At 37.6% G+C, this 116,327-nt stretch overlaps 12 protein-coding genes and 3 pseudogenes across 12 annotated transcripts; 9 read left to right on the top strand and 6 right to left on the bottom strand.

Moving 5' to 3' along the window:
- Positions 1-3,797: 3,797 nt before the first annotated feature.
- Positions 3,798-4,781, bottom strand: LOC148215602 (olfactory receptor 6F1-like). Its single transcript, XM_088143031.1, has one exon. The coding sequence runs from the start codon at positions 4,779-4,781 to the stop codon at positions 3,798-3,800; it is 984 nt and encodes a 327-aa protein (XP_087999157.1).
- A 7,644-nt stretch (positions 4,782-12,425) lies between these two features.
- On the top strand, positions 12,426-13,376 carry LOC107326380 (olfactory receptor 6F1-like). The gene has a single exon (XM_015889906.1). The coding sequence runs from the start codon at positions 12,426-12,428 to the stop codon at positions 13,374-13,376; it is 951 nt and encodes a 316-aa protein (XP_015745392.1).
- A 5,072-nt stretch (positions 13,377-18,448) lies between these two features.
- On the top strand, positions 18,449-19,387 carry LOC107326379 (olfactory receptor 6F1-like). Its single transcript, XM_088143032.1, has one exon. It carries the CDS (start codon positions 18,449-18,451, stop codon positions 19,385-19,387), a length of 939 nt encoding a protein of 312 aa, XP_087999158.1.
- An 11,944-nt stretch (positions 19,388-31,331) lies between these two features.
- On the top strand, positions 31,332-32,270 carry LOC107326378 (olfactory receptor 6F1-like). Its single transcript, XM_015889904.2, has one exon. It carries the CDS (start codon positions 31,332-31,334, stop codon positions 32,268-32,270), a length of 939 nt encoding a protein of 312 aa, XP_015745390.2.
- A 5,304-nt stretch (positions 32,271-37,574) lies between these two features.
- On the top strand, positions 37,575-38,513 carry LOC148215603 (olfactory receptor 6F1-like). The gene has a single exon (XM_088143033.1). The coding sequence runs from the start codon at positions 37,575-37,577 to the stop codon at positions 38,511-38,513; it is 939 nt and encodes a 312-aa protein (XP_087999159.1).
- Positions 38,514-43,436: 4,923 nt separating this feature from the next.
- Positions 43,437-44,375, top strand: LOC148215604 (olfactory receptor 6F1-like). Its single transcript, XM_088143034.1, has one exon. The coding sequence runs from the start codon at positions 43,437-43,439 to the stop codon at positions 44,373-44,375; it is 939 nt and encodes a 312-aa protein (XP_087999160.1).
- Positions 44,376-50,354: 5,979 nt separating this feature from the next.
- Positions 50,355-51,293, top strand: LOC103062090 (olfactory receptor 6F1-like). Its single transcript, XM_007438193.2, has one exon. The coding sequence runs from the start codon at positions 50,355-50,357 to the stop codon at positions 51,291-51,293; it is 939 nt and encodes a 312-aa protein (XP_007438255.2).
- Positions 51,294-57,121: 5,828 nt separating this feature from the next.
- On the top strand, positions 57,122-57,581 carry LOC103061845 (olfactory receptor 6F1-like; annotated as a pseudogene).
- A 454-nt stretch (positions 57,582-58,035) lies between these two features.
- On the top strand, positions 58,036-67,766 carry LOC103061625 (olfactory receptor 11L1-like). The gene is made up of 2 exons (XM_007438191.2): positions 58,036-58,158; positions 66,750-67,766. The coding sequence occupies exons 1-2, from the start codon at positions 58,036-58,038 to the stop codon at positions 67,764-67,766; spliced, it is 1,140 nt and encodes a 379-aa protein (XP_007438253.2).
- Positions 67,767-72,498: 4,732 nt separating this feature from the next.
- Positions 72,499-73,407, top strand: LOC103061388 (olfactory receptor 11A1-like). Its single transcript, XM_007438190.2, has one exon. It carries the CDS (start codon positions 72,505-72,507, stop codon positions 73,405-73,407), a length of 903 nt encoding a protein of 300 aa, XP_007438252.2. The 5' UTR covers positions 72,499-72,504.
- Positions 73,408-79,244: 5,837 nt separating this feature from the next.
- On the bottom strand, positions 79,245-80,186 carry LOC103061142 (olfactory receptor 6F1-like; annotated as a pseudogene).
- A 7,399-nt stretch (positions 80,187-87,585) lies between these two features.
- On the bottom strand, positions 87,586-88,521 carry LOC103060903 (olfactory receptor 6F1-like). Its single transcript, XM_007438188.2, has one exon. It carries the CDS (start codon positions 88,519-88,521, stop codon positions 87,586-87,588), a length of 936 nt encoding a protein of 311 aa, XP_007438250.2.
- Positions 88,522-96,134: 7,613 nt separating this feature from the next.
- Positions 96,135-97,082, bottom strand: LOC103060653 (olfactory receptor 11L1-like). The gene has a single exon (XM_007438187.3). It carries the CDS (start codon positions 97,068-97,070, stop codon positions 96,135-96,137), a length of 936 nt encoding a protein of 311 aa, XP_007438249.3. The 5' UTR covers positions 97,071-97,082.
- Positions 97,083-99,495: 2,413 nt separating this feature from the next.
- LOC148215605 (olfactory receptor 11H4-like) lies at positions 99,496-100,815 on the bottom strand (annotated as a pseudogene).
- A 202-nt stretch (positions 100,816-101,017) lies between these two features.
- Positions 101,018-108,213, bottom strand: LOC148215606 (vomeronasal type-2 receptor 26-like). Its single transcript, XM_088143035.1, has 4 exons — positions 107,464-108,213; positions 106,308-106,520; positions 104,267-104,393; positions 101,018-101,922 (listed from the first exon to the last, which is right to left on the bottom strand). Exons 1-4 carry the CDS (start codon positions 108,211-108,213, stop codon positions 101,018-101,020), a joined length of 1,995 nt encoding a protein of 664 aa, XP_087999161.1.
- Between the last annotated feature and the right edge of the window lie 8,114 nt (positions 108,214-116,327).

Genomic DNA, 116,327 nt, shown 5'->3' on the forward strand with positions numbered 1-116,327 from the left:
TATATAGTCTACATTTGTAAGCAACAGATTCATAAATTGTAAATGACATCAGGTTCTTAATCCACTGCATAATTTGGGCATTAAATTTATGCATTATTCCATTGAAATATTTCAAAAGCCAAATACATGTTTTAATGATGTGTTATTCTCATATTATCTCCAACAAATATGTGATTTATTCATAACTTTTCTATACAAAAACAATGGAGTCTGATAAATCCAAAATAATATTTTTCTTGAATCTAAGATCTACTGAAATTCCTGATATTAAGATTAAACCATTTTCCCATTGTTTAGGCAAGATGGGGACCTCAAATTCTTTATATATGATGCTACATTTCTGTTTTTCTTTTTCTTTGTTTTTTCTGCCACTATTTTTTAAAAAAAATCATAGTTGTATTTTGTTAAATAAATAAAGCAAAACCCACACTATTTGTACTGATTATTTGTATTTATTTAATCTATAGGCTGCCCAACTCCCAAATTACTCTGGGTGGTTTGTAACTAAAACCAACTTGTTAAAAGAAAATACAGCACACCAGAAGGGGGGGGGGGGAGGAAGTACATAACCAAAACTGAAACCAAAGCAAGGCAAGGCAAAGCCAAAATAAAACAAGAAAAAAGGTGGGGGGTATACAATCACCCTGTCCCCAAGGCCTAGGAGAACAATCAAGTCTTCAACAATTCCCTGAACAATATAATGATGGCAGCCACATTAACTTCTTATGGAAGATCATTCCAGAGGGCAGAAACTTCAACAGAATAGGTGTACTTCTTGGATCCCATAAGCTGACATTCTTTAATTGACTGAACCTGATGTGCTCCCACCCTGCTGCACCAAACCAGATGGGCAGACACAACTGGAGATAAGCAGTCCCTCAGATAGCCAGGCGATATGCCATGAAGGATTTTACAATTGATAATCAGCATCTTGAATTGCACCCAGAAGCCGACTTGCAACCAGTAGAGCACATGAAACAATGGGGTCATTTCTGCATAACTTGGTGCCCCCATCACCATCAACACCACCATATTCTGGATCACCTGCAGCTTCCTGATCATTTTCAAGGGCACCCTATGTAGAACATATTAAAGTAATCTAATTGTGAGGTGACTGGGCTATGAATATCTGGATTTCTTGATCAAGTGAAGGGCACAACAGGTAGACATGATGTACCTATGCTAAGGCCTCTTAGCCATAGCTTCCACCTTCTCTATGAGAAGGATATGAGAATCCAAGAGGACTCCCAGATTGTACATATCTTGTATGGGAAGTGCAACTCCATTGAGAGTCAATAATGGAATACCTTCAGACCCAAGGGGCCTAAACAATCAAAGCCACTAGGTCTTGTCAGGATTGAGCCTTAAACTGTTCCTCCCCATCCAGACCAAGACAATCTCTGGACACAATATGGACTTTGGCTACATTGCTCCACTGGTCAGAGATTGAGTTATACAAGTGGATATCATCAACATATCTAAGATACCTGATACCAAATTGGCAGATGACCTTAACCAGTTATTTCACAGGTCAACAACAGGTGTAACCAATGTTGTCTTCATATTAAACCCTTGCCTGGTCCAGGTTGAAATAATCCATTTCCTTCAGAGATCTCTGAACCAGTCGTCTGGCCACCCTTTCCACCACCTTCTGTAAAAAGTGAAGATTGAATATTGGATAATTTTTGTCTAAGAACATTGGGTCCACTGATCACTTCTTGAGTAGAGGGTGTACCACAGCCTCCTTTGAGGCTGAGGGGTCACCCCATACCTCAAAGAAACTGACACCACTGCATGGACCCAACCACAGGTCATCTCCTGGGTGGCTTTAACCATACAGTAGGGACCTGGATCTAACAAATAGGTGGCCAAACTAACAGTCTAGAGAAACTTGTTCATTTCCTCAGGAGTCATAGGATCAAACTCCCTCCAGATTGACTATCTGGATCACCTGCACCTTAGTTAGACCCATCTAGTTGGAGTCCAACTCTGAATGAATCCAACTGACTTTATCTGCCAGATAGTGAGACTGTTTCTCACAGTGGCCCTGCAGATGGTTCTGCAGTCCATCCTTCCCCAGCAGTGATTGGGTCACCCTGAAAAGGGCTGCTAGATAGCTACTGGAAAATGCAACAAGGGTGGAGAAGTAAGAAGGTTTTGTCACCCTTATTTCCACAATGTATTCCCTATTAGGTCTTCTCAGTTGTGATTGATTGGAGTCACTCTTCATGTTTCTCTAATGGCATTCTGGACATCTCTTCTTGTGCTTTATTTCCTGAAGTTACTCAGAAAATAAAGATATTCCCTGCAATCTGTGCAGGGAGATAGACCACATATGGATAATCTGTCCAGCCAATTCAGGCCACAACTAGGGCCTCAGCCTAATCACCTACCAGACTTTCAGGGAGAGTTCGAAGCTCCCTTTGAAACCCAACCTGGTGAATCAGTTTTTGTGGTTGGTTGTTGCTTTTTAAATGTACTATGAGAAGTTACAGTTCATGTGTGTACAGAGAGTGAATTTTTGGGTAGTAAGGATTTTATTGTTTAAGAAGGGCACCAAAGGAGTCCTCTGAATTTCTTTTCTTTTCTTTTCTTTTCTTTTCTTTTCTTTTCTTTTCTTTTCTTTTCTTTTCTTTTCTTTTCTTTATCCGGTTAAACAAATGTTACACATACTTTGAATTTTTTTTGATTTGCATTGTTTTAATCATATTAAAGAGTTTTGAGCTGATATCTGGCATTTGTCCTCAATCTAAGTTTCTTGAACATTTAAACAGGAAACTATATAACATATGTTTACATATATAAATATGGGTAACTAAATGTTTGACAGAATCTGTTGAACATTATAATGATAAATGATTGCCAAGATCATATAATTAGATAATTTTATTTAGGCCATTTGGATAAGAAGGTAGCAAAATAAGATATGAAACTAGTATCATAACCTTCTTCTATACCAGGCTTCTTCAACCTGTTGCCTTTCAGATGTGTTAGATGGCTCAGAATTATGTGAGTTATAGTCCAAAGCATCTAGAGGGCATCAATCTACAGAAGGTACAATCAATTCCTATCCCATTGGTTTCTATTAGAGAGATCTATGCACATTCTCAAAACATACATCAAGAGCCTTGGTACATCAGGAAATTAAAAACATAATTTCAATAATATCAAAACCACATAGATATATACTCTTCCTGCATCATTACAACAAAATCATAATTCTAGTTGAACATGATATCACAGTTTGATTATAGACCTTCCACCTAATCTTTGACCTTTAAGGAATATGTATGCTTACTCAGGAGTTAAGGAAATGCATTGGTATTTATTCTGGGGCATTTTAAGATTAGGTGGCAGTAACTTATCTTGGCTGATTTCAGAAAGTTAATAAGCATTGGACCCGGTTAGTACTTAGATGAAAGGCCAGCAGGGAATTCCAGGATTGTAACCTACTCAGGTAATCTAGGAAAAAAGTATCCAGAAGAAAGCAATAGCAAACTTCTTCAGTATTGTTACCAGGAAAATTAAATGGACATTCTTATATAGTCACCAGCATCTAAATTAAATTTAAAGAAATCTTTTCTTTTTTTCCCCCAATCATTTATTTGTAATTTACTTGTTAAAGGTTAAGGCCTTGACATTAATATGGAAATGGCTGGCATTGATGCTCATGAACGAAATGTTACAGGAATGAAATGTTCATGCAGAACATCCCACAAGTTTGCAAACAGTTAATTTCTAATTGCTGAGATATCAATATGAGCATAAGCACCCAATCACGTGTTACATTTCACATATCATGGGTTATGTGAGGTTAACTTATTATCCTTATTGTGCCTACTGCTTAGATTTACAGCTGAGACTCTAAATATAGTCCTCAAAGCTTCTTGCACTTCTGTATTTCTGAGTGTATAAATGAAAGGGTTTAACAAGGGGGTGACAATTGTGTTCAATACAGTGACTATTTTGGACAATTCTTGTGACTGGTGTTTGGAGGGTATGACATGAAGGAAAATGGTAGCACCATACCATATAATCACCACTGTGAGGTGAGAAGAGCAAGTGGAGAAAGCTCGTTGACGTCCTTGAACTGATGCAATCCTTAATATTGTAGCAATGATATAAATGTAGGAAATCAAGGTAATCATGCAGGATCCCACGATGACAATCGCAGCAATAATAAAGCAGACAATTCTAACTGTGTAAGTACTTGTGCAAGAAAGAACTATCCAAGGCTCAATGTCACAAAAGAAATGGTTGATAACATTGGAGTCACAGAAAGACAGTTGGGTGATAAGGAAGGCTGGAAAAGAAATAATTAAGAAACCACATATCCAACAGCTAAATGCCATTTGTACAGACAACGTTTTAGACATGATGATGTTATAGTGTAAGGGGTGACAGATGGCCAAATAGCGATCATAAGCCATGACAGCCAACAGGAAATATTCTGTACATCCCAGGGAGAAAACAATGTACATCTGTGTGATGCACCCTAGGAATGAGATGGTTTGATTGTGAGCGACAAGGACTGACAAAGTCTTAGGAATACAGGCTGTTGTGTACCATATCTCCAGGAATGAAAGATTGCAGAGGAAGAAGTACATGGGTGTATGGAGCTTCTGAAAGATCTTCACTAAAACTATGATAGCCACATTTCCAATGAGTGTAAGGAGATACATGAAGAAAAAAACCACAAAAAGAGAGATCTGGAGTTCTCGAGATCCAGGGAAACCCAGAAGGATAAATTCCTTCACTCTTGAGCCATTTCCTTCTCGCATCCGTATCAGAACTTTTGCCTGTCAAAAACATCTTAAATATAAAAATCTAGAGCTTGGGAATGTCAATCATTAAAATGTTGTATTCATGTTTATTTGAAAACATTTCCCATATACTAAACATATATTGATAAATGAATCCATAGATATTACATTTATACCATGTTTTAAATGTTAGTAGTACTTATCCTCTGTAACTAAGAGAAAGATGAAGGTTTTATTAAATAAGACAATTTATATACTGTATCTTAGTTCAGATGAGAAATATTACTCATCAAATATTACTAAATTTGTCCCATCAAATTACCAAGATAGAATGAACTACCTCTTTTAGATAACTGGATGCTATCAATATATAACAATGAGTATTTTTTTTTTGCACAAACATGTTTTTGTTTTGTTTTGTATCTGTATTTGTATTTTATGTGCACCTTCCCCAATCTTTAGTTATTTAGACATCGTTTTCCTGATCTATGAATGTATATATCAATATTCTGAATGTTGGAAAGAATATTTTCCCCAAAATTGAAAAACATAATGCAAATTTCAGCAAATTAACAAGAGATTGTCATTGCTTTATTTGCTTCTGCATACAATGAGTACATTTATTCATTATTGCTATATTCTATATCTTTCTAACCCAGTCAAAGAAGGAAAATTTTCTTGAAGTCTTGCAACATAACACAAGTGTGGTTTTATAGTTGGTTGGTACTATAATGTTGTGGATGATAGTTTTCCCCTGCTTCATATACTTTCTTGTCAAACAAGAGCCATCAGAACTCCAAACCAGCAACTGTTTAGAATGGAAATGTGGCATAGAAACACATATCTTGAGATTGTGCACATTATGCAGAGTTTTAAAAAGAACAACAACAAAAATCCATCCCATGGATATTGAGACTTGAAAGAACTGAGAAAACTGGGGACAATACATAGATAGATAGATAGCACGGCACACTGACTATTCAAAAGGCTTTGAATAAAATAATAAAAAGAATTAAAGAAACCATGGAAAATTTCTAACTATCCATTGTACATTAGCTAAAATTCAGTTTCATTTAAAATCCAGGGATAAAGTTCTAACTCCATGACTACTACTGCTATTGCTACTACAAGTACAAATACATTTTTACTACTCATAACAATTGCAACAACTGTTCCTTTTCATTTCCCAAGCCTTTGGTGTTATATAGCATCAAAACTCAGTTTTACCCATAGACCTATATTTCCCTTTAGCTTTATGATTTTCAGCCAGCATTCCTATTTATATATATCAGAATTTAATGAGAAAATAACTTGGAAAAATTGCAGATTAATCCCTTGTAAATTTGGTGTAGGTCCAAGCATGTTTAAGAATATTTATTCCATCGCCAAGATTCAAGGGACATGCCAAAATCTTTTACTAAGCCAGGAGTAGCTAGTATGGTCAGGGTTATGCCATAAGTAAGTAATAATAATTTGTAATATCAGCATACTTACCTTGCTCCTGTTCTGATACAGTTAATGAAGACCTTAGGACACTAAAACAACACTTTAAAAAGAGTGATTCAGGGAGATAAAAATAATGTGTGTGTGTGCATGTGTGTGTCTGTGTATCTTCTACATGTACATAGTGACATTTTCCATATTATGTTGCTTAAAAAAAAAGAGTCTTCTAAAATAATATGATTTCCTAAGTCATCATATTATTTGCTTTGTTTCACGCATTCCAAACTTTATATACATTTGTTATGAATCTTTATTTTGATTTTAGACCCCAGAAGAAACGTGCATGCTTTCAATAAATGTCGCCATTGTTGATTCACATATTAGCAGACCTCACGGGAATTGCTTCTTTTTTTTGTTTTAATGAGGGGAAAGTTTATCTCTGAGACAATGGCTTCTAGCCCACTGGGGAAACTGGGTAATTTCGAAAATACAGCAAAATGCACTATAATTTTGTATGTTAACATCTTATATATAGACACACCAGTTTCATTAAAGGATTACTACATTTCATTACATTTATCCATATATAATCTACAACTTTAAGGAACAGATTCATAAATTGCAAATGACATCAGGTCCTTAATCCTCTGAGTAATTGGGACCTTTTGCCATTGTTTAGGCAAGATGGGAACCTCCAATTCTTTATCTGTATGATGCTATATTTCTTTTCTTTTATTTTTCTGCTACTATTTATTTTTTTAAATCATACTTCTATTTTGTTAAATAAATAAAGCAAAACCACATTATTTGTACTGATTATTTGTATTTATTTAATTTATAGGCTGCCCAACTCTCAAATTACTCTGGGTGGCTTACAACTAAGAACCAACCTGTTAAAAAAATACAGCACAATGGAAGAGCAAAGTACATCCCTAACCCAAAACTAAGCAAAGTAAATGAAAGGTGTGTGTGTGTGGGGGGGAAGGATCCACAATCACCCTGTCCTCAAGACCTAGGAGAACAATCAGGTCTTCAACAATTCCCTGAACAATATAATGATGGCAGCCACATGAATCTCTTGTGGAAGATCATTCCAGAGGGCAGGAACTTCAACAGAGTAGGTGTGCTTCTTGGAGCCCATAAGTTGACATTTTTTAATTGACTGGACCTGGGTTGCACCCACCCTGCTCTACCAAACCAGATGAGCAGACACAACTGGAGATAAGTAGTCCTTCAGAGAGCCAGACTCTATGCAGTGAAAGACTATAAAATAATCAATACCTTGAATTGAACCCAGAAGCCGACTTGCAACCAGTAGAGCACATGAAGCAATGGCGTCATTTCTGCATAACATGGTGCCCCCATCACCATCAACACCACCACATTCTGGATCACCTGCAGCTTCCTGATCATTTACAAGGGCACCCTATGTAGAACACATTAAAGTAATCTAATTGTGAGGTGACTGAGACATGAATGACTATCTGGATTTCTTGATCAAGTAAAGGGCACAACAGGTGGACATGATGTACCTACGCTAAGGCCTCTTAGCCATACTTCTACCTGCTCTATGAGAAGGATCTAAGAATCCAAGAGGACTCCCAGCTTGTACTCAAATCTTGAATGGGGAAGTGTAACTCCACTGAGAGTCAACAGTGGAATACTGTTAGACCCAGGGGGCCCAAACAGGCAAACCCATTTGGTCTTGTCAGGATTGAGCCTGAGACTGTTCCTATTCAGACCAAAACAATCTCCAGGCACTATATGGACTTTGGCTACATTGCTCCGCTGGTCAGAGGTTGAGATATACAAATGGGTATCATCAATATATTGATGATACCTGATCCCAAACAGGCAGATGACCTTACCCAGTAGTTTCAAAGGTCAGGAACAGGTATAACCAATGTTGTCTTCATTTTAAACCCTTGCCTGATCCAGTTGAAATAATTCAGTTCCTTCACAGTCCTCTGAAGCTGAAATCTGGCCACCTTTTCTAGCACCTTCTCTAAAAAGGCAAGATTGGATACTGGACAATAGTTGTCTAGGACTGTTGGATACAGCAATGACTTCTTGACCAGAGGGTATAGCACAGCCTCCCTCAAGGCTGAGGGGATCACACCATACTTCAAAGAAACCACATGGACCCAGCCACAGGTCATCTCCTAGGTGGCTTTAACCATCCAGGAGGGACCTGGATCTAACAAATAGATGGCCAAACCAGCAGACTAAAGAAACCTGTCCACTTCCTGAGGAGTCATAGAATCAAACTCCCTCTAGACTGACTCTATCTGGATCAACTGCACCTTACTTAGACCCATCTAGTTGGAGTCCAACTCTGAGTGAATCCAACTGACTTTATCTGCCAAATAATGAGAATGTTCCTCACAGTGGCCCTGCAGATGGTTCTGCAGTTCATCCCTCCCCAGCAAGGATCAGGTCACCCTGAAAAGGGCTGCTAGATAGTTACTGGCAAACATAATAAGGATGGAGAAATAAGAATGTTTTGCCACCCTTATTGCCACAGTGTATTCCCTAATAGGGCTTCTCAGTTGTGATTGATTGGAGTCACTTTTCATGTTCCTATAATGGTGTTCCGGGCATCTCTTCTTGTGCTTTCTTTCCTGAAGCTTCTCAGAAAATGCAGACAGGCCCTGAAATCTGTGCAGGGAGAAAGACCACATGTGGGTAATCTGGCAATACTGTCTATCTGTTGATTCAGTCCACAACTAGGGCCTCAGCCTAATCACCTACCAGACTTTCAGAGATAATTCCATGCTCCCTCTGAAACCCAACCTGGTGCATCAGTTTGAGAAAATAATTATCTCAGCACATTTTTCTGCAATTTGATTGGCATTTAGTATTCCTAATATTCTACCTACCCTTGAGACCTGAGCTGAAACAGAATGGAACAACAGCTGTTCCTGTGTTCCCTTTGTTTTGTTTCATTGGAACTATCTAAACTCTTCAAATTTTGTTCCAGTGGAACAGGCAACACTCAGACTTGCTGCATTGTGTACAACCAGCTCAGAATATTTCAAATAAGTCTGTTTTATTCTTAATTCAATATAAGACATGGTTGCTGTTCCTTGCATATCCCTAGCAAATCTACTGGTAGCGTGATATGATTAAGATATTTTAAGAATGACATAATTTTAAAAAGGCATGTGTTTCATAGCCAACTGTTGCTTAAAGGTTACAGTTAGTCCTCAACTTATGACCATTCAGTTTTTGACCATTTGAAATTATGATGACACTGAAAAAAGTGACTTACAACTGGTCCTCACACTTATGACCATTGCAGTGTCCCTACAGTCACATGATAAAAATGTGGGCATTTGGCAACCAGCATGTATTTACAATGGTTGCAGCATCCCAGGGTCACATGATTGCCATTTGCAACCTTCCCAGCTGGTTTCCAACAAGCAAAATCAATGGGGAACCAAATGATTAACTTAATGACTACATATTTTGCTTAATGACCACGTAATTCACTTAATGACCCCACAAAAAATGGTGTAAAATTAGGTGCAGTCACATGATGCCTTGCTTAATAATCACACTGCTTAACTATGAATTTTCCAGACCCTATTGCGTTGATACGTCAGGGACTACCTGAATTCAAGTAAAATACATAAAGCCTAAAAGTAATAAGGATTCCCTCACTTGCTCATAACTGCTGATAATTAGTGCCAGAATACGTATTAGTTCATTAAATCTGTCATTCATTATTGACACATATGAATTAGCTTAGTAACACAATTCCATAAATAATGAAAGCATATACATTTTATGAATATTCTCTTGAAAAGTTTTTTTTTTTAAATAATTCTGTTTGTTCATTTCCCAGAACATCCGAAATGTCAAGGGAACACTGATGCGTGAGACATAAAGACTCTTTTTTCAACCACCAACTTCTCAGTCAAAAAGAATTGCACATGAGGATCTTCCAAGGCTAATTTAAACTGGTGCATCAAAATAAGAGGAGATTCATTCACCTTAAAAACTTTGAAAACTAAGAAGTACATGAAAAAAATAATGTAGATCTGATGGATGGATGAACAGTTAATCAAAGTGATATTGCTGGACAAGGAAAAGGGACTGAAGGGTGGTGTGGATGACACCCTTGGTAAATGGTTCTTTTCTTTTCATGCTGCTGTTTTGTCGTTGTCATTGTTACATAGATTCTGAGATATTTCCCTCTTGCATCAGAATTTTCACTTCAGTCATTCAATGGAGTATACTCTGAGAATAAGTAACTTTTTTGATTTTGTTTTTTAAAACCTCTACCTTTCAAAAGAGTATCAATTATTACAATTTCAATTATATTCTTTTAATATTTATTCTGCTATATGTGTTATAGAAATCTTGAGTAGCTATGACAGACAGTAACTGCAAATATTGCCATTCTGTTCCACATTAAAAAAAAAATCAGAATTCATATTCTAAAAATCCTAATAATCTAAAACTAGGATTTCTGTCTACATCTTCCCATCTCATTTTCCATCCCTGCCCTAAGCACTTCTTGGCATAATTTTCAGATGTTAATATATTATTTCTGATAAATTACTTTTGGCATTTTTTTTCTTTTTAAAAATGGGGCAATCACCAAGTGCCTGACCATCACATCTAGAAAGAGATTCATTCAACTGTAGTTTAGTATTTGAAAAGAAATGAAAACAAAATGTCGGCTAGATTAATAATGTCCATTGACCTCTTAAAAGTAAAAGTAACCCAGAGAGCTATTTCATAGCTTGGAGCTCCCCAGTACATAGAAAGTTGACTTCAGTGGAATATAACAGTTTTTAAATTGAAATGTTTATTTATTGATTGATCACATTATACTCCACCACAATCCCCAAGGACTAAAGATAATTTACAGTCAAAAACCAATATTTCAAATGCATATTCACATAAACTTTCTGACCCAAATGACTTTTAAAAGCCCTAGAAAGGTTCTTGTTTTTCTTGAACACAGAAGCATATACAAAAGATTTTGTCTTCTTCATTCTTCCACATCCAATACAAAGCAGAAATTCTGGATTAAGTCAGAACAATTTTGGTAGGAACATGAAATGTCAACTATATTTTTCTTGCAATCCATCTTATGACTGTGTCACAGCAGCCCCACAAATCAGTTGGATATTTTCCATTTGTGGTAGGTGATGTTATGGGTTAGAAAGTTTTAGCAAGTCATAAGATATCAATTTGAACTCTTTAAAAAATCTCATATCTCCCTCATTTACAAAACAAAAAAAAAGTCCAGATAATTTGACCCCACCCAATCTAGAAGACCCCTGAAACTCTCAGACAAGGCAGGGAGTTGCACTGTGATCCCCAAGCCAAAGATTAGGTCATCTTTTATGTTACAGTTTTTGACATAGAACTTTAGTATTAGAGAGGCATATTTAGGAAATTCAGTGTGCAGCAATGATTCTCCTCTTTTAATTTATTATTTCCACTTGAGTTACATTCTTTGTCCTATTCAAAGTTGTCTTTGTTCAGTTTAGTATTATACCATGCTACTTTTTAAACCACCATACAGACTTCATTTTATCTTTCAGAGTTCCTCTATCAACTCCTATCTATGCTACTATCAGTTTTGATCCATCCTATTTACAGTTACTTCTTTAAGCCCTCTGGTGCTTAATTATTCAAGCCTTCTCATTAAGACTGGTCCTCTAGAAGGAAATCACATTAGGTTTGTGACAAAAATCTTGTGCCCTTTACATGTTTGGAATTAAATCTCCATTAATCCATTGTAATTGACCATGGTACCTGGGGCAAATGGGCTTTGAAATTCAAAGATTTTTGAAGGCACCAGTATGCATCCTTCTGCTCTAAAATTCCCTCCTCCAGCTGATTCTTTCCCTTTCATTTGTACTGCCAGATTCCATATTACTCTATGAAACAGCCCTGTTCTGGCATCTCAGAACTACAGTGTAGGAGAAGGGGACTAAAAATTACTCTTAGTGGAATTCTAGTCCCCTAATTCAAGCTATCATTGTAAATTATAGGGATAGGAGTGCTGTTGCAATAGATTTTATGTAAGGCAAACAGGGAAGGCTCATGAAGAAAGGTGATAATCTGTTAGTATAAAAAACTGGTTTTCATGAGAAAAACTGGGTTTTTGTTACTGAAATCAGGATGTTAACTTTCTATGGAACGCTGAAGCTGTTGGTCTTAATTCAATATTTTGTTTCAGAAAGTAAAAGAAGATAGATGGAAGAGGGCAGTCAAGAAGGTGAGAATGTAACCAGAGTCACTGAATTCATTCTTCTTGGTTTCCCTGGACCTCAAACGCTGATTTTTTTAATGTTTATGCTCTTTCTTCTGATGTACATCCTGACGCTTTGGGGGAATGTATCTATCATCATTTCAGTAAGTGCAAATCATCAGCTGCATACTCCCATGTATTTCTTCCTTTGCAACCTCTCTTTCCTGGAAATATGGTACACCACAGCATCTATCCCTAAGATCCTTTCAATTTTTTTAGGGAGGAGCAGGAGCATCTCATATGTTGGCTGTCTTATGCAGCTATACTTTGTTTTTTCTTTGGGAAGTACTGAACAATTCCTGCTATCTATCATGGCGTATGACAGATGTTTGGCTATATGTTATCCTCTTCACTATAACATAATCATGGGCATCAATCTTTCTAATAAACTGGCATTTTGCTGTTGGCTGGTTGGATTTCTTATTGTTTCTATTCCAGCCTATCTGATCACAACTTTGACCTTCTGTGGGCCCAATGTAATCAATAATTTCTATTGTAGCATTGACTCCTGGATAGTTCTTTCCTGTACTGACACTCACCTTATTGAGCTGTCATCCTTCATCATTGCCATCATTGTTATCTTGGGTTCCTGCATGATGACTTTTCTTTCCTACATTTGCATTATCCGCACTATTCTACACATCCCTTCTGTCAAAGGACGACAAAAGGCCTTCTCCACTTGTTCTTCCCATCTTTTCCTTTTGTTGATTTGGTATGGTTCCACCATCTTCCTTTTTGTCAAGCCTTCTAAACAGATGTCTTTAGAAACGAACAAAATTATGAATATCTTCAGCCTCATTGTAGTTCCACTGTTGAATCCTTTTATCTACACCCTGAGAAACAGAGAGGTGAAGGAGGGCTTGAAGCACTTATTATTACATTGGCATCTCTACTGATCATAAATGTATAAAGAAAGCATGGTAAAGGGAAAACATAGCCTCCTTCAGAATAAGCTTCCTTCTCATCATGGAATGTATATTTTCAGACTTGGTCCTTGGTAAGATGGAAGGCTGTGAAATAGAAGGCTTTTTCTAAGGGGGGGGGAGGGAAGGACAAGGGAGAGAGGGAGAACACCAGCTTGATGATGGACAGGAAGCAAAAGAAGAAAGAAACTCTGCTACTGAACTACTCTGTTCAGGCCTGTAAAAAGAAAGACCAAAGGACATAAACTTCTGCTGGGCATTATCTAGACATTATAATTTGATTTAAAAATTACACAGCCTGAAGTTTCAAAGGAGATTGCATTATTTTAAGCCCTGTCCCTGAGAGCTTAAATGGGCAGGTGTTGATGAATAAATAAATGAACCTTCTTGCTTCTTTGGTTTTTTTTTTTATTTAAAAAAAATAGGTGAGCAGCATTTTTTTTTAAAAGTAAACATTTTACAAACTGAAAATTATCAGCCTTGTAGTTTCATTGAGAAGCCTTTTCTTCTATATACAGAAAGAAATCTGGAGAAGGCTTTCAGTCACTCATTGTACAGATATTTATGCAAAATACTTCATTGAAATAATAAGAAAAGTATTGTGGCATAATCTATATTGAATAGATGGGGCAGGAGTCTCACCCTAGATTTCAGGCCTGAATGCATTCCTTAAAGGGCTTGTAGAAGTTACTACTAAATAATACAGTGTTAGGATGGAAAATGATTAAACACATGGAGAGTAATTTATTATCTGTTTATGTTAATTAAATTTAAATTAAACTGCAATTGTTTGTCCTGGACCACCAGACACTTTTTTCCAAGAGAAATTCTTATCTGTTTACTGGTTTACTAGAATAGAATCAAGTGTTAATCCTCTTTCCATCAGTACTAGATTAACCAACAGGGGGAAAAATGTGTTAAAGGCTTTCAAAGAGTGAGCATCACTGTGTCATTAGGAATTCAAGTTTCATTATGCATATCAAAAAAGAGGAAATGAATGATGACTTCATGACTTTCAGCTCCTCCTCTTTCAGCCAGAAACACATACACACACAAAACACAAAATGAAGTTCCTCTTGCAAATCAGTGTTGGCGAAATAAAATAAATTTCTAATCTCCACCTAGCTTCCATCAGTCCCTATCTTGCTGCATAATTATCTGGTTTTGAACTCACACTTCAATGAGATAGGATATTAAAAAAAATCCCTCTCACCCCTATGGGTAGTACGTATCTTCCTCAATCTCGGGTCCTCTACCAGAGGCCTGGGAGTTTGAGGGTTCTGTGCAGTATCTTAGCTGTTCCTAGCACTGCACTGTTCTGGACAGAGAACTCTGATGCTGTTCCTGGGATCTGTTGGAGCCATTCTCCCAGCTTAGGTGTCACAGCCCTGAGTGCTCCTACCACCACTGGGACCACTTTGACCTTTACTTTCCACATCCTCTCTAGTTCCTCCTTCAGGCCCTGGTACTTCTCCAGCTTCTCATGCTCCTTCTTCCTGATGTTGCTGTCACTTGGCACTGCTACATCTATCACTACTGCTGTCTTCTGATCTTTGTCTACGACCACGATGTCTGGTTGATTGGCCAGTACCTGCCTGTCCGTCTGGATCTGGAAGTCCCACAGGATCTTAGCCCTGTTATTCTCCACGACCTTCTGTGGAATCTCCCATCTGGATGGATGGATGGATGGATGGATGGATGGATGGATGGATGGATGGATGGACGGACGGACGGACAGACAGACAGACAGACAGACAGACACATACTCTGGCTTTGAGTCAGTAATGGAGAAGACATGTTCCCATTCCACCCATAAAAGCAAATGACAAAAGCAAATGGAGTAACCCCCCCCCCAAAATGAAACCTTTCTCTTCCCAGATTGATTTTAATGGGTCTCAGCTTTCTTGCTCATTTACCTCTATTTACAGGTCAAGTTTTGCTTTAACTCCGCATCTGAACCTTTTCAGAGTGAACTTTTCTCCATTCACCACACACTGGGTTTTAAATTATACTAATACATTTACTAAACCTGTCTTCCAGAGATAAAAATGCAAGGTCCATTACACACCATGAGCAGGAACTTTACTTTAGGATTCCCCTACTTAGAAACAAACTCTCACCTCTAGGCATCAATATGATTTTTTTAAAGTGCAATTTCTTAGCAATGCTAGCATATCATTACTGTGACAAATGAAAGAATTTTTACTTGGACTTGAATATATTCTAGAATAGCCTTTTAATTAATCACAATGGATGAGCTGCAGCTTTTAAGCTGAATTGTTAATTCCATCCCAAAACTATGCTTCTTGTGGCATTAAATACAGTGAATCTCAGAGCACTTTGTCTCTGAATACTTAAAATTATTCTTTGAGTTATCCTTTCAGCTGTCAGGTTCGGTCAGCACGGGGCTTCAGGGAAGCTCGCAGCCAGACCACGCGGAATCCACCGGCGGTAGCTAGCAGGGAAAAGAGGAACTGAAAGCGCCGCTAATTAATGGGCCACCTGCGCCCGGCCAAACAGGAAAACCGCAGCGGAAGCTTTTAACTATAAACTGATAACGGCGCGAGCCAGCAATGAACGGGGCCGCAGGCAGCGAAACAAGATCGCAACGCAGCACAGAACCCGCGGGCTTGCACGTAATGGGGAGGAACCAACCCAGCCGGAGGGGGACTGGCAATCAAGGACAATGGACCCTGACCGAACCTGCCATCATGGACAATCAAGGGGGATTATTGGGGGCCCATAATCCGCAGCTGCAACGTGATCGCGGGGCGGGAAAAAAGCGCGGGAAGGGGGGAATATAACAAGTGATGCAATTGTACCAAGCCAGTCCTGGCTTTGCTTGTGACTGCTACGTTACGCATGAGTAAACCTTCTTTGTGAACCACACGTGTCACGAGAGTTTCTCTGTCGAACGGGGCAAACCTTACATCAGCAAGTCTAAATCAATACTTGCCATGACAAATTCAATCCCATCTCCTCCATAAGCATAGATTTGAGGCAAAACCCTTTCACGTGACACTCAAACACTGCTCAAATGCTTTGCTGTATCTGAAATAGTCAAGTGGTGACTGTGAATCTACAAAGAACAGAACAAGGACCTGTGATAAATGGATGATTTTAACTTCTGGTATTATGTCCCCACTCCAACTGCCTCCTCTGGATGTGTGTGAGATTTCATATAGCTCTACAATAGGCTGAATCACATTTGACCATCAATCTTATATCCTGGAAAACTAATTATCCAGTGGATCAAGCTAAACTACCCAGATCCTTACTTTGCCAACATCTTTCCTTAATTGGCACAACTGCCTATTTTAACTGCTCCTGAATCATAGGTATAAATCAATGATGTTTAGACCATTTTAGAATTGTTCCATTTTTATGTATATCCTTGGACTTCATTAGCTAACCCTGCATCCCATAATCATTTTGCAGGTTTCTTTTTTCTTTATTTATTTTCCTCTGTTAGGCACTTCAACGTTAATTTAATTGTATAAATAATAAAAAGAATTGATTGATTGATTGATCATATGCCATCAAGTCATTTTCGACTCCTAGTGACCACATTCATTTTCTCCATGATGAGCTATCCCTAACCTGTTCTTTCAGGTAATTGTAATTACTTTACAATCTTACTGTACTGTAATTCACTTGCCTTTTGATAAAAGTGGGGGATGGGGGAGGAATCATAATAGCTGGAAAAGAGTTACCACATGTTGTCTAATTGCTAGAGAGATTCAATCTCAAGGGAGGTTTTGGTTTTATGATTATATAAATGTTCTTTATTTTACACTTTGCATCTTAGCCTGTCCTACTTGTCAATAGACTGGGTAAGTGGAAACAATGAGGGATTTTATCCATATACAACAAAGGAAGGCAGAGAGCTGAGAAGTCTGCAGATGTGAATTATAGAATGGACAGATAGGTAATTGGAAATTTACTGTGTATTATTTTTGTATCAGTTCAGAGAGATGGTGTGGGAAATATAACTGAAGCTTTGCTGATTTCATTCTGAGGTTAGATTCTCCCTCCTCCTTTTTCTAAATTTTCAATAGTTTTGATCATAGTAGTTTATTGAAGGAAAATGAGTAATTTATATAATTGATTTTTATTTTTAATTTTTTTGGACCAAAGAAAGCTAAACAAATGTTATGGAAAGGATCTATATAACATTAATGAAGTAGTTTACAGGGAATGATTATTGTTCTGAAACAGATTGAACTAGGTCAGAATCTAAACTGTGCGAGAGTGAAACATGGAAAAGGGTTAGAAAGGAGCTTAAGAAATGTAGAGGGACGTTTATAAAATAAAGTTGTTCTTTAGCTCATGTTGTGCTCAATATCAAATATTCAGAAATATGTTATTAAGGAATCAGTGCTTGATCATCCCTCCCTGACTTTCTTCAAATCTAAAACCAGGATTGACCAGGGATGCACAGCAGCCAAACCTTCCTTATTAGCCTGAATTAACTCCAGTAAGATACAGAACTGTCACACCCTCCTTCCTCAAATTATTGCTACCCCTAAACAAACAAACAAACTATAAAACTGTTCTGACAAAGAAAACCCTTGATGCTAGGAAAAAGCCATCATCCAGTTATGAAAGGTAGATCTGCAGATGTGCCATATTCAGAAACATTATGCCATTGTCTTCAGGGTCTGTTGAGTCAATGTCACACATTTCATTGCATTTTTCCAATTAAAAAAGAAATATAACATCTAAAATATTACATTATATATTGATTTTTTAAAAGTTGCCTTGTTACTTTTCATTTCAAAAAGAAATTAGATATTTAACACTATTCTGGTTTTACTGCTAGGAATTATTTTGTCATCTATTCATAAAGATATGAAAGTCACTAATATAGATCACGATGTATTGAGAGACTGAAAATACGAGGAGGAACAAATTATATTATTGTAAAAGAAGTCTTATTAGGGATACTTACTGTGCAGCATAAATAGGTGTGAGTCTTGTATGTTTCAGCAAAATCCTCTGCGCATTAATTTGGCATTTCCTCCATTTCAGACCAAAGAGGACAGATGGAAGAGCTCAGCCATGGGCAGACAAATAGCACAAGAGTTAAAGAATTCATTCTCCTTGGCTTTCCAGGCTCACCACATTTTCAGCTCTTCATCTTTATTCTCTTTTTTATCATGTACATCTTGACCATCTTAGGAAATCTCTCCATCATCCTTCTCATAATAACATATCGGCACCTCCACACTCCTATGTATTTCTTCCTTTGCAACCTGTCTTTCCTGGAAATATGGTACACAACAGCCTCTATCCCCAAGATCCTTGCCATCTTTCTGGGGAGAAGCAGAAGTATCTCTTTTTCTGGCTGTGTACTGCAGATGTACTTTATATTTTCTTTTGGATGCACTGAACATTTTCTGATAGCTGTGATGGCTTATGACAGATATTTGGCCATATGTTATCCTCTGCATTACAGCACCATCATGGACACCAGCCTGTCTTGTAAGTTGGCCCTTGGCTGTTGGCTGGGGGGCTTCCTTGTTATTTGCATACCCGCCTACCTGGTTACAACATTGTCCTTCTGTGGGCCCAATGTGATCAATAATTTCTATTGTAACCTTGATTCCTGGATCGTACTCTCATGCACAGATACTCGTTTCATAGAGCTATCAGCTTTTCTCATAGCTGTTCTTGTCATTGTAGGCTCCTGTATGATGACCCTCCTTTCCTACACGTACATTATCTCCACAATCCTGCGCATCCCTTCCACCAAAGGTCGACAAAAAGCTTTTTCCACATGTTCTTCCCACCTTGCTGTGGTGATCATTTGGTATGGTTCCACCATCTTCCTCTTTGTCAAACCTTCTAAACAGACCTCTTTAGAAAAGACCAAGGTAGTGAGCATCTTCAACCTCATTGTGGTCCCACTGCTGAATCCTTTCATCTATACATTAAGAAACAGAGAAGTCAGGGATATTTTGAGGAATGTATTTCACAGATGATGGACAAAATGCAGGTTGATCCTAAAAGATTCAAGATCATTAAAGCAGGAGTGTTTCCTCTAAAATTTGGATTTCAGCTCTTGAAATAGGCAGGAATACGAGATTCACCAGCACTATTTGCATCAATCTGCCTTGCTTATATTTTCATCCTGCCGTGATTGTGGAAAATACATATGTTAACAATTGTATTTTTGCCCTCTCAATATAATATCTGACTATATATATATATATACAGTATATATATATATATATATATATATATATATATAGTCATACATACATACACACACACACAAACACACAGACATACACAGAAACACACACACATACAGTATATATAGAGAGAGAGTCACTTATCAAAACTGAGTAGAAATGGAAAGAATGGGATTATTCTCTCTCTCTCTCTCTCTCTCTCTCTATCTTGGTCTCACACACACACACACATTTCCATGTTTATTTCCTATATGTAAAGGAATCTCAGAAAACAACCAGTTATCTGGTTATCAGAACATTGTCATTTACTCATACATTAAAAAATAGGTTCAGGACAGACCTCAACCCACTCCTCCAAAATGCTGTTTACTTGAGAAGTACTTCATTTATTCATTTACCATCCACATATTGTTATGAGGACTTCTGAAATCATTGTTTTATACAATGGAGCAACATTTGTCCCACTGGTGACCCTACCCAGGTGCCTCTGCCAGGTTCTGCTGTTGCCTCCACAATTGTTCTTACATGAGACCTCAGGAAAGCTGCAAGTGCTGGTCTGGCAGCTCCTCCCCTCAGATTAGCTTATTAGGTAGCACTGAAATGACTGAGGTAAAACAGAAGTCTCCAATATTTTGACCAGTAGGTATGACTAGCCTTTTGAGAACATTGTATGAATATCAGAAGAGAAATGTGTACAGAGATTCTAAAATGGAATTAACCAATTGCAGTTATTTAGATGGTGAAGATGTGAGATTGTCTTATATCAGCATTTCAGGTACATCAGATATTATTTGTCAATTCCTGTACATTTGCCTTTTCTTTTTTTAACGGACAAAGCATTGTTTCTAAATAAAAATATCCATTTTTATTTTCTATGAATGCATATGGGTTTTCGGATACATTTTGGGAAAGAAAGATAATTCTAAATATTGGTGCTGGTCTTTACAGTATACCCAACTTCAGTGGTTATCTATTTCCTAGATGCCAGTTGTGGCTGGGTAGCAGTGCTGGCAGCGTTCATTCAGATGTCTGTGTATAAATAAAAACACCTAGAGGCAGATTCATGGAGGGCAGCACCCATCCTCCTTGGTGAAGGAAAGCCAAGAGGTTTCCTGAATATGAGGAAAAGCCGGACCTGTCATAACCTAGCTAACTGATCAGCAGCACCTGGTGATGTCAACCATGTGGACAACCTTATTAATAAAAACTTTTTCTTGCATCAGTTCGCCATACACACTTGTAAAAACTAAGGCAAGAATTGTATCCTTTCTTGTTTGTGTATTGTAAAAAGGGAAATTAAAAAAAATATCATGAAGTGAAGAACAGGAGAAGAGGAAATTTAAAGTCAAGGAAAAAAGTGGAAAACAGCGATGTGTGTATCTATTTTGTAGATATTGTATTATTGCTGCTGTTTTAATATTATTACCATAAATGTAAGGTGAATGTAGCTTGCATTAAAATAATGCATGTAACTGTAAAACACTAGGAAATTACTTTTAAAATATAGAAATCCTACATGCAAACAAGCAAACAAAACATATGAGAATAGGTAAGGAAAATATTCTGAGAGAAACCATTTTCTGTAACATTAGCTAAATTCAGAGTAGTTGGGGAAAGGATTCCTAATTATTCTTCCTCCTTTCATGTGTCCTAATTGGCACATTTTTTTTTTCAGTCTTGCCGCAATTACTTTTAATACTGGTTGCATGGGTGTCCAGCCATACTTTCCCACCAGTCGTAGTGGAGGGTCAAGGAGGTTAGTTAGTGGTCTAGGCTGAGCCAATAGATCACCCTGGGAGGAACGGAAGGGACATCTTGTACTATGCACATTTACTTTGCTACCCTCCCTCAACTGCTAGTAAAGGAGCAGGTAAACACATTCACATTCAGATGGTCAACTACAGATGACATTCATATAGTGTAAAATACATTAGAAACTAATATGTAAACATATACACAAATATATGTATATATACGTATACATATACATATAGACATATTCACATATACGCATATACGCATATATACATATACACATATGCACATATACACATACATTCATACATACATACATACATACATACATAAATATAGTCAAAAATCACTTCTTAAGAAAACTATGATAATTGTGCTCAATTCAATTCCAGTGTTCAAACTGTAAGAGTCACCGGATTCGACACTGAATAAAGACCCTGTGAGATGCAGGCTTGTCCGAAAGCAATTTACTCAGGTATAATGCATATGGTTACAAACAAAGCCAGGGTTGGCTTGGCACAAGTTACATAGCATTTTATAGTTTCCCCCTTTTACCATGCTTTGCAAGTCCCGCCTGCTGACCGCCCGACTGCCCCTTCCTGCCTTCGCCCATCCTTGGCTCGCCCCTTGCCCTCGGCTCTCCCCGCCCTGGGTCGATGGCAGGTTCAGCCAGGGTCCTTTGTTTTCTGCTGTTTTGCTTGCGTGGCAGGTCCCGTGAGGCTGACCCACAATTACTTTTGATGGGTGGCTGAGCGCGGCTTGAGCTGCGGAGTTACTTGTCTTCATTGTTGGCTGCTTGCCTGTGGTGGTTGGGGAGAGTCTCGTTTGTTGCAAAGTAATTGATTCCTGCCGTGGGTTGAATGGTGCCACCTGTCAGCAGTTCACTTTCAGTTTTGCAGCTTCCTCTTTTGGTTGCCTGTGCCTGAGGCAAAGAAACTGACTAGGCGCGTTTCAAATTAGATAGACAGAATGGCAGCTAGCTTGAATGGCATATGCCATGCCAGGCTGAACCTGACATACTGCCCCCCTGAAGAGCGACCCCCCCCCCCGCTATTTGGGCTTGTCAGGGTACCGATTTTAAAAGTCTTTGACTAGCTGTGGTGCGTTGATGTGTTTCTTGCTCACCCACTCACTGTAGGCTTTTGGGAAGTGTTTCCACTGCATCAACAGTTGGACCTGGTGCCTGTGCTTCCGGGCATCCAAGATCTCCTTTACTTCAAAATGCTGTTCTCCCTCCACCATGAAGGGTGCTGGAGTTGGCTTTTCCTTGTGCCAGTTGGCCGAAGGTCACTTTGGCTTCAACAGGTTACAGTGGAATACTGGGTTACCTTCCTTAGCTCTTTGGGTAGCTCTAGTTTGACAGTCACTGGATTGATTATTTCTGTGATGGGGAAAGGCCCCACAAAGTTCAGGCCTAGCTTTTTTGACACCTGATGAATCCTCAGGTTTTTCATAGATAAATATACCTTGTCCCCATTTGTCCCCCACCTTCCATTTCCACTCTGGCAGCCGTTTCCAGTCTGCATACTTCTCGTATTCTGCCCTGGCCACCTCCAGCGCCATCTGGGTTGCCCGCTGTGTGGCGCTGATGTGGCCGAACCACTCGTCCAATGAGGTTATTTGGGATGGCAGTCAGGGTAGCTCCGGCATGGCCATGAACTCCTGCCCAGTGGCCACCTTAAAGGGGGTAAATCCAGTGCTTTTGTGCACTGCATTGTTGTAGACACCTACACAGCCAGGCCAGCCTCTCTGCCGTGGAGACCTGTTTGCAAGCCACAAAGTGTGCTTGTTTTGAGAACAAGTCCGTAATCACCCAAATGGCTCTCTTTCCCCTGCTTTTGGGCAGCTCCACAATAAAGTCCATCACGAGCTCCTGCCATAGAGCATCTGGACTTGCCAAAGGTTGGAAGAGTCCCCGGGGTTTCCCCTTGAGTCCCTTGGCCATCATGCAGGTCGGGCACTTTGCAACATATACCTCTGTGTCTTTCCGGAGGATCGGCCACCAAAACTGCCTCAGGGTTTTCACAAACCTGTAATGCCCCATGTTTTTATTATCATGGCCCCATTTCAACACCTCCCTCCGGTACCCTTCCAGTACATAGATCTTGCCCTCGCGCCACCACAAGCTCCCCTGCCCCATCAGTGAATCTTTATTCAAGACCAACCAGGTGTCCTTCTTGCCGGCTTCCACGAAAGTCCTTTTAAGCTCCGGCTCTGTTCCTCATCTTTGTTGCTCCATTTGGCTGCGAGTCACTGCCCTTGCGGCCAGCTGGGTTACGGGGATAACTGAGTCTATCATTTCCTCCTGCTGACTGTCGTGCTGGGGCATGCGAGATAGTCCATCGGCTAGAAAGTTTCTCTTTCCCAGTATGTGTTTCAGTTCAAAATCAAACCAGGCAAAATACTGTGATCAGTGCACTTGCTTGGGCAACAGCTTCCTGGAGGTCCTAAGGGCCTCGAGGTTTTTATGGTCCATCCACACCTCAAATGGCTGACTCACCCTTCCGGTAGATGCCGCCAAGTAGACAGGGCCCACTTTATGGCAAACGCCTCCTTCTCCCACACCATCCATTGGCGTTCTGTCTTGCTTAATTTCTGGGATGCGTAAATGCACAGATGGAGGGCTTCCTCGGGTCCTGGCTGCAGAAGGACCTCTCCCATCATCATGATGGAGGCGTCTATTTGGAACACGAAGTGGCGGCCCAGGTCGGGGTGGCGCAAGATAGGCTCTGCTGTAAACCACCTCTTGAGGTCATCAAATGCCTCCTACCTCTCTGGGGTCCATGTGAGGGCCATACTTGGCTTGGGGGCCTTCCCACTGCTTCGGGTCTTTAGTAAGTCCATCAAAGGGAGGGCGACTTGAGCAAAATTAGAGATGAACTGCAGGTAGAAGTTGGAGAACCCTAAGAAACTTGGGAATTGCCTCTGGATCCGCGGCGCTTCCTATCCCAGTACATCCCTTACCTTCACCGGGTCCATCTTTACGCCCTGGCTAGATATCCGGTAACCCAGATAGTCCAGTCTCTTCTGGTGGAATTTGCACTTGGACAGTTTGGCGTATAGTTGCACCTTTAACAGTCTTTGGCTCATGGCCTGCACTAGCTTCATGTGCTTGGTCAGTGTCTCTGAGTAGATCAGGATGTCATCCAGGTAGACCAGGACCCCCTGGTAGAGAAAATCATGCAGCACTTTGTTAATCAGCCATGAACATCCCTAGGCACCATTTAACCCAAACTGTATGACGGAATACTGGAAGCTGCCTAGCAGGCAATTGAAGGCAGTCTTCCACTCATCACCCTTATGTATCCGGATCCTGAAGTACACCTCCCTCAGGTCCAGTTTCATGAACACCTTCCCCTTGGACAGCTGGGATAGTAAGTCCTTCATCAGCGGGAGGGGGTATTTGTACTTGGTGCTGATGGTGTTAAGCCCCCGGTAGTCCACACACAGTCTTAGTGAGCCATCCTTTTTCTCTTGGAAAAGCACTGGGGCTGCCATTGGGGATTTTGCTGGTTGGATGAACCCCCTTTCTAAGTTTTTGTCTATGAACTGCCTCAGGGTGGCCACCTCTTTCCCCAACATGGAATACATCTTAGGCTTGGGCAGCTTGGCCCCAGGTTCCAACTCTAAGGTGCAGTCGCTGGATCAGTGAGGTAGTAGCTGGTCTGAGTCTACCTCGCTGAACACCATTTCTGGGTCATGGTAAGGGCACGGGATGCTCTCAGTGCCCTGTGACTCTACTGCCACCACTTGAGCGGGTGCCTTGCTGCTGCAAGCACTATCTGGACCCGCGCTGCCTTGGCGCTCTGCGCTGCCACCACTGCCATTGGGTCCACCATTACTACTGCTGCCTCTCACACCCCAACTCATTTGGGTGCCTCTCACACCCCGCCTCATTTGGGTGCTGCCTCTGCCACCTGCTGTTGCTCTGGAGCCACCGCTCCCTCTGTCATCATTGGTCTCAGGCCCCGGGTCTCCCTCACATGCTCTCCCATGCCTCCGAACCTTAGCACTTCCGTCACCCAGTCGATGTGGGAGTTCCGCTGCCATAGCCAGGCCAAGCCCAGCACCAAGGCGTAGTCCGCAATCGGGGCCACCACGAACCGCAGCTCCTCGCGGTGGCACCCAATCGTCATTTCGACTGGCTCAGTGTAGTATTGTGCCGTTCCCCCTCTTACAATCATGCCATCCATTTGACTAAATGCTATGGGCTCTTTAAATCTCTGTACCCAAAGCCCTAGTACCGACACCATAAGTATGAGGTGTATGAGGCACCAGGTGCAGCCGGAGTCTAATAGGGCTTCCAGGCTCACCCCTGTGCCCGACCTCACTCTGCAGAGATGGACCTTTATCCACATGGGAGGGCAATCCCTGCTTACCAGCGGGTCCTCACGTCTCACCATCTCTGCCCACACTGGGACATTGTTCAGTGTGGGTGCCGCTCATTTCCTGCCAGCTAGGCTTCCTCTCCAGATGGCCCAGACTTGGATGGGGACCATCCAGTCCTGCCTCACTCTGCCGTGCCAGCCATCACCCTCTTACAGGGTCGAGGTGGGACTCGGGACCCTGACGGTCTCGGCGGCCCTGCCTTGGTATGGGGTGGGGCCCTGTCCTGCTCAGACAGGCTTTGTGCCACCCAGTGGCTTCTTTCTCCACACCGGTAACAGAGTCCCGCTCTCCTCCGGGCGTCTCAGTCCCCAGTGCTCTGTCATCAGACCCTGCTTCTCTCCTCTGGGGCCACCTCATCTGGCTCGGGGTTAGCTGGCTTCTGAGCACGGACCTCCTCTTGATCCACTGCCATGTGGCCTCTGCCATCCCGGCCAGCCAGATCCATTCTTTCAACATCTCAGGGTCACCCCGACCAAGCGCCCACTCCAGGATCTCTGGGTGGAGGCCGTTCTGGAAGTACTCGAAATTCAGCGACTCTGGCCAGTCGGTAAGCCTCTCAGTGAGGCACTAGAACTCCAGGGCATATTCCGCGACTGACTTCTCCCCCAGGCGTAGCCAATGAATCTCCTTCTGTGCCTGCCTGGTGCTCAGTGTATCTTCAAAGCAGTCCCAGAGCGCCTGCATGAAATCTGGGAAACACTCGAGCTCCATCACATTTGTGTCATATAGGCAGACGACCCACCCGGCTGCCTGCCCCTCCAGCAGATCAGCCACGTATGCGATCCGCTCCCAGTCGGGGGAGAATAGGCGGCCGCTCTTGATCATGAAGTTCCTCACTTGGGTGAGGAAAGAAGGTAGTTGCTCGGGATCCCCTGAGAACTTACTGCTCAGGCCTTGGAACCTATGTGCGTCCTCTGCCTGCTGCTCCCTCGGGCTTTGCTCTGTGGGGCTCGCTCCCGGCATCATTTGGGATGTGCAGTTGTTGCTGCTTGTGGCCACCTCGCCCATTCTCTGGAGTCCCCCAGTTGGGGCCACAGTCCCATGGAGCAGGTCTTGCAGCATGCCCTGCATGGCCTGCGGCCCAACGGAGTCAATTGCTGCTCGGCGCGGTTCTCCATTTGGGCCATCCTCTCTTCTAGCTCCCTGCTCTGGGACCCTGAGCTGTGACTCATCGTGACGCCTCATCCTGTTGAGTCCTCGATGCCCATTCCCACGCTGAATGATCACCTGGCATCCTGCAAAATGGCCGTGGGTTCTGGTCCTCTCCCCTTGCTCTGGACTGGCCCTGTTGCCATGATCTCCAGTCGAGGCTCCTCACTGCTCCGTGAGCTCATGCCCTCACCATCCTTGGCCATCTCTTGGTGAAGCCGATCGGGTCCTCTAGCAGTTCAGTAAAGGAAGAAGGTGAGCGCTCCATGGTGCATTTCCCAGGTAGAGCTCAGTGGTAAACCCTGGGTTTATGTAAGAGTCACTGCATTTGACGCTGAATAAAGACTCCATGAGATGGAGGCTCTTGCAGAATCAATTTACTCAGGTGTAATGCATGTAGTTACAAACAAAGCTAGGGTTGGCTTGGCATAAGTTACATAGCATTTTATAGTCTCCCTGTTTCCTATGCTTTGCAAGTCCTTCTGCTGACCACCCCTGACTGCCCCTGCCCTCCTTCACCAATCCTTCGCTCGCCCCTTGCCCTCGGCTCTCCCCGCCCTGGGTAAATGGCAGGTTCAGCCAGGGTCCTTTGTTTTCTGCTGCTTTGCTTGCATGGCAGGTCCCATGAGCCTGACCCACGATTACTCTTGATGGGTGGCTGAGCGCGGCTTGAGCTGTGGAGTTACTTGTCTTCATCGTTGGCTGCTTGCCTGTGGTGGTTGGGGGGAGTCCTGTTTGTTGCAAAGTAATTGATTCCTGCCGCAGGTTGATTGGTACCACCTGTCGGGAGTTCACTTGCGGTTTTGCAAAATCCTCTTTCGGTTGCCTGAGCCCAAGGCAAGGAAACTGACTAGGCACGTTGGAAATTAGCTAGGTGGAATGGCTGCTAGCTTGAATGGTATGTGCTATGCCAGGCTAAACTTGGCACAAACTGATTTATAAGATTGATGTGATCATACTGACACATCTGAATAGATTTGAACCAATTTTCCAAAAATATAGTCAAAAATCACTTCTTAAGAAAACTATGATAATTGTACTCAATTCCAGTGTTCAAACTGATTTAGAAGATTGATCTGATCATACTGAGACATCTGTGTAGATCTCAACCAATTTTCCAAACTCACCCCAATTGTACATAAATTGTTTGGGGCCATTAAAATGAATGTGCACAAACCATCCAAATTCTTGGTCTGAGTGAATTCAGATGCCTTTCGTTTGGATTATAAAATTGATCTTAATATTTCAATGAGAAATTGATTCAAAGTTTCCACCCAGCTTAAATCAACAGCAAATATCAATTCACTCCAACCTGTGTTTTTGTTTTGTTTTGTTTTGCTTTTGTTGTTGTTGTTGTTATTGTTATTGTTATGTTTACCTTTTTAGGAGTACCCTACCATTGCTAGGAATGCATCAATGACTAGTTGTATTAAGACAGTAGGAAGCTCCATATAAGCAGACAATGAAGTACCCATATTCTGCTCTTTCTATGTCCTTTAGTCTACATGAGCACATTTGCTCTACTCTTGGGATTTGATAGTATTTCTCCTCCAGTAATTAGAAGTGCTTAATCTGTGCTTAATCTGGTTGGGCTGAGGGATCTTCAACTTCTGCCATAAACAACTGTCATCAGAGAGCTTGGGAGCTTGGGAGGGTAAATAGTCTCTTATTAATTCGGCTTTCTAAAGGGGGGAGGAAGCTACATGCTCCTTAACTTTTCATATTTAACTTTTCATATGAACAGGTCTTTGCTGTTTCTAGATCTTAGTTGATCAATGTTTGTGATGAAAATCCATAATTCTACATATCTTGCTCAACTTCTTTTCTTTTCTCCAGGTGACAAATACATCCTGAAGTACCAGGGTGGGTAGGGACTGAGTGTTAAGAATTAATTTAACCCAGCCTTTTAAACAACAAACCCTAACATTTCCCTCAAAAGTGAACATTTCAGATTCCAACCAAAGCAACATATTTGCTGCACAGCAAGAAATACAAAACTGCTCTAAGAAGTTTTGACTGAACAATTTTGACTCCCTTATTGTTCCACCATATGCAGAACTTCACCAAACATCTGGGTATGTTTTACTCTTAAAAGTCTTAATGTCAGATAGTAAGCAACTGCTATTTTTAGTTTTACCAAAGCTTAAAATAACTCGAGAGCTTCCTGGAGCATTGTGTGTGATAACCCTTCTCTCTTTTCTGCAGCCACAGGATGCTTGGAAGATAATGCTTCAATTTCTAAAGGGAAGAGACTTGTTTTTTTGTCCCATCTATCACTCAGTTATGCAAATAGGACTTTAAAAAAAAAAAAAAACTTCTCCCTTTACTGTGATTTACATTCAGGTTGGCCCCCTTGTAATATAATGCAAGAATGTTAGGTCTCCCCTCCATGCGTGTCTTACTTGTAGATAAAACTGCAGCATGCAAAAATACCTCTAATGATCTGGTAGGATTTTTGGGGTGGAAAATTTCGGCTTACTTAGTAGATTCAGCATTCCATGCACAAATATTATGCTAGAACCTGTGTTCAAATACATCCTTGCTTTATCTCCTTTTAGGTGCAGCTTTGGGTAGATAGTTGCACATGGCCCTAGTAATGTACTTGCATTGTGATGCTACTATGAAGCATCCTGAAGAGGCACAGCAGTCGTTTCAAGATGGTGAAATATTCTATTTTTTTCCCCTGATATTCTCTTTGAGACTTTAATCAAACACTTCTTTTAAATCTGCAAAGGTCAGAAAAAGGGCACCAAATGAAAACCATTCCTGTATTAGTTTGGGCAGCCTTTCTTGCTTCAAGGAAAGTAAATGATGAAACTGAGGCTTATGAACATTTTGTCTGAACCCTATTTGCAATCTGGTTATGTTATTTTATATTATTGGCACTTTGTTTTTAGCGATTCATATAATGTGATGCTGCCAGTTCGTTTTCAGGAGGAGGTGGAATTCCTCATGGATAGATATTAAAAAAAAAAAACTTACATATATACATACATATATTTGCAGCAGTAGGTTTTAGAAAAATTCTTTAAAAATTACAGCAATCCATATCAATTCAGTCCGTCCCTTCTAGTATTGCAGCACTACTTATCAACATTTCCTTCCATATCTTTCTTGCAGCCATTGGAAATAATTCAACTTGATTTGTTACATATTCATTTTCATCATACAACAAAACATAAATTTTTTCAAAATTGGTCTGATTCAATTGATTTAACAAAGGTGTGATAAATCTAGCTCTTGGTTCTTGGTATAATCTATACTGTAATAAATAATGAGTCAAATCTTCCACCTGTGACATATTACAAATACATAAATGGTATGTAGTTGGTAACCTTTTATATCCTCCATCTAAATAGGCTGTTGGCATTGGTTGAAAGCAAAGTTCTGTAAAAGCTTGTCTCAAGGAGGTATGGAAGACTGTAAGTGATGTGACATTCCTTGTCCATTTTTAAAAAGATGATACCACTTGGCCAACTTAAGCTTGCATACCTGATCTCTGTCTTTTCTAAAATCTTAAAAAAAATAAATAATCGCTCAATAATGTATGATAATTTATGTCATTAAACAGTTACTGGTCTAAAAAGAATTGAAAGAATAGTTTTTGACACAAAATCGCCCATCTGTTGCTATTAAAACCTTCATAAAGGCATTTTTTAGCCAGATAATTATTGGACAATAAGAACTAGTTCCCCATAATATAGAATTATTGCCTTCTTTACCCTTATATTAATAATGCCTGTAGTGTTCCTAGAGAAATTTCCTCTATGTTAATTATTTCAGAATTTAAGAAAGAAAAAATTAAAAAATGCAAAAACACAACCAAAGATAACAGAACAAACTTAAGGCAACAGAATTCGTTCTTCCCCAGCACACAGAAAATGCCCAGAGGTTATCATTTGCCATTCTAAACAGTGATGGCCAATATACCCATTTGGGTATTTCAGGGGAAATAGACCTGTGTGACCCTAAAGACATTTCCATAACCTGAAAAAATACAATCTAAACTTCTTAGGGCTATTTTTGAGACTCCTTCTTGAGTTCCAAATGCTTTATGGATTGAAGACAATCATAGTTTCCTAGAAACATCTTTGTACTGGCTGAACCTGGTGTGCTGTGGGTAAGACTTAGCATCTTTAATTGTGTATAGTCAATAACATTCCAGATAAATAAATACACTGGAAGGGGAACACAGAGCTTTTCACCATCTATCATCCTAACTATAAAAACCAAAGAAGTTTCTTAAAAAAGTCACTAATATAGATTATGACATATTGAAAGATTGGAAATTTGAGCAGGAATAAATTGAATTCTTATAAAATAATTCTTGTTTGGTGCTGTTCCTGTACAGCATAAATAGGTATTAGACTTGCATGCTTTGGTGAAATCCTTTGTACATTACTTGGGCATTTTCTCTGTTTCAGGCCAAAGAGGACAGATGGAAGAACTCAACCACGGACACCCAAATAGCTCAAGAGTGACAGAATTCATTCTTCTTGGCTTCCCAGGCTCACCACGTTTTCAGCTCTTCATGTTTATCCTCTTCTTAATAATATACATTCTGGCCATCTTAGGAAATCTCTCCACCATCCTTCTCGTAATAAAGCATCGACACCTCCACACTCCTATGTATTTCTTCCTTTGCAACCTGTCTTTCCTGGAAATATGGTTCACAACAACCTCTATCCCCAAGATCCTTGCCATCTTTCTGGGGAGAAGCAGAAGTATCTCTTTCTCTGGCTGCATTCTGCAGTTCTACTTCACTTTTTCTTTTGGATGCACTGAACAGTTTCTGATAGCTGTGATGGCTTATGACAGATATTTGGCCATATGCTATCCTCTGCATTACAGCACCATCATGAACACCAGCCTGTCTTGTAGGTTGGCCCTTGGCTGTTGGCTGGGGAGCTTCCTGATTATTGGCATACCCGCTTACCTGGTTACAAAACTATCCTTCTGTGGGCCCAATGTGATCGATAATTTCTATTGTAACCTTGATTCCTGGATCCTACTCTCATGCACAGATACTCGTTTCATTGAGCTAACATTTTTTTTCATGGCTAGTATTGTCATTGTAGGCTCCTGTATGTTGACCCTCCTTTCGTACACATACATTATCTCCACAATCCTGCGCATCCCTTCCACCAAAGGTCGACAAAAAGCTTTTTCCACATGTTCTTCCCACCTTGCTGTGGTGATCATTTGGTATGGCTCCACGATCTTCCTCTTTGTCAAGCCTTCGAAAGCGACCACTTTAGAAAAGACCAAGGTAGTGAGCATCTTCAGCATGATTTTGGTCCCACTGCTGAATCCTCTCATCTATACATTAAGAAACAGAGAAGTCAGGGATATTCTGAGGAATGTATTTCCCACGTGATGGACAAAATGTAGGTTGATCTGAAAAGACTCAGAGATCTTTAAATTAGAGGTATTTCCTCTAAATTTTGGATTTCAATTCTTGCAGTAGGCAGGAATACCAGATTTACCAGCACTATTTGGATCAATCTGCCTTGCTTATGTTTTCATTCTGCACTGATTGTGGAAAATACATATGTTAACAATTGTATTTTTGTCCTCTCAATATAATACCTGACATTAAAAAAATGTTTTGAGTCACTTATCAAAACTGAGTAGAAATGGAAAAAATGGGATTGTGCTTTCCCTTCTTTCTTTCTTACTTTCTTACTTTCTTACTTTCTTTCTTTCTTTCTTTCTTTCTTTCTTTCTTTCTTTCTTTCTTTCTTTCTTTCTTTCTTTCTTTCTTTCTTTCTTTCTTTCTTTCTTTCCTCTGTATCACATTCCCATGTTTATTTCCTATCTGTAAAGGAATCTCAGGGGGAGGACCAGTTATCTGGTTGTGAGAATGCTGTCATTTACTCATACATTAAAAATAGGTTCAGGACAGACCTCAACCCACCCCCAAAATGCTGTTCACTTCAGAAGTACTTACTTCATTTATGCATTTAACATCCACATATTGTTATGAGGACTTCTGCAATCATTGTTTTATACAATGGAGCAACATTTCTCCCACTGATGACCCTACCCAGGTGCCCCTGCCAAGCTCTGCTATTGCCTCCACAATTGCTCTTACATGAGACCTCAGGAAAGCTGCAAGTGCTGGTCTGGCAGCTCCTCCCCTCAGATTAGCCTATTAGGTAGCACTGAAACTACTGAGGTAGAACAGAAGTCTCCAGTATTTTGACCAGTAGGTATGACTAGCCTTTTGAGAACATGGTATGAAGATCAAAGGAGAAGTGTGTGCACTCAGAAGCTCCAGAATGGAACTAAGCAATTTATTTAGATCATAAAGATGTGAGTTTATTCTATATCAGCATTTCAGGTACATCAGATATTAATTATCAATTCCAAATACAACATTTGCCTTTTGTTTTTTTTAATGGACAAAGCACTCTTCTTAATATAAATATCCATTTTTATTTTCTGTGAATGCATATGGGTTTTCGGATACATTTTGGGAAAGAAAGATAATTCTAAATATTGGTGCTGTTCTTTACAGTATACCCAACTTCAGTGGTTATCTATTTCCTAGATGCCAGTTGTGGCTGGGTAGCAGTGCTGGCAGTGTTCATTCAGATGTCTGTGTATAAATAAAAACACCTAGAGGCAGATTCATGGAGGGCAGCACCCATCCTCCTTGGTGAAGGAAAGCCAAGAGGTTTCCTGAATATGAGGAAAAGCCGGACCTGTCATAACCTAGGTAACTGGTCAGCAGCACCTGGTGATGTCAACCATGTGGACAACCTTATTAATAAAAACTTTTTCTTGCATCAGTTCGCCATGCACACTTGTAAAAACTAAGGCAAGAATTGTATCCTTTCTTGTTTGTGTAATGTAAAAAGGGGAATTAAAAAAAAATCATGAGGTGTAGAACAGGAGAAGAGGAAATTTAAAGTCAAGGAAAAAGTGGAAAACAGATCTGCTATTTTGTAGATATCGTATTATAGCTGCTGTTTTATTATTATTACGTTAAATGTAAGGTGACTATGTTGCATCAAAATAATGTATGTAAAACACTGGTAAAATAGCTTTAAAATATAGGAATCCTACATGCAAGCAAGCAAACAAAACAAATGAGAATGCACATAGGAAAATATTCTGGGAGAAAACATGTTCTATAACATTAGCTAAATTCAGAGCAGCTGGGGAAAGGATTCCTAATTATTCTTCCTCCCTTCATGTGTCCTAATTGGCACTTTTTTCCCCCCCAGTCTTGCAGCAGTTATTTTAATACTGGTTGCATGGGTGTCCAGCCATACTTTCCCACCAGTGGTAGTGGAGGGTCAAGGAGGTTGGTTGGTGGTCTAGGCTGAGTCAATAGATCACCCTGGGAGGAACGGAAGGGACATCTTGTACGATGCACATTTACTTTGCTACCCTCCCTCAACTGCTAGTAAAGGAGCAGGTAAACGCATTCACATTCAAATGGTCAGCTACAGATGACATTCATATTTATTGATTGATTGATTGATTGATTGATTGATTACATTCGATTTATTGTCCGCCCATCTCCCCCCAATGGGGAACTCTGGGCGGCTCACAAAGTACATATCATACAATTATACAATTAATTACGCTGTGTGACCGGCAGGGGTCGCTAGGGGGTCATCCGGGCTTTTCCTCCTCCGTAGATCTTCCTCACCGCTCTAGATCTTCCTCGCCGCTCGCTGCTCATGCCGGCTGCATTTGGAGTTCAGCCAGCACCGGTATGTTGCTCCCCTGCGCAGCACCGCCAGTTCCTCCCATCTAAACGGGAGTACCCATTTATCTACTCGCAGATGGAATAGCTTTCGAATTGCTGGGTGAGCAAGGAGCTAGGACAAGGGACAGGAGCTCACCCTGTCCCGCGGAAAATCACTTCTGATGAAAACTTTGATAATTGTGCTCAATTTCAGTGTTCAGATTGATTTAGAAGACTGATCTGATCATACTGAGACATCTGAGTAGATCTGAACCAATTTTCCAAAGTCACCACAATTGTACATAAATGGTTTGGGACCATTAAAATGCATGTGCAGAAAATATCTAAATTCTTGGTCTGAGTGAATTCAGATTCCTTTTATTTGGCTTATCAAATTGATCTAAAGATTTTAATGACAAATTGATTCAAAATTTCCACCCAGTTTACATCAACTGTGAATATCACTTCACTCCAACCTGTGTTTTTGTTGTGTTTTGCTTTTGCTTTTGCTTTTGTTTTCTTTTGTTATTTTTATTGTTATGTTTACCTTTTTAAGGCTACCCTACCATTGCTAGGAATGCAGCACTGACCAGTTGTATTAAGACAGTAGGAAGCTCCATATAAGCAGACAATGAAGTAGCCATATTCTACTCTTTCTATGTCCTGTAGTTCACATGAGCACATTTGCTCTACTCTTGGGATTTGATAGTATTTCTCCTCCAGTAATCAGAAGTGCTTAATCTGTGCTTAATCTGGTTGGGCTGAGGGATCTTCAACTTCTGCCATAAACAATTGTCATCAGAGAGCTTGGGAGCTTGGGAGGGTAAATAGTCTCCTATAAATTCTGGTTTCTAAAGGGGGGAGGGAGCTACATGCTCCCTAATTTTTCATATTTAACACCCAAAGTTTCACTTTAGTCTTTGCCCTTTCTAGACCTAAGGTGATCAACATTTGTGATGAAAATCCACAATCCTACATATCTTGCTCCTTTTCTTTTCTTTTCTTTTCTTTTCTTTTCTTTTCTTTTCTTTTCTTTTCTTTTCTTTTCTTTTCTTTTCTTTTCTTTTCTGCAGGTGACAAATATATCCTGGAGAACCAGGGTGGGTACGGACTGAGTGTTAAGAATTAATTTAAGCCAGCATTTTAAACAACAAACCCTAACATTTCCCTCAAAAGTGAACATTTCAGATTCCAACCAAAGCAAGATACTTGCTGCAGAGCAAGAAACATGGAAGCTTTGACTGAACAATTTTGACTCCCCATTTTTTGACTATATACAGAACTTCACCAAACACCTTCAACAAACATCTGGGTATGTTTTAGTCTTAAAAGTCTTAATGGCAGGTAGTAAGCATTTGCTGTCTTTAGTTTTAACAAAGCTTAAAATAACTCTAGAAGTATTTGGAGCATTGTTTATGATAACCCTTTTCTGTTCTCTTCAGCCAGCTAAAGCTTGGAAGATAGTGCTTCATTGTGTAAAGGAACAGACTTGTTCTGTTTGTCCCATCTATCACTCAGCTATGCAAATAGGACTTAAAAAAAAAACTTCTCTCTTTATTGTAATTTACATTCAGGTTTACCCCCTTGTAAAATAATGCAAGAATGTTAGATCTCCCCTCCATGCCTGTCTTAACTGTACATAAAATTGCAGCTTGCAAAAATGCTACTAATGTTCTGTTAGGATATTTGGGATGGGAAAATGTCTGCTTACTTAGTAGCTATAGCATTCCATGCACAAATATTATGCTAGAAGCAGTGGTCAAATACATCCTTTCATTAGCTGCTTTTAGGTGGAGCTTTGGGTAGATAGTTGCACATGGCAATGATAATGGACTTGCATTGTGATGCTATTGTGAAGCATCCTGAATAGACACAACAGTCATTTCCGGATGGTGAAATATTCTGTTTTTTCCTGAGATTCGCGTTGAGACTTTAATGAAACACTTATTTTAGAACTACGAAGGTTACAAGGAGGGTACCATGTGAAAACCCTCCCTATATTAGTTTAGGCAGCCTTTATTGCCTCGAGGAAGTAAATGATGAAACTGAGACTTATGAACACTGTCTGAACCATATTTGCAATCTGGTTAGGTTATTTTATATTATTGGCACTTTGTTTTCAGTGATTCATGTAATGTGATGCTGCCAGAGTTCTATATCATGAGGAGGTTGGACTCCTCATGAGTAGATCTTAAAAAAAACAACAACAGCAAGAGCAACAACAAAACTTAACTCCCCACTCATAATAGAAAAAGGACTCACTTCTTCATTCTGTTTCTTATAATCCCTGTGGTGTTCCTAAAGTTCAAAGAGGTTCTCACCATCTATCATCCTATCTATAAAAACCAAAGAAGTTACCTAAAAAAGCATATTTCAGACACCCCAAAGCAAAATAAGCTTACCTCAACAGACCTTTGTTGTACCATCAGGAATTAAATGCAATTTTTTGGACAGTTTCTGACCTCCTCCCAGAGTATAGTGTATTTTTTTCGTAGTCCAAATAAATGCTGTTACCTTCTTCAATGGTGAAAGACAGATCTGCAATTGCCCCTTATTCAGAAAAGCTGTGCCATGGTCTTTCAAGGTCTGCTGAGTCAAAGTCATAAGTTTTATTGTATTGTTTCAATTAAGAAAGAATTGTGATATCTAAAAGAAGTTTATGTAAAATTTTTAATATATATTAAGTGTCCTTTTCAACAGTTCCTTTATTCTCATTTAAACCATGTGAGATACTAAATACTATCCAGTTATGTTTATAAGTTCTTTTGACATCTGTTCTTAAAAGTGAAAAATCACTAATACAGATTATTGCATATTGAGATATGGAAAATATGAGGAGGAATTAATTTAAATATTACAAAATAATTCATATTTGGTGGTGTTACTGTACAGCATAAATAGGTATTAGACTTCCATGCTTTGGTGAAATCCTCTGTACATTACTTAGGCATTTTCTCTGTCTCAGGCAAAAGAGGACAGATGGAAGAACTCAACCACGGACACCCAAATAGCACAAGAGTGACAGAATTCATTCTTCTTGGCTTCCCAGGCTCACCACATTTTCAGCTCTTCATGTTTATTCTCTTTTTAATAATTTACATTCTCACCATCTTAGGAAATCTCTCCATCATGCTTCTTATAATAACATTTCGACACCTCCACACTCCTATGTATTTCTTCCTTTGCAACCTGTCTTTCCTGGAAATATGGTTCACAACAACCTCTATCCCCAAGATCCTTGCCATCTTTCTGGGGAGAAGCAGAAGTATCTCTTTCTCTGGCTGCATTCTGCAGTTCTACTTCACTATTTCCTTTGGATGCACTGAACAGTTTCTGATAGCTGTGATGGCTTATGACAGATATTTGGCCATATGTTATCCTCTGCATTACAGCACCATCATGGACACCAGCCTGTCTTGTAAGTTGGCCCTTGGCTGTTGGCTGGGGGGCTTCCTTGTTATTTGCATACCCGCTTACCTGGTTACAAAACTATCCTTCTGTGGGCCCAATGTGATCGATAATTTCTATTGTAACCTTGATTCCTGGATCGTACTCTCATGCACAGATACTCGTTTCATAGAGCTATCAGCTTTTTTCATAGCTGTTCTTGTCATTGTAGGCTCCTGTATGATGACCCTCCTTTCCTACATGTACATTATCTCCACAATCCTGCGCATCCCTTCCACCAAAGGTCGACAAAAAGCTTTTTCCACATGTTCTTCCCACCTTGCTGTGGTGATCATTTGGTATGGTTCCACCATCTTCCTCTTTGTCAAACCTTCTAAACAGACCTCTTTAGAAAAGACCAAGGTAGTGAGCATCTTCAACCTCATTGTGGTCCCACTGCTGAATCCTTTCATCTATACATTAAGAAACAGAGAAGTCAGGGATATTTTGAGGAATGTATTTCACAGATGATGGACAAAATGCAGGTTGATCCTAAAAGACTCAAAGATCATTAAAGCAGAGGTGTTTCCTCTAAATTTTGGATTTCAATTCTTGCAGTAGGCAGGAATACCAGATTTGCCAGCACTGTTTGCATTAATCTGCTTTGCTTATTTTTTCATTCTGCAGTGATTGTGGAAAATAGATATGTTAACTATTGTATTTTTGTCCTCTGAATATCATATCTGACATTAAAAACATGTTTTGAGTCACTTATCAAAATTGGGTAGAAATGGAAAGAATGGGATTGTTTATTTCCTTCCTTCCTTCCTTCCTTCCTTCCTTCCTTCCTTCCTTCCTTCCTTCCTTCCTTCCTTCCTTCCTTCCTTCCTTCCTTCCTTCCTTCCTTCCTTCCTTCCTTCCTTCCTTCCTTCCTTCCTTCCTTCCTTCCTTCCTTCCTTCCTTCCTTTCTTTCTTTCTTTCTTTCTTTCTTTCTTTCTTTCTTTCTTTCTTTCTTTCTTTCTTTCTTATCACGTTCCCATGTTTATATCCTATCTGTAAAGAAATCTCTGGGAGACAACCAGTTATCTGGTTGTCAGTACATTATCATTTACTCATACATTAAAAATAGGTTCAGGACAGACCCCACCCCATCCCCCCAAACTGCTGTTTCCTTCAGAATTACTTACTTCATTTATGCATTTAACACCCACATATTGTTATGAGGACTTCTGCAATAGTTTTATACAATGGAGCAACATTTGTCCCACTGGTGACCCTCCCCAGGTGCCCCTGCCAAGCTCTGCCTCCACAATTCCTCTTACATGAGGCCTCAGGAAAGCTGCAAGTGCTGGTCTGGCAGGTCCTCCCCTCAGATTAGCTTATTAGGTAGCACTGAAATGACTGAGGTAGAACAGAAGTCTCCAATACTTTGACCAGTAGGTATGACTAGCATTTTGAGTGTCAGATTCAACCTAGGAAGCACATACTGCAGCGCCGAGCCATTGGTCAGTTTCACTGAGCCGTTAGTCACTTACACCACCTCAGGCAATAAGGCAAGGAAACAATGTAACTGCAAGTTAACTACCGACAGGGGGCGAGCAGTTATCTCGTGGCAGGCAGTTAATTAGAAGTGGCAACACTGAAGCGCAGCTGGCTGTCCGGGCACCCCGGACAACTCTGGCTTACAATACACCGGGAGTGCAGCAATCCAGAGACAATTGGCAGGTAATTCAAAACCAGATTAAAACAGCCACTCCAACTCAACATGAGAAAGGCTCAAGGAATGCAAGGGCAAGACAGACAAAGGAAGAAGATCATAACACAATCGAAACTGGCTGAATCTGCTACCAAGGCAAGGGGAAGGAAGATCACAACGGACAGATGGGTACCCCAACGCAAGGGCAAGGGGCGGAACCGAGGGGTACCTACGGGACAAGGGGAGAACCCTATAAAACTGCTGTAAGAAACCAGGCCAAGCCAATCCTGGCTTTGTCTGTCATCACTACACATTACACCTGAATAAACTAGCTTTTGTCCGAGCCTGTGCCTCATGAAGTTTCTGTTCAGCGCCGAATACAGCGAACCTTACATTGAGAACACTGTATGAATATCAGAAGAGAAATGTTGCACTCACAGATTCCAAAATGGAACTAATCAATTGCAGTTATTTAGATGGTAAAGATGTGAGATTATTCTATATCAGCATTTCAGGTACATAAGATATTAATTATCAATTCCTGTACAACATTTGCCTTTTTTTTTTTAACGGACAAAGCATTGTTTCTAAATAAAAATATCCATTTTTATTTTCTATGAATGCATATGGGTTTTCGGATACATTTTGGGAAGGAAGTATAATTCTATATACTGATGCTCTTCTTTACAGCATATCCAACTTCAGTGGTTATCTAATTCCTAGATGCCAGTTGTGGCTGGATAGCAGTGCTGGCAGCATTCATTCAGATGTCTGTGTATAAATAAAAATACCTAGAGGCAGATTCATGGAGGTCAGCATGCATCCTCCTTGGTGAAGGAAAGCCAACACGTTTCCTGAATAAATACCAATATGAGGAAAAGCCGGACCTGTCATAACCTAGCTAACTGATCAGCAGCACCTGGTGATGTCAACCATGTGGACAACCTTATTAATAAAAACTTTTTCTTGCATCAGTTCGCCATACACACTTGTAAAAACTAAGGCAAAAATTGTATCCTTTCTTGTTTGTGTATTGTAAAAAGGGAAATTAAAAAAAAAACCATGAAGTGAAGAATGGGAGAAGAGGAAATTTAAAGTCAAGGAAAAAAGTGGAAAACAGAGATGTGTGTATCTATTTTGTAGATATTGTATTATTGCTGCTGTTTTATTATTATTACGTTAAATGTAAGGTGACTATAACTTGCATCAAAATAACACAAAGTAAAGCACTAGTAAACACCTTTAAAATATAGAAATCCTACATGCAAACAAGCAAACAAAACAAATAAGAATGCACATAGGAAAACATTCTGGGAGAAACCATGCTCTGTAACATTAGCTAAATTCCGAGTAGTTGGGGAAAGGATTCCTAATTATTCTTCCTCCTTTCATGTGTCCTAAATGGCACATTTTTTTTTTTAAGTCTTGCAGCAGTTACTTTTAATACCGGTTGCATGGATGTCCAGCCATACTTTCCCACCAGTGGTACTGGAGGGTCAAGGAGGTTGGTTGGTGGTCTAGGCTGAGCCAATAGATTGCCCTGGGAGGAACGGAAGCAACATCTTGTACGATGCACATTTACTTTGCTACCCTCCCTCAACTGCTCGTTTAGGAGCATGTAAACACATTCACATTCAGATGGTCAGCTACAGATGACATTCATATAGTGTAAAATACATTAGAAACTAATATGTAAACATATACACAAATAAAGTTTATTTCATGTCAAAAAATAACTTCTTAAGAAAACTATGATAATTGTGTTCATTTCAATTCCAATATTCAAATGGATTTAGAAAATTGATCTGATTATACTTAGACATCCGAGTAGTACCAATAGAAGAGAATATACTGTATGTAGCTCAGGGTTGAACTGTGGAGCCCTTTAGATTCTCTGAGCATAGTCTAGCCAGATAACAAAATGTTTGCAAGAAAACAACCGAGCTCAGAGAACCTCATGGTCTCCACATCCAGGTAGGTTTGAATCAATTTTCCAAACTCACCCCAATTGTACATAAATTGTTTGGGACCATTAAAATGCATGTGCAAAAACCATCCAAATTCTTGGTGTGCATGAATTCAGATGCTTTTTATTTGGCTTAGCAAGTTGATATAAAGATTTGGATGACAAATTGATTCAAAATTTCCACCCAGTTTGAATCAACTGTGAATATCAGTTCACTCCAACCTGTGTTTTTGTTTTGTTTTGTTTTGCGTTTGCTTTTTATTGTTTTTGTTATTGTTATTGTTATGTTTACATACCCTACCATTGCTAGGAATGCGGGAATGACCAGTTGTATTAAGACAGTAGGAAGCTCCATACAAGCAAACAATGAAGTAGCCATATTCTGCTCTTTCTATGTCCTTTAGTCTACATGAGCACATTTGCTTTACTCTTGGGATTTGATAGTATTTCTCCTCCAGTAATTAGAAGTGCTTAATTTGTGCTTAATCTGGTTGGGCTGAGGGATCTTTAACTTCTGCCATAAACAATTGTCATCAGAGAGCTTGGGAGGGTAACGAGTCTCTTATAAATTCGGCTTTCTAAAGGGGGGAGGGAGCTCCACACTCCATAACTTTTCATTTTTAACAGCCAAAGTTCCACTTTAGTCTTTGCCCTTTCTAGACCTAAGGTGATCAACGTTTGTGATGAAAATCCACAATCCTACATCTCTTGCTCAATTTCTGTTCTTTTCTCCAGGTGACAAATATTTCCTGAAGTACCAGGGTGGGTAGGGACTGAGTGTTAAGAATTAATTTAAGCCAGCCTTTTAAGCAACAACATTTCCCTCAAAAGTGAACATTTCAGATTCCAACCAAAGCAAAATATTTGCTGCACAGCAAGAAATATGAAATTGCTCTAAGAAGTTTTGACTGAATAATTTTGACTCTCTTATTGTTCTACTATATGCAGAACTTCACCAAATATCTGGGTATGTTTTACTCTTAAACGTCTTAATGGCAGATAGTAAGCAATTGGTACCTTTCATTTTAGCAAAGCTTAAAATAACTCGAGAGCTTCCTGGAGCATTGTGTGTGATAACCCTTCTCTCTTTTCTGCAGCCACAGGATGCTTGGAAGATAATGCTTCAATTTCTAAAGGGAAGAGACTTGTTTTTTTGTCCCATCTATCACTCAGTTATGCAAATAGGACTTTAAAAAAAAAAAAAAAAACTTCTCCCTTTACTGTGATTTACATTCAGGTTGGCCCCCTTGTAATATAATGCAAGAATGTTAGGTCTCCCCTCCATGCCTGTCTTAATTGTGGATAAAATTGCAGCATGCAAAAATACCTCTAATGATCTGGTAGGATATTTGGGGTGGAAAATGTCTGCTTACTTAGTAGCTGCAGCATTCCAAGAAGTATGATATCTAAAAGAAGTTCCCATAACATTGTTGAGAGATAGATAGATAGATAGATAGATAGATAGATAGATAGATAGATAGATAGATAGAGTATCCTTTTCAAAAGGTCCTTTGCTATTTCTCATTTCAACCATGGCAGATAATGAATACTATTCTGTTATTTCTAGAAATTATTTTGCCATGTGTTCATAAAAGGAAAAAAAAGTCACTAATATAGGTTATGACATGTTGAAACACTGGAAATTTGAGCAGGAACAAATTGAAATATTATAAAATAATTCATATTTGGTGGTGTTACTGTACAGCATATATAGGTATTAGGCTTGCATGCTTCGGTGAAATCCTTTGTAATTTACTTGGGCATTTTCTCTGTTTCAGCCCAAAGAGGACAGATGGAAGAACTCAACCACGGACACCCAAATAGCTCAAGAGTGACAGAATTCATTCTTCTAGGCTTCCCAGGCTCACCAGATTTTCAGCTCTTCATGTTTATCCTCTTCTTAATAATATACATTCTGACCATCTTAGGAAATATCTCCACCATCCTACTCGTAATAATGCATCAACACCTCCATACTCCTATGTACATTTTCCTTTGCAACCTGTCTTTCCTGGAAATATGGTTCACAACAACCTCTATCCCCAAGATCCTTGCCATCTTTCTGGGGAGAAGCAGAAGTATCTCTTTCTCTGGCTGCATTCTGCAGTTCTACTTCACTATTTCGTTTGGATGCACGGAACAGTTTCTGATAGCTGTGATGGCTTATGACAGATATTTGGCCATATGCTATCCTCTGCATTACAGCACCATCATGAATACCAGCCTGTCTTGTAGGTTGGCCCTTGGCTGTTGGCTGGGGAGCTTCCTGATTATTGGCATACCCACCTACCTGATTACAACACTGTCCTTCTGTGGGCCCAATGTGATCGATAATTTCTATTGTAACCTTGATTCCTGGATCATACTATCATGCACAGATACTCGTTTCATTGAGCTAACATTTTTTTTCATGGCTATTATTGTCGTTATAGGCTCCTGTATGATGACCCTCCTTTCCTACACATACATTGTCTCGATAATCCTGCGCATCCCTTCCACCAAAGGTCGACAAAAAGCTTTTTCCACATGTTCTTCCCATCTTGCTGTGGTGATCATTTGGTATGGCTCCACCATCTTCCTTTTTGTCAAGCCTTCGAAAGCGACCACTTTAGAAAAAAACAAGGTAGTGAGCATTTTCAACATAATTTTAGTCCCACTGCTGAATCCTTTCATCTATACATTAAGAAACAGAGAAGTGAGGGATATTCTGAGGAATGTATTTCCCATGTGATGGACAAAATGCAGGTTGATCCGAAAAGACTCAAAGATCTTTAAAGTAGAGGTATTTCCTCTAAATATGGGATTTCAATTCTTGCAGTAGACAGGAATACCAGATATACCAGCACTATTTGCATCAATATTTTAATTCTGCACTGATTGTGGAAAATACATATGTTAACAACTGTATTTTTGTCCTCTCAGTATAATATCTGACATTAAAAAAATGTTTTGAGTCACTTATCAAAACTGAGTAGAAATGGAAAAAATGGGATTGTGCCTTTCTTTCTTTCTTTCTTTCTTTCTTTCTTTCTTTCTTTCTTTCTTTCTTTCTTTCTTTCTTTCTTTCTTTCTTTCTTTCTTTCTTTCCTCTGTATCACATTCCCATGTTTATTTCCTAAAGGAATCTCAGGGGGTGCACCAGTTATCTGGTTGTGAAAATGCTATCATTTACTTATAAATTAAAAATAGGTTCAGGACAGACCTCAATCCACCCCCCAAAATGCTGTTTACTTCAGAAATACTTACTTCATTTATGCATTTAAGATTCACATATTGCTATGAGGACTTCTGCAATCATTGTTTTATACAATGGAGCAACATTTGTCCCACTGATGACCCAACCCAGGTGCCCCTGCCAAGCTCTGCTATTGCCTCCACAATTGCTCTTACATGAGACCTCAGGAAAGCTGCAAGTGCTGGTCTGGCAGCTCCTCCCCTCAGATTAGCTTATTAGGTAGCACTGAAACTACTGAGGTAGAACAGAAGTCTCCAGTATTTTGACCAGTAGATATGACTAGCCTTTTGAGAACATGGTATGAAGATCAAAAGAGAAGTGTGTGCACTCAGAAGCTCCAGAATGGAACTAAGCAATTTATTTAGATTGTAAAGATGTGAGTTTATTCTATATCAGCATTTCAGGTACATCACATATTAATTGTCAATTCCTGTACAACATTTGCCTTTTTTTTTTTAATGGACAAAGCACTCTTCTTAATAACAATATCCATTTTTATTTTCTGTGATTGCATATGGGTTTTCTGATGCATTTTGGGAAAGAAAGATAATTCTAGATACTGGTGCTCTTCTTTACAGCATATCCAACTTCAGTGGTTATCTAATTCCTAGATGCCAGTTGTGGCTGGATAGCAGTGCTGGCAGCATTCATTCAGATGTCTGTGTATAAATAAAAATACCTAGAGGCAGATTCATGGAGGTCAGCACGCATCCTCCTTGGTGAAGGAAAGCCAACACGTTTCCTGAATAAATACCAATATGAGGAAAAGCCGGACCTTTCATAACCTAGCTAACTGATCAGCAGCACCTGGTGATGTCAACCATGTGGACAACCTTATTAATAAAAACTTTTTCTTGCATCAGTTCGCCATACACACTTGTAAAAACTAAGGCAAGAATTGTATCCTTTCTTGTTTGTGTATTGTAAAAAGGGAAATTAAAAAAAAATCATGAAATGAAGAACGGGAGAAGAGGAAATTTAAAGTCAAGGAAAAAAGTGGAAAACAGCGATGTGTGTATCTATTTTGTAGATATTGTATTATTGCTGCTGTTTTATTATTATTACGTTAAATGTAAGGTGACTATAACTTGCATCAAAATAACACAAAGTAAAGCACTAGTAAAACACCTTTAAAAAATAGGAATCCTACATGCAAACAAGCAAACAAAACATATGAGAATAGGTAAGGAAAATATTCTGAGAGAAACCATTTTCTGTAACATTAGCTAAATTCAGAGTAGTTGGGGAAAGGATTCCTAATTATTCTTCCTCCTTTCATGTGTCCTAATTGGCACATTTTTTTTTTCAGTCTTGCTGCAATTACTTTTAATACAGGTTCCATGGGTGTCCAGCCATACTTTCCCACCAGTGGTAGTGGAGGGTCAAGGAGGTTAGTTGGTGGTCTAGGCTGAGCCAATAGATCACCCTGGGAGGAACGGAAGGGACATCTTGTACGATGCACATTTACTTTGCTACCCTCCCTCAACTGCTAGCAAAGGAGCAGGTAAACACATTCACATTCAAATGGTCTGCTACAGATGACATTCATATAATGTAAAATACATTAGAAACTAATGTGTAAACATATACACAAAGTTTATTTCATGTCGAAAAATCACTTCTTAAGATAACTATGATAATTGTGCTCAATTCAATTCCAGTCTTCAGACTGATTTAGAAGATTGATCTGATCATACTGAGACATCTCAGTAGATTTGAACCAATTTTCCAAACCCACCCCAATTGTACATAAATTGTCTCAGACCAATGAAATGCATGTACAGAAAATATCCAAATTCTTGGTCTGAGTGAATTCAGATGCCTTTTATTTTTCTTATCAAATTCACCTAAGATCTGAATGAAAGATTGATTCAAAATTTCCACCCAGTTTAAATCAACTGTGAATATCAATGCACTCCAACCTGTGTTTTTGTTTTGTTTTGCTTTTGCTTTTGTTGTTGTTGTTGTTATTGTTATTGTTATGTTACCTTTTTAGGAGTACCCTACCATTGCTAGGAATGCATCAGTGACTAGTTGTATTAAGACAGTAGGAAGCTCCATATAAGCAGACAATGAAGTACCCATATTCTGCTCTTTCTATGTCCTTTAGTCTACATGAGCACATTTGCTTTACTCTTAGGATTTGACAGTATTTCTCCTCCAGTAATTAGAACGGTGATCTGCTTAATGTGGCTGGGCTGAGGGATCTTTAACTTCTGCCATAAACAATTGTCATCAGAGAGCTTGGGAGGGTAACGAGTCTCTTATAAATTCTGGTTTCTAAAGGGGGAGGGAGCTCCACACTCCGTAACTTTTCATTTTTAACAGCCAAAGTTCCACTTTAGTCTTTGCCCTTTCTAGACCTAAGGTGATCAACGTTTGTGATGAAAATCCACAATCCTACATCTCTTGCTCAATTTCTGTTCTTTTCTCCAGGTGACAAATATATCCTGGACTACCAGGGTGGGTACGGACTGAGTGTTAAGAATTAATTTAAGCCAGCATTTTAAACAACAAACCATAACATTTCCCTCAAAAGTGAACATTTCAGATTCCAACCAAAGCAACGTATTTGCTGCACAGCAAGAAACATAGAAGCTTTGACTGAACAATTTTGACTCCCCATTTTTCGACTATATACAGAACTTCACCAAACACCTTCAACAAACATCTGGGTATGTTTTAGTCTTAAAAGTCTTAATGGCAGGTAGTAAGCATGTGCTGTCTTTAGTTTTAGCAAAGATTAAAATAACTCTAGAGCTATTTGGGGCATTTTCTATGATAACCCTTCTCTGTTCTCTTCAACCAGCTAACGCTTGGAAGATAATGCTTCAATTTCTAAAGGAACAGACTTGTTCTGTTTGTCCCATCTATCACTCAGCTATGCAAATAGGACTTAAAAAAAAAAAAAAACAACTTCTCCCTTTACTGTGATTTACATTCAGGTTTACCCCCTTGTAAAATAATGCAAGAATGTTAGATCTCCCCTCCATGCCTGAATTAATTGTAGATAAAATTGCAGCATGCAAAAATGCCACTAATGGTCTGTTAGGATTTTTGGGGTGGAAAATTTCTGCTTAGTTAGTAGCTGCAGCATTCCATGCACAAATATTATGCTAGAACCCGTGTTCAAATACATCCTTGCTTTATCTCCTTTTAGGTGGAGCTTTGGGTAGATAGTTGCACATGGCAATAATAATGTACTTGCATTATGATACTATTGTGAAGCATCCTGAATAGATACAGCAGTCATTTCTAGATGGTGAAATATTCTGTTTTTTCCTGAGATTCTCTTTGAGACTTTAATCAAACACTTATTTTAGAACTACGAAGGTTACAAGGAGGGTACCATGTGAAAACCCTTCCTATTTTAGTTTGGGCAGCCTTTCTTGCTCCAAGAAAAGTAATTGATGAAACTGAGGCTTATGAACACTTTGTCTGAACCCTATTTGCAATCTGGTTATGTTATTTTATATTATTAGCACTTTGTTTTCAGTGATTCATATAATGTGATGCTGCCAGTTCATTTTCAGGAGGAGGTGGGATTCCTCATGGATAGATATTAAAAAAAAAAAAATACTTACTGATATGCATACATATATTTGCAACTGTAGGTTTTAGCAAAATTCATTTAAAATTACAGCAATCCATATCAATTCAGTCAGTCCCTCCTAGTATTTGGAGCACTACTTATCAACATTTCCTTCCATATCTTTCTTGCAGCCATTGCAAACAGTGCATCTTGATTTGTTACATATTCATTTTCATCAGGCAACAAAAAATAGATTTTTTCAAAATTGGTCTGATTCAATTGATTTAACAAAGGTGTGATAAATCTAGCTCTTGGTTCTTGGTATAATCTATACTGTAATAAATAATGAGTCAGATCCTCCACGTGTGACGTATTACAAATACATAAATGGTGTGTAGTTGGTAACCCTTTATATCCTCCATCTAAATAGGCTGTTGGCATTGGTTGAAAGCAAAGTTCTGTAAAAGCTTGTCTCAGTGACTGGGGTATGGAAGACTGTAAGTGATATGAGATTCCTTGTCCTTTTTTAAAACAACGATACCACTTGGCCAACTTAAGCTTGCATACCTGATCTCTATCCTGTCTAAAATCTTTAAAAAATAAATAATCCCTCAATAGTGTATGATAATTTATGTCATTAAATAGTTCCTGATCTAAAAAGAATTGAAAGAATAGTTTTTGACACAAAATCGCCCATCTGTTGCTATTAAAATGTTCATACAGGCATTTTTTAGCCAGATAATTATTGGGCAATAAGAACTAGTTCCCTATAATATAGGATTATTGCCTTCTTTACTCTTATATTAATAATGTCTGTAATGTTCTTAGAGAAATTTCGTCTATGTTAATTATTTCAGAATTTAAGAAAGAAAAATTTTAAAAATGCAAAAACACAACCAAAGATAAAAGAACAATATTAACATAATAGAATTCATTCTTCCCCAGCACAAAGAAAATGCCCAGAGGTTATCATTTGCCATTCTAAACAGTGATGGCCAATATACCCATTTGGGTATTTCAGGGGAAAATAGACCTGTGTGTCCCTAAAGACATTTCCATAACCTGAAAAAAATACAATCTAAACTTCTTAGGGCTATTTTTGGGACTCCTTGTTGGGTCCCAAATGCTTTATGGATTGAAGACAATCATAGTTTCCTAGAAACATCTTTGTACTGGCTGAACCTGGTATGCTGTGGGTAAGACTTAGCATCTTTAATTGCGTATAGTTAACAACATTCCAAATGAATAAACACTCTGGAAGGGGAACACAGAGCTTTTCACCATCTATCATCCTAACTATAAAAACCAAAGAAGTTTCTTAAACAGCATATTTCAGACACCCAAAAGCAAAACAAGCTTAGCTGAATGGACCATTGCTGTACCATTATGAATTAAATGCAATTTTTTGGCCAGTTTCTGACCTCCTCCCAGATTATACTGTATTTTTTTACTAGTCCAAGTAAATGCTGTTACCTTCTTCAATTATGAAAGACAGATCTGCAATCGCCCCTTATTCAGAAAAGCTTTGCTATTCTCTTTCAAGGTCTGCTGAATCAATGTCACATATCTTATTGTATTGTTCCAACTAAGAAAGAATTATGATATATAAAAGAAATTTGCATAACATTTCTGATATATAAAGTGTCCTTTTCAAAAGGTCCTTTGCTATTTCTCATTTCGACCATGTGAGATACTAAATACTATTCTGTTGTTATTTCTAGAAATTATTTTGCCATATGTTCATAAAAGAAAAAAAGTCAGTAATATAGACTATGGCATATTGAAAGATTGGAATTTGAGCAGAAACAAATTGAAATATTATAAAATAATTCATATTTGGTGGTGTTCCTGTACAGCATAAATAGCTATTAGACTTGCATGCTTCGGTGATATCCTCTGTCCATTACTTGGGCATTTTCTCTATTTCAGGCCAAAGAGGACAGATGGAAGAACTCAACCATGGATACCCAAATAGCTCAAGAGTGACAGAATTCATTCTTCTTGGCTTCCCAGGCTCACCAGATTTTCAACTCTTCATGTTTATCCTCTTTTTAATAATATACATTCTGGCCATCTTAGGAAATCTCTCCACCATCCTTCTCATAATAAAGCATCGACACCTCCACACTCCTATGTACATTTTCCTTTGCAACCTGTCTTTCCTGGAAATATGGTTCACAACAGCCTCTATCCCCAAGATCCTTGCCATCTTTCTGGGGAGAAGCAGAAGTATCTCTTTCTCTGGCTGCATTCTGCAGTTGTACTTCACTTTTTCTTTTGGATGCACTGAACAGTTTCTGATAGCTGTGATGGCTTATGACAGATATTTGGCCATATGCTATCCTCTGCATTACAGCACCATCATGAATACCACCCTATCTTGTAAGTTGGCCCTTGGCTGTTGGCTGGGGAGCTTCCTGATTATTGGCATACCTACCTACCTGGTTACAACACTGTCCTTCTGTGGGCCCAATGTGATCGATAATTTCTATTGTAACCTTGATTCCTGGATCCAACTCTCATGCACAGATACTCGTTTCATTGAGCTAACATTTTTTTTCATGGCTATTATTGTCGTTATAGGCTCCTGTATGATGACCCTCCTTTCCTACACGTACATTATCTCCACAATCCTGCGCATCCCTTCCACCAAAGGTCGACAAAAAGCTTTTTCCACATGTTCTTCCCACCTTGCTGTGGTGATCATTTGGTATGGTTCCACCATGTTCCTCTTTGTCAAACCTTCTAAAGAGACCACTTTAGAAAAAACCAAGGTAGTGAGTATTTTCAACATAATTTTGGTCCCACTGCTGAATCCTTTCATCTATACATTAAGAAACAGAGAAGTCAGGGATATTCTGAGGAATGTATTTCCCACGTGATGGACAAAATGCAGACTAATCTAAAAGACTTAAAATTCATTAAATGAGGGGTGCTCCACAGAAATGTTGCATTTCAACTCTTGCAGTTGGCAGGAATAGCATTGGCAAGCATGCCATATTCTCCAAGACTGCATTGCTGATGCTCTCATACTGGAGTAATTGTGGAAAATATTTGTTATCTCTTTTATTTTTTCTCTTTTCCTCAAAGTAATATTAGGAATAAATAAAATTTTAACAACCCACAAACCCTCTGTGACTCACTTATCAAGGCTGAGTGAGAATGGACAGAACATTCTCTTTCATTTGCTATTCTCATGGCCATGCTATTGTCTTTCATTTTGAATATTATTTTCTCATTCATATTTCCTATCTGGAAAGGAATCTTAGGGAGACAATCAGTTATCTGGTTGTCAGAATGTTGTCATTCGCTCACACATTAAAGAAATATTTTCAGGACTGACTCCCAAAAACGATGTACCCAAGTCATAGTTTATTTATGCAGTTAACACCCTCAAGTTGTGGTGGGGACTTCTGCAATTATTGTTTTGTACAATGTAACAACACTTGTCTGAATGGTAACCCTGCCTGGTTCCTCTGGCAGTAGGTATGATTGGCATTTTGAGAATTTGAGATGAATATTCAAAGAAAATATGTGGAACAGGAGGTAACGAAATGGTTCCAAAATGGAAAGAACAAATCACAAAGAGTTGTTTAGAAGGTGAACTTGTGGAATTATTCTGTGCCACCATTTTTGGTGCATCAGAAATTAATTATCAATCCCTATTTACCATATTACAGTTTTATGGTTTTATGTTTTAGGGCTGCAATATTGGGTCTGCAGGCATCATGCTTAGGTTGCAGGCCATAGGACATGGGTGCTTACAATGTTAGACTTATCACACTGTGATATCCACCATGAAACAAGTGGGTGAATGTCTAATTCCTTGATGCCAGTTGTGTCTGGGTAGCAGTGCTGGCAGTGTTCATTCAGATGTTTGTGTAGAAAAAAAGGACTGGCAGATGCAGGTTCATGGAGGCAAGCACACATCCTACTTGGTGAAGGGAAGCCAAGCAGCTTCTTGAATAAATAACAATATGAGAAAAACCCAGATCTGATATAGGGTAGGTAATTGAGCAGCAGCACTGTGTGAGTTGTAGATAAAATTGCAGTAGGAGCCACATCCATACATTCTTTCTTTATCTCTTTGCCAGTGGAATTTTTGATAGACAGTTTCCATGCCTATCAAAATTCACTTTCCTTGTGATGCTATCATGAAGCATTCTACAAAATACAGAAGTCTTTTCTCAATGGTAGAATGCTCTAATTTTTTTCCAGATGTTTCATAATTGCATTAAACATTGCCATGAAATACATTAGTACAAAGGTCACTCATAGGGTACCCTGTGAAAAACTAGATAATGAAGAATGACATAGTGGTCCAAAGTTTAACTTTCTGCTATAAATTTGTTCTTTGAGTACAGGTGATGAGCATATGGCTTACTAGCCATATCCAACATGCTAACTGAGTGATTAATTGATTGATTGTTTGAGTCACTCATTTACTATATAGTTATTTACTAACATTTGTCTGCCAATCCACTCCAAGATTTTCAAATACACTCTGAGTGTTTTACAATATCCAAACCATAATAATCAAAATAGGAAACTACAACCAATAGAATTAAGTGCTAAAAGAATTGATTACAATGTTTGTATGGAGGGATATCTTCTTATAAGTTTGCCTTCTGGCCCACAGAGATTTACTTACATCCCTGGAGCCCAATGATCCATTTATCTTTTACATTTCCGGAGTTCTCTTTATTTTCGAGGTGGAATACTTTCTGTCTGGAGATTAGACTAATAACACTGGGTAATTTCTGGTGTCAAATAATTGTAATTAATTACTAGTAGTATATATCAAAGGCAATGGCTAATATTTTGATTTAACTGTATTTTAATGCTATTTGTATTTTATTTGATATTCCAATGATGACATTTTCTTTTCTTTCCCCCCCCCTTTTTTTTTGGAGGGGACAATTCTATGAGATTACCTTAGAAAACAATTGCTCTTTTAAGAGGTAAGATCTTTGAAATTCAAAGTCTGAAAAAGTGCACCAACATACAGTTAATTAGGTTTTTGTCCTGTTATTATTCCATCAGAACTGTCAGACATTTTAGAGATAAAAGCACCTTTTATGGCTCATTTCTAGTGCCATAAAGATTTTTTACTGAACTTACTATCTGGTTGATTTCAGTTAGATCATGTATTCTACTATCAACCAAAAGACACTGTGCAGTTATTCCATCCTTTTCTCTTTAATAGATTTTCTGTGTTGATTTTCAATAAGGCAAGGTGAATTAACAATAAATGCCTTTTCTGCAAGTATCCTGGGTGAGTAAAAATATTAATAAATTTATTTTTTTCAAATAACTATTAGATGTTAAGATAAGGAAAACCAAACTAACAAAAACTAATATTAAAGATAAAGAATGAAATTAGAAATAGAAGATGAACAAGTGAAACAATGTATGATAAAATGGACTAAAATTTTTGGGTATAATATACCAGTGGAACAATGGGAGAATACGTGGAAGAAAGATTTGAAATTTACACTGTTACAATCTTAAAGATTATTGTTACTAACATATTAGGGAACAGTGGAGCCCAAAATTTCTTTAGTAAGAATATTTTCCTAGTTATATCTAGCTAAAGACTCCAAACTTTACACTGTCACAACATCAGTTTACTTGTTAGTCTATAGGTAGTAAATGAGCAACTAAATAAATAAATTCTTTTTTGAGAGAGATAAATTTGGGGGAGGAATTTAATGATGGAGGTGTGACTATTCCCACAATAAATCATTTGATTTAGGTAAAATTCAAACATTCCTAAAGAATACAGTACTTCCAATAGAAGTTCCTTTCCCTGTGAATTGCATAGGGTTTTTGTTTTTGTTTATTTGTTTTTGTTGTTGTTCCACCAGAAAAAGCTCTTTCTGTTAGATGAAAAGAACCAACAGATACAGTAATATACTGATATATAAAATCAATTCCATCAGAGGAGTGCAGTGCTAGGAACAGTTAAGATACTACACAGAACCCTCAAACTCCCAGGCCTCTGTAGAAGACCCAAGGTTGAGGAAGACACATACCACCCATAGGGGTGAGAGAGGGATTTATATATACAGTACTGTGCAAAAGTTTTAGGCAGGTGTGAAAAAATGCTGTAAAGTAAGAATGCTTTCAACAATATATATTGTAATTGTTTATGTTTATCAATTTACAAAAGGCAAAGTGAGCAAACAGAAAAAAAAAACCCAAATCAAAATTTGGTGCGACCACCCTTTGCCTTCAAAACAGCATCAATTCTTCCAGGTACACTTGCACACAGTTTTTGAAGGAATTCGGCAGGTAGGTTGTTCCAAACATCTTGGAGAACTAACCACAGATCTCCTGTGGATGTAGGGTGCTTCAAATACTTCTGTCTCTTCATGTAGTCCCAGACAAACTCGATGATGTTGAGATCAGGGCTCTGTGGGGGCCAAACCATCACTTCCAGGACTCCTTGTTCTTCTTCATGCTGAAGATAGTTCTTAATGACATTGGCTGCATGTTTGGGGTCATTGTCCTGCTGCAGAATAAAATTGGGGCCAATCACATGCCTGCCTGATGGTATGGCATAATGGATAAGTATCTGCCTGTATTTCTCAGCATTGAGGACACCATTGATCCTGACCAAATCTCCAACTCCATTTGCAGAAATGCAGCCCCAAACTTGCAAGGAACCTCCACCAGGCTTCCCTGTTGCCTGCATATACTCCTTATTGTACCACTCTTCAGCGAACAAACTGCCTCCTGCTACAGCCAAATATTTCAAATTTTATCAGTCCAAAGCACCTGCTGCCATTTTTCTGCACCCCAGTTCCTATGTTTTCGTGCATACTTGAGTCACTTAGCCTTGTTTCCATGTCAGAGGTATGGCTTTTTGGTCACAATTCTTCCATGAAGACCACTTCTGGCCAGACTTCTCTGGACAGTAGGTGGGTGTACCTGGGTCCCACTGGTTTCTGCCAGTTCTGTGCTGATGGCATTGCTGGACATCTTCCAATGTCAAAGGGAAATAAGCATGATGTGTCTTTCATCTGCTGCATTAAGTTTCCTTGGCCGACCACTGAGTCTATGGTCCTCAACATTGCCCATTTCTTTGTGCTTCTTCAAAAGAGCTTGAACAGCACATTTTGAAATCCCAGTCTGCTTTGACATTTTTGCCTGGGACTGACCTTGCTGATGCAGTAGAACTACCTGTGTCTTGTTGCTATGCTCAGTCTTGCCATGGGGTATGACCTATGACATGAAACTGTCTTCTACAACCTCACCTTAGTAGCAGAGTTTGGCTGTTCCTCACCCAGTTTTAAGCTTCCTACACAGCTGTTTCTGTTTCAGTTAATGACTGTGTTTTAACCTACATATGAACTTGATGATCATTAGCACCTGCTTGGTATAAATGGCTAATCATACAGCTGACTCTAATCCCACAAGATCCCTGACTTTGTGCAAGTGTACAAAGTGTGCAAGTGTAAGAATTGATGCTGGTTTGAAGCCAAAAAGTAGTCACACCAAATATTGATTTGATTTAGATTTTTCTTCGGTTTGCTCATTTTGCCTTTTGTAAATTGATAAACATAAACAATTGCAGTATATATTTTTGAAAGCATTCTTACTTTGCAGCATTTTTTCACACGTGCCTAAAACTTTTGCACAGCACTGTATATGTGTGTGTATACATATATGTGTGTGTGTATATATATATATATATATGTATGTATGTATGTATGTATGTATATATGTGTCATAATCTATAAACCTACATGTGGTCTACCAGCTTGAGACAACTTTATTGTGGAAACGGGAAAATCTTTTCTGTTTCCCTTTTTACAACTTCTTAATGTTTTAAACCACAAATAAATATGGCCATACATTAGGCCGTACATCAGGTCCACATCTTTTTGTGATTTTCTTCTGAAAACCTCTGTGAGATTCAGTTATTAAGTGTTTCTCCTAGCATAATACAGCAATTTCTCCTAACACATACTTTCTTGCAATTTCTTTAACGCCCTCTCTCTCCTTCTCTTTCTTCACCATTCAGCTTGCAATATTGATTATAAAACTGCATCACAGAGCTCTGGAAAGGATGAACCATGGTTAGACAGTTCTTAAATATTGCTGCAAAGTAAACTATGAAATTTAGGCCCGTGGACACTTCATCTAACTCAGTGTGCAATCTGTCTATGTTTAATAACACCCCCACATCCTCCCCTCACAAACCTGATTTACTCCTGATTCATAAAAGCAAAAAGATTCTTTTTTTTTCCATTAAGTTTATAAGAATGCCTTCACAGTTCCTAGAGAAACCTTCTTTAAGTTAATTCAGCAATTTATTTCTGTATTTGAAAGGAGCAAAATGCAAAAACACAACCTAAGAGAACACAATGAAACAAAAGTAATGGAATTCATCCTTCTTGGCTTTCCTGGACCCCAGTATTTACAGATGTTAATATTCATATTCTTTGTTATCATGTATATCCTGACAGTTTTTGGAAATATGGCCATCATCATCCTAGTTGCTACAAATCGATGCCTTCATACTCCCATGTACTTCTTCCTTTGCAACCTCTCTTTCCTTGAGATATGGTACACAACCTCAATAATCCCCAAGTCTCTTGCTGTCATTCTTGGCAGGAGCAAAACTATCTCCTTCACAGGCTGCATTCTGCAGATGTATTTTGTCTTTAGCTTTGGGTGCACAGAATACTTGCTGCTATCTGCCATGGCTTATGATCGATATTTAGCCATATGCTATCCACTGCATTACAACACCATCATGGATATCCACTTCTCTTGTAAACTGGCAGCAGCGTCTTGGATGTCTGGTTCTTCATCCATTTCTGTACTGGTTTTGTTGATCTCAAGGCTGTCCTTCTGTGGACCAACTGTAATTAACCACTTCTACTGCAACACTGATTCCTGGATAGTTCTCTCATGCACTGATACCCAGGTCGTTGAACTTGTAACTTTTGTGTTATCTATCATTGTCATATTGTGTACATTTGTCATAATCCTTGTCTCCTACATATGCATCATCCTGGCTGTCCTTCATATCCCATCTGCCAAGGGACGGCAAAAGGCTTTTTCTACATGTTCTTCACATCTTGCTGTAATTATACTTTGGTATGGCTCCACAATTTTTTTATATGTAAAGCCATCTAAACGAACATCTTTGGAAATGACAAAACTTGTGAATATTCTGAATACAATTGTGACACCCTTGTTAAATCCCTTCATTTATACACTAAGAAACAAAGATGTTAGGGAGGCCTTGAAAAGCTTATGGCATTGGAAATAAAATACACTTTATGTGACCTGAATATCTTGCTATTAAAATCTGTATAGATGACATAATCTGGATACTAATAATCTCTCCCCCCACCTCTCTGAATGAATATGTCTGAGAGATTTTATACCTCCAGAAAGAGCAGTATCATGAAAATGTTTTATAGCATTAATAATTTCCAACTATTATTATCAAAACAAGCTGTGAAAAAAGGGAAGGAAATAACATTTATAGTGAAGAAGTTTAAGAAAAAAAGAAGCCTAGCACTTCCCTAAATCTTAATACCTGGGCTGGGCTGGGGAGCATGTGTAGGAAGCATTTGCTGGAGAAGCTGGAGCGCTAGGGATAGCATGGCGGCTGCAGGTCCAAAAAGGAACAGCAACGGCAGCTGTGGCTTCCGCTTCGGCCTTGACAGCTGGACACAAAAGGTGAAAGGTCGATGTGGGGAACTGGGGGAGAAGGCAGCTGGGCAAGTGAATGCTAGCTGGCACTTGCTAGCACTTGCTGGGGCTTTTTTTTTTTTTCCCCCCCCACAGCATGAATGGCAAGCCCCAGCCCAGTCCAGCAGCCAGGCCAGGCAGGCTTCATCAGCAGTGGGAGCAAGAAAATGGTGAAGGTCAGCTGTGGGGGGCAGAGCACAGGGCATCAGGGGTCTCAGAGTGCAGGGTGCAGAGTGCAGGGTGACTGTGGCTGGGACTGACCTGGGGTGGTTGCAGCTTCCTGTGATGTGGCAAGCAGCCTCAGAGCTGTGTGGTTCTGGGGCTGCGTGCCGTCCCACAAGATAGGGTGCAGGGTGGCCAAAAGGGTAGAGATGGGGGGGGAATAGGCAGGTGAGGGAGTTGAAGCACCCCTGAGGTTGTAAGTGTGGGCAGTTTTGATCACATGTCTGGGGGGCGGTGCAACAGCTGTATCTTCAGGGACCAGTCGAAAGTCCATTTTTTCAGCACCATCATAACTTTGAAAAGTTGCTGAACAAATGGTCATATGTTGAAGACTACCTGTAAAAAAAAGGAAAAGGAAAGAGAGAGAGACAGAGAGAGAGAGAGAGAGAAGGAAGGAAGGAAGGAAGGAAGGAAGGAAGGAAGGAAGGAAGGAAGGAAGGAAGGAAGGAAGGAAGGAAGGAAGGAAGGAAGGAAGGAAGGACATTGATGGTCTTTAAAAGACAAACTCTTGGATATGACAATAATTAGAAGCAGACATAATAATAATGATTGTGTGTGTGTGTGTGTGTGTGTGTATGCATGCATATTTTCTGGCTGAAAAAATCTGGCCATTGGCAGAAAGAGATACCAAACCAAACTGAACGAAAAACCACCATCAACAACAATGGTTGTCTGCATTTTTACTCCTTAGATATGGTAGCCAGCTAAGGATTATTCAGATGAATGCAGACAAGAGGGTAAAGTAGGTTGCATCATTATGTTCTATAAACCACCTTGAATAGCTCACTGAATTCAAAGGCAGGGAATACATCTGCACAGCAAATAACAAGTTGCACATAGAAAGTTGCAACAGACCTCCATTTAAAATCACCTGGTAAATGAAACACAAGGTAAAAGGGATACAAAATCATCTTGAACATGCTTTTGCATAGGTGCTAGCAGGGAGACAAGGCAGGGCAAGTGACATTATGTGCATCATAACATCGTTGTATAAATTATGTAAATTATGCATTGTTCATCATTATGACACAAATAATGCAAATTACAATTCACATCATTTCCACAGTGCCATTATAACAGGGCTGTTATCAGGTTAGAAAAATAAATGGTGCGATATACACTATCTTTGATAGAACAAAATCAGAAGTTTTACCCATATAAGGAGAATTAACTCCATTGAACCCAATGAGATTTAATTTTGTATAGATGTGAGGATTTTTTTTTCTGTAGCAAGTATAATTTTGTATGCTAGAATACTTTTTTTCTTAGCATCGATGCTATATTTCTTTATTAAATTAATACAGTGAGTGATTGGCATGCTAGTTGTAGTGGCTCATCTCTGCTCTCACTAAATTCCAGAAAATTTAATAATAGACTTTTGTGCACCAGTGCAAACTGTCTTCAACACCCCTCTCTCTCTCTGTATATATACATATGTATGTGTTCTCTCTCTCTCTCTAAGTCTGTGTGTGTAAGTATGTGTACTCGTGTGTGTGTGTGTGTGTGTGTATTCTCTATGTGCCATGAGGTTGTTATTGGCTCTTAGCAACCATACGTAGATAGACGTCCTCCAGGATGATCTATCCCCAACCTAGTCCTTTAGGTCTTCCAGTGGTGCACTCATTGCCATTGAAACGGAATCCTTTCATCTTCCTGCTGATCAACCTACTCTTCTCTTTCCTATATAAAGGAAGAAATAAGGGATCAGAATGCTGTGCCTAGGGCTTCCTCTTCTGTTGTTTTCACCACAACCATCTGTAAGGTAGACTTGAGTGAAAGTCACCCAGTGAGTTTTCATGGAGGAGGCCAGACAGGAACTAGAAGTTTCATAGACAGAGATTCAGAGATACAGCTCTTGAGGACTTAGTTTTATTAGACACACACACACACACACACACACACACACACAAACTAGTAATGAAGAAAGTGTAGACATTTATTAATATGACTGGCAAATTTACAGCATGGGAGTTTTCATGACGCACTAGAGTAATTGTGTTCCTGACAAAGTATCCATAGCAGCATGACGTTGAGGCAAGCTAGGAAACAAATGACACAGAAGTAAAATGTTTTCCTATGTTTCATTCATTTGTACACTCAGTTCTGTATGACAAGAACAGAGCACTGTGCTAAAGAAGAAACCAGTCCATGAGTACAAAATTTACACATGTAACCAATTATAATTCATCCTTCATCTTAAAAGAATCTTTTGCTAAACCTACAGTACTTCTATCCAGGAATTTCTTTATAGCATCATAAATAGAGGTTACGCAGTAACTCCGAAGTGTAAGATCAGTGTCTCTCTCTTTCACGCACTCTCCCTCTCAATCTATGTATCTTGGGAGTTTTAGATTTTACCTAATGGAGCACTAGTGGTCACATGTTTATTAGGTACAATTTAAGGTCTTAATGTTACTCTTTGAAGTCCTAAATAGCACAGGATTGCAATATCTGAGTGACCAACTTTCCCATTAAAATTTGTGCGCCAGGTTCCCTGGAAGGGGCCTCTAAGGCCAGAAATTGGCTTCTCACCTAACAATTTTCTTCAGCACTTTTCCCAAGTTATGAAATGGATTCCCTCAGAAGACAGAAATGATGCACCTCTTTCACCAGTGTTTTATTAATTAATTATAACTTATGTTTTAATTTTTTGGATTAAAAAAAAATTAACTACTTGGAGTTCCACCCTGAGCAGAAATGTAGAAGATAAAGTTAATATAAATACATATGTAAATACTGTAATAGTGTTCATTCTGCTACTGAATGGATACTGATATAGCCCAGAATCTTTAAAGCTGTAATTACCCAGTGCTAATTCTTAACTTTTCACAGGACCACACAAATTGAATCACACTGCAGTCCTATTTCTTTCAAGCTTGATCCAGCAGTTGTAATTTCATGCTATGGAAATCATACCACATAAAGTGTAACTTTTCTGAATTCTTTTATAGAGCAAGCAAAGTTCTTTATTTCCTCTCTCCTAAAAAGTTAACTTGGATGGTATGGTGCCAATTAGAAACTCCTCTCCACTGGGATTAAATTAATAATGGCATTAATGTTCTTTATATACTTTCGGTCAGTGCATTAGAATCCAGTTTGACAATGCAAACCAGTACGTCCAGTATTGGTATCTCTGGATACTTTTTCTTTCCATTTGTTAATGAAATACTAAGAAAGTTTGATGTTCTCCAAATAGTAGGGGGGGGGGGGATACAAATCAGTGCAAAACTAAATGTAATTTTATGGCCAGAGATGTTGTTTCATGGATTATTGAGAACTTCACTCAGAAAAACAGGAAGGGGTGTCATTAGGATGTTTTGCTGCTAAGATATTCCAGACATTTTCTATGAAGGTAAGATAAACTTAATATTAATGATAATAATAGTAGTAGTAGTAGTACTAATAGTAGTAATAATTTTTCTGTGTAACACTACTTCTGGTGTTCTTACATTTTACAGTTCCTAGCTAGCTATAATTATTGACCAGAGAATTTTCATGTAATGCTTTCTAAAGCAGGCACAATTGCTTACATGGGCAAATGGTTAGGGAAGATGTTCCTGATGCTATCTTGATCTGAAACAAAATCTAACTTCTATCTTTGAAAGCTTAATTTATTTTTCTTTCACCTTCCCCCAACGTTTTTGGCTTCAACAAATCCTATCAATTGGGGAAAGGTGATCATTAGGATTCTGAACAGTAGTGTAAAAAGGAAAGGCAGAAAGATTATGTCTTCTCTGAACTTCAGCCAAATTCAATAATATTGGGATGATGATTTACACCCACAACAATGGACTTCCACGTTAGAATTTAAACTTGTTCAGCATTCAGTGTATTGATGCTCACTCCATTGCTACCAGTATGTTTGCTCAAAAAGAAATTAATCCAAAGTACATTTTTCCCTATTTTGAAACTGTACCATTGCTCTGCATATCATTAATGCCTTTCTTCTCAAACTAGAATTTCCAGAATTTGCAGTCCTCTTATTAAAACAAATTAAACTAGGATCATCTTATTCACATTTCACTTAAAAAATAGGTTCTCTCTTTCCTAAGCCTGCAATAAGCACTGCCTAGAAATAATGTAAATGAAGAATGTCAATACATTAAATAAATTGTGCCAGCATCTACATTTTTTTTAGAGCGCAATCCTATGCACATCTACTCAGATGTGTGCTGTACTGAGTACAATGACATTTATTTCTCTGAAAGTGTGTATAGGAATGCAGATATAAAATGCTGCTTCTCTTTGGCTTTGGGTCCTGCATTAACAATTGCTTCCAGCAACACAAATCTAATGTTGAGAAAAAACTCCTCAATGATACAGTATTTAAAGAATGATTTGGGAAGATTTTCCCTAATGCTACATTTGAATCAATAAAAATTAGGACTGAATGCTTAACTGTCTTCTGTCTTTTCTGTTTCTTCAGCTACAACAATAAATGGTCTAGATGGACCAGTGATTACACTGTTATTAAGCAGCTTCTGTGCTATTGTCTTCTAAGCATGCCTAGCCAGTAGAAGGGCTGAGAGCCATCAAAGGAGAACAGAGCTTGGTCCTTTAAGTAAAAGGAAAGCATGCTCTTGCCTCTTTGTAAAGAGTAAATATTGTAAAACTCCATCCATATAAATTTTTCTCACCCACTGGATCTTTTTTCCTGATTCCTACTATTTTGACTATTTCTGCCATTCTCACATCTCCAAACAGAAAAATTTGAGCTGGCCCACACATAGCCAAGGACTGTTAAGGAGGAAGGACTAAAAATATTTTCAGAGGGGTGCGTGTCCAGTGGTCATTTTATAACCATACATTGACCTGGATTTCAATCAATTTTACAGGTATTTTCCTAGGCTGTGATACAACTGGGTACATACATTATAAGGGAATTGTCAATTCTGTGTTGCCTATGAGATAAACTAAGTTTCTATAGCTGGTTTGCAAAGCTGCAGACAACCATTAGGTGGCACTAAGGATGGACATAAAACATACTGATTTTTGCAGTAGCCCTAGCTAAACCTAAACCTAAACAGGAATGAGGTATTATTTTGGTTTTAATGGAAGAATTCTGAAATTGTTTTGGATATTTCACACAATTGGATGTAATATCCAATTTCAGGTTAAGGACTGAAATGCCTGAAATTGCTCTGAACTTTTGGAATGTTCCAGTATGAAAAAGACCTAATCCATATATCTCTAAGTATTTATGCAGCTTTTTATTTGATGTCTGATACAAACTTATATATTTTTTGTGTGTTTCTGTAAGTATGCTCCCTAGTTTCAAAATGCAATAGTATGCTGGGAATAGTAAGGTGTAGATCCAGTTTCAATATTGTTTAGTATATGCAAATACAGGTAGTTCTCACTTAGTGACTACTCATTTACAGCAATCGTTCAGAGTTACAACAGTGGTGAATTAGGAGGTTTGCGGGCAGCACTCAAAGTTGCAGCCATTGCAGCATCCCCACAATCACATGATCATGATTTGGGTGCTTGGCAACTGGCACACAGTTACAGCTGTTGCAGCATCATGGAGTCATGTGATCACCATTTGTGTTCTATATCTGGGAGGAGAAAGTGGAAGAGATAGTGGGAGCTCTTCTTCAAAACATTTCAATGGTTCTCTTTGTTTCCACATTCCACTAAGACATTAAGGTTTTATAAGACATGGATTAGATTTATGTTCCCTCATAATTAAATATGCCTTCCCTTTCTCCAACAATTGCCCCTGTGATTTTTTTTTTTAAAAGGTTGTATTCTCCATCCATTTTCAAACACTTCAAGCAGTAGACATTCAAGTGTAGCAAATAGTACTAGAGTTAGAGAATCTTAATCAACTCAGGGTAATCAGGATTTTGACATTACTTAAAACTTTGATATGAGATGGTACTTATTTTGGTTATGGTGACAAATAAATAAATAAATATCATTCTCCAGGGAAGTTCTTTTTTAAAACCATGGCAGCAGGAACGTAGGGTGGCTTCCATGTCAGTCATGGAGAAGATCTATCTATGTGGTCACTAGGAGTTGAAAACAACTTGATGGCATATAATCAGTCAATCAGTCCATACCAGTGGCATCCTTCTTCAGTTGCATATTTTACAATGTCAAAAAATAAGGCTATGATTGCAGTACTTATGAATGTGGCACTAAAATGCAGGGAAATCATGGGACATACTGCTCATCAGAGAATCGGGTCTAAGCCCACAGCTATTGCTTTCTTTCTGAGCACAACTCCAATGTAATTAAATTAGATACATCTGATTACCCATGGATCTGGGGGCCTTATAGTATGTTCTTGTTCTTGTTCTTGTTATCATTGACTCTATATATTTTCCAGAGTTTGCTATTCATTCATTCATTCATTCATTCATTCATTCATTCATTCATTCATTCACCTTTCATGGCTGCCCAATTCACAGCAACTCTGGGCAGTATACGAACAAATTAAATGTTGGCACACACACACACACACACACACACACACACAAAATAACCAGCAAAAGAAATTGGCAACCAAAGACACTAACCAATATACTACCATGCTTCCTAGAGATAGGTTCAGTCAACACTCTGGCCCAACACCCAAGGAAACAGGTGGTCTTAAGACATTAAAAATGGCCAATAATATGGAGCCATCCAAATCTTGAGGGACAAGTTGTTCCACAGGATGGGTACTATGGCAGAGAAGACATACTTCCTGGGTCCCATCAGATGGCATGCCAATACTGACAGATCTAGCAGGGGAAGCAGAACTAATGGGAGATAAGTGATCCTGCAAATAACCCAGGGCTATATTATGAAGCACATAAATAATAAGTAGTGTTCTGAATTGCATCCAGAAGTTACTAGAAGCCAGTGCATTCATAAAGTAATGGTGTAACATGGATGTATTGAGACATGCCCATAAGTATCCATGACACCACATTTTGGACCAGTTGCAGCTTCCAAGTCTTCTTAAAGAGCAGACTTATACAGTGACCATGACCAGGGCTTCCCAATGCACAAATGGGAGAAATTGGCTCACAAGATGAAGTTGTGCAAAGGCTTTCCTGGCCTTATCTGCCAATGCCTCTTCTAGCAGGAGCTGTAAGTGCAATAGGACCCCAAATTATGTAGCAGCACTCAACCCTGGTGGAGTGCCAACCCATCAAAAACTAAAGATGGAAAATCCCCATCGCTGGAGGACCTAAAATACACAACCATTCAGCCTTACTATGCTTCAGCTAAAATTTGTTCTTCCCCATCCAGATTCTCACAGGCTTTAGACACTGAGATAGGAGCACTTGGTTGATCAGAGACAGATAAATATAATTTGAGTATTCTCAGTGTACTAATGATACCTGACCCCATGCCAGTGGAGGACCTCATCCAGCAGTTTCAGGTAGATTGAAATGGTAGTGGGGAGAGGGTAGAGCTCTGAGGAACCACACAGAGCAGGGGCCTAGGTCTTGATCTCTCCTCTCATCAACACACTGAAACAAACCTCAGAGGAAGGAAGAGCACCACCACTATGAGTCCCCCATTGGTATCTCCCAGAGCTGATCCAAAAGGAGACCATGACTGATGGCACTGAAAGCCACTGCGAGATCAAGGAGGGCCAGGACAAATGCACAACCACCAGCCTAACACCTCCAGAGGTCTTCTACAAGTGCAATCAATGTTGTCTCGGTACATTGCCCATGTCTGAAATCTGATTGAAAAAGTCTCCAGATAATATGGAGTTGCAGCCCAATCATCTTCTCTACAATCTTCCCTAAAAAAGAGAGATTGGAAATTGGAAGAAACTGTATTGTTAGGTCAAGCGATGGTTCCTTGAGGAGCGGATGGACCACTGCCTCTTCAAGAACAGGTGGCACCATCCCCTCATTCAAGGATGAATTAATCACAATGTGGACTGAACCACATATGACCCCCTGAGTAACCTTGACCAGCCAGGAGGGACATAGATCTAATCCACAGATGGTCAAATTCACTTCAAGGATTTTGTTTACTTCCACAAGACCAAGAAACTCAAACTCTTTCCCGATGATACAGGCAGACTGTGCCTCATCAGTTCCATATGATCTGCACAACTAGAGTCCATCTCAGAATAGATCTGAGCAACCTTATCTATCAGATGCCTAGAATGCTCCTACTGTGGCCCTGCAAATGGGTCTTTTGGGCCTCCCTTCCCAGGAGGGTCTGGGTCATCCAAACTGGACCACTTGCTGGCTAGTTGGGGTTTGTGAATGACATCCTTGAATAGACTTTAACTACTGAATTTATTTATGTATTTATGTATGTAATTATTTGTTTACTTACTTACTTATTTAATTACTTGTTAAATTGCTTCACTTGACATTTTGTTCCAACCTCACCTGATTTAACTCTTTAATGATTTTTTTTTTTTAATATGTTTACATTAGATGTTCACTGAACTACAGAGGAATGAAACTGTCATCACAGAATTTATCCTCCTAGGATTTGGGAATCTTCATGGTCTACAGAGCATTCTTTTTGTGATATTCTTGGCTATATACATGATAACTTTAAGCGGTAACATCCTCATTTTGGTTGCTGTATCAACCAATCGAGGCCTCCACACTCCGATGTATTTTTTCCTAGTAAATTTCTCCTTCCTCGAGATCTGGTACACAACTTCTATTATACCAAAGATGCTGAGGACAATCCTAACAAGTCATGAAGCTATCTCCTTCTCTGCATGCATTGCTCAGTTTTATTTCTTTGGTTCTATGGCAGTCATTGAATGTTACCTTTTAGCAGTGATGTCTTATGACCGATACTTAGCCATCTGCAATCCACTTCGTTATACAGCTATCATGAATATCAAAATCTGTCTTCAGATGGCAGCTGGTTCCTGGATAAGTGGATTCCTGACTTCCATAGCCCCCATTGTGCTCACTTTCAGTTTGCCATTTTGTGCCTCCAACGAAATTGACCATTTCTTTTGTGATTTAGCTCCTGTTATAAAGCTTTCCTGTTCTGACCCTTATGTTGCAGAGATAACAACCTTTGTTTTAGCATCAATGGTGACTATAGGCCCCTTTCTTCTCACACTAACATCTTATGTCAATATTATTTCCACTATTCTTAAAATCCCCTCTGCCCAAGGGAAACAGAAAGCTTTCTCAACCTGTTCTTCTCATCTCATTGTGGTGACATTATTTTATGGTACTCTAGGTACTATTTATGCAGCCCCTTCAGCCAAACAGTCTCCAGTGCTCAATAAACTCTTCTCCTTGCTATACACTGTGATTACGCCCATGATCAACCCCATGATTTACAGCCTGAGAAACAAAGATGTCAAAGAAGCTCTGAGGAAACTTATTTGTAAAAACTCCTGTTGTCCCTCTATCAATAACATAGTTGACCAAAAAACAATGTTTAAGGAAACACCAATGGAAATTGCAGCAGACAATTGATACCTGAGTATCGAAGCATAGTTCTATCCCTTAATTAAAGTTAAACATGTGCTTTAGTATTTTACTCTCGATGTTTTAAAGTATATAAGAAATTAGCACATTAGCTGGAAACTTTTGAATGTAATGATTACAACTCAATCTCCAGAAGCCAGAGGAAATCATCAATGATGCAAGGACATCTCTAAAAGAGGTGTGTCTGTCATATAAATCATTTAAATCACATCAAATCATTTTTTCATATGATTCCCCCCTCCCACCAAAAAAGAAAAAAGAAAAAGAAAAGTCCAAGATTGTAAAGCATGGGTTCTAGAATTCAGTCCAACTTCTTAATACAAGTTTTATCTTGGCTCATATGACTGAGAAGAAGTGGCCCTAGAACTGAGGAACCATCATCACTTGATCCTTTTTTGAAGGACACACTGTTCCCCCCCCCCAGGATTTTTTTGGGGGAGGCGGTATCCCACACCTAGATCCAACCTGTTTTTAACTCAGTCTTTCTTTTTTCCCCCAGCATACCAAATGTACTGTACCATTCTTCAATTCAGTTAAATTCCCTTTGCATACTGATATAATAGCAAAATCCATCTTCTCAGTTTACTGTTTTGAATTAATTTTTAATATTCAATTAGTATATTGTTATATTTACAATTTATATTATTTTAGTTTTTAATTATTTTTCCATATATATCTTTGTTTTGCATTTTATTTTTCCTTTCTTCTTAGTCATCCTGCACAGTAATTTTCATTATCTTAAAGCTTAGAATATTATGGTCCTTCCTTATGCTGAGAGTTGTATAATATAAAAACATAGAGAGGCAGAAAATAGTAGATTCAATCATTAAATCAGCCTAATGCAGAAGTTCTTCCAGCAGATTGATTTGATGGTATTAGGAGATCTTGGCTTTGGTGTTTGCATTTATATCAAGTGACAGTGCTTTGAATACTAGTAAGCAGCTAGATGTTGCTATTGCAGCAGTACTAAATCACAACATTGTATGAAGCATAAAGAATAGCTAATCATTGTTCCTTCCTAACTCTGATATCCTCCAGATGGTTAGACTGCAATTCATAGAATTTTATGCTACTGGCTGGGAATCCTGTAAGTCATACTCCAACATATCTGGTGGCCTCCAGATTGGAGAAAGCTGACCTTGATCCAGCTACTCAGGAGGCTGGACAAGAAAAAAAAGGTGAGAACAAGGCAAATATTAGTAGTGGGTTTTTTGAAGATCCTGAGTACTCAAATTGTTCAAAGGTTCTCAGTGTTACTTCCACCTCTGTCATGATTCATTATAATGAAGATCTAGAGAAAAATATGTTTACTATTTATTTATACAAACTATGGTTTACTGAGATACAACATCTTTTGTGGGAAGAATTTCTAGTAAATTGCCTGGAGAAAAGTTTCTTGAAGATTTGACAAACCCATAGCCACAAATCAGATTATGTAAAATCCCACAGGCATGGTTTTAATGGCAGTGATTTTTATTTTATTTTATTTTATTTACAAAAAAAGAAAAAGAAAAAGAAAAAGAAAGAGAAGAGAAGAGAAGAGAAGAGAAGAGAAGAGAAGAGAAGAGAAGAGAAGAGAAGAGAAGAGAAGAGAAGAGAAGAGAAGAGAAGAGAAGGAAAAAAGAAAAGAAAAGAACTTTTGGAATGACCTATGCTATACAGCTTGGAAGATTTTTTTGAAGTTGAGGGCTATATGTGGATCTTGTAGGATATGAGTAAGGCAAAATGTGGGAGTACTCAGAAGAAAAAAGGAGCATGTCCAGGTACTTGTCAATCCTTTTTTCTTACTGAAACTTTATCCGCTTAATTTTAATTTGTTCAGAAACTGACATCAGAAATTATAGTTATTTCTGCAACCTCATTTTTTCAGTAATGCTGGTTACTGTATTCAGTAATACAGTGATCTGAGTGAGGAAAATGGGCTTAGCTCATTTCATATTTATTGTGTCTACATTCAAAGAGCATCCCATGGGGAAAATAATGCACAAGGGACATTAAATTGTTATAATTAATAGGTCTGATACAACCAGCATGCTATGCACATATCACATTCTTTCATAAGCTCCCCAACAAATGGAACTGTTAAGTAGCAAAGAACTATCCAGTAGTCTCCTTTATTTTTCATTGATCAGTTTTATTTTATAGGAAAATATTTCCAAATGAAAATGAAATGCAGAAGCCAGTTGTTGTTTTTTATTTTTTTGTTGATGCAAACAAATAAATATCATCTCTGCTTAATATATTAATCTGTTGCTACTAAGTGCAATATTCTGCTTATTTCTTATTTCATCTGCTAGTTCTTCAAAATTAAGAACTTTGAAATTAGGCACTGAATGTGCCAATATCCTAATGTAGCATGTTATTGCTTAGTTGTATTTTAAGGGCTTAAATTAGGAATACATTTCTGGGATATGCAGGGATGCTACATATCTCAAGCTAGAGTCTGAAGATGAGGATGAAATGAATGAAGGTAAAAGAAGATTATTTTTGCTCTTCCTCCCACTTCCCTTTAGGTAGAATATTGGGGAGGGGATGGGGGATGATTACACCTTACAATCATGTAAATGGAAAAAATACTATCAAATTATATCCAGTGCATTAGGACACAATCTTGCATAGGTTCAGAATGCAAAGAAGAATGGACATATCTACTTCTTTTTTTAATGATTGGTGATACAGATTCAGACTAGATATCATCAGGAAGGTAGCCTCCCATATATTTTACTTCATCTTGGTCCTGTGTGTGGATCAGGCAATTCACCAATTCTTCTAAATTCCAGAGAAAGTAGCTTCATTTTTTTCTCAAAGGTATTTCTATTGTGTTGTATTATTTTATTTGATCAAAGTCAGCCCTGACTGACATAAAGCAGTTTATAAATATTTTGATAATAATTTAATATCAAGATTCAGTGTAGTGCAATATTGAATATTTAAATGTATCAGGTGAAATGTTTTTTATATCAAGTCCTTAGTTCACATTTTGCATATTGATTAAGCAATAAGCTTGTTTTATTTAAATCCATATTTAAATAACTTATCATAAACACCTTACTATTAAATATCCTCCATGTCTGCCAATATTCAGATATCTGTTTTTACATCATTTTAATAAAAAAATTATAATTTTATTTATTTAGCAAGATTGCTTGTTCAGTTTGTGAGATCACTGATAATATCCAGACAATATACTGTTTTGTACTGATATATATTGATTAATGTATAAACCCTGGAGTAATATAGGTCTAATTGTAATTATATGACTTATTTGATAGACAGACAGACAGACAGACACACGTGTGGTAGAGACATTAGATAAATAGATGGGAGAGAGAAAGAGAGAGATGATAGGGGTGAGAGAGAGAGAGAGAGGGAGAGAGAAAGAGAGAGAGAGAGAGAGAGAGAAAGTGTTTGCATAACATTTCTTATGTTAATGAAATCTCAGAGTGGTGTACAGTGACAGTATTCAAAATAAGCCAAGGATGTAATAGTTCTGTTAACATGGTATCCAGCCCAAATACTAAATAGCGTACCTATTCTGTGATTATATTATTCTGAGATAAATACTGATTGGACTCTGCTCCTTTCCTTATTCCTCTTGAGTGGACATTATACGATCTTGGAGAAGCTGCTTGCATTATGGGGTGGAAATTGCAGTTCAGCTACTTCTGGGAGGGCAAATGCTGCTGTTCCCTGTCCATGGATCACATTTTTCTTCTTCCACATTTGGTTTTCTTTTGGCCCCAAAAGCAGTTCCCTTCAAGATAAATCATATACATCTAAATATCAACCAGATAAAACCTTTTGACTGCCATTTAAAATATAAAGAGAATGCCATTTATCTTTGTTAGACATGAAAACACCTTTCAGCGTGTAAGTCCACTGAATGTACTGCCAATCACTGGATGGCTAAATTTCATTATTACCTTTGGTGACATATCTAAAATATCTGTATTTTATGTATTATGTATTTATTTATTTATTTACTTATTAAATTTCTCCCTGCCCATCTCCCCCCAATGGAGGACTCTGGGAAGCTCACACAAAACATAAAACCATAAATACATATAAATACATAAGACATAAAAATTTAAATAAAACATTACTAAAAAAGAAGAAGAGAGTCCAAGAAGATGTTGGATCTGGGGCTGAAGACATCGTTTATTGTATTATACTACAATAAACCATAGTTTTATCTAGTCCAGTAATATTGACGTGAATTTGAAGATACCAAAGATAGCTCACTTCCAGCCTTAACTGAAGATGTCAGGGACTGGATCTTGCTGCTTTTACTCTGAAAAGCACATAATTCATCCATATATACATAAGGAACATATTCAGTCCTCAAGTTTTCCTTATGCTACATGATCAAAGGGGCTTATGCAGGTCAATAGGTCAGAATATGCAAAGGATGGCTGTGGATTTAATGGTTCTTATTATTGATCAGTGATTTTGAATTAAATTATTATTTACTTTCCTTTGCATAAATGATTAAATCCCCAAACTGATGTATTTACTTTTTGTCCCTCACTTTTCCTCATGAAGATGAATATATTTTCATACTATGGATAGTGGGTGGCTTGGAATACCAATGTGGATATTCTTCTGTGTGTCTTGAACTGAATATATGAATGACTTGAAATAGAGTTCCTATTCTTCTTATTCCATTGTTTATCTTGTGCTTATCTGTTTTTCAGCTGGAAACGTACTTGGGAATACAAATCAAACCATGATCACAGAATTCATTCTTCTGGGATTTGGAGACCTTCATGCATTAAGGATCCCTACCTTCATCATATATCTTGCAGTCTATATTGTAATAGTAATTGGGAATACTATGCTCATGGTGATTGTGTTGACCAGCCACAGCCTTCACAAACCCATGTACTTTTTGTTAGGAAACCTATCATTTATAGAAATCTGGTACACTACCAGTGTGGTTCCAAAGATGCTGAAGACATTTCTGATTTTAAATGAGACCATTTCTTTTTCAGCTTGCTTTTTCCAGTTTTATGTCTTTGGCTCATTGGCAGTGGCTGAGTGCTTTCTCCTAGCAGCAATGTCCTATGACCGCTATGTAGCCATCTGCCACCCTTTGCATTACACAAACATAATGACCTTCAAATTGTGTCTTCAGTTAACAGCAGTGTCATGGATTGGTGGGTTTCTGTCTACAGTGGTCACCACAATAATGGTTTCCATGTTACCTTTCTGTGCTTCTAATCAGATAGACCATTTCTTCTGTGATTTAGCTCCCATCATTAAGCTTGTATGTGGAGACACATGGATGGTGAGGATTCCTGCTTTTGTTATTGCATCATTTGTGTCTTTCTGTCCATTCTTTTTAATTATTCTATCCTACTTTAAAATAATTTCCACTGTCCTCAAGATCCCATCAACTAAAAGCAAAAAGAAAGCTTTCTCCACATGTTCCTCACATCTTATTGTGGTTACAGTGTTCTATGGGACACTGATAGTGGTATATGGAATTCCTACAACAACTTGGTGTCCAAGCTTAAGCAAAATTTTCTCTGTGCTGTACACAGTAGGGACACCAATGGTTAATCCCATTATATATAGCCTGAGGAATAAGGAAGTCCAGAATGCATTTAAAAAGTTGTTGAAAAAGTAAGTTTACAATAACATGTTAATAAAAGAAAAATCTTAATTAGGACTGCAAGCATTTCAAGAATGATTTGGAAGACTTATGAATACAGTGCATCTCTGCTTTCATTAACATAGCCAAACCTTTTTCAGGCTTACATATGAACCTGGAAAATAGATGGTATGCCTGTAACAGTCTGATCAACTTTAATGAGTGGTTTCCTTAAAGCAGTTGCTTAAAAACAACAGCAAGAACAGCAACAACTCATGAAGAAGACTGAAAAGGTTTGGGCTACTTCAGTGAATTGCAGGGAAGTATTTCACTCAGGCTCACATGAAGTCCAAAGTATTTTTCCTAATCATTTTTTAAGTATGTATATCTATAAATCTGCCATATGGAGATGCATGGATAGATTTGTCTGCATCAGTAGTTAGACCTAACACTGGGATAGGATGTGTTATAGGCCACAACTTGTATAGACTTCATATACTTGTGAAGAAGTTTGTGGTACTAAGAAGTTGTATAAATTTTCTGTAAAAAAACAACACAAAACTGTTAATTATATTGGATGGGGATTAAATCTTTTCTATCTATCTATCTATCTATCTATCTATCTATCTATCTATCTATCTAATCTCCAATTGATTTGGCTGCTGATTGTAGGTAAAGGAACAGCTCTTATGAGCTATTGTATAAGTGCTGATGCAGGTTTAACAGAGTCTAACCAAGTGTTTATTTAATAATTTAATATTTAATAAATTAGTGGGATTGTGTAGAATTTTATTTAGAGTTTTTGTTTTATTTACTTTTTGGTTTTTGGGGGGGGCACTGTTTTTTATTTGTTTTGCTTTGGTAATGTTCATGCATGCTTTTCATGCTGATATGTATGTATTCATTCATACATTCCTTCAATTTGTATATCATCCCCCTTGGTACACAATTCAGGACAATATACATAATCAGTAACCAATCCACAATTGAATTCATATAAGAACAACACAATGAACAAATAATGTCATTAATTTAAGAAACAAATATACAGACATAAAGTGCTCTAGGGAAGAGCCAACCCATAGGATCAAGAGCCAGGTCTTTAATGATTTTCAAAAGGCAGGAAGGGTTGGGGCCAACATCTAGGGTTCAGGGTCATTCTTTGAACACCTGTAAACAATTGCTAATACCAAAGAACAGTATTCTAAACAGATCAAATACATGGGAAGGTAGACAATGGGGATAGAGAAAACAAAACAAATGGCCTCAACCCATTTGGAAATGTGGCAGATAATGACTACATAACTGTGACCAGTGCACTCTTGCTCTGTTTCTAATCTATGTGGGAGATAAAATATCAAGCAAATAGCAAGTGCTTGATAATGTACTGTATGTACTGTATCCTCCTCCTCCTCCTCCTCCTCCTCCTCCTCCTCCTCCTCCTCCTCCTCCTCCTCCTCCTCCTCCTCCTCCTCCTTCTTCTTCTTCTTCTTCTTCTTCTTCTTCTTCTTCTTCTTCTTCTTCTTCTTCTTCTTCTTCTTCTTCTTCTTCTTCTTCTTGTAGCTGGAAAAAGCAGGGGTCTGAATTCCTAAAAGAAAAAAGAAAAAAAAAAACTTCTTATACATTGTTTTTTTAAAATAATACAAATGAAAATGACTAAAGAAATTCAGAAATAAGAGCAAAATTTCTTCTCAGATAGATAAATAGATAGAAGTAGTTGATGTAGATGTAGATGTAGATGTAAAGAATGGCCCTGCATGGTTGAAGTCACTCCTGAATCTCCTTTCCTTTGTTTTGTCACTGTAATTCGTATATATACCTAGGTACCAGAAATAAATTCTTTAGAGTATTGCTATCTGAATTAATAATTCACTCTACATGGAGTTACATGCAAGTTTATCAGCTGCTTTGTGTTTACCTTGTTGTTATGCATCTAGCCAGCCATACTAACCATTTCCAAGAGTATCTTCCCCCTTAACACCAATTTGAAACTAGAACAGGATTTACTTCAGTGGTTTCAATTTGCCTCTTAAAGGAGGTCAGGCCATTATTATCTTATTCTTCTTTCAATGTATTATTTCATTTGCTGGATGAAGGCTCTTTGTTTTTATTAAAGTTTTTAGATGTTACTCAAATGAAGTGCTTAATTGTTTGTTTTAAAATTGACGTTTTATGTTTACTTGTTATCCACCTTAGAAAGGTGTTTATCAATAAAAAGGCAGGGATGCATACAAAGGAGATTGAGAACCAAATGCTTTCTGAGTGCAAGGAATTCAGATTGAGATGCAAACTCCCTCTACTAACATGTTAGATGTATAATTTTATTAAGTTTCACCCAGTGCAGAATGTTTGGGAGAATATTCAATAAAATAGAACTAAGGGGGAGGGAAAGAGTGTGGGGGGAAATGAAAAAAAAATGTATTGTGACATTGTAACACAAACCACGTGTTTTATGTCTTTCCATCCAACATCAGACCACAATTACAAAAAAACAGATTTTGCACGATGCTATCATGGTACACATTCATCCTTTCCATTTCATTGCAGTGTGTTCCAAGCACTGAGACTCACTGAGGAGAATCTCCCATCCACTTCTCCCCATAGTCTTAATTGCATAAATAAATAAATAAATAAATAAACCACTGTGGAAGAAGGTAGAGAATTTAATCTCGTTCAAATGTTTTTGTGCTTGTTCTGTTTTAGCTGCCAAACCTTGGGTTAATGGATGTGAAATCAGGTGGATGAATGCAGAAAAAGACAAATATTTGAAGCAGCACCAGCACTCAGAATATTTAAAAGCATAGTTCAAACAAGGACATTGTCAGGCCTAGCCTAAGGAACTCCAAGAGACCATGCAAATCCAGTCCAGCTATGTTTATTAGCTACAACCTCTAGCAAGAATCTTCCCAGACTAAAACCCCAGTTCCCAAAGTCCTCCAGCCACAACAGTGTGAATTCCTCAGGGTGGTGTCAGTCTCATCCTTTTGTTCCTCCCACACAGTTCCAGTGAGCTAAGAAAATGCTTATCTCCCTGAGCTTGGCCTTCATAATTCCATTCCATCACAGACATTGATGTAGTGGCTAAGATGTCGGACTGCAACCAAGGAGGCCTGGGTTCAAGATACAAAAATCAATTGAGGGATTTTGAACTGGTCATTTGCCCTTAGCCCAGCTTACCTCACAGGATTATTGCAGGAAAAAGTGAGAGAATACTATATACAGTACACTGCACATATGTTTAGTTGATTCAACCCATTCTTTCCCCCTTTGACCAATCTCACAGAGACTGAATCAGATTTTTTTTTTTTCAAAGAGAACATTGAACATAAAACTCCTTGAATGGTAATTATGTAACTTTTCAATATTGGAAAGATTAATTAGACCAGTCCAAATCATGATGATACTGCTCGCAAAAAAAGAAAAAAAGAAAAAAAATCTAAAGAAAATCCAGTGCTCTGTGCAGACCTCGAGATGGTTTCGGTTTAATGAGGCAACCTAAATGTTTCAGATGCATATTACTGTCTACAAGAAAGAAAAAATATATATTTCTGGAACCAATTTTAAGTATGAATTAAAAACAATTACTTAATTAGTACAGAGAACCACAGAAATGTAGACTTATCACCACAGAGAAAACAAATTGAACCTGGCTAGACTTTTTACCTATTGCTACAGAAGTAGAAGAGTTCCTGAAGTAAAATGATCCTGTGCTTCAAAGTTCATGGATTGCCCACTTTTAGTGTTTCCAAGTTTTCCTCTGAGGCTGTTGGGGGAGGGAAGACCCTGGTCTATAACCAGCTTCTTTCTGCAGCTTCTCCAGACTTCTGCCCAGGGTTCTGAAAGCAGCAAGATTTTTTCCCTCTTTCCTAGAGAGGAAGAGGTTATGATATCAGACTCTCTCTATGAGAAAGTGGATTCCATGTCTGAATGTATTACAGAGGCTCAGTGCACCTATTTCACCCTTAACCAATTTTTCCTAGAGATTTCAGAGGAGCTTTTTAAAGGTTCAGGGGAATAAGAGCAGAACCTGGCTAAGTAAATCTGTCTCTGTACTTAAAGCATTTGTCTTAAAATATCCTCCTTGCTTACATTAATTGTAGGAAGCGTAGCATGGATTTACAAGTTCAAAGCTTAAAGTATTCTCATCAGGCCACAACAGGCTTGCTTGAATGTGGGAAAGCAGTCTACTGGTTCTTCCTGGTTATCACAATAAAAACTGTGGGGCTTGACAATTACACTGAGCTTTTGGCTGTTAATGGAGGGAAGTCAGTTGACTGGGCAAAGAGACAGCACCACTACTCCTCCCCTTGTGCTGGGAAAAAGTGGATCTCCTTGACAGAACCACATAGAATGCTTCAACTATGGTTGACACTCAAAACAGACATTTTTTTCCCCTTCTGAAACAAAACTCTTAGAACATATGGACTTATAACCATACAGCACCCAGACCAACCATTTCAGTGATGAACTGGCTCATGTTGAAACATTTTTCATGCATGCACATATATTTTTTTCCCCTCTAATGATCTTGACCTTGACTTTTTTATATCTTGGATTATAATCCATACAAAGATTAGAAGAGTAACATAGAGTATGAATCCAGCTATCTGAAATAATTAATTACAGAATTTGAAATTCAGGATTCCAACTGATATTTAAACCGCTACTGTACTTCCAAGTTGTGATATCTGTTCAAATGTGTCTTCTTGGTCTTAATATATTAGCTATCAAAGTTCTCTTTGAACTATAGTTACATATTTAGGGAATAAGCCCAACTGTATAAATGTATGTATTACCATCTAGAGCCTCTCAACTTTCTCCAATTTTTTTGTGTTCCAAAACTGGAAAATTTTCTTTAGGACATTAAAAAAAAAAAATCAAATTTCAGTTTCAGAGTTGAAAGCTTCACCTTAGTAACAGCACAGCAGTTTTTCCTCCTTCCTCCTCCTCCTTCCCCTCCACTTGCCCCTCTTTCTCCTTCTCTTCCTTCTTCCTTTAAGTGCAACAGCAACACAAAATGGATTCTCAATGTGACCACCATTTGTATTTTTCATGGAGGCCTGGATTTAGACTTGCTATACAAATTTATTAGGATGGGGCAGATTTCTCCAAAATCAGTAATATTGTTCCTCAAAAAAGTAAAGCTTCCTGCGGATGTTTGGTTGAACATTCCTGTTATATTTAAATTCATTACAAATGAACTCAGTTGCCAGTTGTTTGCTGTCAGTACTAGAAACAGTAGACTTTTTGTTTATTTGTTTTGCTTGTTAATCATTCTTCTCTAAATGGCCACTTGCTTTATCACCTCAAAGTATTGTATAATTCCTTCGATTAATTTTCTGTTACTTCCTGTATTTTACATTTGCTCTTTAACTTATTACTTTATCTAATTTTCCATTTATATCCTACTCTCATAGAACCACTACTGAATCAGCTTATTTACCATGCAGTATGTCAATTTGGAAAGGCGGAAGAAAAAAGAGTATAAGAATGCAAATGAAATGAAAAAAAAATGAAAATGAAAGAGTAAGTGCTAATGCTCTCAAAACTGCTTCTCTCCCCTTTACAGATGCCTATAAACAGTGAAGGAGAGGGGCAGATGAAAGTGCATGTTGAACACCATTGAAGAACTAGAGGTTAAATGATAGAAAATGCCTTAAATGTTCTAGTGTGACTAAAAAATACCAAAGCTTTAGTATTCATTGTTTCTCTGGATATCTTAGCCAAGTTACATAAATTCACAAACTCATAAATATTCTTTCAAGAACCCAAGACATAATAGATTGTCATTAAAACTGTTCATACTAAAACCTTTTTTAGAGTTGAAAAAACCAACAAAAAACCATAGAACCAAGAACCATAGACATTCTTATTTAATGCCAATGCAAAGAATGTCTAAATGCTTCCTTTACATCTTTGTTCCTTAGTGTGTAAATAAAGGGATTCAGCAAGGGAGTCACGATTGTGTTCAAAATGTTCACTATTTTGGTAATTTCTAAAGAGGTCCGTTTAGAAGGCTTAACAAAGAGAAAAATGGTGGAACCATACCAAATCACCACAACTGCAAGATGGGAGGAACACGTAGAAAAGGCCTTTTGCTATCCTTTGGCTGAAGGGATGCGTAGTATGGTGGAGATGATATAAACATAGGAAAGTAGAGTTATCACACAGGGTCCCAATATAACAAAGATGGATATGACAAAGGCTGCCATTTCAACATCAAAGGTGCTGCTGCAGGCCAGAACTATCCAGGAATCAATGTTGCAAAAGAAGTGATTAATCACACTAGGTCCACAAAAGGTCAATCTTGAGATCAGAAAAGCTGGTATGGAAATAATGATGAATCCGCTTAGCCAAGAGCCAGCTGCTAGCTTGCTAGACAAATGGAAGTTCATGGTAGTGGTGTAGTGCAGTGGATAACATATGGCCAAATATTGATCATAAGCCATGACAGACAGCAGGAAATATTCTGTGCATCCCAAGGCAAAAACAAAGTACATCTGCAGAATGCAACCAATGAAAGAGATGGTTTTATTCCATCCAAGAATGGTGGCCAGGGTCTTTGGAACAGAGGCTGTTGTATACCATATTTCCAGGAAGGAGAGATTGCAAAGGAAGAAGTACATGGGAGTGTGGAGACACTGAGTTGTGGTTACGAGAATGATAATGGCCATATTTCCCAAAACGGTTAGACTGTACATGATAAGAAAGATTATAAAAATGAGCATTTTTAGATAATGAGGTCCAGGGAAGCCAAGAAGAATGAATTCCATCACTTTTGTTTTATTTTGGGCTCCTTCATTGGTCTTTTCCATTTGTCCTGTATTCCTCTTTGCTGAAATTGGGGAAAAAAACATACTAATTGGATCCAGGCATTCATACTTGAAACAGACCAAATTTACATTGTGTTGGTAGGTCTCCCTTAAGTCTGATTTCACCTACATAAGATTTCAATTATAATATCCTTTAAAAGAAGTAAAACAAAACAAAACAAAAACACTTTTTTTTAAATTTGAATAATGGATGCTCATAGAGCCTGCCAGAAGGATAGTTTCCCAGGGATATTCTGCAGGACCATCCATCTAAAATAAAATGCTTATTCAGGGCAAATTTTCCATTCTAATCTGTTGCTTCTGAGATGATTTTCCTAGTTAGACTCTATTACTGCCTGATGTCCTCATTGAGATTTTTAGTCTTCAGTCCTTAAATAAACTAACAAACAAAAATCTATTGAATACAGATAAATGTATACATATTTGTGTATGTGTATGTGCTTGTGTGTGTAGTGTCTGTGTATATATATAGCATGCACACAATCAATAATTCATTAATACTGTTTTACAATTTATGGTACAAGCCACTTTGAAAGTATTGTATTTATTCATTATAGAATAAATTTGAGAAAAATGACAAATTACAGCATTGAGAATATTTTTTTCTATTTTTTAAAGCAATCCCTATTAATGCAATGGGAGTTTGAAATCATCCAATTGTCTGTCTGTCTATCTGTCTGTCTGTGTATGTATGTGTGTATGTGTATGTGTGTGTTTGTGTGTGTGTGTGTGTGTGTGTATGTGTATATATATATATATATATATATATATATATATATATATAATTTATTTTGATTTTTTTTTTACTTCTAATGCATTATCTCATTTTTATCAAAAAGTCTTTCCATCAGAACCAAATTTCAGAAGTAAATGGACAACTTCAAATTTTCTTTAAATATGCCTTCTGGTACACACTAATATTATTCTGTAATAATATTCATTTCTACACATATATATGATTCTATATAAGAATATAACTACATTTGTCCAAATATGTGCATGGCCACTGTTGAAACCTTCAGGTCAATATAAAGAGGACTGAGATGTGTTGCTTCATCTTTCTCCTGATTAATATTTTTAATAGCTGAAGATATTGTTTTTCGATTTGTGAACAAAGATTTTGATATTAGATGAACCAATGGTGCTAGTGTTCATGTACCAATTCATTTCCTCCACTAGTACACTGTGTTGGACAAATACATAAGTCATACATCACTACCTTGCTTTAAACACTGATGTGAAACAACTTCAGTGCACACATAAGGTCTCTTTTCAACACAGAGAACAAAACTCTTAAGATAGGCTTGAGTTAGCGAAAGAGGAGAAAACTCACAAATCTTCAAATCCAACAAAATGTATCTTATCAAACAACAATGTTTTATGACAGTTTTTAGATCTGAGTTCTACATTCACAATCAGTTTTCCATATGGTGTGCATTGTCCAATCTGGCAATGACACACAGATTACATGAATTTATATATTTATATTCTAGCTGGATATTTTTTTACATCCTATTTAAATAAATTCATATTTTTCATGGACTCGTATCCTGCCCCCCTCCCCCCACCAGGAAAACTTTAAATCAGCTGAATATATTGCTTTGGAAGAAAACATGTATATAAAATTGGAATCTTTTAAAACTGCATTCATTCACACTTCTTTCTCTCTATAAGAAATAAAGATAGACAGATGATAGATAGATAGATAGATAGATAGATAGATAGATAGATAGATAGATAGATGCTTACATTTTTCCAATACAGCATATAGATTGTTCTCTTATGAGTTCTACTCCAGAATTTTGCTTTTGTTTATCAGTGTTTGCAAATAAAACCTTAATATTTAAATGAATAACATCAAAATTATAGGCTCTGTTGAAATGCCATATTCAAAGAATTCTTCAAGCTTTTGAAATATCTTGATAAGATTTATTTCACAATCATTCGGAGAGGAATCCCAAGATCACTTAAAGGTTTCCATGTTCTAATTCCTTTACAGATTTATATTGCTATGTTCCCCCAGATCTCACAATATAAGAAGTTTCACAGAAGCTAAGAAAACATCATAAGATTAGCTAAACCATATGGGACTGATTATGTTTAATTTATCACCATGGGCAATTCAGAATTATTGGACTAGATTTTTATCAAGAGGACTCATTTTGATGGAAAGTCACACTTGGCATTTGTGTTCTGTGCCCAAGAGCTGCACACTAAGAAGTAGGAAGGCCATATTCAAAACAATTGACTCAGCTTTCAACAGTAGTCATATTGCCTACACTGATTCCAGGCTATCCATCAAATCTATAATCCATGATAAACCCTTAAGTGATTTGTCCTCTACTCGTTTGTTAGGGTTCATTAGTTTGAGTCCCTTTGTTTGGTCTAGACTTCTATTTTGCCTCTCTTCTTTCAGAAGCCCTCTGGTTCTTCATCTTCTCCTTTCAAAAATATCAACATTTTTAAAATCTATTTCCAACAGAAGAAAAGGCTGGTATATATAATTCTCCATATCTGACAAACAACAACTCTTCTTTTTTATATAATAATTTTATTAAAACGTTTAATTACAACAATAAAAGATAATACAAACTAAAGAAGAAAAAGAAAAAAGGTGCAAAGAAGCAAAAAGGAAAAAAAAACCCTAAGAAAGCAACTTCCCACCCTCATCACAACGATTTCATAACCTCTTCACCTCCTCTCAAGTAACAGATATAAAACTCTTCATCCCATAACTCATCTCAACTATAAGCAAATCCAATAAATAACATCTTCTCCAATCTAGGTGTCAGCAAGAAGTCCAAACAGAGCCCTAAAATAATAGCATACATAAAGCTCCACATTTTTCCATTCCAAAAGCCAACAATTCCAAAGAGAACCACACTAAAAAGCAACATATCGCATTGAAATAAACATTCCATACCTCAATTCTTAACTATAAACATATAAACAAATTGATATCTCACAAATATAAAGTAATCCCATTATCCTAATGTAAACAAAAGACTAAAATTTAACAGAACAAAGAGGATTATAAAACAAGAGTTAAATACAGAACCAGTTTAAATGCTGTCTAATTAAGACCTCTCAGTGGCTTTTGATACCATCGATCATGGCATCCTTCTGGATTGGCTCCGTGAGTTGGGGGTGGGTGGTACTTTAATGTGTTAGTTCTCCTTCTTCCTCTAGGGCCAGTTCCAATTTTTGTTAATAGGAGGGAAGAGGTCCAGTCCATGGTCCCTACTATGTGAGGTACCTCAGGGCTTGGTTCTTTCTCCCCTCCTGGTTAACATCTATATGAGGGCACTGGATGAGGTCATCTGACAGTTTGCTCAAATTAATAAAGCATAATGGGGTGTTTGAACTGAGTTCTGAACAAATTAATAAACCATCACTATCCAGGTTCCTTAGCCCCAATTATCAAAATATACAAGGCCAAAGTTACTCCTGTGCTCTTATATGGTGCTGAAGTTTGGGCCTTAAAATATGTATCACTATTAGAACAAACACCATCAGAGCATCTGAGAAGTATTTTGGGTGTGGATAAAAGGACTTCAGCTGCTGCAGTTAGAGCCCAACTGGGAATCTATACATTTATACATGGGAACTTGTTCTTTGTCTGACATCAAGGATTATAATTATTGGTGCAAAATCAATGCTATGCAAACTAACAGAGTCCAAAGTTATGTCTGTCAGAACAGACAAAATCTCAGTTACAGACTTCTTGGATAGTACAACTGACAAATTATATTAGGAGCTGTGGTTTCCCTGTGTCTTGTAGAATTGTTTCTGGAGAACAAGCTAAAAAGATTGTTGCACAAAGAATCCTGGATAGAGAAGCACAGAAAGATATTAGCCACCCTTAGTAAGATTGGACTAGCCACTACAAATGGACCTTCCAAATTGCCAAGTATTTAAACACAGAAATGCCTAAACATCTTAGGGTGGTATTTACTTGAGCAAAATATGAGCAGTTGGACACAATGGTTAAATGTGGTAGATTTAACCAAGTCTCTTATAATGAACATACTTGTATTTACAGAGCTCTAGAGATAGCAGACATAATTCAGTGCATATATTATTTGAATGTCAATTGTATAAGAAAGAAAGGAATCAGTATCTTGGACCACACATTAGACAAATAACCTATTGGGATCCTTATATTAAAAGAACATATTTCATGTGTGGTCAGAATTAAAAATTCATAATATGGCCCTTTATTTGAACAAAACAGTACAACTGAGACCTGCATATGTGGATTTGATTGGTGTTGTAGGGGTTGTGAGAGGAAAATTTTAGTAGCCTTCTATATGTTTTAATGTTAGTTTTGATTGCATTCAATAAAGCCAAGTTAGCTTCTTGTGACCTGTAGGGCAATGACAGGAAAAGTCAAATGCAGGACTAAGCAACTTGCTGATGGGAATAGAACAGGAAAGTATGGTAGCACCAAGGACGTTACGAATCAGTTGCTAAACCTAGGAGTCATGTCTGTGGTTTTTGAGGATAAAAGGGATTGCATCTGTGGGGGTCGGGGCCACACAGCTAAGCTGTCTACCTGACAGCTCGGTCAAGTTGGTCACGGCATTGCAATGTGAATCTAAGTGAGTGGTCTGCATTGAGGTATGGATCTAAGTGAGTACCATGTATGCTATTGGTTGAATTTTACTTGCTTGTTGAACTAACATTTAATAAAGCTTTTAGAACTTTGAAGTAACTTGTTTTATGGTGTGTCTGCCTCCCGTGTTTAATGTGGTTTTTCCCTGACAGGGTGATAAAAAATATGATGTGCTTGTTTTTCTTTCTTTCTTTTTTTAATTTGTTTCTCTTATTGTATTTTTAACATTCTGTATGATCTCATTAATGTTCCATGTTCTATATTCTGCATTCTGATATGGCCTAATGGCTGATCAGTAATAAACAACAACAACAACACTGGTATTGACAAAATCACCAGTCAGTTGCAAAAAGCAACTTTACTTACAACGGCATTCATCCTGTGACAATGCATTTAACAATATCAAACAACATCTGCCTATCCCAGGTCCTTGGGAAAGCCTTGATAGGTGGATAAAAATGCCAATCCCAGTCTAAACATCTGGCTGACCACCACCACCATCATCATCATCTTATGAACTAAAAATGATTCCTTTATTAGTACAGAGGACGACAGAAATGTAGACTTATCATCACAGAGAAAACAGATCAAACCTGGCTAGACTTTTTACCTATTGCTACAGAAGTAGAAGAGCTCCTGAAGTAAAATGATCCTGTGCTTCACAGTTCATGGATTGCCCACTTTTGGTATTTCCAAATTTTCTTCTGAGCCTGTTGGGGGAGGGAAGCCACTGATCCATAACCAGCTTCATTTTCTATGTTCTCCAGACTTCTGCCCAGGATTTGAAAGCATCAAGATTTTTCCCTTTTTCCTAGAGAGGAAGAGGTTATGATATCAGACTCTCTCCATGAGAAAGTGGATTACATGTCTGAATCCTAAACCTGCAGTCTGACATGCAACCTGTATTTGCAACAATGGCACAGTGTTATCACTGTGGGATAGGAGTGAAAAGTGTTATCCCAGGGCTTTCTAGACAGGACATAAGAGTAGAAGTAGATGTATTACAGAGGCTTAGTGCACCTATTTTAGCCCTTAACCTTAACATCTGCTTTATCTAAAAGTGGCCATTTCAGAGTTGAATTTCAGCAGAACAGGATGCTCTGGGACCTGCAGATGGGGTTTTTGAACTGAGTTCTGAACTTTGGCACAGTTTGCCCCTTCTGGAATAGACAAAAAATAATAATATATGCCAAATGAGGTTAAAATGCTTTGGGATACCACATCAAACCCCATCCCAGAATCATGGTTTTAGTTGTTGCCTTGGGGGATGAAATGTCCACTACAAATGTCTAATTCTCCATCCCCTCCTCTTGGATGCATCCTCATTTGTTCTTTCAACCTGGGTCACTTCATCAGCTAAAAACTCTTTCCCCTGGAGCACACCAACATTGTAGAAAATGTTCTCCTTCCCCTTTGAATGGCAAGGACAGATGTTGGTTGATACTAAGGACTTCAATTAGGGCATGATTTCAATGTGAAAACAGAGTCCAATTTTTCCTAGATATCTCACATGGGCTTTTTAAGGTTGGGGGCATAAGAACAGAACCTGGCTCAGTAAAGCTGTCTCTGCTTAAAACATTAATCCTGAAATATCTTCCTGCCTCCCATTAGTTGAAGGAAGCACAGCATGGATCTACAAGCTCAAGCTTGAAATATTCCCATCAGGCCCGCAATAAACACGCTTTAATCTCAGCAGGCAGTCTGCTGGTTCTTCTCAGTTATCAGCATCAAACCTGTGGGTTTGACTGTCACCTTTAGCACTTGGCTTTTAATGGAGGAGAGTGAGTTGAAAGAAAAGGAGTCACTAATATTATCACACAAAAATGAAAACCTTTCTGAAAATGTTAGTTTCAAAGTTTGTTCTATATGTAAATCTATTTTAAATAAATCACTTGCCAGTTCTTTGCAGTCAATACTAGAAATAGTTACTGTTTTCTTTCATTTTGTTTTTGCTCTTAATTATTTTTTCTATACGTGGTTGCTGTCATTATCACTCCATTGTATTGTATAATTCCATAGATTAATTTTCTCTTATCAAGGTATTTACATGTGCTCTTCGATTTAATTATTATCTTTAATTTTCAAGTTATATCCTATTCTCATATCACCTACTTAATCAGCTTATTTACCATACAAGATGTTAATTTGGAAAAGTGGAAGAGAGAAGAGTATAAGAATGAAAAGGTTTTTTAAAAAATGAAAAAGTGTGAGCACATGCTAATGCTTTGAAAGCTCCATCTCTCTTTCACAGATGCCTATAAATAGTGAAGGAGAGCTCCAAAGGAAAAGGAAAAGGAAAAGGAAAAGGAAAAGGAAAAGGAAAAGGAAAAGGAAAAGGAAAAGGAAAAGGAAAAGGAAAAGGAAAAGGAAAAGGAAAAGGAAAAGGAAATTTGTGAAATTACATGTTGAACACTCTTGAGGAATTATTGGATATGTTACAAAAGGTTTTACACAAATTCCTTTGGATATGTTACACAAGCTTCACACAAATTCTTTTAGATATGTTACACAAGTTTCTGTGTGGTTTAATGCCCTCAGTTTAGTAGGTGCTGAAAATTAGCAATCCACTGACTTGTGATTTTAATTGCACTCACAAAAATAAAATATTTAGAAACATGTTTACTTAACATAGGTAGCAATGTTCAGAGGTTACATGAATAACAATCTTATATATATTATTTCAAGAAAACAAGACATCATAGATTGTCCTTAAAACTGTTCAGACTAAAACCTAAATCTTCAAAGCCAATGGATACTTATACTTCTTTAATGCCAGTGCAAGGAACGTGTAAATGCTTCTTTTACTTCTTTGTTTCTAAATGTATAGATAAAGGGATTTAGAAATGGAGTCACAATTGTGCTCAAAATGTTCACTATTTTGGTCATTTCTAAAGAGGTCCGTTTAGAAGGCTTAACAAAGAGAAAAATAGTGGAACCATACCAAATGATCACAACAGCAAGATGGGAGGAACATGTAGAAAAGGCCTTTTGCTGTCCTTTGGCTGAAGGAATGTGTAGGATGGTAGAGATGATATAAACATAGGAGAGTAGAGTTATCACACAGGGTCCCACTATAACAAAGATAGATATGACAAAGGCTGCCATTTCAACATCAAAGGTGCTGCTGCAGGCCAGAACTATCCAGGAATCAATGTTGCAATAGAAGTGATTAATCACACTAGGTCCACAGAAGGTCAGTCTTGAGATCAGAAAAGCTGGTATGGAAATAATGATGAATCCACTTAGCCAACAGCCAGCTGCTAGCTTGCTAGACAAATGGAAGTTCATGATAGTGGTGTAGTGCAGTGGATAACATATGGCCAAATACCGGTCATAAGCCATGACTGATAGCAGGAAATATTCTGTGCATCCCAAGGCAAAAACAAAGTACATCTGCAGAATGCAGCCAATGAAGGAGATGGTTCTGCTCCTCCCAAGAATGGTGGCAAGGGCCTTTGGGGCAGAGGCTGTTGTATACCATATTTCCAGGAAAGAGAAATTGCAAAGAAAGAAGTACATGGGAGTGTGGAGACGTTGATTTGTGATTACAAGAATAATGATGGCCACATTTCCTAAAACTGTTAGAGTGTACATGATAAGAAAGATTATGAAGAGGAACACCTTAAAATAACATGGTCCAGAGAAACCATGAAGAGTAAATTCAGTCACTATTGTTTCATTTTCAGCTCCTTCTTTTGTCATTTTCATAAGTCCTCTCATTTTCCCTGCAATAATCAATGAACAAATATATCAAGACATTAAAAAAATGAAATAATTTCATATTGATTGGATGCAAGTTTCTCATTACTTCAACACTCCATTTTATTTGATTGTGGTTGGTGTTGTCTAAGTATAATTAATCCTGGATTCACAATATGATATTGTAACTATAATAAATGTTAAAACAAAAGCAGCATAGTGGTCATGCTGAGTATAATTCTGAGTCTACTGTGTTGTCTCTGGAATGAATGCCACTGAATGTCAAAATAGACACGGGAAGGTAAAGAAAATGTAAACTGAATCACAACATATAGAATTGTTTCTGTTTTTAAAGTTATTGATTTAGTGAATGGTTGCAATTATGCACTAAAATGCCCTTTCTTAAAATAATTATATCTTTACTGGTGATGAATTCTTGTGTATGTGTATGTGTATGTGTGTGTGTGTGTGTGTGTGTGTATGTGTATATATGTATGTAGGTATGTGTGTGTGTATGTATGTATGTATGTGTATATATGTATGTAGGTATGTGTGTGTGTATGTATGTATGTATGTGTATATATGTATGTAGGTATATGTGTGTGTGTATGTATGTATGTATGTATGTATATATATGTATGTGTGTGTGTGTCTGTGCATGTGTCTCTCTCTCTTTCTCTCTCTATATAAAAAAAAAAACATTGTCCATGGAAATTGAGTTTCAAAAGAATATGGATAATTTAAAAATTTTCTCTAAAGGTGCCTTGTGGTAGACAGTAATATCTATTTTAATATGTTCTATAATAGTATTCATTTTTACACATTTGTATGATTCTATACAAGGGGATAATGCATCGGTTCAAATGTGTGTACAGCCATTGTTCAAACCTTCAGGTCATTATAAGATTTAAAGTAGAAAGACTAAGATGTGTTGCCTATTAATTCTATTTTTAACTTACCAAACACAGCTGTTTAGATAGTTTAGGGTTAGTGAAAGAGGAGAAATCTTCTAATCCAACAAGAGGTATTCAGTCAGTCAAGAATGTCTGATAACAGTTTTTTAAAGCTGAGTTCCGCATTCACAGTTGGTGCTGCATGTTGTCCAATTTGACAGTGACACGTTGACAGTGACATTGATTTATTTTACTAAATGAGACTTTATATTCTAGTTGGATATTTTCTAACATTGTATTTAATCAAATTCCTACTTTTCAGCAATCTTATCTTCCCTTCTTTCAGCAAAACCTGATAATATGCTTTGACAAGGGGAGTATCTGCTGAATATGCTGCTTTGAAAGAAAACATGCATATAAAGTTGAAGTCTTTTAAAATTGTATTCAGAATAACCTAAGAAACAACAATAACACCCCCCCCCCAAAAAAAAAATTATCAAAGTGCTTGCTATTTGAGTACTTAATCTGATATGTACTTGCAGTTCTATTTTGGTAATTTATAATTCCTCTTCTACCTAATATCCATTCATACTTCTTTCTCTATAAAAAGAAATGATAGATAGATAGATAGATAGATAGATAGATAGATAGATAGATAGATAGATAGATAATACTCACACTTTTCCAATACAGTAAAATGGATGATTCTTTTATGATTCCCACACCGAAACTGTGTTTTTGTGTACTACAGTTTGCCACCAAAACCTCACTATTTGAATGAATATCATTTATCGCATCATAATTTCAAGCTTTATTGAAATGCCATATTCAAAGGATCCTTCAACTTTCTAAAACATCTTAATACATTTTCTTTTGTATTGATTGGAAAAAGAAATCCCAAAGGTCACTTAAATATTCCCATGTTCTACCTCCTCTATGGATCTTTGTTGCTATCTCTCCCAGATCTCCCAATAGACAAGGTTTCACAGAAGCCAAAGAAAGCATCATGGGATTAAATGAGATTTATGGAATCCATTATATTTAATCTATCATGTGTGATTCATAAATATTGCACTGGATCTTTATCAACATAACTTATTTTGATAGAAAACCACACTTGGCATTTGAGTTCTGTCTCCTGGGGCTACATTCTAAGAAGCGAGAAGGCCATGTTAATAGTTGAGTCAGCTTTCAACTGTATCCATACTGTTCACAAATTAAATTGTTTCAGTCTTTTATTTATTAATATTAATAAATTTAATAATTAATATTAAGCTTAATAATTAATATTAAACTATCAGCCCATCTGGGCCTGGTACCTTCCCAATAAAATAATTAAAATATTTATTTTATTGTTTCTTTGGTTTCTTAAATACTTATATACTTGCTTAATATTTCTCTATGTAGTTCACTACATTGCTTGAGTGCAGAGTCCTCAAAGTATATGTTCAGGGTTGCTTTGTCACTATGAGCCTTAGCATATACTACTTTCCTGAGGAATTCTGCATTTTCTCCTGTAATTTTCAATTTGTATATAGGAATTTGTTACCTTTCTTTATTGCTGATATTCTCCATCTTTCTGGTATGCCAAAAATTTCCCTGGTTTCTTTGCATTCTCAACATGATTTTGTTCAGCAATTTTTTCTTTCCTTTAAAGTTCTTCTATTTTGAGTATATCTAATTGAGTATTTCTAATCTTTTTTTTTTTTTTCCCAATTCTTTCATCTCTTGCTTTTTGGGGTTGGTCCTATGGAACTGTTCTAATTTTCTTTCTCTTTCCTTTTTTTTCCCCCTTCCACTTTTGCTTTCTGTCAGTCATGTTGTCTTTTCTGTTTTGCTGCAAGTTTTATGAGAAGCCCTCTCAGGTAAGCTTTGCTTGTCTCCCAAATGGTTGATAATAATAATTCTACTTTGCATTCTGTAGCATACTTTCCTGGAGTACCAACCTATCATTTATCATGCACCTAAAGGGTAACTTTCTCCAAAATGCCACATCGTTAAGATTGGATTTTGATCATGTCATGACCCAGCACATATTAATTCTGGAATATGATATTATGCCTTGTTGAAAGAAATGTGTAATCCCTCCCTTTTTATCCTGTAGTCTCCATAAGCCTGTCAATGCCAATTCATCCATATATTGACAGATCTTTTGTGGAAGGGTCCTCCTGTTAGTTCAACAAGGTAGACCAGAATAAGAAATCAATGGCATATTGATCAGGACTACTTTTACTGTAACAACTATAGAAATTGAATCTTACAAGTGTGAATGTCTCCCCCCCCTCACTTTTCCCCCCCCCCAGGTGAACTACAGAGGGGCTTTTCAGAGACATTTTTTCACATGATTTTCTTGGCCAGGGCTTAAGCCCATCTTATCTAACCATTGCATTGCAGAGGCTCCTCCTCTTGTCTTTCAAGGCCATTCCCTATGTCCTCTATCCACATTTCTTCTCTTAGGATGATTTATCTAAAGTTGGCTCCAGTATTCCATTCATGTCTCCAAGTATTTCACCCTCTTCCACTTCTTCAACCATTTGTAAAAATCATTTATAAAATTGTTCTTTGGAGTCTAAATGGAGGCCAGTGTTATAATTTTACTTTCTTCTGAATTTCAAGATTAAGATTCTTCCTGCTTTATCTTTAAACTGGTACAACACTTCCCAAACTGGTGATTTAAGATAAATCATTATTCCATTTTGCTTAGTCTTTTCTGTGATACATATTCTTAGTCCTATTTTTTTTCCTGGTTTAACAAATAGGAATGATCTTTTTATATATGTGCTTCTTATAGATAAACAATATCCGCATTGTGTTTTGTTTTAATTTATTAAAAAATCCTTTTCTTGTTTATTTGATTAATGTAGTCCACTTACATTCATAGCAATCAGTGTTGGCTCCATTGTGAGTTTAATTCCTAATTCACTAACATTCTCCCATGTTCTTGAACCTCATATTCACTCTATGATACTCTTTGAAATCTCATTTTAATATTCTATCAATAAACCATTCCTAATCTTTTGTGGTTCTCTTTTCACTTCTCTCTTTCTTACAGCCACCCCATCAATTTCTTCAAATTTAAATACAGATATAGATAGATAGATAGATAGATAGATAGATAGATAGATAGATAGATAGATAGATAGATAGATAGATAGATAGATCTGTATCTGTAGATAGTCATAGATATATATATCTATGACTTTGGAGAAACTGTGACAAGTGTGGCCTTTTCTGGCCATACTTTCTCAACTGAATTTCTGGCAGATAGTTCCTGAGAGTTAAAAAACAAAACAAAACAAACCTTCAATTACAGAGCAGTACAGAAAACACTTCCCTTAATAGCCATCATTGTCTGCCTCTGGATTGCATGTCTGAGTCCTAAGCCTGCAATTTAGGCCAACATGCTACCTTTACAAATCTGTATATCAAAGCATATAAGCTCAATGCATCTTCATTCCTAAAATGACTAGCTACCAAGGTTAATCTCACTTACAGTTTATTCACATTGTGGGGGAGAAAAACTGATTTGTTTGTTATAAGGGATATCAGGAATTGAAATCAATTGTCAGTTACAATCTATGAGAAATCAGTGCAGCATTTAAGATCAATTGGGGTGGCTGAAATAGATACAGGAATGAAGGACATCATAAAAGCTGGTCAAGAAATAGAATGGTTCCATAGAGTGGGGTAAAGTAGGAGCCTACTTGTATCTAGAAGCTTTTGATCACTGGGCATACAGTATTTAGTAGTAAACTATACCAAGCTCCCATGATTCTATTAGGAATGAGTAAATCATTCACTCCATAGAGAATAAACCAAATGACTGTGTGTCATTCCACACTTTCCACCCAGAAGTATTCATTTTGGTATCTAAGGAGATCCTTCGTATGTTTCACATGAATTTTGACTGCAATGTCTGGGGAAAACTTTGGTATGATCCCTTCTCAATTTGCATGCACACACAGACACACACACACACACAGACACACACTTGTGTAATGTTTTGATCATATTATCTTTGTAGAATACATGAACAGTCTTAGAACGTATGCTTAGGTCTCTCATTAAAATCCATGAGCCTCAGGGAAGCCTCAAGTGCCATTACAAGTTCTGTTACTATGTCAGATACTCAAGCCCATGATCAAATATAGAAAAACATTGAATTTAACATTATTTTATTTTATTTATTTATTCATTTGTCTTATTTATATAGTGACTCTTAACATACCTCTGTTCAGCAGACTTCAGATGTAACATAAAAAAAATGTTGGCTCTTACTTATTATAATAAAATGTTATGTTACAGAGAACAGAACTTCTTCAGACTTTATTACAAATACAGTCCATTTAGTTTTGTGTGCATGCTTCGTTCTTTTTGAATCTACAAATATAACTGTCCAGGATAATGTCAACATGCATATATACATACATAATACAGCCATCTATCCTGATGTAGTCATGCCAATTAAGTAATGATGTGACTTGCATGATTTGCATCATGATCTCTGATACAAGTGTATATGTTGCATTATTTGCATGTTAGTGTCTGTCTGTCTGTCTGTCTGTCTGTCTGTCTGTCTGTCTGTCTATCTATCTATCTATCTATCTATCTATCTATCTATCTATCTATCTATCTATCTATCTTGTCATTGGCTCCCTTGCTCTCCTGTGGATGCATATAGAATATAGGCAGGAATGTAGGACTAGACATCTACCTCAGCAGAAAAGGAGCCATGCCATTGTTGCTCCTGTCCTGTCTTGATGAGCTGCTAATATCCTGTCACCATGCTGTGAACAAGGTGGAAATCAAAAAGCACATTATATTCAGAACTCTGGAACCAACAGCTATATTTTAAGAATCACATGCTTAGAAGGAATAGTATAAGAAGAACATTCCTTCATTCCAGTAAAATGTCCTCAATATTAGTATTTTGGATTAGTGTCATTGCAGATTAAATGTTGATACATAATTTGCAGAAAATAGATCAAACCACGTCATGTGGGAAAAAAAAAATCTCAAGCCAAATGCCACACACATACATTTTTGTTTGTTTGTTTGTTCTATGGTGCAAAATCTCTATAGCAAAGAACACAGGCACACTGTGTCAAGATAAATAACATCTAACAAAATAATGCACAGTAATTGAGCCATTCTCTGCCTGCATATTAAGTAACATGGTCCTTCACTTGACTCAACATGTTTGTACAGATATTTCTAAACTTCTAAAACAGTTTATATTTTTGTGATGATATTGAATGGCTGCATGATTTCTTTTGTTTCTTAGGATGATCTACGGCCTCTTCTTTTTATATATATTCTTATTAAAATTCAGTAACAGAGTTAGTTAATTTATAGAAACACACTGAAGACAAGTCCAGTGCTAGCACATGGCAGTTAACCTCCAAAGCCTGAACATCACTAAGCCCATCACCAACCATAATGCTTTGAGTCCCTTGTACATTTAAACTCCCCCCTTATGCTCACAAGAGTATTACTCTGGAGCATTGTAGAATATTGTACTATAGACTGTTGTTGAATATTGGTGCTGCATGTTCTTGGAAAGAAGCTTCCAGCAACTCACCAGTGTAAGCAGAATCAGAGAAAATATCAGTTTGGCCCCAAAGCCCCAAAAGCTGGAGCTGCCAGTGCTTGAAGATGTTTGAGGAATCCCACAGATAAACATCTTTTCAGCTCAGATTTTGAAGATGGGAACTCTGAAATTTTGAAATTGTCGTTATGGAATGCTGTATTGGATAAAGGAAAGTTCTTTAACTGTTTTAAAAACCTAGATTCCATAAGTTAAACTGAAAGAAGTCTTTTTTTACCTGCAGAATTCATGAGCATCAAAATCTACTCCTCAATATGTAGAAAAACCTTTATTTTATGTGTAGCAAGATTTTTTTAAAAAGGTTTAACTGAAATCAGTTTTAGATAGATGTCTGAAGTTTCCCACATCTATGGATGAACACTACTTGTGATATTATATTTATTATGTGTATTAGAATTTTAATGTACAGGTGTACTGGTTCAGGTCCACCCTCAGTCAGGGAAGCTCTGTGGGGCTATTGGCTAATCACTCACTTCTCAGCTCAACCTAACTCATAGTGAAACTATTATGCTCTATAGTCAACATCATTTAGAGAGATTCTGGTGATGTCCAGGAGTTACAGTATATTTAATCAGTTGTTGCAGTAGTTGTTATATCATTGCAAAACCAAAGGAAATAAATTTGGAGTGTGTGTGTGTGTGTGTGTGTGTATCTATCAACAATGTTTTAAAAAGTCAAAATGTTTTGCAGATCTAGTGTGGCATAGAAGGTAAAATATAGGACTCAGACTGAGACAAACAGTGGTCCATCCCCAGCCATGAAATCTTATTGGATGACTTTAGACTAGTCAGTCTCTCTCAGTCCAATTTACCCATAAAGCTCTGTGTCTGTGTCTGTGTCTATGTCTGTGTCTGTGTCTGTGTGGTGTGTGTGTGTGTGTGTGTGTGTAAGAGAGAGAGAGAGAGAGAGACATACAGTAAGCTCTGCCATGACAAGATAGAAATCAAAGCCATAAATATAGTGAACTCTTTCAAGAAGATTTTCTTTTCAACTGTAGTATTATTTGTTATATATAAAGTGTCTCAGGATTGATCCTCTGTCCTCCTATTGCTTTTGAGATTCCTTAAAACAAATCTCACTTCATATTTCGGGGGACAGATAGATGAAAAATATTGTTAAGTAGCATCTGACCAATATATGAAAGCTGAAATCTTGTTCAACAGTTTGCTGACAGTTTCTTTAACTTCTTTGTTCCTCAAACTGTAGACAATGGGATTAAGCATAGGGGTCAGGACAGTATACAGTAAGGAGAGCATTTTATTTAACTCTATCGATTGTGTCCCTATAGATATAGCATATGTAATGCCCAGGGTTCCATAAAAAGTACCTACTACAATAAGATGAGAACCACAAGTAGAGAAAGCTTTCCTCTTTCCACAGGATGATGGGATTTTGAAAATAGTCATTATAATATAAACATATGATGTGATGGTCAAGAGGAAAGGTATCAATGACACTGCAAAACATGCCACAAATATGGTCATCTCTGCTATGTGGGTATCAGAACAGGACAATTTTAGCAATGGGGTTAAATCACAAAAGAAATGATCCACGTGGTTCGAGCCACAGATTGTTAAAGATGTGGATACAATGAAGTTCAGTACTGCTGCTAAAAGGAACCCGCCAAACCAAGTATCAGCAGTTAATTTAAAGCAACAATTCCAGTTCATTAATTGTGCATAGTTCAGTGGATTGCAAATAGCCAGGTAGCGATCATATGACATGAGCAAAAGCAGAAAGCATTCAACTGTTCCCAGAGCACAGAAAAAGTAGAGCTGTATGATGCAAGCAGGCAGGGAAATATCTTTCTCCTTTCTGAGCAAGTCTACCAGCATCTTGGGTGAGATGTTTGATGTATACCATATTTCAAGGAATGATAAGTTACCAAGAAAGAAATACATTGGAGTGTGAAGTCTTTTATCAAGGGAAACTGCTACTAAAATGAGTACATTCCCCACCAAAGTTATTACATATATTCCCAGAAATAATGAAAATATTAAGATCTGAAATTTATGGAGATTTCCAAAACCAAGGAGTATTAAAACACTCATTGTTGCATTTCTGAATATAAACGTTTCCATTTGTTTTGTCCTGGTACTAAAAGAGAAAAAATATTTTTTAAATTAATGTGCAAAATATATATTTATCAATATTTATGGTTAAGATAAATGTTTTTGAACTGAACTGACAGGAGGAAGAGGAAGAGGAAGAGGAAGAGGAAGAGGAAGAGGAAGAGGAAGAGATAAACATACATTACCTTATTATATATCCTCAACAGCCTATTTCTGCTGCTTGTTCTCAATTTGTAAATGCATCTTGTGTTTCTTAGATTCTAAAGCTTCATTGTTGCTACAGTTAGGTGTGCCACTCTCATTTGTCCTGAACCAACTGCATGATATGAATTTGTGCAGCAATCAGGGCTTTTAAGAAATAGCTTTTAAGTTTAACCCTTAATACTCTTTTATGCATCAGGAACTTTTTGAGATGAATGAACATTTTTTTTCCTTGTAGCCACAATTTATGCTATCATTCTTCTTCCTTTTTTGGGAAGATTACACAGTGATTTCCAGAATGATAGCAGGAATGATGAGACACTAGAGAATATAATCTTTAAAGCAATTTTAATTGTGTGGTTTGTCAGCCAGAACCATATAAAAGGCATGGTATTGTGTCTTATGAATAAATCCCAGTTCAGAAGATTATCTAATTTTGTGGGCTGAGACTACTCATAATCCCATAGGAATTAAAGGTAATCAAGGTAGTTAATGGTAAAGTGTTCTTGTTAATTTCAATGGGATGATAGGTACAACACATTTAGTCCAAGGCAGAACTGCAAAGATTGTGTGGCATGTTTCAACTCTACTCAAGAATTCAAAGTATATAATAAATGGTGAAAATCACACTGATAAGAGTTTTGTCTTGTTTTGGATTATTCCAGAAGAGCTAATCCATCTCTGCAATTGTACTAGATCCAAAAAATCTAGATATGGTTGTGCTTGATTTAGCAATATTGCATAAGTACTTATTTTATCTAGTGTCTATTTCAACTCTTGATCAAGCTTATATGGAAGAATACCAAATGAAGAACTTGTTGAAGAACTTGTTCAGTGTTAGAAAGTTATCCAAATAGATGGTTAAAAACACCTCTAGTAGGGGTTGACAAATTGAATTCATGCCTGTCTACATGCATTTGAAATTCTGTGAAGCCTATGGAGTTGGAATCAACCAAGGTCTTAAGTATTATTGCAGGTCCAGTCTGCCTGAAATATAACAGGAATGACTAAAGGTTGATGCATAGTGTTTCATGACTCTGAGTCATTTAATTTCTGCACCCCTACCTCTGAGCAATTTGAAGTTCAAACTGACTCTTTTCCCAATGAACTCCATGACTGATTGAAGACTTGAACTGGCTTAGCCATTAGACTACACTGACTTTTTCCCTTCCCTTCCCTTCCCTTCCCTTCCCTTCCCTTCCCTTCCCTTCCCTTCCCTTCCCTTCCCTTCCCTTCCCTTCCCTTCCCTTCCCTTCCCTCCCTACTTTTCTTTTCTTTTCTTTTCTTTTCTTTTCTTTTCTTTTCTTTTCTTTTCTTTTCTTTTCTTTTCTTTTCTTTTCTTTTCTTTTCTTGCCAATGTGAATTCCTAATGAATGAGTACACAGTCACTCCTAGAATTTGCTTTACAATGTTTTGACTACCTCTTTACCCAGGCATTGGGCTAGGAATAAAATGAGCCCAGCAAATATAAATGTCTACTTGGTGGGATGTTGTGGCACTGTGGTTGGGATATATGATGTTGTTGTGGGGTTCTGTTGGTTATAGTTATTCTGTTTTTATGGAATGTCATCGTAAGCCACCTAGGATTATCATGTATAAATTAGGCAGCGAAATAAGTGTTTTAAATAAATCAACAAACATGAATCATTCCATTCTTTTATTGATTCTTTTCACTACTTTAGACAAATCATTTCTTTTCCCCAGAATAACTTAGAGGATATTAAGGATAGAGGATGGAGAATGGCAATGGCTAGTGGCTGTGGCTGTGGCAGCCCATGCTAATTATCTTCCCTTAGCTGAAAAGGCTGTTGTTTGTTTCAAACCTTGAAATTTCATTTAAAATACAATCTATACAAAGACATATCACATTGGGAATTTCAGGGATCACACACATTGGCTTTTTTGTTGTATTACATTTAAAATCACATTCAAAACAAGCTTGTGGGTTTTTCCTCAGGTGAAAGATTCTTTATAGAGAATAGTAAGCAGGTTGAACAAAGCCTGAAAAATATGTAAAAAGGGGGCAGATTCTCAGGCTCTCAGACCTCCATGCTTTGAGCTGTCTCTGTTACCATTATGAAGAGAGTTTATTTTTTTTTTCCCTTTTCCTCTTGTTCCATGGTTTTATTCTTAACAAAATTCAACTTTACATAGCTGTTTTGAAATTTTGGAGAACTGATGATGAATTCTAGGGAATTATTTTTCACCAATGTAGGAAATGTAAAACTTTCCCCAGAAAGTTAGTTAGGGCTTCTTTAACTTCCTTTTCCCTCAAGCTGTATATAATATGATTAAACATAGGAGTCAACAGACTGTACAGTATGGAAAGTACTTTAATTTGATAGTCTGCATTCCAGCAGAAGCATCACAGGTTATACCCTGTGTCCCATAGAAAATGGTTACTATGACCAAGTGGGAACTACAAGTGGAAAAGGCTTCCTTTTTTCCTGTAGCTTCAGGGCTTCTCAGAAGAGTCAATATTATATACCTAGATATACATATAACTGTCAATTGAAAATGAATTAGTGGTACCCAGAAATGTTAAGCAAAAATGGCCATCTCTACTGGCTAAATGTCAGAGCAGGACAAGTTCAGTAAGCGTGTTATGTCACAAAATTAATGGTCAATTTGGTTGAAGCCACAGAGGGTTAAGGATATGAGTGTAATGCAGTTTGGCCCAGCAGCTAATAGAAAACCTGACAGCCATGTGCTAGCAGTCAACTTATACCAAGAGTTCTACTCCATCATTTAGGTATACTGCAGTATACCTTGGTTTACAGATTGCCAAGTACAATCATATGACATAAGCAACATGAAGAAGCATTCAGTGGTTCCCAGATCATAGAGAATGTATAACTGTATGATGCAACTTGTTAGTGAAATGGTTTTCTGCTTTCTGAACAAATCTACCAGTATCTCTGGGGTGATGTTTGATTTATACCATACTTCAAGGAGTGATACATTGCCGGGGGGGGGGGGCATTGGAGCATGACCTCTTTTATCAAATGAAACAGCTACTAAAATGAGTGAATTTCCCATTAGAGTGAATCCATATATTCCCCAAAAGAGTAAAAATTGCAATTCCTGTAGATCACCAAACCTAGGCAGCATTAATAGGTTTTCTGCATCTACATTTCTGGGTCTAAAATTTTCAATTTGGTAATCTAGCTTGAGTAGGAGGAAGATGATGCTGTAAAAATAATGTAATATTACACTTCATTTCATGTATATGGACCCAGTTATATAAACATGCAAAAGGCAATTATTTGTTCCATGCAATCTGAGAGTGAAAATGACATAGAATGAGTCGATTACAAAAAAGAAATGATAAGATAAATATCAGGTGAGAGTATAAGAGACAGAATATGTGTTATATTTCTTGTTGGTCAGCTTTTCAAATTTATACATCTCTTCTGCCTGGTCTCTTATTTCTATAATCCAGTTTCTTCTATAACTTGGGGTTTTTTTATGTCATCTTCTGTATTTGTTCATTTTACTCAAATCAGATCCAAAGCAACTTCATGATAATGTGCTCCTATCATAGGTAATGCTTTTCATCCAAGTCTTATTTGTAATGGTTGCATAAATTGTATAAGCATTTTTTTCTAATTCATTGTGCCTACCAAACCACAGCAATGATAATAAACTCCTAGCTAACATTAATTTACAATTCCTAGGATAAATATATATACATGAAAAAAGAAACCCAAGTTTTCCATTCTGGTTCAGTTTTTCCTTTTTTCAGTGAACACCTTCTTGGTATTGAGATCAGGCCTGAAAATAATGATGTAACATTTTGGGAAAAAGATGCAAGTCAAGAGGCTGGTATTGGAGGCCAAGATAGCAAAAACCTCCAAAGCCACAATGTTCTTCCCTGTGATGCTCAGATAAACTGGAATAAAGGAGATCCAAACAGTGCAAAAGACCAGCATGCTAAAGGTGATAAACTTGGCTTCATTGAAAGTGTCTGGTAAATTTCGGGCTAGGAAAGCTACAATAAAGCTGATGATGGCCAAAAAGCCCAGGTAGCCCAGAACACAATAGAACATGTTGATGGAGCCTTCACTGCATTTTGTTTCCATTTGCCGAGTTGGTGAGTCCATGCTAACATCTGGAAATGGAGGCGAGGTCAGCAACCTAGCAGTACAAATTGCTACTTCAATGAGGGAGCAAAAAACCATAATAGCATTTGCCACTTTTTGCCCTAGCCATTTCGCAATCGTGGTTCCTGGTTTTGTAGCCATGAAAGCCAGGATAACAATGATTGTTTTTGCCAACACACAAGAAACTGCAATGGAAAAAAATATGCCAAAAGCTGTTATCTGAAGGAGGCAGGACACTTTACTAGGTTTGCCAATAAAAAGCAGGGGACAAAAATAACATAAAAGTAAGGAGATAAGAAGAATGCAGGTGAGATTCCGATTGTTAGCTCTGACAATGGGTGTGTTCCAGTTCTTTATAAAAACTAATGTTACCAAGCCTGTGATAAAGGCAAAGGATATAGCAAAAGAAACTAAAGCAGCCCCAATAGGTTCTTGATAAGAAAGGAAAGTTAAAATCTTTGGGATGCACTGATCTTGATTGCTGTTCGGATATTGATCATGGGGACATGGAACACAATGAACAGCATCTAAAGGGAAGGGAAAAAAATATTGCTGACTCAGAAATTCCATTTCCTTTTTAAAAGTAATGATTACTTTCACAAATTGGCTATCAAAATAAAACCTCCAAAACAGATGATAAGAGTTGAAAAGAGGAAAAAGGATCTAGTCAAAGCTCAGAAGGGACCAGCCATTTAATCATCTTCCTTTGAGGATGGTGAAGATTTATCCATTCAAGTTATCATTTTAAGTCTTGGTGCCAGGAGAAACAGCATATCTCACAAATAAGTGGTCAGATCCACCAGACCAATCATAACAGGTACCCAATCACAATAAGAAGCATAGGTGTCCACCACTATCAATGACAATGAAACTATGACAACACATGTAGTGACATTTGGATGTAAACTCATTTTTGTACTTACATCCCAACAGTAGATGCTAGTATTTGACTCACAAACTTTGTGTCATGATGCACTTGCTTGTCCCACACCACCCCCATCCACCACTGCAGACACCTATGATAAGAATGATAGGAGGGCCCAATGCTCAGGGATGGCTAACATTTTGTCTACCATTTTAGCTCATCTGAATGGGCCTTAGTTTATATTCAGCAGTTCTAGTTCCTGAAATTGAGGTCTTGACCACACCTACTATCTCAATTATTATTCCTGTCTGTAAGCAGCAGGGAAGCTGATCTTTTTTTCAAGAATGTGGACAGCATTCTCCCTGAAACTGCTTTATTCCCCATTCTTTCAATCAGCTTGTGGACATGTTTGGTAGGTACAGGTGTGACTTCACGAGCTATCAGTAGATGCTCATCCAGTGAGATGTTACCTCTCCTTGCTTTAGATCCAAAAAGTTGCATTTTTAAAGTATATAATTAAACATTAAGTTATAAAAATCTTGCTAAAAATTGCATAGACTTCTTCATGTAGGCACCATGAGTTAAGACTGGCTCAAAGGCATACAGAGAGAGAGAGAAAAGAAGAAGAAGAAGAAGAAGAAGAAGAAGAAGAAGAAGAAGAAGAAGAAGAAGAAGAAGAAGAAGAAGAAGAAGAAGAAGAAGAAGAAGAAGAAGAAGAAGAAATAAACAACACATTAAAAACAGCAATATAAGAATAAAAAATAAACTATACCTCTCAAAAGCTAAGTTGAGAGCATCCATAAATATAATAGCACTTTACAATAATTTTGGGTCATAGTATTTAAAGGCATTATGCATCCTAACAGGTCATAACTGGTTACAGAAATAACCCATTCTGTTTATTCATCACTTCAGGTTTATTACATGTTAGCTATCTTGTTTTAGGTGATACATATTTTTACTTTATAGATTTTAATATTTTAGATTTATCCTTGCACAGGTAATTAATACAACATTATAGTAGTGTATGTTACATTTTTATTACAGAGACTCTTCGTTATGCTAGTATTTTATCTCACCCATTTGATTTTACTTTTGTGCTGTATATTTTCAAATTTGGTGATCATTGACCAGATAAATAGTATTTCATTTCATACATCCCAACAGGTTTAACTGTGATCAAGGTTGGCTATTTCAAAATATTTGGATGCAGAAATCTTTATTGAACAAAACATCAGAATATAATTATATTTTAAACATAGCAGTGTCAACAGCTTTTCATAATCTCTCTTTCTTTCTCCTCATGATGGACTCAAGTTGTCTTTTTAACACTTTGAGGTATAGGCTGGTTACCATTCTGTTAAAATTCAATCCAATATATGTAAACGTTTTATGTAAAATAGCCAAATAATAATAAAGTGTCAGATGTATTTTTAATTAATTACTTTATTTTGACTGATTGGACAACCCAGTCACAGTTGCTGGGAGGAAACTAAAATAATTCTGTCATTCTGTCTCAATTCTTACTCAACCATGCCACTTTGAATATTTAAAGCGCTTTACTTTAATTAGCTTGAACGAGTCATTAAATTTTATCTGATGCTCCAGCCGCAACAATGTATTTTATTTCAATATGAAATTAATTGGTGAATGTTTATTCTTTTTATTCTTTTCCTCTTCCCTGTATTAGGACTTCTACCTATAGATGCCAACAGCTTATCTACACTTCTTACATTTTTTTTTCTTATTGGCTTCTATTTATCATTGCAGCCACAATAGTAAGTGTTTTTTAGATTTACTTGAGAAAAGCTAGGAAATTAATCTCCTTCTCATCTTTTTTGTGCTCAGAATATCTTGCCTACAGCAAATTACATTTTTATCCTAGAAAGCAATGTGTGTATATAAGTACAGAATTATCACTAGAGAGAAGACAGGGTGAACCTCTTGTTCAGATGTTACATACATGTTCAAACATAATTAGTACACATGTGTAAACTGATGCTTACCTGTCTGATTAGAAATCATGTCTTTTGAACATGGCATACAATCATAGCAACATACTGGTTTTCCTTCCTGAAGTATCTTGCTTTGTCCAACGTAGCAACTTTCAACACAGAATGAATGGGGTGGTACCTAGTTATATAAAATTAATGATAAGCATTATTATGGTTGGTTACACAGTCAGCCAGATGTTCAGACTGGATTTGGCATTTTTATCTACCTATTGAATCTTTCCCAAGGACCTGGGATAGGCAGATATTGTTGTTTGATGGTGTTAAAGATATTGTCGTAGGGTATAAGCTGTTCCAAGTAAAGCTGCCTTTTGCAATTGACTGATGGTGATTTTATCAATGCTGATGGTGTTCAAGTGGTGCTCAAGGTGTTTTGGGATTGTACCTAAGGCACCTATAACTATTGGTATTATCTTTGCTTTCTTTTGCCATAGTCGTTCTACTTCTATTTGTACAGTAGGTCTTTGTGATTTTTCTCCAGTTCTTTCTCTTCTATTCTGCTGTCTCCTGGTATTGCAATGTCCACTATCCAGACTTTTTTGTCTTTCTTATCAACAGTTGTTAAGTCTGGGGTGTTGTGTGGCAGGTGCTTGTCTGATTGAATTCTAAAGTCCTAGAGCAGTTTAATTCTCATTTTCAATTACTTTGTCTATTTTGTGCTCCCAGCAGTTCTTGCTTGCAGGCAAATGCTATTTCTTGCAGATATTCCAATGCACCATTGTTGCTACTTTGTCATGCTGTTGTTTGTAATCAGTCTGTGCAGTCTTCTTGCAGCAGGTAACTAGGTGGTCCACTGTTTCTTCAGCTTCTTTGCAGAGGCAGCATTTGCTGTCTGTTGCTGTCTTCTCAATTCTGGCTTCGTATGCATTTGTTTTAAGGTTTGGTCTTATGCAGCCAGAATTAGCCGTCTGTCTCTTTCTTCAACTTTCCTGCTCTTAGCCATTGTCAGGTCTTGTTGTTATCTGCTTTGCCTGCTAGCTTTTTTTTTCCTTGTGTGTGTGCGTGTGTGCACGCGTGTGTTTGTGTCCATAATAGCCATGTAATACTTTGCCTTGCCATCTCTCTTATTCTTCATTTGGTCTTTCTTATAGGCCAGTTTGGTCTCTTTGGTATTCAGTAGACCTTCATGGTGTACTAGCATGAGTGCATCTTCCACCATCCTTCAGATATTCTTCCAATGCCCTTTTTTCTTCTTCGACTGTCTGGTGTACTTGTGAAATTCTGTGCCCACCTATGCTTCTTGGTAAGTAGAGTCTGTCAATGTTGCTGCGTGGATGAAGGTCATGATTCACTGTCATTATTTTTCTGGGCTTCCTATTCAGGGCTTGTAGTTCAGCTTGAGTCCAGTCCACTATTCCAGCTGTATATCTAATGACTGGAATTGTCCAGGTGTTAATCACCTTGAGTTCCATCACTGAGTTTGGACTTTAAAATCTTCTTCACACTTCTGATCTATTCACTACTAACCTTCTTCTTGACTTCATTGCGGTTGATGTTATCAGCCTGAAAGTATTTGTAGTGATCATCATTGTCGTCGTCGTCATCATCGTCATCGTCGTCATCATCATCATCATCATCATCATCATCATCATCATATTATTATTATTATTATTATTATTATTATTATTCCAGTCTAATCCTATTTATTTAGGAACCTTATTCCTCTACACAAGTTGGTTTCTACTTCTTGTCACAAGCCTATGTAGAATGAGATGAGAAAGCATTCAAGACAGCATCTTTGGTCAAGACACCTGACTATATTCTTTTGTTGTTGTTGTTGTTGCCATTGCTAGTAATAATCCATGCTGAATTTCAACCCATATCGTATTGTATATGTATCTCAGAATCAAATTTTCTACTTGCATTTTACAGAACACCTCCCTCTTTGTTCTGCAACACTATATCTGAATGCATGTGGAATTTCCCCCACTCTATAGTGATCAGAGAACACTTGGGGACAAGGACCAAAGATTGTTCAACAGCATAAGAGCACTCATTCATCACTGACATTTGAAATGTGTCGTTTACATTTTACCTGCTTAAATCTGCTGTTCCACTGAATAGCATTATCAGAGATAGTGAAATCTTGCCTTGGTGAAATCTTTCCCACTCTGATTTTAGAGTATGTTTGATTGGGGAAAGTGATCCAGTTGATGAGTTCCAAGCCAGCAAAGTATTCCCCATAATCAAATGAGATTTCATGACCAGCACTATTGTTAAACTTGATGTTTCTCAGGAAACTTTGGAGCTAGAAAAAAAAAATGAATGGAATCCATTATTCGAATATAATGGCTGGATGTTTTATTTAACTTCCCTTCTGTTTACTATAATGTAGCAAGTTAGCATCGGTCTGAATTAATTGTTGATGATCACTTCTTGAATAAGAATATTCTGGCATATTCTAGAATAGAATAAGATTTTCACTTCTTCTGGGAATGTGTAATTTTATTCCATTTATGAATTGAATAAAGCCCTTGGCTCTTCATCATAACCATTGATTGTCCAAGATCCCCAAATCTCATCATTGGTCAGGTAAAAAGCAACAGAAAATTGTCAGTGGATGCTTTTAATCACTGGAGATATTTTATTTTCTCTACCATGACTGAGGCTTGGGTAATTTTCATCCTTGGTCCAGTCCTCTGTAGGAACGACTCTGCCACTGCTACATCCGCTCCCTTTGCCTGTCCTTGGATAACTTTTTGAAGTTTTCTGAGAAAGGGTCTGGAGGAACTTTGAGATGGAGGATGTTATTCTAAGAATCAGATTTGGTAGATCAGAATGATTCTGATCTACCAAATCAAGCTACCTTTACCAAATAGTTTGAAGCAGTTTCTTCTATACTGTGACTGACCTGGGGGGGGGGGGATAATCTCAACTCTCCAACACCACTGAGAGATCCAGAACTGTTTTCAACCTGACCCACAATTCTCCTGTGGGAATGTCCTCATTTTCCTAACTGTTCAAAAACAAGTAAACAGCTTCAACTATGTGTTGTGTGTTTCTGTGTGTCTGTATTCTCTCTCTCTCTCTCTCTCTCTCTCTCTCTCTGAAATTATTGGTTTTGGCTTCATATTTTAGGTCGAACAAAAAACTGAACATACACAGAGAGAGCGAGAGCGAGAGCGAGAGCGAGAGCGAGAGCGAGAGCGAGAGAGAGAGAGAGAGAGAGAGAGAGAGAGTACTTTGTTTACCTGCCATGGCTGAACATTCATATGCTTGCATTGAAATTTACTATAGAAGGTTCTTTGTCTAGATAAGTATATGGCATGTAAAGCATGTGCTACAGCATAAACAGTGTTGTAGATAGTGTAGCTCTCACTAGACATAGCCATCTCAAATAAATATTCAGGGAGTCGTTCCAGTTTCATTTCTCCTCCACATTTTTCACATGCACGGAATGCAGATTTCCAGAATTTACAGAAGAAGTTGTGTAGCAACTCATCTGGATTCATGTTCTCAAGGAAACCCTTAAATCCTGGCACTGGATTTGTTTGAACTGAGAAAGAGAAGGAACCATGGAAAATCTTTCTGCCATTCAATTCCCTTTTGGGTGTGATACTGAAATACCATTGGACTGGCATGATCCAAATTTTTCCTAGACGTACTTTGAACATTGATTCAATTTCTTCCAAGAAGCATGTTAATATATTGATTAACTGAGAGCCCATGCTGAGAATAATTACACTGGCATCTGTTGAGTGAAGTGTTGTTATTAATTTTCTAGTATATTCAGCTGAGTAACTGGCAAAAAGATAGTTGGTTGCTGTATCTCTTTTCAGGAAAGCAATACATATGTTATTCTGGGCCAGCATAAGTGTCAGTTTTTGCACAACGTTTTCTCCATCTTCATCATCAGAAACAATAAGGCCAACCCACTTCCACTGGAAATGCAGGAGTAACTTGATTATCCCTGTAAACAGAATAGATTCTCTTGGCACCATCCAGTATAAAGATGGGAAATCAGTGTTACTGCTTGATTCAGTCTGATATTCACCATAAGTAAGCTAATGGAGGGGAAAAAAATCTTATTTTGAACTGGCAGAAATAATGTTTCTTAAATGCTTTCTCTAAATACCCAGTGCAGCAGTACCAAACTCTATTGTATAAATCTGATTCTTTTTTTTGAATTATCTATTTATTAAAAACCTTTTCATCAGACAGTGCACAAGGCAGGTAATGATATTAAAATCAAATATAACAATTAGTAAACCACAGTCTAAAATGGAACAGCATAAAACTGCATGTATAACCCCAAATAAGACTAATAAATGCTTCATATAAATGTTCTACATATTGTTGTCTAATTAAAGAAGAGCAACAAAGAATTCATTTGGACTTCTCTTTTTTTTTCAAGTAACTTTATTATCTTCATTAAATATTATAATTACAATAATAAAAACTAATACAAACTAAAAGAAAGAAAAAATAGAAAGAAAGAGTAAAAGCTACAAAGGAAAAAAAGAAGAGATGTAAAGAGTAGAAGAAAAGAAAAAAAAAGTAAGGATATAGTGAAAAAAATAACTATTTTAAATCAAATGTTATAAAATGAACATTCTACCAAGACTCAACTTTCATTTTCAAATGATTTCAGTATGTACTGAAAATAAAGTACTAAGTGACTGCTATAGACAAATTGTTCCTGTCCTTATTCCTATTCTGATTTAATTTAAAGAAGAATGATTACATTCAAGGTTTTGTAGGATTTGACAGAGCAAGGTAGACTAGTAGCGCCAAATTTTAAACTGTATTATTGTGTTAATTGTTTAACATGAATCTCAGAATGGATTATATATCCTTGTGATTCTATTACTTCTATGGAAGGTGCAAGACTTCCAGATGGTTGGCATAAAAATGTAGGGTTGATTTTAAAACACAGTAAAATGTAAAACACAAAATTGAAATTCTAAAGCTGAATAAAAACAGATGCAAGATATATCAACATAAATCCAATAGTATTAGATAATATTAGCATAAAATATCTTAAAAAGAATAGTCATATGCACCTATTTATCCAGAAATAAATGCCAGAGTACAATGAGACTTATTGTTAAGCAACTGTATAGGGTTGCAGATTCAATTATTCGAAGCATTAAAAACCTGGGAAAATATAAAAAAATGTCTGGAGACAAACGTCTCCCAAAATAGGCATCAATCAAATCTCTATACAGAGGACATTCTATATTCTTCTGATCCATCAATATAAAATACCCCATCAAGAGTACACTTTATTGATGAAATGGTTGAAAAGTCTCTCAGCCACAAAATCATATTTTCATTTGATCATTTAAACAGTTGAACAGTTGAGACATAGAACTTTCCTCATTTAAAATCTAATTCAGTAAAAGGACATAATATAATTACATTGTGACTGGGTTTGCCATGCTTATCAGTGAAAAGTAATATATTAAAATTGTAAGTCCCTCCCCACCAAGAGAGTTTTGAACAGAATACAGTTAAGGACCAAGAGAATCATGTCATAAAGGAGAACAAATGTAAGAATCCAAATTAATACTGCACACACAAACACACACCTGTGGAATCTTGTAGATACTTAATATGGTAGCCATCTGGATGCTGTTTTTGACAGTGAAGCCCCCAATAACAGATAATGCATGTTTCCTATCACATCTGTAATTGGGCATATTATTTATTTTTGAGAACAATAGGTCAAGTATGGTCTCATATGTTGTCTTTGAGTCAAAGAGGTTGTCATAAATATGAAAACCCAGGGTGATATTGGGCAAGAGCTCTAGATTCTTATTGATTTCATCAATTGCAAAAATCACAGCAAGGACATGTTGATAATGTTTCATCTTTATGCTGCAACAACATTGACACTGAGAATCAGAAACTTATATCAGAAATAGTACATCATTGTTTCTAATCCACAGATAGAAAGATTACACTTTTTCACTCTTGGGCAGGGAAAGAGAGATGTTCACAGTTCTGCTTTCTGGAATAGAATTGCTCTATTGTATGTTTCTTAATCTGGCACCCACATGACATGTTCAACCCATCAATCCCAGAATTCCAAGCAACATGGCAGCACTGTTTGTAAATTTGGGGAGCTGTAATCCTCACAAACTAGAAAAAGAGCAGAGAGCAGAAATCTGTTCTACTGACTAGGAGAAATAAATGTTGAGAGACTTAATTGTAAATAATACTTTATCCTGAGAGTTTATCCTTGGCTTTACTGGGAGGTTGGAAATTATGTAACATTGCCTTATACTGTTTTCACTGTCTTATTTTTTTAGATCCATCTGCTGAAGGATGTGTTCAGAGGATGTTAAAAAATATTGGGATATATAAGGAAATAATAGATGTGAAACATTCAAGGGTAATTTATTCTGTAGGAATTATCATAGATGTAAACACTTTACTTAATTAAGGTGCCTACTGTATCTGATCTCCAGATCTGGATGAATTAGTGCCATGGACTAATTCAGAGAAGTTTAGCATACACAGTACTTGAAAGGCTAGAATCCTGTTATGAATTAAAATCATAGGGAGGCTCCAGACACTAGGCTAGGGATCATTCTGGAATTCAGGTACCACTAGCAATGGTAGTGCAGCAGTCACGATGGTATATAAATACATACCTAGACAAACGTACAGAACCTATTAAGGTTCTGAAAGAATGGATGAAGTTGGAACTTTGGGTAATAAATATCACTTGTCCTGCCTTTTTATAGTAGCATCCTATTCTTATTTTGTAGAGACAACAGGGTTTAGGGCTTTCCAGAAGATGTATATATGAAGCCTGGAAATATGCCAACTCAGTTTCTGTAGTGATCCCTCTAGAGGATTTGTAAAAAAAAAAAAAAAAAAGGGAGAGAGACAAAGTGGATTTGCTGCTTCACAGTGTCTGGATTCTGATCAGTTTCTTAATTAAAAAAAAATTAAAAAGAGAAAGATGTTCTTAAGGGAAATTTAAAGGGGAAAAAAAAATCCTAGAGCATCACAACTACATACACTGGCACCAAGAACAATTGAGAATGAGTTATCCCTAGACATATCAAGGACAGATAAGGCTATTTGGGGACCTCAAATTTTTAAAGCAGACTTGATAGTTGCTGGATAACCTTAATTCTCATGCCTTTACTGGAAGAAACTGTTACAACTTTATTGGTTGTATTGAGAAAGAGAGAAATCTTTTTTAAGTTCTGATCACACCTCATAAATTTATTATTATTATGGTTGGTCAGATGTTTAGACTGGATTTGGCATTTTTATCCACCTATCTTATTATTATTAGTATTATTATTAGTATTCATTTAGATTTATTAAAATAGTTATAATGCTAGAAATAGTTTAACAAAAACTTACACAAAAATGTCATATATCCTCTCTGGAATTTCAGTAAAATTGTGGAAATAAACTACAGGATAGATTAGAGAGAGGATGCCCCCAATTATCGCTTCTCCTGGTCTATACAGGTTGTCTTGGATACCTGTAGAAAGACTACATTTTTTTCTTACATCTTCACAAGCAGGAGGAGGAAGCAGCAGCTGGAACAGCAGCAGTAGCAACCATTGGAGGTTACCATGCCTACAGATGCCACAGTTGTACAGCCTCATCTTTAGTCACACAAAATGCTACAATGTTCCCCACACCTGACCTCTAAATTAGTCATAAACTTTATCACCCACAATTCTGAATGGCATATGGTAGCTTCAGCATAAGACAGAACAGAATTCATCTCTTTGTATTTTTAACCTGATTTGTTATTGGCTACAGGAAAAATAAATACCAGTGATTTCACTAATTACAGAGTAGATAAACTCCTCTCAGATGGCAAAGAAGTTCCATATGGGTTCTTGGGTTGGGTTGGGGAATTATTCCATCTCAGTTTAATTGGCCATATCCTTCTTGGTGGAATACTCTCTGAGAAGTTGATTCAAATAAATGCTTTTCAAACAAGTTATTGCTTCAGTTGTATCCTGATAACTTCACTTATTGATAGTTGATGCTACTGACAGGCTTCTTGGGCAGAGATGATGTTGCATGTACAATCTGTCACTCCAGCAACAACTTCACTCTAATGGGGTTAATTATACTCCACATCATGCCAATTTTTCCATATAATTCGATTCAAATAAACTACTGTTCCAGTCTGGGCAACTTCCAGAAGTATGGGCTTCAATATCCAAAAATTCCCAGCCAGCATCTCCACTGTTGAGAATTCTGGGAATTGAACTCCATATGAATGGACTTCAGGGTGTCCATATATCTAGATAGGAGGGTCTCAAAGCAGTCATGCCAAGCTTTTAACCAGTTGCAGTGGTTTCATGTCATCATATTGCAGATCCAGAAGGATGCAAAACATATTGTCAAAGAATTGTATTTTATTTATTTATTTTTTGTTTGTTTTATATTTGACATGGAACTATGATTTTGGTCTGAAGTGTCAAATCTTTCCTTGCTTTGAGGTTTTCAAACTATACAGAACTTAAATGCCAGGATTTGTCTGAACATACTGTATCTCCCTCTCCAGCTAGGAGTGACATCTTTGATGAATTATAATTTCATCTCAGCACTTCTGGCTTTAAAAAATGATGGATGAGGAAGGGAAAAGAGGCAACCAGGTAGAGATTCAAGGAACACTCTGCATGTCAGATCATGGAGCACAGTGCTGCTGATGGCAAAAGACCAAAGATGGACACACAGATCTATCAACTACATATGGAGGACTCCAAACTGCACTCAAAACAAAAACAAAAACTTCATAATGTGACATTATTGGTATTACATTGAAAAATGAGAATATTCACTAACTAGCATGCATTTTAATTTTAAGCATTTAATACAGTCCATATTTCCAGTCATTGTTCAAACCTGTGTGTTGTCTCTTCAATTTAGAAAGCAATATAACTGAGATATAGATGAAAGGAAGAATTAGAGAGCCTTACCATAGGTTTCTATAAGAAACAATGAAAACATTTTGAATACAACAAAGATATTGAGTGAGAACATGGAGGAAAAGCTACATAGTCCAAAGATTGGTCATAACCTGAAACATATCAAATATGCCATGGTTTCACAAAGTTGACTAAGTTGTCAGTCACAAAGTACCAAGATCCAGTCTGCCTGGTTTAATTTATAAGGCTCACAATATTGATGCAGAAATTGAGGATTTACATGATTTCTTGCTTAATACTGTATAGTAGTAATATATTGGATCCTGTTATCTTTGATTCTTCAACCTTAGCTAGATGTTGAAGAAGGACTCAACAATGACTGACTAGTTACTGCTGTTGTTTTTCAGCCAAAAATGCAAGTGAAGTTCTCAAGAATTCTTTACTTGAAATCATGAGCTGTGTAAAACTGGGTCAAACAATAGCAAGAAGTATGAAATGCCCATGATTTTTATTCCAATCCCAGAGGACACTCAGCTGTACATACTGCCACAATTCACAACCTGCTATTTGTTACCACACAATGATACAATAAGTAAGCAATAGGCTGTGCAGCATCAGTCTGCAACTCCTTAAACACAAAATATCTTTCCTGAGGACTCTGCTATAGCTGCTACAAAGTCCTCAGGTTAAACAGTTGGGAAGTGACCACCCATCTATAGTCAGTCACTTCTGAGCACCATTTTATCTTCAGAGATGAACTGCTACATAGACTAAGTAAGGAACAAAATGGGCAGGGATAGCAGAACATGGTGAGAAGAGAAAAATAAAAACCACCTAGACTGAAGCCAACCAAGCACAGCATATTGCTTAAATTTGGTTAACAGGTCATCCAGTGAAAAAGTGAAGTACTGTATGTTGTGAATATCCAGCCACTGACTGTAAGGACAATACACTTTACTAGCTGTGGTGAAGGGTTTCAAACATCATCACACCTGGAACTGTATGGAATATGGCACTGTATAAATATTGAAATGAGTAAAATAAATTCACATATAAAATGTGGTCATGGTTAACTATATGTTCTTGTTGTTATGTTGTCTTTGGGCTTTTCTTAACCCAAGTGTCAGCTGGGGGTCAGGATGCTCAATGAAAGTTAAATGAGAAGAACTGGCAACAAAAATCTCAGACTGTTAAGCTGCAATAGAAAATTGATCACCTAGATCATACTGAATTCCATAGATACTAGAATTTAAATGGGGAATAACTGTGTGAAGGCAGAAAATTAAAGATTAGATAAAATGGCTCAAACCATTTGGGGCTGAGAAAATAGGCAACCCTAGGACATGAAATTGAACATTTAATCAGAAGATGGTCAAACTAAACTTCCTGCAGAAATAAAAGATATTGCACCTAGCTTCCTTAACCAGTGTTTCCTGGCTGTAAAGGATTTGGCTGGTGTGGGTCTTCCAGGCTGTGTGTCCGTGTTCTGGAAGTTTTGTTTCCTAATGTTTCGCCAGCATCTGTGACCAGCATCTTCAGAGACCAGGAGCAGAGACAGGAGCTCCTGCACTCTGAAGATGCCGGTCACAGATGCTGGCGAAACATTAGGAAACAAAACTTCCAGAACACGGCCACACAGCCCGGAAGACCCACACCAGCCATCGCATTCCGGCCGTGAAAGTCTTCGACAATACATGTTAAGGATTTATTTGAGTTGCCAAAACTATAGAAACTATCAGCTCAGGCTCTGTAGTTTTCAGCTGATGTTTACTGATTGTTTTTTTTGAAAGCCATGCAAGATGACTTTCTCCATATATTGGAAACTTGGAAGCACATGGTTCAAGCAATCACTACACCCCAGTGGTTACAGAAATAAGCTTTAAGCATTCAATACTCATGGGGGTTTTGTGACAATCCCACTGAATTCCTGGACAGGGCAGCTTACCAGAGATTTTGTGTTGGTTTACAGGCCGCACAGTCTGGGGCAACTATAGTCTAAACTTTGGCATGGACCATGCCCATTTACAAGAACAGTCTGAGATTCTGGAATCTTGGTCTGTTTCATATTTGTCCATATGGGCTCCTCCTAAACCCCAGAAATATGCAAACTTAATCAAGAAAATGTTGGTACAAAAGGGGGCACCTTCAGTGAAGGAGACTAAAGAGGAAGTAGCGTACATCATACAATAGTGCTGGACTCTGGAATACCAGAAATCTACTTCTGAGAAGCCCTGGGCTCATATAAAAAGGAGGTTATCACAAGTGGATTTTATAATGATCCTGTAAAAAGGCACTTAATTAGAAATGACAGCTTTGCACCAGCTCTAAGAGGAATGCTACAAGACTGTGGGAAGGTTGATGCAGAATCCACTGCATCTCAACCAGCAATTCTGTTCAGATTTACCCAGATCTCATTAAAGGAATATGGATAGAACAAAATTCTGACAAGCAATACATATGTTGAAGTAATGGTTGACTTATCAGAATATGTTGATCCATGCACCATCCAATCACATTTTGACCTTTCTACTGTCTTCTATGAACTGTTAATGCTCACTACTACCATCACATCCATAAAGTATATTCTTTTACTGTAGTTCACTATTGTCTGTAGGTTTAGATATGGCATAATGTAGGAAGATAATTAGACATTAGAGAATACGTCTAAAGAGAATAAAGTATGCATGTTTCTATCTATGGCTGTGTGTACATACACAAAATGTGGCTTTGACTACATTTAAAACAAGCACATTGTAAATGAAGGAAAAGTTGTTTGCTATTCACTGATGAGAAGATTCTTCTGCTTCCTCAACTTTCATTAAATGGATTTCCAATATTAATTATTATTAAATATTACTGCATGATTCAGGTCCTGAGAGGTAATTAAAATGAGCATGTGTTCAGTCTATCTATCTATCTATCTATCTATCTATCTATCTATCTATCTATCTATCTATCTATCTATCTATCTATCCACATACATACATACATACATACATACATATTCTTTTAAAATAATGCTTTTTTAAAAAAAGTTTGGAATAGAATTGAAATACATCTGTTTTTCTTTTTAAAAATAAATGCATAATTTATTGTTTTTACTCTTTAAGAAGGGATCTTGGTAGAACATAGAACACAGTAAAAGTGAATATGCCTTCAAGGTAACTACAACATTTTTTTTTATTTATATATTTTAT

The sequence above is a fragment of the Python bivittatus genome, unplaced genomic scaffold (genome assembly GCF_059951505.1).
Source record: "Python bivittatus isolate LINGU-HERP-01145 unplaced genomic scaffold, Pbiv_v1 ctg000470_np1212, whole genome shotgun sequence".
Taxonomy (NCBI): Eukaryota; Metazoa; Chordata; class Lepidosauria; order Squamata; family Pythonidae; genus Python; species Python bivittatus.

Excerpts from the sequence above, each read along its gene's own strand:
- LOC148215606 (XM_088143035.1), bottom strand. The coding sequence starts at position 108,213 with ATGGTGCCAAGAGAATCTATTCTGTTTACAGGGATAATCAAGTTACTC. Across the intron at positions 106,521-107,463 it reads TGAATGTTCAGCCATGGCAG|CTCCAAAGTTTCCTGAGAAA; the intron begins GTAAACAAAGTA and ends TTTTTTTTCTAG. Across the intron at positions 104,394-106,307 it reads GGAACAGCAGATTTAAGCAG|GTACCACCCCATTCATTCTG; the intron begins GTAAAATGTAAA and ends TTATATAACTAG.
- LOC103060653 (XM_007438187.3), bottom strand. The coding sequence starts at position 97,070 with ATGAGTGTTTTAATACTCCTTGGTTTTGGAAATCTCCATAAATTTCAG.
- LOC103062090 (XM_007438193.2), top strand. The coding sequence starts at position 50,355 with ATGGAAGAACTCAACCATGGATACCCAAATAGCTCAAGAGTGACAGAA.
- LOC107326380 (XM_015889906.1), top strand. The coding sequence starts at position 12,426 with ATGGAAGAGGGCAGTCAAGAAGGTGAGAATGTAACCAGAGTCACTGAA.
- LOC148215604 (XM_088143034.1), top strand. The coding sequence starts at position 43,437 with ATGGAAGAACTCAACCACGGACACCCAAATAGCTCAAGAGTGACAGAA.
- LOC148215602 (XM_088143031.1), bottom strand. The coding sequence starts at position 4,781 with ATGCGAGAAGGAAATGGCTCAAGAGTGAAGGAATTTATCCTTCTGGGT.
- LOC103061625 (XM_007438191.2), top strand. The coding sequence starts at position 58,036 with ATGGCGGCTGCAGGTCCAAAAAGGAACAGCAACGGCAGCTGTGGCTTC. Across the intron at positions 58,159-66,749 it reads GGGAGAAGGCAGCTGGGCAA|ATGTTCACTGAACTACAGAG; the intron begins GTGAATGCTAGC and ends TGTTTACATTAG.
- LOC103060903 (XM_007438188.2), bottom strand. The coding sequence starts at position 88,521 with ATGACAAAAGAAGGAGCTGAAAATGAAACAATAGTGACTGAATTTACT.
- LOC107326378 (XM_015889904.2), top strand. The coding sequence starts at position 31,332 with ATGGAAGAACTCAACCACGGACACCCAAATAGCTCAAGAGTGACAGAA.
- LOC148215603 (XM_088143033.1), top strand. The coding sequence starts at position 37,575 with ATGGAAGAACTCAACCACGGACACCCAAATAGCACAAGAGTGACAGAA.
- LOC103061388 (XM_007438190.2), top strand. The coding sequence starts at position 72,505 with ATGATCACAGAATTCATTCTTCTGGGATTTGGAGACCTTCATGCATTA.
- LOC107326379 (XM_088143032.1), top strand. The coding sequence starts at position 18,449 with ATGGAAGAGCTCAGCCATGGGCAGACAAATAGCACAAGAGTTAAAGAA.